This window comes from Vipera berus (genome assembly GCF_964194415.1).
Source record: "Vipera berus genome assembly, chromosome: 1".
Taxonomy (NCBI): Eukaryota; Metazoa; Chordata; class Lepidosauria; order Squamata; family Viperidae; genus Vipera; species Vipera berus.
Window position 1 is genome coordinate 274,176,937 of NC_138202.1, and position 144,179 is coordinate 274,321,115.

At 40.6% G+C, this 144,179-nt stretch overlaps 1 protein-coding gene across 1 annotated transcript; it reads left to right on the top strand.

Annotated features, from left to right (window-relative positions):
• The first annotated feature begins 39,166 nt into the window (after nucleotides 1–39,166).
• IYD (iodotyrosine deiodinase) lies at nucleotides 39,167–70,169 on the top strand. The gene is made up of 5 exons (XM_081314199.1): nucleotides 39,167–39,402; nucleotides 52,074–52,250; nucleotides 53,417–53,576; nucleotides 54,580–54,736; nucleotides 69,957–70,169. The coding sequence occupies exons 1-5, from the start codon at nucleotides 39,219–39,221 to the stop codon at nucleotides 70,137–70,139; spliced, it is 861 nt and encodes a 286-aa protein (XP_081170325.1). The 5' UTR covers nucleotides 39,167–39,218; the 3' UTR covers nucleotides 70,140–70,169.
• The last annotated feature ends 74,010 nt before the right edge of the window (nucleotides 70,170–144,179 follow it).

Consider the following 144,179-nt stretch of genomic DNA (forward strand, 5'->3'; position numbering starts at 1 on the left):
GTATCTCCAGATATTGAGGAAGTCCTTTAGGTATCACTCCAAGGGTTCCAATCACAACTGATAGAACAATGGATTTCTTTTTCTACAAGTGTTCAACTTTGATCTTTTTTAAAAAAAGTTTTTCCTGAATCCTAGCATCATCTGGAATAGCAATATTAACAAACCAAACTTTCTTCTTTTCAATAACTGTTATATCAGGTATGTTATGAACAAGATGCCTGTCAGGTTGGATTTTAAGATCTAAGAATAGAGAAACAGGAGCCCAGTTCACATGTTGCTATGAGCTAAAATGTGATTTTACTTTGTTTCTTTGTTTTTTCCCCTTTCTGGCAAAGTGTGCTGTGCAAACATAAGCCTTTTAATGTGTAAATGGCCAGGATGGGCCAATACAGCAATTGTATTCTTGAGATGCACTGTTATGGCATCTGGTGGAGCCATAAAATATTTTTTTAAATGTGTTGCAGTTTTTGTTATATGTCTGGTTAAAGAAATCATGGATTAGTACAATGTGCAAAGTATTTAAATTGCCTAAACAAATAAATGTGATTTGGACACCAAAAGACAGAGCAGGTTCCTTTGAAAAGGAAACAAAATGGATTTGTCTGTAAAATTTCTGGATGATGTTTCAATTTGAACAGAAAGGTCAACCCAGTTCCTTCCTCACAAGGCTTTCTTATTTATCTGCTACATCTCACAACTTCGCAGTTGGAGGTTGTGCAGAAAAAAAATGACAGCTTGCTTTTTCGAACTGCATCATGATGTAATCTTCCTAAGAGCTACAGCAAGAGAGATCCAGTTGGCAACTCACTAGATTGTTCCTGGTTTTTGTGTAACTGCAAAATCCCTATCACTAGAAGACAAAGAAAATGTAATTGTGACTGAAGCCACTTCTCAGATGATAACTGGAAAAACTCTAGCTACGGAAGAATTTAACAATATGGAATAAGTGCTGCATCCTTTCAAACCATCATACCATCTCCTGTTAACAGAATTTATTTTGTGCATTGTTCATGCTTTTCTTTTTAGGAGGATTCACACGATATTACAAAACACATGTCTCTGGAGGCATAAAGGGGAAAAAAAGCCCACTGTAATTATTTTATTTTATTTTATTTATTTTAATTCCATTTATATCCCGCCCTTCTCCGAAGACTCAGGGCGGCTTACAAGCTTAGCAGTAGCCTTCATTCTATGTATATGCCTGCTTATTAGGGCTTTCACACACACCCCAAGCGGCATTATTACAAAGTCAGCTTAATTGCCCCCAACAGTCTGGGTCCTCATTTTACCTACCTCGGAAGGATGGAAGGCTGAGTCAACCTTGAGCCTGGTGGGACGCGAACCTGCACTAATTGCAGGCAGCTGGTGTTACTTAAGGAGGCATTAGCCCACTGCTCCACCAAGGCATCCTAATTTGTTTGATAGAAGTGATGACGATTCTGCAACACCTTGTCTAATGTCATCCATTACTCCCCAAGCAGGCTATTGAGTTTCTCTTTATTATCTTGGTCTTTGTTTTAAAGAATAACCTTGACCCAGATAGAAGGCCTTGAGTTGTGCAAAACAGCTTTAGCCCATTATTGTGAGAACAGATGTCAGCCTTCCACAGACCAAAGGGGAAAAAACCACAGAGAATAAGTGTCATTGAGAATAGACCTTTCTGCTTTTGCATGTAGGCATTATGTTCTTTTAAAACTAGCCATAGGAGTCAATGTTTAATATATATGATAGGCTTTCTATTGTAAATTGAGGCTCTTGATCAGAAATGATTCAGTTTAGAGATTGGCTTCCCTAAGCAAAAAAAAAATATCATAGTTTTAAATAGTACTTCTAATACTCTTGTACTACAGCAAACTATACTTTCAGAATTTTTTTAAAAAACATAATAGTAACTGGTTATTACACGGACTTTTTAAAAATTATTTATTAAAAAAATCAGTTCTGTATTAATATTATTAAAATTATATGGATTGTTTTTTTCTTTTCTTTTTCTTAATTTTATAGTTTGTTTTCATTACCATTACATACAGTATGTATGCTTACATATTTGTATCTGATTGTTTATTTTTATTCTTGTTTGTTAAACTCTGTATAAGCTATTCAAACAATGTATTAAAAAATTGTGGGAAGTCAGCCCCCCAGAGAAGGAAATATTAAAAGGGCAGAAAAATATATTTCCTCAAAAGGATCTTAAAGAGGCAGGAAAGCATGCCCAGTTTTTCTTGATAGCCCCAGGTCTCCCTTCCACAAACAGAAACCAGTTCTGTACAAATGCAGATGTAAATCCAGGAAGGTTGCAGGCCCTCAGCTGGGAGATTAAGAAGACAAAGACACCTAAAATCTACATACCCCAGCCCCAGGAAAGCAGGACATGACCTTTGGACATAATAGGATTAACCCATCACCATCAGAATACCAGAAAGGCACACTCAGACTCAGATCAAAAGTTCATGACACAGGAAATAGTCTCAAACAGGAACAGGAAGCAGCTCCAAACAAAAGGCTCCAGAGAGTATAAAAACCCACTCCCTACATGTGTTCAGTCCTTCTTTTCTGCCAGCCATCTTCCTGTCTGGTTCTTCTTTTCAATTAACTACAACCTTCTTCCTAAAGCAGTCGCCATGTTTGTTCCCAGCTTGGACTGAACCATAGTGAAGACTTTTCTTCCAACAAAATAAAGGTGAATTTTCTTGAATGCCTACTTTATACCTGCAACTCACCCCTTCCTTCCTCACTCACTTACAGAACATCATCAACTACCATGAAAAGTTGGAGAAAGGAAAATCTGTTCCAGTCCAATACCAAAATCACTAGTGAGAGACTTGGGATTTTCTGAAACAAAAGGACATTATATGTTTTATTCAGCTAATCCTTCAAGCCTGGACCTCCCCCTCCAAAATAATGAACTAAATATCTATGTATCTTTTAAAGTGTATTTGGATTTTGTGTACAGAGAAACCTCCCCATTATTCTTTCCCTTCGATAGCATCTTTTGTGTTGCACTTTTTGTTACTGTTTTATTCTGATCTTCTTCTTCACAATAGATCTTCATAAAGACAAGAAAAATCAGCAGTCCTGTTTTGCTTACTAATTTGTAGAGTGGATTTAACTCCAGACAATGATACATAGAGTTATTAACAGAGTAAAGGTAAAGGTTCCCCCGCACATGCGTGCTAGTCATTTCTGACTCTAGGGGCTGGTGCTCATCTCCGTTTCAAAGCCGAAGAGCCAGCGCTTGTCCGAGGATGTCTCCGTGGTCATGTGGCCGGCATGACTAGACGCCAAAGGCGCACAGAACGCTGTTACCTTCCCACCACAGTGGTCCCTATTTTTCTACTTGCATTTTTACGTGCTTTCGAACTGCTAGGTTGGCAGAAGCTGGGACGAGTAACAGGTGCTCACTTTGTTACATGGCACTCAGGATTTGACCCGCCAAACTGCCGACCTTCTGATCGACAAGCTCAGCGTCCTAACCCACTGAGCCACCCCGTCCCTTTTATTAATAGAGTAGATGTAGGCAAACACATTATAAATTAAACTACAAAATATAGATGTATTATTTGTGGAGAGGGAAATGGCTGATGTTTGGCTAGAGAGCCAACCTTGTGGCAAGTAGGTTAGAAGGCTGGAAGTATAAATGCCTCCTCTGAGTCTTTACACCACAGGCGTGGGATAATGTTTGGTAGTTACTGCTGCCACCGTATAAGGGACATTGCCCCAAATTTAGTATGTGCAAGATAACAGGGGTTTCAGGTCAAAAAGGAAATACTGAAATAATTTCTATAGTGTAACTTTTGACTTCATGGTATATAGGCATGTGATTAGAGGATTCATCCCTTCTTCCCAGCCTTGGGAATTAAACCAATCTCATAGGATACTAACAAAATGAAAGTTCTTTTTAACAGGAATGATGAAGAATAAAAATTCTTTCTGACTTTAAATCAGATGCAAACATTTAATGTTGAAGGAGAAAAATGATAGACCTGTCCAAGTTGGGATGATTCTTCTGACAATTTAAGTAAAACAAATAAAGAAAATACAATGTTCTGGGCAGACTACATAAGGGGATTCTGATGTATTACAAATAAATAATTTTTGACCAAAAATATATGCAAAGGAATACTGGAGAAGTGTTTAAATAATTATTACAGGAAGATTCCATAGAAATAAGATTACTTCATGAATAAATCTGAGGTTTGACTGGCAAATTGAAATTACGTATAATTTCTTGATTTATACAGGAAAACAAAGATGTAGACTTTGACGTGATACAGAGACATAAATTAAAAATATGGCTCAGTTTCCTCGATTATGACATATAATCTATTTTATTTTGTTAAAACAAAGGCTTCTACTTCCTTTTATCTGGATTTTATTTTTTTCTGAGCTTTTAAACTTTTTTCAGAGACTATGGGGAAATTGCGAACCATAATCTTTCTCAATCCTGTCACTTCTGCAGCTGATTTTAAAATGATCAATCTCCTTCTATTTCCAGGAGATGGAGGAGTAGGGATAATTTGATGCTCTCTATATGTGATAAAGAACATCTCTCCCGTGTGGGTAATGTTCATTGACAGTCTGGCAGGAAGAACTGGCAGGTACACACATCAGTAATGGATGGAGGTACAAAATAAAGACAAAGTATCGCACACGTTGAGTTTGACTCAGGATGACTAAAAAAAAAAATCAGACCCATGTTTTTTTTGTTGACAAAAATATGGAAGTGATTTTCCACTGCAAACCATTCTAGAAGGTTTCTTTGACATTCCTGTCTACAGCCTTGATAGTCCCTATTGGGTTCTCATGTAAAGTTCTCATACTATCCTTCTTAGCATTTCTGAGATTCCAAGATCTGCTACTATTCTGTGTTACGTTACCACCACACAGCCAGCTTCTAGTAATAAATTCACGATATTTATATCACAGTTTTAAATCTTTCCTCAAAGTAACACAGAGCACATCCCAACCTTTCTGCTATCCCAACTTCAGGCAGTACTAAGAAAAATGTTTCTGGGTTAAGTTTTAAGTTAAACCAACAGCATCGTACAGATAGGTTGTTCCCACACACAGAGCTAGTGACAAAGGTCTTCTTGTTTACATAACCCTGTCAGCTTGACTAAATGGCTGAGTCACACTTACTTCTTTTATTGAAAAGTTTTACAAAATTTTTAATAATAAACCCCCCCTCCCCATCAACCCTCCCCCTCCCCTCCCCCCCCGGACTTCGCAAAGCAGAATACAGGGTATTACATATAGCAATCTTATGCAAACATATGCTAAATATCTATTACAACGTTAACAAACCTTCCACCCTTTAACTCCCTTATAACAAAACTAAAGTAATTATAATAACACTTCTATAATTGTAAAAATTATTCATATGCTTAAGTACATGGCTTGATTTCCTTTGCTCTTATCTTTTCAACAGATTACTGGGATCTTGTCTAGCTCAAACTGCATCTGTGTCTTCTTCCCTCTTCAGTTAATCTCTGTGATGCAGGCTGAGACGCAGACTAGTTAAGCTCTTCAGTGTCTGAATATGAAGATTCAATGGCGCTCTAATGGAATGTGAGAATGACTTTGGAAGACGGAGGGGGGAAAGATACTGACCAGGGAATAATCAGATAAAAGGGAGAGGAGCCTGTAGTTGACTAATGGGCAGAGAAAAAAAACTTGAAAGGATCAACAGCAACAGGCAGCATAAAACCCAGGCCAGGAGTTTTGTACTTTCAGATTGACAAGATTCTTTTAATGTAGCCTGACAATAAGGTAGAATTAGTTCAACTGGTCAATGTTACCTGTTGGGTCTACCTGGAAGGCTGACATCAATCTTGCAAGTCTGAGGGTACAAATTTCTCATCCTCTCTTTTGACCTTCTGCTAAGTTGAGACGGATCCTTTCTATGTTTCTTTCTCTGCCTGTTGATCACCTGCAGGTTCTCCCCCTTTGATCTGATCTCCCTAGGCAGCAACTCTCCCCACTCCTGTCTTCCAAGGTTATTCTCACATTCCATTACAATGTCAGAGGTTGAAGGACTTGTCTATTGCATAGCTGCTACGTAATTTAGAGATTCTTTAGACATGACTTTATTTTGAGCTTATACCAGAGGTCCCCAACCTTTTGGGCACCAGGGACCGGTTATGTGGAGAGAGGTTTTTCCGTGGACTGGAGGGGGTGTGGTTTTGTGTGCTGCCTGTATCCCGCAGATGGGGCTTTGCTTGCTAGCATGCCACAGCCCAGTACCAGCCCACGGATCAGGGGTTGGGGATCCCTGGCTTATACCATCAAAATGCATCTTTATTCAGCTGAGGACATGTACCACCATATCCAAAATTGCAGAATCCAAAAATGGGAATCACATCACATCAGTTTCAGCTTTGGGAGGCCATCTATATACTTCTACCAACTCATAAAATGGTTAATGTTTATGCGAGGAATCTATTTAGAATATGTAAACCAGTATTCCCTAGCAAAGACCAAATACCCTAAATAGTTTCTGAGTCCAGTTCAAATTCCTGGATAGTGTTTTTGGAGCTCTTCTTGGTTGGGAGTTTGAGATATCAGAAAAGTAGCCTTTTCTCATCTTTAGCAAGCAGTATGTGTTTCCTCAGACTTACCTGTTCATCTTGTGGGACCCAAAAGCTTGGGTGGGCTTCTGGGTCAACATTTTTGGCCTACCCCCTGCTTTCACCCATTTCCTTCCTTTCTGTCACTTTTGTCTGCGCTGAGAAAATTGTATTTTCCTTTAGCCCACTGTTAGAATAATTTGCAATCTACTAAATCACAGCTTTAAACAAGCACAATAAATCTAATGCTCTTCTGTGGCATTTATGGTTGTGCTTTTATGGAACATGGAACTTCACTGTTTCAATTGATTCATTTTATTATTAACCAAATCATACTGTCATTTTCATTATATGCTGTGAACTACCTTGAAACTGTTTCTAGGAAAGGCTGAATACATTAAAAAAATAATAAGTATTCCGCAGTCAAGCATGCAGTATTGTGGAAATGGATTTTCCCTTTCCACAGTCCTTTTCAGATAATATGAAATATCTCAGAGGGAATAACTTGATACACTGTTGTTTCTCCAGCAATACATGTAGAAGAATGTAAATCGGTTGACATCTGCTTTACTTATCTCTACCTACCATGTGTTTCTTTGAAGGAAAACAGGTATGTATGGATATGAGCAGTGGCGTAGCGTGGGGGTGCAGGGGGGGCCGGCCTCACCGGGCGCAACATCTGGGGGGGCGCGCTCGCACTCGCAGCTCTCTGCCCCTGCCTGGCTCACTCACCCTCTCTCAGTGCAGTGCTGGCTGTGCGAATCCGATCCGAGCCACCGGGTCGCCGCCCACTGTGGAGGGGGTGTGTGCCAGGCGTGTGGTGCGGTGCTTGTCTTGCCCCGGGTGCTGACAACCCACGCTACGCCACTGGATATGAGCTTTTAATATAACTGGAAATATTACCATTTGCAAGCTTCCAAGTTATATTTAAACCAGAACTTACCAGTAACATGCATGAGGGCTCTGATCTGGACTTGGAGTTGTTTTGTCTATATCCTGCATTTATATCCAATGATACCATGGAAGTTTGGATTGAAATGAGACCATTTATAGATTTGAAATGGAATTTGCTTCTTTAATGCCATATACACCTATGTAAATCCAATGAATAAATAACATAAGGATCATCTGCATGGACTTTCCCTCTTGTTCTCTCTTTGCAGGTTATATCAGAAACACAACACACGCCTGGCTTGATAAAGACTATATATAATAATTCCAGGATGCACCTTCTTTGTCTTCCTGATTTTTCTGGAAAGCCTCAGTAACCCAGGTTGAGTGGATAATTCCTACATATATTCAAGATTAATATATTTGTTTTAGTTGCCTTAATTAAAAATTACATGTGCTTTTAGTATTCTATTTGTGATTTAGATAATCCTAATAAATGAACATATAAGTCAGAAACATGACTAATATTTACAATATATTCTGAAACATGAAATACAAAGAAGCATGTATGATAGATTCATCTCTTCCTCCCCCTTGTAACATACTCTTGAATTTAAATAAAAATAATAAATTTAATGTCTAAGCAACCAAATCAGAAGAAAATGGGCCAAAATAATTTGTAAAGTCTAACAGCTGTTGGCACTTGTCAGAAAGACAGGAGGGGAATGATTTTGTCATTAATTACAGGATGAAAGTAAATTCAGCCTACTATGTTCAGAAGCTGTTGCTTGGGGAAAAATATGAAATACAATGTGCAGGTAACTGTGGATACCTGTATAATATGTTTTACAGCAAAATATATGGAAAAACAGGCTAGGATTCCATTTTGCAACAGAGCTTAGTTAGGGTGTATAATGCCAAATTCAGTCTGCTAACAGTGCCCTGAAGTGCTGACTATTTAAGAATCCAAAGTAAAATGGTTCATGAAAATTTTGAAAAATAATACAGCAATACAAAATGAACAGCAAATAAGAGTATGAGTAATGATGACTTTGAAAAAGGAGTTGAGTAAAATAAATGAAAATGCTTAGCTAATTTGTCTGAAATGGTATAGGGTTTCCTGCCTGAGCAGGGGGTTGAACTAGAAGACCTCCAAGGTCCCTTCCAACTCTACTACTACTACTACTACTACTACTAAAATAATAATAATAATAATAATAATAATAATAATAATAATAATAATAATAATAATAATAATAATAATAATAATAATAATAATAATAATAATAATAATAATAATAATAATACTGTTGTTGTTAATTTGTGCCTGCAATTTTGTCTGTTACTTAAAAAAACCAATGCTGGCACCAGGGCTACTTCCAAGGAAAAGGCATTGCATTTCAAAAGTTCCTATTGAAATAATCTCACAGATGTAAATCTTAAGAGATAAATGCCTTGATTTACAGAGAAGGCTAAGGTTAGGCCTGAAGAACAAACTCAGCTGACAACCTTTGTTTGTTCTCAGGCTACCATCTCAGCCAGCTTGCAAAATTAGAAGGTGAGCCAGTCCTGCAGACATTGACTTCTTTGGGGGATGTAGCTCTGATTTTCCCCCTCTCCACCCAAACCCAAGGTGCAGAAGTAGGAGTAATCTGAAACCCATCTTCCTTGAAGTTTGCAGCATTACATTAGGAGAGAAAATGGGAGAAGAACCAAACTGACTTTAACAGGAAGGAAAGACTGAAGATGCTATTTTTGAAGATGCTTTGAAGGGCAGATAGTCCCTCCTTACATGTGGCCGGTGTTGATTGGCATTGATTTAGGATGCTGTTAAGTGATTCTAGTTCTGTTCCACTCCAGACAAACTCTTCTGATAGAACTCTGATCTGATTACAAGAGAGGAATGACAAGTTGTAATGTTTGTATCTCAAAACTCAGCATTTTAGAAAGTTGTTCCCTAGACTGATCAAGGTGCCCTACACCTCTTATGTTCATTCACATAGTGTTTACAAATAACTGCATGAAAAGCTCTTTAAATGTAATTCTTTTTTAAGGAATCCTGATATCCCTTTTAGACAATCATTAAAAAATAATGCATTTCCCTCTCTGTTTGTGCCCTGCACTTTAATTTATTCCTGGACTAGTGGACTGGATGACCAGAACATTCAGACAGCCAGTTCTGTAGAAAATCATTAAGATTAAGTGCAAGAAGTCTTAGTTAAGCACTATTTCAGGCATGATTTTTCCCTTCTCCTTCCAGGCCTTAAAAATAGGTACTAAAAAATGGCTTCACATTTCATCAGATGACCTTGCCGATCTCAGTCTTTGACTTTTCAACCTTTAAGTCAAAATATATATTGCTATGGCTGAAATAAAGATTTGATTTACACACACACACACACACACACACACACACACAGATAAACACACACACACACACACACACACATTTTTATGACTACAACAGCCTGTGATTTTCCTATTCAAGCTCTTGCTAAACTGCACTGTAGCAAAGACAGTGAAAACCTGCATCATAGATTTTAGATTACTGTTAATTTTGTTAAAAAGCAAAACACATTTGTATAAATAAAGTAATGAATATGCACATAAAAAGGAAGGTGTTTATATGTGCTGTATGGAATGGCAGAGGATACTACTGTCTCTGTTAATTTAGAAAAAATGAGCAATATTCTTATCATTTAGATTCCTGAATATAATAATACTTCATGATAATTTGTAATGATGGGAATGTTCCTAACAATATGCAACATTTTGTGCCTCCAGCTTCCTCTTCATATGCGTGTTTGTGTGTGTGTGTGTGTGTGTGTGTGTGTATATATATATATATATATATATATATATATATATATATATATATATGGATCCTTGGTTTTTCGGGTTTTTCCCGGCGTAGAACTAAAGGTGTAGGCGCAACGTTTCGACGGAATCCCATCCGTCATCATCAGGCTTTAGCTTCCTTCTTCTGAAGAAGGAAGCTAAAGCCTGATGATGACGGATGGGATTCCGTCGAAACGTTGCGCCTACACCTTTAGTTCTACGCCGGGAAAAACCCGAAAAACCAAGGATCCACATACAGGCACCCGCGAAAACCTCAGAAAACATATATATATATATATATATATATATATATATATATATATATATATATATATATATATATATATATATATATATATATATATATATATATATATATATATATATGTGTGTGTGTGTGTGTGTGTGTGTGTGTGTGTGTGTGTGTGTGTGTGTGTGTGTTTTCTGAGGTTTTCGCGGGTGTTTATATGTGGATCTTCGGTCATTCGGGTTTCCTCCCGCGTAGAACTAAAGGTGTAGGTGCAACGTTTCGACGGAATCCCATCCGTCATCATCAGGCTGGTGGCTTTAGCTTCCTTCTTCTGGGAGAAGCATGTGGCTGTTTGTTCCTCTTTTTTAAACTGCCAGAGGGGGTGTGTTCTGTGGGTGGAGGTGTGCTCTGATTGGGTGGGGGACCAAGTGTGTTCTGATTGGGTGAGAGTGTGTTTTGAATGGTGGGTGTGTTCTGATTGGGTGGGGGTGTGTTCTGAGTGGATGGGCTGGTCTCAGCTGCCAGCTCCAGACCTGAGCTGGTGAGTTGTGCTGCTTTTGTTCGGCTTCGTGTTTGTGGTGGTGCCATGTTTTTATAGTGGGTGTCAGTTTGCTTATTGTGTGGTTTGGAGGGGTTTAAAGTGGCTGATGTTGCAGCTGTAGTTAGGTTTCTGTTTTGTGGTTGTGCCTCGTTATCATTGTGGGTTCGGATTTGCTTTTTGAATGGTTGTGTGGTGGTGATGTCATGTGATGTTATCAAACGTTGCACCTACACCTTTAGTTCTACGCGGGAGGAAACCTGAATGACCGAAGATCCACATATAAACACCCGCGAAAACCTCAGAAAACAAATATCTTACCTCTACGGGGAGGAAATCCACCAGCTAACTAGGACCTACGAAAAACTTGAAGTACGAAGAGCTTCCATTCTGTGTGACCTCACATTCCTACGCAACTGCCGAGATCAAAATTTAATCCCCACATCCTTCCAATTGAAATTCCACTCCAACTCTGCAGCCATCAAACGCATCCTGATAAGAACTGAACTGGCCCTAATCAGAAATGAACTCCACACAAAAAGATTCCTCCTGGACCGAATCAACAGAGACCTCCTCACACTTCACCTCAAACTCAGCAACAAGATCCACCCCACACTTTGGGACAAATTCAAACAAATCGCTGTCTGGAGAGCTGAAACAGAGACTGCCTACAAAACAGACACACACACCAATAAACTCCGAAGACTAAAGGAACGCCAGAAACAAACCCCTCCTCTCTCACAGCAACACATGAAACAAACTGTGCACAACATCTCAGATAGAATTCTCACCAAAGCCGAAACCAACGTCCTGTCTAAAGGATTTAATTTTGCAGTCGCTCCCAAACACATTCCCACGGAAACCATTATATGCGGAGTCGAATCCAGCCTGACCAAAATTAACCCTGATGACGCCAACAAAATCAGACTCGAAGTTACCAACATCCTCTGCACCAGCAAACCACCCAAAAGCAACTTACCCAAAGAGGAACAGACAGCACTACTTAACCTAAAAAATGACACCAGCATAATCATTCTGCCAGCAGACAAAGGCAACACCACGATGGTAATGAACTCATCTGACTACCATACCAAATTATCCAACCTACTCCGAGACTCCACATACAAACTCCTCAAGACAGATCCCACCACCTACCTGGAAAAAACCACAAAATCCAAAATAAAAGCCACCCCCATCAGTGAAGAGATCCAGAAAACAATCATTCCCAGAGATGTCCTAAGCTCTATGGTCTGCCCAAGATACACAAAGAAGGAACCCCACTCAGACCCATAGTCAGCTCCATAGGCTCACCTCTACAAAATCTAGCCAAATTTCTTGCCAAACAACTACAGCCTTACGCAAATTCCATCACCTCACACGTACAAAACTCATTCCAATTCATAGAGATCATAAGTAAACTAAACTTACAGCCCTGTGACCTACTTGTGAGCTTCGATGTCGTATCCCTCTTCACCCAAGTGCCAATCAAAGAAGCCTTGACAGCTATCCAAAATAAATACAACCCCCCAAAACACATCCTAGATCTGACCAACCACTGCCTATCTAACACATACTTCATCTACAATGGACAAAGATACAAACAAATGGAAGGAGCACCCATGGGATCACCCCTTTCACCTGTCATCGCAAACCTCTACATGGAACACTTTGAAACCCTCGCTCTAGAAAAATCCAACCACAAACCCAAACTCTGGCTCAGATACGTAGATGACACCTTCGTAATCTGGCCACATGGCAAAGAAAAACTGGATGACTTCCTCACACACCTCAATAGCCTACACCCCAAAATACAATTCACCATGGAAACAGAAGCTAACAATCAACTTCCCTTCCTTGATGTCTTAGTCTACAAGAAATCCAACGGCTCCCTAGGACACACTATCTACCATAAAAAACACACACACAAACCGCTATCTAAACGCACTCTCACACCACCACCCAGCACAGATCAACTCCGTAGCCAAGACACTCATCTCCAGAACAAAACACCTAGCTGACGAACAACACCTAAAAACCGAACTACACACTCTCACTAATGTACTAACAGCCAATGGATTCCAAAGAAACACGATTACCAACTTAATCCAAAGAGAGACACCCACAAAAACCCAAGACAGAGAACAAGAAAATGGCAAAGCCCTCCTCCCATACTTAAAAGGGACCACAGACAGAATCAGCAAGGTCCTCCAAAAACACAACATCAAAACAGCATTCTACACAGACAGAAAAATATCCACCATCCTAAGAAACCCCAAGGACATAATTGGGTTAGAAAACCAAGGAGTATACGAAATCCCATGCACCACCTGCCCCACCACATACATCGGACAGACCAACAGAAGAATAAGTGCACGCATTGAAGAGCACAAAAACTCACTCAGAAAGGGAGAACAAACTTCATCCCTGGTCCAACACTTTGAAGCCACGGGACATGAAATTGATTTTAAAAAAACCAAAACTATCGCCAAAATTGAACATTTTAACAACAGAATAATCAGAGAAGCCATTGAGATAGAAAAACGCCCCCACAGCATGAACAAACGAGATGATACCTCTCGCTTACCAGCCATTTGGAAACCCGCCTTGATTGACAGACGAGTCCCAACCACCAAGAATGATACCAGACACAAACTCATGATAACATCACATGACATCACCACCACACAACCATTCAAAAAGCAAATCTGAACCCACAATGATAACGAGGCACAACCACAAAACAGAAACCTAACTACAGCTGCAACATCAGCCACTTTAAACCCCTCCAAACCACACAATAAGCAAACTGACACCCACTATAAAAACATGGCACCACCACAAACACGAAGCCGAACAAAAGCAGCACAACTCACCAGCTCAGGTCTGGAGCTGGCAGCTGAGACCAGCCCATCCACTCAGAACACACCCCCACCCAATCAGAACACACCCACCATTCAAAACACACTCCCACCCAATCAGAACACACTTGGTCCCCCACCCAATCAGAGCACACCTCCACCCACAGAACACACCCCCTCTGGCAGTTTAAAAAAGAGGAACAAACAGCCACATGCTTCTCCCAGAAGAAGGAAGCTAAAGCCACCAGCCTGATGATGACGGATGGGATTCCGTTGAAACGTTGCACCTACACCTTTAGTTCTACGCGGGAGGAAACCCGAATGACCGAAGATCCATATATATATATATATATATATATATATATATATATATATATATATATATATATATACACACACACACACATATATACATATACCTATGTATATATATAGACTCAAGATGGCTTGCATCTTGCAGAATGGGAAAATTATTAACAGCAGAGATAGATAAAGACTTAATGTCAGTGTATATAGGTAGTCCTCAATTTAATAATGGCCTAGAATTACAAAGGGCACAGAATGGGTGCTTTACAACTCATAAAGCACTTCCAGCCAACGCAAAACATTGCACCATCACCCCTGCAGTCACATGATCACAGTCTGCGAGCTTGGCATTCTGTTTGGACTTACAACTGGTTGCCAAGGGCCCTGCAATAATGTGATTACCATTTGCAATCTTCTCTGCTGGCTTCCCCAGAAAGTCAATGGAGAAGCCAGCAGGGAAGGTTGCCAGCTTCTGCCTCATGCCACAGAACTGACCATTACCAGCTCTTTGACCATTTTCATCAGTCAATAGTAAAAGACAGCTTTCCTTGGAACAGCTTACATCCTGCAACAGTACCTTTAAAACCATCAAGCAAGAATATCTGCCTATCCTGGATCCTTGGGAAGGACTTAATAGGTAGATAAAAATGTCGGATTCAGTCTAAACATCTAGCTGACTGCACGACTAACCATAATAATAAATTTATTGAACCACTCCCTCAGTACAGGTGTTCCTCGACTTATAACCACAACCGAGTCCAAAATTTCTGTTGCTAAGTGACACATTTATTAAGTGAATTCTGCCCCATTTTATGACCTTTCTTGCCACAGTTGTTAAGTGAATCACTGCAATGGTTAAGTTAGTAATGTGATTGTGAAGTGAATCTGGTTTCCCCATTGACTTTGCTTGTCAGAAGGTCATAAAAGGTAATCACATGACCCCAGGACACTGAAACTGTCATAAATATGAGTCAGTTACCAAGCATCTGAATTTTGATCACGTGACCATAGGATGCTGCAATGGTCTCAAATGTGAAAACTGGGCATTAGTAACTTTTTCAGTGTTGTTGTAACTTCAAGCAGTCACTAAATGTACTATTGTAAGTTGAGGACTATCTGTACACAGTTCACAGAGGGTGCTGTATAATACTACAGAACCTATCTTTTTTTTGCCAAGTCAGATGTCTGGTGATTACATGGATAAATTAATGCAATTTTCTAGGCAGCATTTTCAAATGTCACTGTCTTTTCTCTAGCCTTGTTGTTGTTAGCTGCGAAGTCGTGTCCGACCCATCGTGACCCTATGGACAATGTTCCTCCAGGCCTTCCTGTCCTCTACCATCTTCTGGAGTCCATTTAAGTCCATTCTCTAGCCTTAATAGGGAATAATTGGTCCGAAGTTATCTAGCTGGCTGTCTTGCCTATGGCAAGACTAGCATTAAGGTTTCCTTGCTCTTAGTCCAGCATTTTCTCCACTAGACCAAACTGGCTGATGTTTATATAATAGCATTCACTACAAAACTTAAACTAGGGCAGCTGGTATTTAGTAGTTGTTTAAGATAGAATATGGAGGGAAACTAAACCAGTCCTGGTGCAGATAAGAGCCTTTCTGCCACAGAGTGTATTTTCATTTTCACTTGATGAAATAGAATTTGCTATTCTCTTACTAGCACCCAAAACACCTGTGTGAGAACCTTATGCAGTTTAAGAATCATTTCCTTTTTTTTTGCATGAAAGGTGTATTGTTATCCTCATCCAACAGGGTTCTTAAGATGACTACAACTGATGTCAAAAATGGCATAATCAAACAGACACAATGGATAATATATAAGAAAATGCACTGAGTTCTCAACATAGATTGGAACCTCTGCCATTCAGAATCTGGGCCTGCACGAAGCTCCAATCTTTCTTTCTTTGTCTCTGAACATCCCAAAGGATGGTGTCACAGCTAGAAAAAACAAAAAGGTGGAGAGAAGGATTCGGAGAGCACTGAAGTAAATGAACAACAGTTGTGCTTTCAAATCAGTCTGATCTTGACCCATTTACATCATAGGCAAAACTGTTTGTGCTTCCCCGCTTTCCCAAAGTAATGGAAGTGTTGAAGGAAAAGTCTTCATCATGGTTCTGTCCAAGCCGGGAATAAACAACATGGCGACTGTTTTTAGAAAGAAGGTTGCAGTTTATTGAAGAGGAGAGCCAGATAGAAAGATGGCTCTGGGGGAAAAAAGAGAGCACATGTAGGTAGTGAGTTTTTATACCCTCTGAAGCCTTTTGTTTGGAGTTGTTTCCTGTTCCTGTTTGAGGCTTTGTATTTCCTGTGTCATGTATTCTGACCTGAGTCTGGGTGTGCCCTTTGGCATCTGTGGGTTAATCCTATTATGTCCTATCTTACAGTTTGGGTGGGGTATGTAGATTTTAGGTGTCTTTGTCTTCTTAATCTTCTACCTGAAGGCCTCCAACCTTCCTGGATGGTTTACATCTCGATTTCTACAGAGCTGGTTTTTGCTTGGGGGAGGGAGACTTGGGGCTATTAAGAAAAACTGGGCATGCTTTTCTGTCTCTTTAAGATCCTTTGAGGAAATATATTTTTCTACCCTTTTAATATTTCCTTCTCTGGGAGACTGACTTCCCACACAGAAATGACATGCCTACAAGACATGCCTGTCTTGAATAAGTGTGTCTACACTTATAAGCATGAATAAGTGTGTCTGCACTCTGGAGTAGCCCTCGCCCTATTTGATCTGCCTCATTCTGCCCCATTCTCCTGGCTTTCCTTAGGCTAGGAGTAATTGTTGAGAATCTTTGAGATGAACTAATACCACTACAGTGACCAATTACTGTGTTGCTTTGGGTTATGTTATTTTATATTCTTTTACCATGGATGTTTCATTTTACTTCTATTGATGTGTGAACCAGCAACAATGCTTTTTATTGTGGCAGAATATAAGTCTGATCAATCAGTCATACTTGGGGAGTGGAGAAACCTTAGGGATCAAAAGAAAATTTAGCTTTCTTAGATGATCAGGCCTGAATGATTTCTATGTGGCTGTGAAACTGAGCTTTAATTTTCCTGTAATTTTCCTCTTATTTGAAAAAAAAACTATTGTTTTTTTTGTCTCCATGCTAGCCTTTGAGAGAAAAGAATTCTCTTTTTCAAATTGTGCTTTAGAGGCATAATGAGGGGAAAAGAGAGGAAGGTAGTGTAGTTATACAGGTTACGTAAGAAACAGATTGCAAATACCTTATTAATTAATAATTGCAATGCATTGAAAACTCATTGTGTCTGTCAAGAACTTTTGAGATTCTTGAAAACTTTTGATGTACGTGAGTTCAGCAGTCAGCAGTGGTGTGTTGAAATCTCTTTGTTCCTCAAAATGGTCACTTTGTGATCTGCAATATTGTCCTTTATTAATTGGAAAAGGTGCTAATAGGTGTATTCTCATTCTTGGCTACTATAGACTAATAAGGGTCTCTTCCAACTATGTCAATAAAGTACAATAATCCATCTAAGGCAGGTGGTTTGTGAATATGCCCTAAAGGACCTATTTTCAATACATTAATTCTTGGTAGCTGTTAGTGGTTCCATTAATGTTTCTGCTGAAAAATAAATACATTCAAAAGAAATTAATTATGTAACATACTGTACATCCCATGGCACCAGATGTTGGAAATCATTATCAATTAACTAAAAGTATAAATTTAATAATGATTTTCCCCCCTCAGAATGAATTATTCTAGATTATGTTTGAGTCTGAAATAGTTATATAATTTTTGCATTATTGTTATAAATATGGAAGACCAAAATGAGAAGGTATTTTCTATTTCTTGGTTTTAATTCTGGTGAACAGACACATTCATAAAAATCTAGATCTAATGCTTAGCAGAAGGAAAAAGAGCAAATAAACCAAATTTCTGTTTATCCAAGCTGTTTTATCAAATTTGTGGTTTCTATTACTGAAGTGGGGACGCGGTGGCTCAGTGGGTTAGGATGCTGAGCTTGTCGATCAGAAGGTCGGCAGTTTGGCGGGTCGAATCCCAAGTGCCGTGTAACAGAGTAAGCGCCTGTTACTCGTCCCAGCTTCTGCCAACCTAGCAGTTCGAAAGCATGTAAAAATGCAAGTAGAAAAATAGGGACCACTACGGTGGGAAGGTAACAGCGTTCCGTGCACCTTTGGCGTCTAGTCATGCCAGCCACATGACCACGGAGTCGTCCTCGGACAAGCGCTGGCTCTTCGGCTTTGAAACGGAGATGAGCACCGGCCCCTGCGCACCATTGGTGGCAATGGGGGTGATGGGGGGAGGGGATGGCCTAGCGGAAGTGGAGCTTTGTGCGCCAAGTGCACACATCTGATGCTTGTGCAAATGTAGTTTTGTGCACTTGCCCACTCGCCCACCAATGGGCCACGGCCTAGGGGTTGGGGATCCCTGGCCTAGAGGTGAACATGCCAGCCTCCCACTTGGAAGGTTGATTGTTCAATCCTAGGTAGTGACAGATGTTTCTCTTATTGGGACCCAAAGAGAAAGTATCTGCTGTGAACTCCATGTAGGCATTAGGTAGGGTATCCAGCCATTAAACACTCAGCTCCATTCAGTCACCCTGACTCCATCCCAATAAAAAGGGATATAGGAGTGCAAAATGAAAAGGGGGGCAGGTTAGAAATATGCAATACATATATATATATATATATATATATATATATATATATATATATATATATATATATATATACACATACATATACATATACACATACATACATACATATGTTAAATGTTTGTTAAGCATTCAGAATACACTTGCTTAGTCCCAGACATGGGACAAATCTTATTTCCTGTTTCAGCTTAGCCCAAGGCCATCCACAGGCAGTAGCCACAGCAGTGGCAGCTCATATTTGTGTAATTTTTTTTTGGCTTGCTAACAAAGAATAAAGGGAGACCGATATGATCATTTCAAACTTATTTGTTCTCATCAGTCAGCCATACCCTTCTGAGATTTGTCCCATGTCTGGGACTAAGCAAGTGTATTCTGAATGCTTAACAAACATTTAACACATATCTTCCTTGCTTCTCAGCTAAGAGAGAGAGAGAGAGAGAGAGAGAGAGAGAGAGAGAGAGAGAGAGAGAGAGAGAGAGAGAGAGAGAGAGAGAGAGAGAGAGAGAGAGAGAGAGAGAGAGAGAGAGAGAGAGAGAGAGAGAGAGAGAGAGAGAGAGAGAGAGAGAGAGAGAGAGAGAGAGAGCGCCTGTGGCCTAGGGGTTAAAACAACTGCTTAAGATGCAGTCGGCCCAGGTTCGAGTCTCAGAAGGGTATGGCTGACTGATGAGAACAAATAAGTTTGAAATGATCATATCGGTCTCCCTTTATTGTTTGTTAGCAAGCCAAAAAAAATTACATACATATATACATACATACATACATACATACATACATACATACATACATACATACATACATACATATATATATATATATATATATATATATATATATATATATATATATATATATATATATATATATATATATAACAGTTCCTTCTGATCCACATATTTTTCTTCTTGGGAATTCTGAAAGATATAATCCAACATAGTCAAAGGGTATCAAATTGGAGAAGAACTTCATTAGAAATGGACACATCAAAAGAATGGATCAAGTTGTAGAATATGCTATAAAGAAACAGGATGTCCTGCCTTGATAGAATTATCTTTTGGAATAAATTTTGACCCACTATAACTACATACTACATAGAGAAAGAATAAGCAGCAAAAGCATATGTCTTTTTTTTATTTAAAAAGTTTTACAATACATTTTGACTTTAATCCCCCCCTCCCCCACCCCTATCCCTCTCCCCCACTCCCTCCTCCCCCCCCCCGACTTCCCAGAGCTAAATACAGGGCATAAAATCAAAAAACAAACATAAACACCCCTATGTTATCAACAATAAACTATAAATTCTATCTCTCTCTAGCTCATATAAAATGAGTACAAACAATATTAATATTACAAATAAAGTAGAAAAGAAAAAGAGGAAAACAGAAAAAAATCTTTACTCAAAATAAATTTTCTTAATCCCAGTCCTTATTCATATTAATTTCAAAAAAGGAAAGAAAAAAAAAACTTTCACCTGCTATTTGCATTCTCCCACCTTTCTCTAATTTCCAAACAAATTCTCAGTTACGCACCAAAAGCGCTTATCTCTGTTAATCTTAATAATCTCCAACCAAACTAAACTATAATCAAAAATAGTTCTTGCATGTATCACGCCAAATGTCTCACAGTTCCAAATCATCCTTAAGTTCAAATAAAAGTTCAGATAAAAAGAGTATATATAAAAAAAAATTTAGGCAATCTCTAAGACAACTTGTTGTTAATTAGGAGCTTACATACCCACTCTTAGTTCAACACATACTTTAAGTCCATAACCCTAATATACTTTTCTAGCAAGCAAATAACATCAATCTTAAATTGTGTAAAATATTAAAAAAAAGGAAAAAAAACTTTCTTTCTCCTCTATAATAATTTTACTCCATTGACATTCTAATCTAAAAATTTAATCAGCAATCTTAACGCCCCAAAACTTTTGGAGCACCTCTGTCATGACCCCCAAAACTTCTTTAGACCGCTCTCCTCCTACATCTTCACTGTAAGCACACTTTGAAGATTCCATAACTTTCTGCTGGTCTTGCTCTTGCTCTCGTCTCGCTCTTCTTAGGGCGGCACGCGTCATCTTCTGGCCTCCTGCAGCAACCGATGAAACTGTAGCTTGATCCCCTCCAACACCATTGTCCTCTGTCTGTCTATCTGCAACATCTTGAAACTTTCCCACACCGTATCCTTTTGCAGCTTCCAAAAATGATAGGGGGGTTGCTTTTAACACATTACTATAAAAATCACGTGCCTGAGCCACAGTAACCAAACGATGTCTTTTACCTTCGTGCGTCGCCACCAACCCAACTGGAATCTCCCATCTGAACTTAATATCACGTTTCTTAAGTTCCTGTACTAGAAATGCAAAATCTTTCCTTCTCCTTAGGATCTTCGGAGGGATCTCTTTTAAAATCAAAACTTCTTGCTCAGCCACTACCAAATTAGTATCATAAGCAGCTTGAATGACTTCATCTCTAATTACTCTCTTTGTAAAATAGACCACCACATCTCTGGGTAGCTTCCTCTGTCTTGCAATCCATGAATTTACACGAAAAACTTTGTCCATATTTCCCTCAATTTCAGATGCTGACTGGCCCAGTACCCCTTCCAGAGCCTCAGAAATCAGCTGCTTTAAATCTTCTTTACCATTCTCCTTTAAACCCCTAATTCTAATAGCATACTGCATCTGATTATACTGAACAAGGCTCAATTCTTCGTCCATTTTATCCCTTATATTTTCATTTTCTAATACCTTTGCTTCTAATATAGAGTTCTTTTGACTGAGATCCTCCACTTTTATATCCAGCTGTAGCACACATTCAGCTACGGATTCAACCTTAGACAAGATGTCCACCCTCATTGCTCTCAGCTTCTCTTCCATCTTCTTCTCCAATTTCTCCATTTTCTCCTCCAATTTCTCCTCCAGCTTTTTCAACTTTTCATCCATCATATCAGACATCAGTTGTGCATGCTTTCCAAGAGCGTCTTGTAAATCCTTAAGCGTCAATACCGGGGGATATGCAGGAGGAAGCAAAGCTTGCAGTGAGGTCTCTTGCACCAGGGAAGACCCCGCATTCCGAAGAGCTTTAGAAGTTTTAGCCGCCATCTTCCCCCACTTTCACTTATTACGCACTTTCACTTTAAAGCTATAAAATCCATTGAGCTAGAGAGTAAAAATAAAGAGTCCACTTCACCTTGACCTCCTGTACCGCTCTGCCTGCATCTTGATAATCAAAAGTATTTCCTTTTGGCAGGGGTGGTTGCTAACGCCTGGCTCTGCTCCAAGAATCCCAGAGCAGGACTTCCGGTGGCTCCGCGGACGACGAAGGGAGCCTTCCCGGGCTGCCCGCGGCTCAGCTGTTGTTTTTTCGCCCGAAACAGCGCCGATCAGCTGTTCGGGCGAATCTGAAGCCCCCTCCTCGGGAGAAGAGGAGGGGGCGAGCTCCCAGGTAGGGGTAGAGTTCTCCAGGGCCGCCTGAGCTTATGGCTTGGGCGGCTGAAGGATTGAACTCCCCCGTAGCCTGGGCTGCTCCCAGCTGGCCGTCGCCTCTGCTCCTGTTCTTGGAGCAGAGCCAGCCGTCTGCGACCACCCCTGCCTGAAGGAATGACTATGATTTAAAGGAGCAGGCAGAGCGATACAAGAGGAAATGGTAAAGAGGATTATTATGTTTTACTCTCCAGCTTGATGGACTTTTTTGGATTACAAATTTGAAGTGAAAGTGCGTCATATTTGGTAAAAGATGGCGGCTAAACCACCCCCTAAAACTCTTCGGAGTGCTGGAACTTCTCCCGTGCAACAATCATTATTGCAGGCGCTGCATCCTCCTGATGTATTGACATCAAAGGACTTACAAGATGCTCTTGAAAAACATACCCAGGTAATTTTGGAATCAATTAATATTAGATTTGCACAGATGGAGGAGAAATTGGAGAAATTGGAGGAGAGAATGGAAATTGGAGGAGAGAATGGAGGAGAGGATGGAACAGAAGCTCAAAGCAATGAGGGTAGACATCTTGACTTCAGTGTGTAAAGTGGCTCAGTGTGTGGAAGAATTGGAGGAAAAGCTAGAAGACTTGACTCAAAAGAATGCTATATTAGAAACAAAAGTATTGGAGAATGAAAATAAAATGGAAAAGGAACTGTGTCTTGCTCAATATTTTCAGATGCAGTTTGCCATTAGAATTAGAGGCTTAAAGGAGAATACTAAGGAAGATCTAAAGCAGCTGGTTTCTGAGGCTTTTGAAATAGTGTTGAAACAGCCAGCATCTGAAATAAAAGGAGGCATGGACAAAGTGTTTCGTGTGAATTCATGGATTGCCAGACAGAGGAAGCTGCCTAGAGATGTGGTGGTATACTTTGCAAAAAGGGAAACTAGAGATGAAGTTATACAAGCTGCTTATGATACTAAAGTTATGATTGCTAATCAAGAAGTTTTGGTCTTAAAAGAAATTCCTCCAAAGATTCTAAGGAGAAGGAAGGATTTTACATTTCTTGTGCAAGAGCTCAAGCAGCGAGATATAAGGTTCAGATGGGAGATTCCAGTGGGGTTGATGGTGACGCACGAAGGTAAAAAGTACCGTTTGGTTACTGTGATGCAAGCGCGTGATTTCTACAATAATGTTTTAAATGCAACGCCATTAACACTTTTGGAAGCTGGAAAGGGATCTGGAGAAGGAGTGCATCAAGAGGCCGAAGATGGTCAGATAGAAGACAACGGTGTTGGAGGAGATCAAGATACAACCTCGTCGGATGAATCTATAAAACAGAGGGTGACGCGTGCTGCTGCAAAACGATCTAAGAAGAGAAAGTAGCAGGAATTGCAGAAGTCTTTGGAACTTTTACGATATAGTCAAGTAGTCAAGTAGGGGAGGGGGGAAAAGATTTGGGTGTAGACGCAATATATTTTTATATTTGGTGGTTTTGTGGAAAGGGTGAGCTTTTTTGGATTAAAGTTCAAGTTTTGTTTGCAATGGAGTTTACTTAGGATAAGTATAGGGTTGAGAAGGGTTTTTTTTTCTTTTCTTTTTTTTCCTTATGTTTAATACTATTAATACTATATATGTTTAATACTATTAAGGTTTGTTTCATTCTATATAAGCTAGAGAGTGTCCTTTTCTTATTCTAGTTTTTTTTTTATATATATATATTTAATATTGTTAAGGTTTGTTTTATCCTATATAAGCTAGAGAGTGATGGATTTTAGAATTTATAGTTGTTAGTATATGGTTGCTTAGGTTTGCTTTTTTTTTATATATATATATACCTTGTATTCAGCTCTGGGAAGTAGGGGGGGGGGAGGGGGGAGGTAGGGGGGGGGAGGGAGGGGGGAGGAGGGGAGGTAGGGGGGGAGGAGGGAGGGGGAAGGGGGGTTTTTTAAAGGAAAATTGTATTTTAAAACTTTTCAATAAAAAAAAAAAAAAAGAAAAGAAACGGAGATGAGCACCGGCCCCTAGAGTCGGAAACGACTAGCATGCATGTGCGGGGGAACCTTTACCTTTACCTTTTTATTACTGAAGTAGTTCACTGGTTATTAGTTTCAACAAGTTTATATGGTATTAGATTTATAAGCCACATTTCGACAGGAATGATTAATATAAAAGTCATTATAACAATATTAGCTTGTTTCCTGTTTTGTCCACAATTCAGGTAAGTCTTTACTCAAAGTTCCCTAAGATACACAATAATGCAATGAAAATTGCTTGCATGGTAGTTTTGGCTTTGGAAATTACCAGCTTTAAATAAAGGTATTAATACACTGTATGAAGAGCAGCCCTGCAGCCTGTTTTTAGTCTTATGGAAGGAATCCCGATAGTGAAAAATATTATTTATTTATTATTTATTTGGTAGCCATTAAGTAATTTCATTAATGATTTGTACAATATTCAATTTCATACACACACACACACACACACACACAGAGCAACAGCGAGACAGAGAGAGAGAGAGAGAGAGAGAGAGAGAGAGAGAGAGAGAGAGAGAGAGAGAGAGAGAGAGAGAGAGAGAGAGAGAGAGAGAGAGAGAGAGAGAGAGAGAGAGAGAGCTCTTTCCCTTGTTTAATTACAATGAAAGCAAATTGATTCTGAAAGGTAGCAATAAGCATATCTGAATGATCAATACTGAGGAAATGAGTTGGCTTATCTTCCCAGATGGAGAAGATAAGTTTTAATTGATTAACTGATGCTTCTGGCGCTGTTTTAATTGTCAGTAAAATTTTGATGGATTGCTGCTATAGGAGAACCTGAAACTGTGAGTGGCTGATATGATCATTGATAAAATACAAATGAAGGCAACTATACCTGTCCTAGGATAATATTGCAGGATCCAATCTGTGGTCATTCTGGTGAGAGAGAAGTTCCCTGAGGATGGGCTCTGGCACCAGTCCGAAAGCTCAGACTAAACCTCTGGTCCCGGTGACTGACCCAGATTGGATAGATAAAAAAGCACATCTGGGAAGATAAGTCTCATTTCCTCAGTATTGATCATTCAGATATCCAGGGAAAACAAACCGAGATATCACTCTAGGAATCTTCACCTATGTAAGTTAATTCAGATACTGAGCCCACAGTATAAGAGGAACAAAATAAATAAGCAAATGCTACCTTTTATGCTAACAAATCCATCCTGTATTGACGGTGGTCAATCCTGAAAAAGAGAATTGCTTAAGTCAGAGGTCCCCAACCTTGGCAACTTTAAGACTTGTGGACTTCAACTCCCAGAATTCCTCAGCCAGCCAAGCTGGCTGAGAAATTCTGGGAGTTAAAGTCCACAAGTCTTAAAGTTGCCAAGGTTGGAGACTCCTGGCTTAAGTGACTGCAGGAACTGAACCAGATTTTTAAAATCCTATAGACATTTCTTAGCACATAGGATTTTGCACAAGGACTTTCCCCAGAGAACTGTTTCTCTTCCCAGGGATGTCAGTAAAGGGACGGCAAGAAACATTACAGTGGTTCCTAGCAAAGCAAAATAATGTAAATAATTGAATAATGAATCAAGTCAATACTCTTGCAACTGCGATTTACTTTCATGTTGGTTTGGAAACTTGCAAGCTACTGAGCTACTAGGGGAAGAGGCATCCAGGATAATTGTTTTTACCGTGCCACATTTGCAGAACATTTGTGGTATCTTGATCATACCAGTATCATCCAGGAGGACCGTTCCAAAGGCCACTGCAGAGAGTTTGAGTTTTTTTGCACTGATGGCATCCTTTCACAGACTATTTAACCCCTGTTGATGTTTACAAGCCATTTTTAATGCAGGAATGTTTTCCATGCCTCTGCAAGATTCCCCACGCCTCTGCAAATCTTTGTTATTTCACTTTTACCCTGTAAGGAGGTCCCTCAAGTATTCATTGTATTGCTCTTCTCTCAGTTCCCACAGTCAGGGACTGGCTTTGAAAGACCTGTCTGAGTCTGAAGACATCTGTTTACAATCCAGGCTTCCAAACTTTCCTTCAATCATGCATCCTTCTTCCCTCCCACCCATCTGGCTTTCAAAGGCTTCTGTTTGCAATCTTGGCAAACATTGTGATGTTCCTGCCCACTGAACTGAGCGGAACATAGTAATATGTCAGAATCACTGTGAAGTTTCAGATGTATTCATGTTCATTGGAATGCCAGTTACATTGCAAGTACAAAGCTTAGATAACACCTTGAGACAGTTTACTGGAGAAGCTATCTGTGTGTTCTGGGTTCTGGATGATTTCCTGGTGATGCAAATATGGTGTAATTAGCATCATTGAAATAAGTAATGGAATAAGTAATGAATTAAGGAATTACATGTATTATGTTTATTACGTTTATCCTCACAAAAGAGAAAAGGGGGAAGAATATTTAATTATTAAAAACACAGTATAAATGAGATATGTATGTATGTAGGTTTGTTTATATGTACAGTATGTATGTACATAGTTGGGAACCTCTATCATAGAATTTTGATTATATGGTTGTGTATGTATCTACATCTTGTCAGCTGCAGTAAGTATAAATCGGATAAAATACCTAAACATATAAATCAATTCAGGAGACCTACATGCTGAAGTCTGGATATTAATTCATTATTATGATGGATTGCACAATCAGCCAGATGTTTAGACTAGATTTGGAATTTTTATCCACCTATTGAGTCCTTCCCATGCACCTTGGATAGACAGATGGTGTTGCTTGATGGTGTTAAAGGTATTCTTGCAGGATGTAAGCTGTTCCAAGTAAGCTGTCTTTTGCAACTGACTGAATGTGACTTTGTCAATGCTGATGGTGTTCAAGTGGTGCTCCAGATGTTTTGGGATTGCATCAGTTGCATTTTACTACTGGTTCCATATTTGCATTCTTTTGCCACAGTTGTTCTATTGTCAGGCACAAGAAACCAGGAGCCAGGATAAAATTCAAAAGCACTCTGAGTTTATTCCATGCAACATTTATAAGAATCTGATCTACTAATGATCAAGACAACCTGGTGCCAGATAAAAGTCAATGGACTTCAAGGAGGGCTGGACTTAGGTCTCGTTTGGGGACACAGGGATTGATGATGTGTTTGGGCTCAGCCTGGTCTACATATACTCCTATTTGAAGGTCTTTGTATTTTATGATTATCTCCAGTCATTATCCAACAATAATATCACTTGTTCCTTAACCTTTTCTAAAACCAGCTTGAACACCTCACATTTTCCTTTCCATCTAATCTACACTGGATGATCCTAAGCATTATTTTAGTAACATATGACTCATATCTAATGGGAGCCTGTGATGGCACAAAGGTATATGGTACCCTATATGCCACGTTGACTGATAGTGCCATCTCCAGCCAAGGCAAAGATTTACAGTTTTATAGTAAATCAGAAGAAAGAGTATCATTGGTGCTCCCTTCAGCTTTGGTATCAAAATAGCTGATTTATCTGAAAAAAGAAAAGAAAAGTAGGACAGATACTTGTGACAGGGGAAGGAAATCTTTTGTGTCTGATGAAAATGACAAGAACGAAATGGTTCCCTGTTCTGCCTGAGGCATCAGGGATGGAAGAGGCATTTGTGAGAGACAGTGTTGCAAATGCCAGACTCCTCAAAGGACAGACTTGTTCAAACTGATCTATTCTGCAAAAGCCATGTAGAACGTAGAAATCAAATGTGAATGGGCAATGCACCTGTAAAATTAAAGATGCTTCCAAATAGCGAGTCCAAAGACCTTCTGCAGCAATCCCTTCTCTTTCCTCATGGGTATTTGGGTGGCAAGTGGTGGGAAGACAATAAGAAGGCTCTAGATAGAGGTCAACATCTTTGGGATCTCTTCTAAAATTGGTGGATATGTCATAGGAGAGGCAGTGATAGGATTCAAATAATTTAACAATCAGTTCTCTTAGCCACAACCCCAGCTAATACTTGGTGGCCTCGCCCACTTTCCCGTATGCAGCGGTCAGGAAACTAGAGAGATGAAGTGTCTATTCCTGAAATTACCTTTGAGAAGCACCACCTAGTTTTCGTCTGAGTGACATGAGTGAAGGTGCCACATTTCTGTTTGGTTTCTGTCGCTCCTCTCTTGGACTTTTGGGGAGGGTTTCCCCCCCCCCACCTGGAATGAAGTTGAACGAAAACCACACGTGTCCCAGGACTTCTGGTTCCACCCTGTAGCGATGTGGCCAAGGGGTCATGGGGCTCCATACCTCACAGCTTATTTCGCCCTGCCAGGGGACCCTAAATGGGTCAAAAGTCACCCCAGAGAGGCATCAAAGAAGGAGGGGCACCCTGATGATCATGGAACAATGGCAGTCAGTCCGTTCAATCCAGGGAAAGCCCTCCAACTTGACAGCAGAAAGGCTAGCTGCACATCAGTGTCTACCCAAAGCTACCAGCAGCCGAAGTCCAAAAGCACAAACCAGAACAATGGTGAACAGCGTGCTTGAAACTGGGTGAGAATATCAATCTTCTCTCTTCTATTTTGTAACTGATTCCCTGGAAAAGATCCCCAAAGCAAGAAATACTCTGAAAGTGAGGGAGGGGACTAAATCCCCACCCTCCATAGATGAAAATGGCAAATTAACTTCTAAGGGGAAAAAATATACTGAAATGAAATTAATAACACTATAGTCTGGATAAATCCAAAAGTTAAGAAAACTGTTAAGATTTTATACCCTAAAGCAGGCATGTCAAACTTGCAATGTCACATGACTTCGTGCAACATATCATGACTTTTTCCCCATTGCCGGCAATGGGGTGGACGCAGTTTTGGCATTATGCATCCGGCCCACAGGCCAGCTGTTTGCCATGCCTGCCCTAAAGAGTTTCAATGAAATTATATAAAAAATAATAATAACCTTCTTGTTTGAAAAAAGTTGGAAAATAAATAACTACTGACATCTAGTGGAGAATCAGAGCATAGAACAACAGCAACTCTGAAATTGGCAAGATGCCAAGAAACAAAGAATAATCTGTTTCCTTGAACTTTAATAACCTCCAGCCAAATAGAAGACAGCTGGGAACAAAGAAAGAAAAAATACTGGGCAACCTGTAAGCTTAAAAATTTCTGCAGAAAAATAAAACTTTAACTGTTGTCTAAGCTCAAGAATTGTTTGCAGAAAAAGAAAAACTTTGACTCTAGGCTAATCTTCTAGGGGGGAATTTACTAGAAGGCTTCAAGGTGGCTAAACATTCTGGATTGTAACTCTGACTGAATAGAAGAACTGTTATAAAATCCTGCTTTCACTGATGCCTTGATAAGTGAAAATGCATTGGATTACAAAAACCATATATAAAGATAAGAACTATATAAGATTTGTTTGTTTGGATTTTGAGATTGGCTGGCTTGATAAAGCTAATTACAGAGACTATGGTATTGGTGAAAGACTATTTGGAGAGGGGTGATGAAATGTATATGAAATGGATATTGCATATTTATCTAAAAGGGACAGGAAACCACACCTAATATTCCCTTCTGGAATCTAGCCTGGAACATCATAGATCTGCAGGAGTAATACTCCAAGATGAGACAAGTACTTTTCAAGAGAAAATGTATGCAATGCTACCACAGATCCAAATGACAATAGTTTCAAACCATGATGAGATCAAAAACAACTCTGATGACATAAATGAGCACATCTTCAATTTAAACTTACAATTAAAAAATTCTCAGAAAACAACGATAAAGAATGAACAAACAAATCAGATAACAGAATACAAACTAGAAGAAAGTGACTTAAATAGGGAAGCTACAAATGAACACAAACAGAAAAAACTCTAGAAGGTTTTACCACAACAATGAAAATGGAAAAGATATTTTATCGGTCAGGACTTCAAAACAAATTTGAGGATAAGAAAGAAGATTTAACAAAATGGATTATAGAACTGCCAGGAAAATCATCAGAGTCTGGGAGACAAAAAAACATGCATCCTACTCAACTGGTCCTTCTTACTCCCAACAACACTTAAAAAAATACAGGAACTTCCTGGCAAGTGGAATATACTAACTTGGAAAGCTTTTTTTTTTTAAAATTCCATTTATATCCCGCCCTTCTCTGAAGACTCAGGGCGGCTTACAAGCTTAGCAGTAGCCTTCATTCTATGTATATGCCTGCTTATTAGGGCTTTCACACACACACCCAAGCGGCATTATTACAAAGTTAGCTTAATTGCCCCCAACAATCTGGGTCCTCATTTGGCAAAAGAAGAAGGCTATAGTTAGACTTAAGAGAACTGATTTGACTTACCAGATGGAATACTACAGGCAGTGGTGGGATTCAGCCAGTTTGTACCACTTTGGCAGAACTAGTAGCTAATTTTTTGTTGCCCAGGCCCAGGATGGACTTCTGGAAGCGACATCCACGCAGAGAACCGGTTGCTCACATATTTGAATCCCACCACTGACTACAGGATTAAACATTTGTTTGAATATGGTTAAAAAAATAGATAATTTTGGATATAAAGGGGCCCTATAGTAAGAGGGATAAGAGATATAAGTAGTATAGTATTTTTTACAATATATGAAATGTTAAAATACTGGGATGATGTATGTGAATGAAAAGTTTGGACATTTAAAGGTAATTAATTTTGAGAAAATTATGACTGAGAAGAATGATTTGAATACCAAGGGGAAATTAAGCTTAAATAAGAATTTTGAAAACAGGATATACAGTGACTTAACAAGATGACTTTTACAAATATAGTTGAACTATAAGCCATTCAGAAAAGATCTTATATGTGGATGTTATAGGATATATAAGTAGTATAAAAAGGTAAAGGTAAAGGTTCCCCCGCACATGCGTGCTAGTTGTTTCCAACTCTAGGGGCCGGTGCTCATCTCCGTTTCAAAGCCGAAGACCCAGCGTTTGTCCAAGGACATCTCCGTGGTCATGTGGCCGGCATGAGTAGATGCCAAAGGCGCACGGAACAATGTTACCTTCCCACCGTAGTGGTCCCTATTTTTTCTACTTGCATTTTTACGTGCTTTCAAACTGCTAGGTGAGCAGAAGCTGGGACGAAGCTCACTCTGCTACGCGGCACTCGGGATTTGACCAGCCAAACTGCTGACCTTCTGATCGACAAGCTCAGCGTCCTAACCCACTGAGCCACCGTGTCCCTTATAAGTAGTATAGTATCTTTATAATATATGAAATATGAAAATATTGGGATGGTGTATATAAATGAAAAGTTTGGATATTTAGGTAATCAATTTTGAGAAAACTATGATTGATAAGAATGGTTTGAATACTGCTCTCTTCCGGTGGCGACGCGGCGCCGAAGACAGCCGCCTTCGGGCTGTCCGCTCCGCAGCTGTGTTTTTCCATCGTAAACAGCGTCGATCAGCTGTTTAGATGGATTTGAAGCCCCCTCCTCGGGAAAAGAGGAGGGGGTGAGGCCCCAGGTAGGGGTTGAGCTCTCCAGGGCCGCCTGAGCTGAGAGTTTGGGCGGCTGAAGGATTGAGCCCCCCCGAAGCCTGGGTTGCTCCGAGCTGCGCAGCGCCCCTGCTCCGGGATTTATGGAGCAGAGCCAGGCGTTAGCAACCACCCCTGCCAAAAGGAAATACTTTTGATTATCAAGATGCAGGCAGAGCGGTACAGGAGGTCAAGGTGATGTGGACTCTTATCTTTACTCTCTAGCTCAATGGATTTTATAGCTTTAAAGTGAAAGTGCGCAATAAGTGAAAGTGGGGGAAGATGGCGGCTAAAACTTCTAAAGCTCTTCGGAGTGCGGGGTCTTCCCTGGTGCAACAGACCTCATTGCAAGCTTTGCTTCCTCCTGCACCTCCTCCGGCATTGACGCTTAAGGATTTACAAGATGCTCTTGGAAAGCATTCACAATTGATGTCTGACATGATGGATGAAAAGTTGAAAAAGTTGGAGGAGAAAATGGAGGAGAAAATGGAGAAATTGGAGAAGAAGATGGAAGAGAAGTTTAGAGCAATGAGGGTGGACATGTTGTCTATGATTGAATCTGTAGCTGAATGTGTGCAACAGCTGGATGTAAAAGTGAAGGATCTCAGACAAAAGAACTCTATATTAGAAGCAAAGGTATTAGAAAATGAAAATATAAGGGATAAAATGGACGGAGAATTGAGCCTTGCTCAGTATCATCAGATGCAGTATGCTATTAGAATCAGGGGTTTAAAGGAGAACTGTAAAGAAGATTTAAAGCAGCTGATTTCTGAGGCTCTGGAAGGGGTATTGGGCCAGCCAGCATCTGAAATTGAGGGAAATATGGACAAAATTTTTCGTGTAAATTCATGGATTGCAAGACAAAGGAAGTTACCCAGAGATGTGGTGGTCTATTTTACAAAGAGAGTAATTAGAGATGAAGTCATTCAAGCTGCTTATGATACTAAACTGGTAGTGGCTGAGCAAGAAGTCTTGGTTTTAAAAGAGATTCCTCCGAAGATTTTAAGGAGAAGGAAAGATTTTGCATTTCTAGTACAGGAACTTAAGAAATGTGATATTAAGTTTAGATGGGAGATTCCAGTTGGACTGGTGGTGACGCATGAAGGTAAAAGACATCGTCTGGTTACTGTGGCCCAGGCACATGATTTTTATAGCAATGTGTTAAAAGCAACCCCCCTATCATTTTTGGAAGCTGTAAAGGGATACGGCGAGGGAAAGCTTCAAGATGTTGCAGACAGACAGATAGAGGACAATGGTGTTGGAGGGGATCAAGATACAGTTTCATCGGATGTTGCAGGAGGCCAGAGGATGACGCGTGCCGCCCTAAGAAGAGCGAGACGAGAGCAAGAGCAAGACCAGCAGATAGTTATGGAATCTCCAAAGTGTACTTACAGTGAAGCTGTGGGAGGGGCGCGGTCCAAAGAAGTTTTGGGGGTCATGACAGACGTGCTCCAAAAGCTTTGGGGCGTTAAGATTGCTGATTAAATTTTTAAATTAGAATGTTAATGGATTAAATTTATCATAGAGGAGAAAGAAAGTTTTTTTTTAATATTTAACACAATTTAAGATGGATGTTATTTGCTTGTTAGAAAAGTATATTAGGGTTATGGACTAAAAGTATGTGTTGAACTAAGAATGGGTATGCAAGCTCCTAATTAACAACAAGTTGTCTTACAGACTGCTTAAACCTTTTTTTTACTCTTTTTATTTGAACTCAAGGATGACTTGGAACTGCGAGACATTTGGCGTGATACATGCAAGAATTATTTTTGATTATGGTTTAGTTTGGTTGGAGATTATTAAGGTTAATAGATAGGCGCTTTTGGCGCGTAACTGAGAATTTGTTTAGAAATTAGAGAAAGGTTGGAGAATGTAAATAGTAGGTGAAAGTTGTTTTTTTTTGAAATTAATATGAATAAGGACTGGGATTAAGAAAATCTATTCTGAGTAAAGCTCTTTTTCTGTTTTTCTCTTTTTCTTTTTTACTTTATTTGTAATATTAATATTGTTTGTATTCATTTTACATGAGCTAGAGGGAGATAGAATTAATAGTTTATTGCTGATAACATAGGGGTGCTTATGTTTGTTTTTTGATTTTATACCCTGTATTTAGCTCTGGGAAGTGGGGGGGGGGAGGAGGGAATGGGGGGAAGGGATAGGGAGGGTTGGGTGGGGGTGGGGGAGGGGGGGATTAAAGTCAAAATGTATTGTAAAACTTTTTAAATAAAAAAAAAAAGAATGGTTTGAATACTGAGGGGAAATCAAGTTTAAATAAGAATTTTGAAAACAGGACACATAGTGACCGAACAAGATGACTTTTACAAATACAATTGAAACATAAGTTAATTAGAAAAGATGTTAATATGGATATTGTTATTTGCACAAACACAAAAAGTGTTTATATCCAACCTTGTATGCATTGAAAATATTATTATATTTTGACAAAGGAGAATACCATTGAAAGAAGGGAAGATCAAGGAAACATACTATTAATTAAAATATTGAACATGGAAGTATATAAATTAATTATTGATTGTTTTTTCAAATATATGAACCCAGACAACGTGCTGTTACTAAGTACCAAAGATTGTTATTGCAAAAAAAATCAATAAAATATATTAAAAAAAAGAAAAGAAAGAAAACCAGACGTGTCCCCGAAAATACAAATTTATCAAAACTGTTTTTCCAAACTCAATAAAAAAACCAGACGTGTCCCCGAAAATACAGATTTATCAAAACTGGTTTTCCAAACTCAATAAAAAAAATTAGGTACCAGTTCTGCCAAACCTGTACGAACCAGCTGAATTCCTTGTGGGTAGGTCTATGAAATGGAAATGTGTCTTAAATGAGGTTGCATGCCCGCTCTCTAGAGAATTTGCTGCACAATTTGGGCTATTCTGAACTGAAGAAACAAATCTATCTTGGGGCATTCTGTAGTGACAACTCAAGCTGGATTACTGTAGTTTATCTAGCAGTATCCTGTTATAGGAAATCATTGCTTTCTAATATAAATTAGAGGGAGAAAGAGACAGAGATCATTCATTTAATTCATGTTAACTTTTGGAAAGCAGCAGGCCCAGATAACATCCCTGGACATGTCCTTAAAGATTGTGCAGATGAACTGGCTTGTGTTCTCACTGATATTTTCAATCTCTCATTGCAGCAGGCAGTGGTCCCATCATGTTTTAAGACGGCCATCATCTTGCCAGTGCCAAAAAAGTCCACAATTACAGGCCTCAATGATTACCGTCTGGTTGCACTGACATCCACCATTATGAAATGCTTTGAGAAGCTGATAAAAGACTTTATTGTATCTAGCCTCCCGTCAGCATTTGACTCGCTTCAGATTGCCTACTGACCAAATCGCTCTACGGAGGACGCTATCTCTTCTGTTCTACATCTGAGCTTGAAGCACTTAGAGGAAAGAAATACTCATGGGCGTTTATTGTTTGTTGACTTCAGTTTGGCATTTAACACAATCATTCCCCATTATCTAGTAGACAAAGTGGGCCTTTTAGGCTTAAACACCCCTTTGTGCAACTGGATTCTTGATTTTCTTACCAACAGGCCCCAATACGTGTGAGCTGGAACAAATACCTCTAATAACATTTTCTTGAGCACAGGTTCTCCTCAGGGCTGCGTCCTAAGTCTGCTGCTGTTCACCCTATTGACTCATGACTGTTGCGCTAGGTTTGCCACCAACCATATTGTGAAGTTCGCAGTTGATACAATAGTAGTGGGCCTTATTCATGATGACAATGTGGAAGCTTATTGTAAGGAGGTTGAGGGGTTGGTGAACTGGTGTAAGGAAAACAGTCTAGTTTTAAATACCGGGAAAACCAAAGAGATCATTGTCGATTTCAGAAAAGGCAGGCACAGCCACACTTCTCTGTGCATTAATGATTCACCTGTGGAGATAGTTACCAGCATCAAATTCCTGGGTGTGCAGGTAACGAGTAGGCTGGCTTGGTTGCTAAACAGTGAGAAACTGGTGAAGCGGGCACAGCAGCGCCTGCACTTTCTGCATTGGATGAGAAAAGCTCATCTTCCTTCCCCTGTTCTGACCACTTTCTACAGGGGGACAATTGAGAGCATCCTGTCATACAGCATTAACCTTGTGAACTCTCAGGCTTCCTCCTTCCATTATATATTCAAGATGGACAGTATTTAATATTTTATTGTTATGTATATGTAGGGGTGTGGGTCTATACATATGTTGTATGTAGTATGTTTTAGGTGTGTGTCATGTATGTGTTTCACTTTGAGAGCGGGCAACTAAATCTCATTTTTGATGTGTGCCATTGTGCCCACAGTAAAAAATGACAATAAAGATTATCTTATGTTCTGTTTTTCTTCCAGGAACCTAGGTCAATCTCTTGTTCATTTTTATTCCACACCAATAATCCCATTAGATAAGTTGGCTAAAAGAGAATTACTGATCCCAAGTCATCCAGTCAGCTTCCATGATTGAGGCAGAATTTGAACATGAGTCTCCCTGTTCCTGAACCAGTACCTTAACCACTATACCATACTGGTGTTCACATCTACGTTTTTCAAATACCCAATGACCAGATATCCTATTAGTCACATGTAATATTTATCTAATGAAGTTGGAGAAAAATGGCATAAAGCAAACCATTACGAGTATTTCAGTCATTTTTTCTACACAGGTAAAACATGAACTCAAGGAAGACATGGCCGATTATCTGGATAACATATAAATAATATGTGAGGTCTTTTGAAAATAGCTGAATATATTTATGTGATTTATTTCAAGGCAGGCACTACATTTTCTTAGAAATGGTTTACAGTACCTTATTATAAATATTTTCTTATTTGAGAAAGAAAAGTGCCTGGATTTCCTTATGCCTGTGTGTTTTGGTAGTATTAGAAGCTACTGTTCTGTGAGATACACTTTCCTGCAGTGTTTTCACACCCTCTAGCGGTTTGCTATAGAGCTCCATTGTTTCATGTTACTGACAACAGGGAGGAATTGTGAATGAAAGCTGGAGGCAGGTCTTTGTTGCTTTACAAAAAACTATCAGGGTTGGGGGTCACACAAATCCCCAAGAGGATGCTATTCCACAGGGCCAACACTATGCCAAAAAGGCAACTGGGGAGACTTACAATTCCAGTAATAATAAAACATAAATAACTATTCTGACTTGGCACAGTCTCATGATGTCTGCCACTGGCGTAGGTCAAGATGTAACAAAATGTCGGTCCATTAGATCAAATCATCAATTCCACAGGAAGGCTATAACTGCTTTTATTGAGGCTATAATAACAGAATCTTGCATTGCTGTAATCTCCTGCTGCTTCTTCTTACATTCCAGTGAATTAGGAAGGTATCTGCCTGAGCGTCTTCTGAGTATTATTAACGTTGAAAGCATCCTGATTTGCATTAAAGTTTTGCATATTAATAGCAGTGCCAGACTGCTATTGACAGAGTAAAGGTAACTATGAAACAGAAGCCCTTCAATGAAGATTTTTATGGGCTTCCAATGTGCAGTACAAGTCCTGTAATGGCTCCAAAGATTGATAGTAGAAAGAAAACATCAGCTTTAATGATGACATCAGAGGAATGTCTATTCAATATATTGGACACTGTGAAAACGCAGAAAACCTGACATAAAAAGGACCTTCGTTAGCTCTGAAAAACCTAACCATTTTAAATTGGAATATATTTACTGGCATTATCTAAGGTTCCAAAATAATTCTCTGCAATAAGTGAAAGTATCTGTTTTCTAAATCCTCCAATTTTGAGCCAGTTTACCCTGGAAGTGAACACTTCTACTTCCTACAGCCGTGTTGGCAAACCTATGGCACGGGTGCCAAAGGTGGCACGCAGAGCCCTCTCTGTGGGCATGCGCACCGTCGCCCCAGTCCTAGGCCTTCAGCTGGGTTTTATAAAACCTTTTCGCTTTAGGCTTCTGCTGCTGTGTGCAAGAAAAAAAAAGGTTCAATCAATCAATCAATTTCAACTTCTCGCGGGGAAAACAAAGATCTCACAAAGTTGGAATTGATTGATTGAACTTTTTAGTCCCACCCAGTCTGCTGTTACCACTGCAGCCACACCCACCCGATGATACATAAGTGGGTTTTGGGTTGCAGTTTGGGCACTCAGTCTCTAAAAGGTTTGCCATCACTTTCCTACAGCAACATAATTTCTCCAGCTTTAGGCACTATGCTATTTGGATGGCCAGGGACACCAGATGACCTCTTCAGTGATTTAAGACAGGGCTTCCCAAACTGTGAGATGTACCTCTTTTGAGGAAGTGCAAACAGAGACAAGAGAAGCTGTGAATAATCTTTTAGTATATACATTGCTGCAATAAATCCATCTTTTCCAAAGTGTCATTGTATTCTTTTCATTGTTCATTTGTGTTCATTTTGATATTTGGGTAGGGAGGTGTGTTCATTAAGATTACACTAAAGGGAGGTAGGATGACAAAAGGTTTAAGAACCTCTGTGTTCTGTACCAGCCTGCTACCGGCCCTGCAGAAAAGGCAGGGACAACCCCTTTACAAAAGGCAAGAGGCTGGAATTACGCCTGCCAAATTTATAGCTACAAAAACAAACAAGACACGAACCAAGAAACAGGAGCTTTAAGAAACACGAACTATCCAAGCGGTTGCCTTCAGCAAACCAGCCCTCCCCACACATTCCCCTTATATAGAGTTCAGGGCGTGGCTTCTCTCTGCCTCCTTCCGAGAAGCCCCATTGCCTTCCTCTGTTTACTCCTAATTGACTGCCTCCTGCGTCGGGCGTCCTTGAACAGGGCCAGCTGTGGGTCATCTTCATCCATGCTGTCAGGCTCACACAGCTGGGTCTCCGTGGTGACCAAGTGGGAGGGGCCTGGCTGAGGGCTCTCATCAGCAAGTTCTTCAACCCCCTCAGCAAGGTCTTCAACACCCCCCTCCTCCTCCTCTGAGTCGTCCGACCCAACTGCCGAACCCACAGGCTGACCCTGAATCACAACACTCTGGTCTAAAATAGATCAGAGTTACCCTGAGTTAAGATGGGCAGTCAATAAATTTTACAAATGAATAAATTAATAAAATATATAGAGGAAAGCCTGTGACTTATTCCTAGTCCAGTTAGAATGGTTTTGAGTATCTTTCATTGGACTTTTTTTGCTCAACCTTCAGAGTTGTCCAAGCTCTATATACTGGCTCATGAATTCCCAAGAACATAGTAGCAATTAAAGTGATGTGGTTCAACTTAATGTAACTTGGGGTCAGCTTTTGCAACAGAATTAAAACAAACAGGCTTAATTCTGGGAAAGGAGCCAGATCTTGTTAAAGGTTGAAGAGCAACTTCAGAAAGTTCTGGCTTCAGGAAATCAAGAAGGCAGAACCCTCTAAGTGGGTGGTTCTAATTCTTTTGTGCTATTTGTTTTCAATTTCGTTCTTGACAAGAAGAATTTGCTGTGTGAGGACTTGCAATACCACATCTGATACTCATTGATTATGATGTTTTCTTTATTAACTCCAGCTGTGGTGGCATTAATCTGTGTCTTGATAGGGATAATATTCAGAAACAGCAGGAAAACTCCCAAGACACTGCTGAGCACAACCAGCAAAAAGGCCGTGCCTGGCCCATGGGGAGAAGAAGGCTTAAAAGATGGGATTGATTTACATGCAGAGGATGAAGGTATGAAAGACTGTTCCTGGCTGAGAATTTTTTTTGGGGGGGGGGGATTTGATCACATCTGGAGAAGAACAGGTTGGGAAAGGCTGCTTTATACTAATGTTTAATAACTTGTGTTTTGGTGTTAATCTGTAGCTCCTAATCAGCTGAAGACCAAACTATGGGGTGGCTGAAGAAATGAAATAATGCTGGTGTGGTGCCTGGTGTTTTTGATGGGCTCCAAGAGGAGACAAAAATGGCAATAGCAGCCTCTTAGCATGAAATGATATGTGGGAATGACCTTGGGAGACAGGAGGAAGAACTGCAACCTAGACAATAGTTTAATAAAATTTGAGTTTGAATGAGGAGAGGTGATGAAAGTGTCTTGGAAGGGACCCTCCCTGGTTTTTGGGAAAGTAAAAGTCAGCAATGGAAGGAATACTTTCAGACTTGTAAGGTTCTGTTAATGTGACCTTATAGTGAGAGCTAGTTTGATGTAGTGGTTAAGGCATTGGATTAGAAACTAGGAGACTATGAGTTCTAGTCCTGCCTTGGGCATGAAGCCAACTGGGTGACCTTAGACCAGTCACTTTCTCTTAGCCCTAGGAAGGAGGCAATGGCAAACTATTTTTGAAAAACCTTGCCAGGAAAACTGCAGGGACACGTCCATGCAGTATCCAAGAATCAGGTATGAATGAACAGGAGGAGGGGGGAAACCCTTGCAATAACGGTAGAGCAGTTACTCTTTGCTATACTTCTTTTCTGGATTACCTTGCAAGGCTAACATAGCCTGTGGTCCTCCATTTTGGTTATGTAGAGTAATAACTGTAACCAGGGCTTTTTTTCTCATAGAACGCCCAGAATGGAGTTCCGGCACCTTTTTTGGATGGAACCTTGTAGGGTAGGCAAGGCGGGTTATATGACATGTGTGAGTTCCGGCACCTTTTTCTTTTACAAAAAAAGCACTGACTGTAACTGATATAGGTAGCAGTGAAGCTGATCTGAGTTATGGGGAAAGAAAGCAGCAACAGCGTGTATGTTATTGACAAAAGCACTTTATCTGTCAGTTATTAACACTGTGCCTCTACCTGTTTATTGCAATGTATGTCACTGAAAGTTCAATACAACGTATTCCTAGATGGAAAGCAATGGAATGTGCTTAATCACAAATGAGAAGATTTTCCATGGTGTACAAATAACTAGATGCAGCATTTATGCATGCCTTGTCTTACCTGGTTTAATTCACTAAAAAGCCCAAAGAGCTGTGAATTATTGCAAATGTGGGAAAGAAAGTGAAAGAAATATCAAGCCAACCTGTTCTGAGAGGGTGGTTATGCGCTCAAGGCTGGATGCCTTTCCAGAATGAGCATTGCTGGTTCATGCAGGATTTTGGTTTCTCTTGTCCAGATGAGCAATTGTCCAGATGACCAAGTAGCCAATACTGCTCCTTCCTCTTATAAAGGATATGCCTAAGAGGGGAAAGGAGTCCATTGACTGGCTCTTGCTTTAGGCCTGAGTTGTTTCTGCTCTTTAGCTGGACAGACCCATCAATTAATGTTCTTCTAAAGTCTTTCAGGAGTCAGTCTTCTTCGGAATTTCCTTATATTCATTGCATAGGTCCTGAGCCAAATATGCATTACATTTAAGAATAGTAGGAGTATGTCTATTCATGTGCCGAGACTGCTGTCGGGGGAAAAATATCTGGAAGAGGGAACCTTGTCTTACAAGTTTTCTTCCCTTTCTCAATTGTTTTCCTGGTTTGGGTTGTGTTCTGTTCCCCCCCCCCCCCCGAGGTACAAACAGACAGACACTCAGGCACAACTAGCAAGGGTTAACTGCTCTGGCTGAAGTAATTTGCCTCCCGATAAAGCCTTGGCAGCAAAATACAAGTAGTCTGCCAAAATAAACTTGTTACCTCAAGCGTCCGCTGAAATGAGATAAAGTCCAAACAAACAGTCCAGAAATACAGAAATACAGAAACGTTGTCAAGAAGCCAGACCAGGGTTTCACACAGGTAGAAAATCCGACAGAGTTCCGAAGACGTGACCAGAAGTTGTTTGAATTATTGTTCATCACAAAGTCCTGAGAGCAGCCACACCCACTTTTGTACCTTGTGGCTCAGTGACTCAGCTAATCCTTGGCCCTCCTACTCTTCTTACGCTGCTGTAAATGCTTGGCTCTGCGTCGTTCTCGGGGATCCAGCCATGATTCCTCTTCGTCACTGTAATATATGTGAGTTTAAACACTGTTCAATGTAAGAAATGCAAGTGACAGCTCTCTTGACAGCTGACAGCCGTACACGCGGTTTCCGATGACAGCTCCACACGCGGCTACAGTTGACAGCTGAATCTGACAGTTGCGCACACGGTCTGCGCGGATTGGAGGAAACCGAAACGGCGGGAAAAATCCTAGGACTGGGATTGGATAGAGACTCGCCGGCGTCTCTATATAAGGGGGGTTCACAATTGCTTGTTTGTTCCTGTGAGGCAATAAACAGCTGATTGAGTTGAAGCCTGCTGTCCTCTTTTCTTTACCGGGAACCCGCCGCAGACACGACAACTGGTGACGAAGGTGGTACTGCTTCACGGAGTTTATAAGAGCGAAGTCACGAGCTGACTAGTCACTGAGCAAAGTCACTGGGGGAAACTAATTCCCGTAATAACCGTGAAGCAGTAATTACCGAGATAGCATGGCAGCGGTTGGACAAATCAAGGAGTTCGACCTCAAATACCCAGAGCGATGGGAATCGCACCTGGGTCAAGTCAAAGGCTACCTCCTGTTCAACAGAATAACTGAAGACCGCATGAAGGCTGCAGCTCTACTTTGCCTCAGCAGCTCAGCCGTATACGATGTCGCGGCCGGCCTCTGCAATCCAGACCCAGTTATTGCCTTTGCATATGTGGAGCTGACGGATATGCTAACCAAGCATTTCGTACCAGCCCAATCAGAGCTCTACTGGCGGCTCCAATTCGCCCAGTGAACCCAGAGGTCCGGGGAAGTGGCAACCGACTTTGTTGCGGCCGTTCAACACGCCGCACGCTGGTGTCATTTCCCGGACCTAGAAGATAGGATCCGGGACCAGATTGTCCTCGGACTCATGGACAAGCGGCTCCAGAGGAAAATAGTCGCCAAGCCGACCATGAGCCTCACTGAGGTAGTGAGCGAAATCCGGGCTTACGAAGCCAAGCGTGATGAACATCAAGACCCCCCCCAACAGGGCCAATGGGTCGGTACATCAATGCCTTCAAGCCGAGAGCGAGGAGGAAACCACGGAGCCCGACAACGAAATCAACACACTCCAACAACAATATATGAAGTCTCAGACACAACGGAATGACAGAAGAGGCCCTAACAGACTGCAAACTCCCCACACAACAAACTCAGGACAAAGTTGTGCAAGCTGCAGAGCACCTCACCCACGGGCATCCTGCAAATTCAGGAATGCCAGATGCCACAAATGCGGCAAGACCGGCCACATCTGTACCATCTGCTGCAGCAAGAACCGTGGAAACGTTAATGACCTGGATTCTTCCCTGCCAGGTATGACCAACCCCCTTCCCTCAGACACAGAGCCCCCAAAGCCCTCAGTACAAACTACAAATTGGCTAGGTAAACCTGACAGCTGCTTAAATGTCCACCAACTACTAAGGCCCAAGATTAGAATCAGGGTCCAATTACAAGGAATTCCTTGTGAAATGGAGGTGGACTCTGGGTCCTCCATCTCAATAATTTCAATGGACACTTTTAAAAACATTTGCGGCCTCAGCAAAAGGAGGATTTCCCTTAAGCCTACCCCCATGAAACTGGCAGATTTTCAACAAGCCCCAATTAGAATTAAGGGAATTGCCACGCTACACGTTAAATAAAAAAAATTCCAGGGACCCCTTGAAGTCCTTGTAACCCATGGAAAGGGGGCTAGCCTTATCGGACTTAACTGGTTCCAGGCTCTGGGAATTTGGATAGGAGGAGTGCACTACACCCAGGCCAAAAGCCTCGAATCCGTCTGCAAACAGTTTGCAGACGTATTCGATGGCTCCCTGGGGAAATACACAGGGGCCCCAATCTCCCTAAAACTCAAATCCAAAGTCCTTCCTGTTAGAATTAAGGCCCGAAGGGTTCCATTCACCCTCAAGAAAAAAATTGAGGACAAACTGGAACGCCTGATTAAACTAGGGGTGCTTGAACCCGTGGAGGGAGGAACCTGGGAGACTCCTATAGTCACCCCCCTAAAACCTAATGGGGAGGTGCGTATTTGCACAGACTATAAGGCCACCCTTAACCGGGCCCTGAACCCCCATGCTTACCCTGTTCCTGCAGTGAAGCATGTCCTCTCGGCTATTCAGTCCGGCGCCATCTTCTGTAAGCTGGATCTCGCGCATGATTACTTGCAGCTCCCTGTCACCAGGGAGACGGCAGATGCGCAGATGATAGTTACACACCGCGGGGCTTTCAAAGTTCACAGACTCCAGTTTGGCATTTCAGCTGCACTGGGGATTTTCCAAGAAATCATGGAGCGAACTTTGAAAGGCATCCCGGGGGTGTGTCCGTATTTCAACGACATCTTGATAGCTGGGGAAAATGAAGAAAAGCTTGCAGAGAGGTTAGAAACAGTGCTAGGCAGATTTCAAGCCGCAGGGTTAAAATTGAAAAAGGAAAAATGTTCCATAGGAGTACAATCCACAGAATTTCTGGGATTCAGAATAGATGCTCAGGGGATTCTCCCCACAGAATCCAAGGTTAGGGCAATTAAAAAAGCACCAGCACCAAAAAACAAAGCAGAGCTGCAAGCCTTTTTGGGGCTCTTAAACTTCTATCATACATTCCTCCCTCACAAAGCAGCTAGGGCAGAGCCCTTACACAGGCTTCTAGATAAAAACACCCCATGGGAATGGACCTCCCTCCATGAAGCTTGCTTCAAGGAACTGAAGGAGTTATTGTCCAATAATTATACTATAACCTATTATAATGAGCACAAACCCATCTGCATAGCTTGCGATGCCTCTCCAAATGGGGTTGGCGCCGTACTTAGCCATTTGGAGGAGGGAGGGGCCCAGAAACCAATAGCATACTATTCCAGAACCTTATCAAAAGCTGAAAGAAATTACGCCCAGATTGATAAAGAGGCATTGGCCATTGTCGCTGGGGTTAAAAAATTTCAAGATTATTTATACGGTCGGGAATTTACGATCTTCACCAACCACAAACCCTTATTGGGACTCTTCACTGTCAACAAACAAACCCCCCAAATTCTGTCCCCTAGAGTCCTGCGTTGGTCCACATTTCTGTCAGCTTATTCATTTAAATTACTCCACAAACCTGGTAGGGAAATGTGTCATGCTGACGGACTAAGCAGGTTCCCCTTAGCAGATTTTGAGCCAGACCCTGCATCCGGGGGACAAATCCTGGCCATCGATGAACTTCCCGATTGCCCCCTGCAGGTTAAGGACATAGCCTCAGTGACAGCCTCAGACAAACTTCTGAGTAGGATACTAGCATGGGTAACCTCAGGATGGCAGGGCCATTGCCCAGGGCGGAGTTCCAGGCCTATTACAATAGAAAAAATGAATTATCAACACACCAGGGATGTGTGTTATGGGGGAGCAGGGTGGTCATCCCCAAGAAACACAGGACCAAGACTCTCCTAACACTGCATGAGGGTCATCCTGGGATAGTAAAAATGAAAGCTTTAGCTAGGAGCTATCTGTGGTGGCCAGGCATAGACAAAGACATAGAAAAGCACGTAGCTGGATGCTACCCATGTCAGCAGTCTAGACCAGGACCCCCTCATGCACCACTACACAAGTGGGGGCCTACGCACAGACCCTGGTCAAGGATACATATAGATTTCGCCGGACCCTTCCAAGGACAGCTGTTCCTTATTGTAGGTGGCTAGAGGTCATCCCAGTTAGATGTCTGACCACAGCCAGCACTGTACAAGTGCTTAGGGGGCTCTTCTCCACACACGGTCTCCCAGATATTATAGTGTCTGACAATGGACCACAATTCACTTCTGCTGATTTCCAGATTTTCACCAAGGCCAACTTAATTAAACATGTTACCTCGGCTCCCTTCTGGCCTTCCACCAATGGCCTGGCAGAAGTTATGGTAAGAGCTACCAAAGACTCATTGCGCCGTATCATCTCCGGCAACTGGCACCAGCATCTGGCACAGTTCCTGTTAGCACAACACTCAACCCCCTGTACAGCTACGGGCAAAAGCCCTGCGGAATTACGATGGGGCCGTCGCCTGACCACCAGACTTGACAGACTGCACCCGGACAGGGTAACTACTGAACCTGAACTACCAGTCCCACCACATCAATTTAACACTGGCGATCTTGTTTGGGCCAGGAATTTCGAACTGGGAGACAAATGGCTGCCTGGGGCCATTATATCTGGTTGAGGGGGAAGGGGGCTGGCAGATAAGATGTCACCTTGACCAGCTAAGAAAGAGAGGACTGAGCAACCACCCCTCGGGCCCAGAGGCACCCCCAGTTACAGGGGAACCTGTTCACATTACCCCTAACACAGTGGAATTGCCCCAACACGAGGGGAACAGGAACCTCCCAGATCCAGAAGAAATTCCTATCACACCGGCAAGCCCCACTGCTGCTTCCAGGCATCCAGACAACCCAGAGCCCGCAACGACTATTCCCCTTCCCAGGGAAAGGACTATGGACCAACCCCTACATCGCTCCAGCAGAACAAGAAGACCACCGGCATACCTACGGGACTACGTTTGGCTGAAACCCAAGGGTCAGGCCAAATGAACGTCCGAACACAACACCATGCAACACCAGGTTTCCGGGTGCTACACCGGCCTCGGGCTCAGGGTAGGGGCGGGGGTGTGGCTGTTGTTATGAGGGAGACCTTGTGTCCGCGGGAGGCCACCGTTCCCCAGATAGTCGGGTGTGAGTCTCTCTTTTTGAGATGCGGCCCTGGTGCGCAGTTGGGCTTGCTACTGGTGTACCTTTCGCCTAGTCACACAGCAGCAGCCCTGCCTGAGCTTCTCGATGTCCTCTCTGGGTTGGTGATTGAGTTCCCGAAACTTATAGTTTTGGGGGACTTCAATCTACCATCGCTGGGAGGATCATCTGAGTTGGCTCGGGAGTTCATGGCTTCCATGACGGCCATGGACCTGACGCAAGTAATTTCGGGACCGACTCATGAGGGAGGCCACACCCTTCACCTAGTTTTCTTATCTGGACGGTGGTTAGATGATCTTGGTGCGGGCTCCCCAATTGTTATGCCCCTGTCATGGACCGATCATCATCTCCTGCGGCTGGTCTTCCATTTTGCCACCCCCCGCCGTGGGTGCGTGGAACCAATTAAATGGTACCGCCCCAGACGCTTAATGGATCCCGAGAGGTTCCAGGCGGCGCTGGGGTCCCCACCTGCCTCCCTTGCTCACAGCTCGGCAGATGCCTTAGTGGAAGCCTGGGAAAGGGCAGCCACTGAGGCTCTTGACCGAGTTGTACCTTTGCGGCCCCTGACCCGGTGCAGATCCCGTCGAGCTCCATGGTTCTCCACGGAGCTCCGGGAGATGAAGCGTCGGAGACGGGGCCTAGAGAGCGGTTGGAGATCCAGCCGATCCGAATCCGACCGATTGCGACTAAGAGCCTATATTAGGTCTTATCTCGCTGCGATAAGGGAGGCGAGGTCTAACCACTTCGCTACCCTTATCGCGTCCGCAGATAATCGCCCGGCCGCCCTGTTTAGGGTGACTCGCTCCCTCCTGAATCAAGAGGTGAGGGAAGAACCCTTGCAGGGTCGTGCCAAGGAGTTTAACCAACATCTGTCGGACAAAATCGCTCGGATTCGGACCGGTCTGGACTGTGACTGGGCAGAGTCTGGCGATCAGGACGCGGGCGGTCTTGTCGGTATTACCTGGGAGGAGTTTGATTCTGTGACTCCGGAGGAAGTGGACAGGATCATGGGGAGGCTGAGCTCCACCACATGTTTATTGGACCCGTGCCCTTCCTGGCTGGTTTATGCAGCCCGGGAGAGGACACGCAGCTGGTTCCAGGCAGTTATATCGGCTTCTCTGAATGAGGGTAGCTTCCCTGCCGTCTTGAAAGAGGCGGTGGTGAGGCCTCTCCTCAAGAAGCCTGCCTTGGACCCAGCTGTATTGAACAACTTTCGTCCCGTCTCCAACCTTCGCTTTCTTGCGAAGGTTGTTGAGAGTGTGGTGGCGCATCAGCTCCCTCTGGTCCTGGATGAAGCGGATTATCTAGACCCGTACCAATCGGGTTTCAGGCCCGGGTACAGCACGGAGACGACATTGGTCGCGCTGGTGAATGATCTCTGGAGGGCTCGGGACAGGTGACATTCCTCTGTTCTAGTCCTATTAGACCTCTCAGCGGCTTTTGATACCATCGACCATGGTATCTTGCTGCGGCGTCTCAGGGGATTGGGAGTGGGAGGCACGGTTTTACAGTGGTTCTCCTCCTATCTCCAGGGATGTTCACAGTCGGTGTTGACAGGAGGGCAGAGGTCGACCGCGAGGTCTCTCGTTTGTGGAGTTCCTCAGGGGTCGGTCCTCTCGCCTCTCCTGTTCAACATCTATATGAAACCGCTGGGTGAGATCATTCGTGGTTTTGGAGTTGGGTATCATCAGTACGCTGATGATACCCAGCTTTTCCTTTCGACCCCAAACCACCCCAGTGATGCCCTCAACGTGATGTCCCGTTGCCTGGAGGCGGTTCGGGTCTGGATGGGGAGGAACAGACTTCAACTCAACCCTGACAAGACTGAGTGGCTTTGCATACCTTCATCCCGGGTCTATTCGGATATTCCACCTCTTTCTATGGGGGGTGAACTATTACCCCCCGTAGATAGGGCTCGCAACTTGGGAGTCCTCCTAGATTCACGGCTTACCTTGGAAGATCACATAGGGGCTGTGACTAGGGGGGCTTTCGCCCAGGTTCGCCTGGTGCGCCAGTTGCGGCCCTATCTAAGCCGGGATGATCTATGCACGGTCACTCACGCGCTCGTGACCTCTCGACTAGACTACTGCAACGCTCTCTACATGGGGCTGCCCTTGAGGACCACCCGGAGGCTCCAACTGGTACAGAATGCAGCCGTGAGAGTTGTGTTGTGAGTCTCCCGATACTCCCACGTTACACCTCTGCTCCTTGAGCTGCATTGGTTACCAGTTGTCTTCCGGGTGAGATTCAAGGTACTAGTAATGGTGTTCAAAGCCCTACATGGCAGGGGTACAGAGTACCTTAGGGAACACCTGCTGCCGGCATCAACTTCCCTCCGCCCTGTGCGTTCCCACAGAGAGGGCCTCCTCAGGGTGCCACCGGTCAGAGAATGTCGATTGGTGGCCCCCAGGGGGAGATCCTTCTCTGTGGGCGCCCCGGAGCTATGGAATCAGCTACCGGTTGAGCTCCGGACGGCGCCCGATCTTCGCTCCTTTCGCCGCGAGCTAAAAACATACTTTTTTGAACAAGCTGGCCTGGCCTGATGGGGGACTGGGGGGGTTGTTATTGTTATTTTATTGGGGTTTTAAGATGTATTAATTGTTTTTAGTATATGGGCATGTATTTAATTATTTTTTAACTTTTGTAATCCTGTATTTTTATTCTTGCCCTGTTCACCGCCCTGAGTCCTTCAGGAGAAGGGCGGTATAGAAATATTATTAAATTAAAATTAAATTAAATAAATAACTGTTTATTTGTTGGGGGGGAAGGAATGTAATATATGTGAGTTTAAACACTGTTCAATGTAAGAAACGCAAGTGACAGCTCTCTTGACAGCTGACAGCCGTACACGCAGTTTCTGATGACAGCTCCACACGCGGCTACAGTTGACAGCTGAATCTGACAGCTGCACACGCGGTCTGCGCGGATTGGAGGAAACCGAAACGGCGGGAAAAATCCTAGGACTGGGATTGAATAGAGACTCGTCGGCGTCTCTATATAAGGGGGGTTCACACTTGCTTGTTTGTTCCTGTGAGGCAATAAACAGCTGATTGAGTTGAAGCCTGCTGTCCTCTTTTCTTTACCGGGAACCCGCCGGAGACACGACAGTCACTCCCCATCTGCTGCAGCTGCTCGGGCTCGTTTCCAGCCTGGCTAATTACAGGCTGCTCCTGTCGGCCTTCAGATGGAGACAGAAGCCTTGCCAGAAAGGAGGGCCCCGGAGAGGGAGACCTTGCTAGAGGGGAGGGTCCCAGAGAGGGAGGCATTGCCAGTTCCTCCCCATCATCCTCAGAGTCCTCTTCCTCGGGTCAAACAGGCTCGGGAGCCGGGGCCACAACAGGTTGTGAGGGTGGTAACAGAAAGCTTTGCAATGAAGAAATGAGAAAATGGACTGAACTCATACCCCATAGTGTGTTGATTAGTAGGATGAAAAAGACACACTTTTAGTCATGCTGATAAAAGCCAGAGGTTCACGGCTTTTAAGCAACCCTATGGCTTGGGTGCATTCAGAACAGTCACTTAATAGCGTATGATGACAGAGTGTGAAAAGTTAAAGCACTTTTTAAAGTCCTGTCAGCATCCAAAGAAAACAACCCAGAGCACTATCTTCAAAACATTAAGTGGCAAGTCTACAGCAGTGTTTTTCAACCACTGTTCCACGGCACACTAGTGTGCCGCGAGATGTTGCCTGGTGTGCCGTGGGAAAAATTGAAAAGTAATTATAAAATACTTTCTTTGTGTTTATTTGATTCCTATTCAAGAGAATTACTTTATATATAGTCAATATAGGCACAGAGTTAAATTTTTTAACATTTTCTAATGGTGGAGTGCCTCGTGATTTTTTTCATGAAACAAGTGTGCCTTTGCCCAAAAAAGGTTGAAAAACACTGGTCTACAGAACACAGTGTTTTAGTATCATAGCTTTTTCTGCTAGGGGTCAGTTTTGTTCTCCTATGTTTAACCCATGGATCATTGCAGCCTCCTTCATATTTTAATCAGAAAGATATTTTCTTAAAGGTTCATGAACATTGATGATTTGCCATACAACAAATTTAAATGGCAAAGTAGGAAGCCCTTCTTAGGCACTAAACAAGCAGTATGAGGAACACTCTATGTCATTAGTAGCCCTCCTCCACTGATTCTTTTGTTTGGAAATTAAAGAAATGGGAGGCATTTCTTTCTGCCTCTTTTTACTATGAAAGACAGAAAACACGTAGCTGAAATAATACATTCTTACACTATTTAGGAAAAAAAGAATGTGTTTTTCTGTACAGCTTAGATTAGAATGTAAAGGGAGAAATCATTCTGCAGCTGCTAGCATCTTTTATTTTCTTTTGTACTTTTAAAACATTGTAAACTGCAGTTTCATCTGCAATAGAATAGTAGCGTACATAGATTTTAAAAACGGTGCAAAAATAAAATTTCAGCAATCAGAGCATAAGACAACTAACTCATCAGCAAAGCAGCTATACTGATCAACAATTCAAGGCAAACTGGGTTGAAAACTTTTAAAAGCTTACGCAAACAGGAACCGTTTGATTTGGTACCAAAGTGATATTAGCATAATCATCCCATTCTTGAATTAGCTGTTGCTTCAGTCAGCAGCAGCAGTGACACTTCCTCCAGTATCTTCCTCCTCCTCTAGTCATTTGGATTGCCTCCTCTAGTCAAGAGGCTGAGAAAGGCCTGGACTACAGGATGGAAATATTGCTTTTGGCACCTGGTGTCTTTCTCAGCACTTGCTGTTAGCTTCTTTCACCCTTTGCTCATGAGACTTCGGGTCAGTGCTGCTGGTGGGAAGAAGCACTTGTGTGGCACTTCTCCTTTACTCCAACCTGAATAACTATAGCCAGGGAGGCTTAACACTGGAAGTCCATCACCTTTGAGGTAGCCATTAAGATGTTTGCCTCAAGACACAGAGGCAATGTTTACTTATACTCCTGCTCCCAGATAAAGTTAGTGCCCAGAGATTAATCAGTCAAATACTGTCAATAGCAGGAAAGACAAATCTGTTGTTCTCTAGGTTTTTAAGGTCCAGCTCCTACCTTAAAGCACAAATGAAGCTAGTCTTCATTTAAGCAATGAAGCTACACTTTGATACTTTCCATAGGCCATTCTTGGTCTACACCAGACATGTCAAACACAAGGCCCGGGGGCCAGATCCGGCCCACGAAGTGGTTTCATGCGGCCCACGAAGCCATCCTGGAAACAGTGAGGGAATGGCCCCCACTGCCTTGGCCCTGGCCCAGAGACCCTCCTTCTGCCAGAGACCCTCAGATCTGTCCCACTCCTGCCCAGGCCCCCATAGGCAGCCTTGATGCGAACGATGTAGAGCTGGCCATGCCCACCCAGTAGGCCATATGCACTCTAGCCATGCCCACCCAGTAGGCCACACCCACCTGGCCCCCTGAGGGCAACTGCAATGCTGATGCGGCCCTCAATGAAATTGAGTTTGACACCCCTGGTCTACACTCATTTTAAGGCAATGGTTCTGCAAGATTTTAGCCAGAATTGTTGTTGTTTCCTAGCTCTATATGGAGATGCCAGAGACTTGCCTTTTTCTGTATGCACCCCCAAGGCTCAACAAGTAGGAAAAGGTATTACTTCTGATAGTCTTCCGTAAATATTACTTATTTCCCAAAGAACTCTTTGTTGACATACAGTTAATAGGACCAAAGATTACAGTTTTTCTTTCCCAGAAGGAATAATTGAAATCCTTTACCCTGTTTTATGTTTATTTTTGTATTATTTCCTCCACCTTCTCCTGCAGATGATGAATGGAATGAATTAGCTCACATCCCTTATTCAACTGAGCGTTACTCTGAAGAAGACATGGTCAAAAGATCAAAGGATTTTTATGAGCTTCTCACAAAAAGACGATCTGTTAGATTCATCAGTGATGAGCCAGTTCCAAGAGAAGTAATTGACAATGTGATTAAAACTGCAGGTAATACCCTTTGTGAATGGATTTCTTGCATATAATTAAAATCTAGAGTAGCTACTCTAGCATCCTGTTATCTTTCACTTCAAAAATATTAGTCAAAGGGATATTATATAGGAATAAACAATATTAGGAAGAAGATGGTGCACTATGTGAAAATCTTCCTATAATGATTCAGTGTTGGTTTCAGTATCTTTCAAAATTTCTCTCCCAACATGATAGATGATAGATAGATAGAAATAAATAGATAGAAAGTTAGATAGAAAGATAGATAGATGATAGAGAGATAGAGAGATAGATAGATAGATAATAATGATGATGATGATAGACAAACAGACTTGTGTGTGGTGTGTATTAATACTGGCTTAAATTACTGGCTCAAATTGTGGAAGAATTTGCATACTATCAAGATTGTGTGAAAAATATGGACCACAATGAATAAGCTATATTACAAAACTGGGCCAATGTAAGTGAGCTGTGACATAGACTCTTTCCAATTTTCCTCAATAATTCCCACACTGCTCATTTAACATAAGAAAAGTGCATGTGTCCATATGGTAAGAAGCAGGTCTATTAAGTTGAATTAAGATAAAGACAACTGCTTGCTTGTATTTGTGTAAATTATTTTTCAATTATAGCACAGGCTTTTGGTATAAACCATGTAGCCTCAGGAAGTGCATCTTTAAGATACAGTAATTCTAGGGTTGCTCATATAAGGTGAAATGGAAATAAACAGCAGTGTTAGAGTCCTTCGGGAGAAGGGCGGTATAAAAATCCAATAAATACAAATACAAAATACAAATATGAATAAGATAATTATTTGGAAGCAAAAGTTATCCCTTATATTGCCTCTATAAGTCACAGGAGGTGCCCACCTTCCCAAAGCTTTCTCTTCTATGAACAGAATGCCTTTCTGAGGATCTTGATCCATTACTTTATTAAAATTAGCTTTGTTGTTTCATATTTTGATGATCAAAAGTTTTTAGTCAGTTGAAGTTAATCTAACCAATTATCTAACTGACTGCTGTAATCTTAGCACATACTTGTATCCCAGTTCCAAAACAGATGAGGTAAACTTCAAAGATGTGAAGCCTACTTTTTCTTTTATTAGAGGATCATCAGGTAGATTTATTTTTTAATCCAATAATACTTCCTTTTTATTTCAATTAAAGGAACATCTCCTAGTGGGGCACATACTGAACCTTGGACCTTTGTGGTTGTCAACGATAAAGAAGTAAAGCATAAAATCCGGGAAATCATTGAAGAAGAGGAAGAAATGAACTACAAGAAAAGGATGGGAGACAGATGGGTTAATGACTTAAAAAGGCTGAGGTAACAATAGGACGATTGCTGCAACTTGGAGGGAGTGATCATTATGTTCCTTAGGTTATGGATACATAAGGATCAATAAAAATCTAGCCCATTAGTGTCATTTTCTTTCCTTGAGTACCAGTACATATTCCTAAAGATAACCTTTTGTCATATACATCCTTTCATACAATCATATGATTATATACCATCTAATTCATCATGAAATAAATGTTTTATTTTAATTCTGAAACAAAGGTTAGCAAATTTTTAAAATGGTACCATGCCCCCACTATATATATATATTCTAGCACAGACATGTCAAACACAAGGCCCAGGGGCCGGATGCGGCCCGCGAAGTGGTTTCATGCGGCCCGCGAAGCCATCCTGGAAACAGTGAGGGAACGGCCCCCACTGCCTTGGCCCTGGCCCAGAGACCCTTCTTCTGCCAGAGACCCTCAGATCTGTCCCACTCCTGCCCAGGCCCCGATAGGCACCCTTGATGCAAACAATGTAGAGCTGGCCATGCCCATCCAGTAGGCCATATGCACACTAGCCACACCCACCCAGTAGGCCATGCCCACCCAGGCCATACCCACCCGGCCCCCTGAGGGCAACCGCAATGCTGATGCGGCCCTCAATGAAATTGAGCTTGACACCCCTGTTCTAGCAGGTTTGAAAATACATTTCAGTCTGTTTATGCATTTAAATATATCTCTTTCCAGATATTTTCCCCCCTTAATACCAAATTCCACTTGAACTCTCCCCCAACCTTTTATAACAACCAGTTTATTACAACTCTGATTGAAACAGAAGAAGCCAAAGATGTGCTGTCCCAGCCAAGGCACTGAACACAATGCAAGGTTTTTTGTTTTTAGATAGAAAAAATGTAGGTGTTATATCCCGCAGCTTTCAAAAGGTTTTGTAGAAGATTTTCAACCAGACTTTTATTGTATAATACGTTTGATCTTATAACTAATGCAGATATTTTATGCTAAACAGCTGTTTAAAATTGACTCTGTCTTAGGACAAACTGGATCAAAGAATATTTGGATAGAGCACCCTACCTGATTCTCATTTTCAAGCAGGTTTATGGAATACTTCCAGATGGGAAAAAGAAAACTCACTACTACAATGAGATCAGTGTTTCTATTGCGTGTGGCATCCTCCTCGCTGCCTTACAGGTATGCTTGCAATTTGGGTAAGAACAAGAACACAGTGAAATATAATCAATATGGAGGATTATGCACAACCATCATTTTCAGGAAACTAGCACCTCCCCTCCCTTCACTTCATTGTACATTTTATCTTAGACCACACATTTGAGGAAAAAAGAGAAATTGGTTCAGCCGGATGTTTCAGCTGCTCGCATGCCGGCGGCAGCGCAGGGCGCTCTACAGCTACGCTCGGACGACGGGGCCTGCCAGGGGGCTGCGGTTGTGGCGCGGGGTACTGAGATGGTGGAGGGGAGCACATCGGGGTCTTTGGGGTACAGGAGAGGGGGGTGTTGGGCTTACACCTTCCTCCACGCTGTATGGACCTCGGCGTCAGGGGGAGAAGCATGGCGTGGGACGACGGGATAGGGGGGTGGGGTTTTTACGCAGCTCGAGCGGATGCTGGTCTGCGCGGGGAAAGGGTGGGGCTAATGGGTGGGGCTGTTGCCCAATTACAGGCAAAGTTTAAAAGACACGTTGGGGGTGAGTAACTCCCAACGCTGACTTTGTATTTGCACGGATTCCTCACAGTAAAGATCTTCTTGCAGTCGGGACTTCCGGTGGCTGCGCGGCGCCGGAGACAGCCTTTCCTGGCTGCCCGCGGCTCAGCTGAGTGATTTTCGCCCGAAACAGCGCCAATCAGCTGTTCGGGCGAATTTGAAGCCCCCTCCTCGGGAGAAGAGGAGGGGGTGAGGCCCCAGGTAGGGGTAGAGTTCTCCGGGGCCGCCTGAGCTTGGAGCTTGGGCGGCTGAAGGATTGAACTCCCCCGAAGCCTGGGTTACTCCCAGCTGGCTGCGTCTCTGCTCCGGATTTCTTGGAGCAGAGCCAGGCGTCTGCGACCACCCCTGCCTGAAGGAAGGACTATGGATTAAAAGGAGCAGGCAGAGCGGTACAAGAGGGAAAGGTGAAGAGGATTATTTTATTTTACTCCCTAGCTTGATGGACTTTTTAAACTAAGTGAAAGTGCGTCACAATTGAAAGTAAAAGATGGCGACTAAACCTCCCCCTAAAACTCTTCGGAGCGGTGGATCTTCTCCGGTGCAACAATCATCATTACAGGCGTTGCACCCTCCTGATGTATTGACACCGAAGGACTTACGAGATGCTCTTGAAAAGCATGCCCAGGTAATTTTGGAATCAATGGGTGATAAATTTGCACAGATGGAGGAGAAATTGGAGAAACTGGAGGAGAGAATAGAAGAGAGGATGGAACAGAAGTGCAGCGTGATGAAGGTAGACATTTTGTCTAAAGTGCATAAAGTGGCGGAATGTGTGGAAGATTTGGATGAAAAAGTGGATGATTTGATCCAAAAGAATGCCATATTAGAAGCAAAAGTACGGGAGAATGAAGATTTAAGAGATAAAATGGAAAGAGAATTAAGTCTTGCTCAATATTACCAGATGCAGTTTGCTGTTAGAATTAGAGGCTTAAAAGAGAATACTAAGGAAGATCTAAAGCAGCTGGTTTCTGAGGCTCTTGAAGTGGTATTGAATCAGCCAGCATCTGAAATAAGAGAAGCTATGGATAAAGTGTTTCGTGTGAATTCATGGATTGCTAGACAGAGAAAGTTGCCTAGAGATGTGGTGGTTTACTTTGCTAAAAGAGAAATTAGAGATGAAGTTATACAAGCTGCCTATGATGCTAAAGTTGTGATTGCTGATCAAGAAGTCTTGGTTTTAAAAGAAATTCCTCCAAAGATTTTAAGGAGAAGGAAGGACTTTACATTTCTTGTGCAAGAGCTTAAGCAACGAGATATAAGGTTCAGATGGGAGATTCCAGATGGGCTGATGGTGATGCATGAAGGTAAAAGGTACCGGCTGATTACTGTGAAGCAAGCGCGTGACTTCTACAATAATGTTTTGGAAGCAACCCCATTAACACTTCTGGAAGCTGCAAAGGGATCTGGAGAAGGAGAACATCAAGAGGTTGAAATAGAGGAAGAACTATCTCTGATCATAGTCCAGTTTGGTTAGAGATTGATAAGGAGAAAAGGGATAGGCGCTCGTGGCGTGTCAATGAGAATTTGTTTAGAAATCAGAGAAATGTGGAGGAAAACGGTGCTGGAGCAGATCAAGCTATAACTTCTTTGGATGATCCTAGAGAGCAAAGGGTAACGCGTGCTGCTTTAAAACGAGCAAAGAAGGTAAAAGAACAAGACCAGCAAAAGTCTTTGGATCTTCCACAACGTACTTACAGCCAAGCAGTGGGAGGAGCATGGCCTAAAGAAGATAGTCCTGTCAAAGCAGTGCTCCAAGAGCTTTGGGAGGATATACATGGCAACTAAATTTTTAACTTGGAACGTTAATGGACTAAATTCACCACAGAAGAGGAAGAAAGTTTTTCAATATTTAAAACAATTCAAGATAGATGTTATATGTTTGCAAGAAACGCATATTAGAGTTTTGGATCAAAAGTATTTATCGAATTCAAGGTTGGGTACGCAATTTGTTGCTTCTGCAATGAATAAGAAAAATGGAGTGGTTGTTTATGTTAAAAGTACCTTAACAGCAGACTTAATTGAAGCAGATAAGCATGGAAGATACGTTATGATAGAGCTGCTGTTAGAAGGTAAAAAGACGCTTTTAGTTGGACTATATGCACCTAATCAACAACAAGCTGACTTTTTTAGTTTATTTCACACAAAGCTTACCCAGTTGGATTATAAATCTTTTATTTTTATGGGGGATTGGAATGGTGTTTTGGATGTACAGATGGACAAGGCTGGAGCTTTTAAGCGCATTCCAAGTCATGCTAGACTGCCTAAATCTTTTTTTGAAATGAAGGATGACTTGGAATTGCGAGATATTTGGCGTGAGAGACACTTGCAGGAAAAGGATTACACTTTTTATTCTGATAGACATCAATCTTTTTCGAGGATTGATTTTATTTTGTTGACTAATGATTTTTTTTTTGAGGACTAAAAAGGTGAAGATTTGCGCAAGAACTATCTCTGATCATAGTCCAGTTTGGTTAGAGATTGATAAGGAGAAAAGGGATAGGCGCTCGTGGCGCGTCAATGAGAATTTGTTTAGAAATCAGAGAAATGTGGAGGAATGCAAACAGCGGATGAAGGATTTTTTTGAAATTAATATGAACAAGGGTACCTCTATGGATATGGTGTGGGATGCTAGCAAGGCCTACATGAGAGGGGTGTTGATATATATGAATAATAAACATAGACGTGCTGTGGAAGCTAGGAGGAAAGAACTGGAGAATGAAATAAAGGAAAAGGAAAAGGCTTTGATTTTGAACTCAGAGGATGTGAAGATTAAGGAGGCTATTAAACTGTTAAGAGGACAATTTGATAAATTAATGGCTGACCAAGTGGCAACCAATTTGCGGTTTGCCAGGCATAATACTTTTTGTAACGCTAATAAACCAGGTAGATGGCTAGCTTATAGATTGAGGAAAAAACAAAGGGCTTCTAATATAGATAAGATTGAGCATAAAGGAAGGGTTGTGTTTCAACAGGACCTTATCAAGGACGCTTTTGTGGATTTTTATTCTAAATTATATGCTAAGGAGAAAATTAATGAAAAAGACATTGATATATATTTGGAGAATGCTAGCATCCCGGTTCTTACGCAAATACAAAAAGAGGGGATTAATCAATTGATTACAGAAGAAGAAATTTTTACAGCAATTAAGGAACTGAAGGTGGATAAAGCACCAGGTACGGATGGTTTGACTGCGGCCTATTACAAAAATTTACAATTAGAGATGATAAAACCGTTAAAGGAACTGTTCCAGACAATCCAGAGGGGGGGAAAGGTGCCACCGTCTTGGAGAACAGCTTTTATTTCCTTGATTCCGAAGGAAGACCAAGATGCTACTCAAGTTAAAAATTATAGACCGATATCGCTTTTAAATACAGATTACAAGATATTTGCTAAGGTTTTGGCTAATAGACTGATGAGGGTTCTGCAACAGGTGATTCATGGGGACCAAACGGGATTTATTAGTGGTAGGCAAATGAAAAATAATGTGAGGCATATAGTTGATGTGTTAGAGTTTTTGGAAAGGAACAACCAGATCTCTGCGGCGCTAATTTTTTTAGATGCTGAAAAAGCTTTTGACCAATTGAATTGGCAATTTTCGTTGAAAGTTTTAGACAAAATGGATTTTGGGGAAAATTTTGTGCAACCGATTAGGGCATTATATCAAAAACAAACTGCCCGAATTATAGTTAATAATAGTTTGACAGAAGCATGTAATATTGAGAAGGGCACAAGGCAAGGGTGTCCGTTATCGCCCTTGTTATTTGTGTTAACATTAGAGATATTATTGGTTAAAATACGGAATTCGGAAAAAATTAAGGGGATACAAATTAGAGATCAGGATTATAGATTGAGAGCATTCGCAGATGATCTGGTTGTTACAGTGACTCAGCCAGAGAACTCTGTTGTGGACCTGATGGAGATAATAATGCAATATGGGAAGGTTTCTGGATTTAAAGTTAATGCACAAAAAACTAAAATTCTGGCCAAAAATATGACAGTATCGCAAAAGGCTCTTTTAGAAGGATTAACTGGATTTGAGATTGCTAAAAGGGTCAAATATTTGGGGGTGTTTTTGTCACCCTCTAATACAAAGTTATATAAAAACAATTATGAAAAACTATGGGGGAAAATTCAAAAAGAATTGGCGAGTTGGGAAAAATTGCAATTGTCTTTGTTGGGACGGATTGCAGCAGTGAAAATGAATGTCCTGCCTAAATTTTTATTTTTATTTCAAATGATACCGATTCTTAAGAAAGATTCTAATTTGGAGGAATGGCAGCGAGGTATCAATAAATTTGTGTGGGCAGGGAAAAAGCCACGAGTTAAACTTAAGATTATACAGGATACTCGTGAGAGAGGTGGGCTTAAAATGCCCAATTTTAAATTATATTATGAAGCTGCTGCATTAGTAGGAATAAGTGATTGGATTAATTTGACACAAGAGAGATTATTAAATCTTGAGGGCCATGATTTGTTGTTTGGCTGGCATGCATATTTGTTGTATGATAAGAAGGTAGACAATGTGTTTAGAGTGCATATTTAAAGACAGGCATTGCTGAGAGTTTGGAAGAAGTATAGACATAAGTTAGATTGCAAGATACCACTGTGGGCAATTCCGAAACACGCAATAGAAAATATACATGCTGGTTTCAAACATGATGTGACTACGTACAAGGAGATCCTAAGTTTGGAAAGAAATGTCTGGTGTTTGAAGTCATATAGCCTCTTGCGAGAAGAGAAGGTTGTTCAAAACTGGTTTCAATATACTCAGTTACAGGCCAGGTGGAAAGAAGATCAGAAAAATGGTTTTACAATGACTGATGAAAATTTGATAAAGCAAATTAGAAATCAGGGACCAGCACATATTAAACGGATATATCTTGCGTTGATAGAGATTGATTCGGAAACAGAACTTGTTAAGGATTGTATGATAAAATGGGCCCAAAACATCCAGGAAGTTATTACAATGGACACGTGGGAAAAGATTTGGGTGAGGAACGTAAAATTTACACAAGCTCAAAATCTAAGAGAGAATTTTTACAAAATGTTTTATAGATGGCATCTAGATCCTAAAAAGCTTGCAAGTATGTATCCGAATTATCAGCCTAAATGTTGGAGGTGTGGTGATGAAGACGCAACATATTTTCACATATGGTGGACTTGTAAAAAGGTTAGGGCTTTTTGGATAAAAGTCTGGTGGAACATGCAGAAGATTTTTAAACAGAGGATAAAGTTTTGTCCACAACTTTTTTTGTTGGGAATAATTACAGATGCTACAGTTGTGGACACTAAGTTGATGTTGAATTTTATTACGGCAGCAAGACTTTTGATAGGTCAGTATTGGAAGAAAGAGGAACTGCCGACCATAGAAGAGTGGACTTTAAAGGTTTCCGACCTGGCAGAGATGGCGAAGATTTCGGCTTATTTGAAAGATCACTCGCAAGAACGCTATATTATGGAATGGAGAAAATGGATTGAGTTTATCCAGAACAAGTATAGGGTTAAGAAGTTTTATGTAGCATTTGAATAAGTCTTCTTTCTTTTTTTCTTTTTTTCTATTTTAGTTTCTTTATATATATTTAATATTACTAAGGTTTGTTTTATCCTATATAAGCTAGAGAGTGATGGATTTTAGAGTTTATAGTTGTTAGTATGTGGTTGTTTATGATTGTTTTTTTTTATATACCTTGTATTTAGCTCTGGGAAGTCGGGGGGGGGGAGGGGGGGAGGGGGGAGAGGTAGGGGGGAGGGAGAAGGGAGGGGGAGGGGGGGTTTAAAGAAAAATTGTATGTTAAAACTTTTCAATAAAAAAAAAAAGATCTTCTTGCAGTCAACCATACCACGTCGTCGTTCTTCCGGCTGCGTTCTTTGGCGTGGACGTTTTGTTTGACACTGTCTTAGTGGGAAGGTATTTTAAGCTGTACACAATATTTTACAGAACATACAACCTGTTGGTGTTGTGTATTCACACGTTATATGTTATGTTACCATGTTCCTAGTTATGAGGTAAAACCTTCCGCAGCTTTTGGGAGATTGGGGATTTTCATTTCAATCTTTTGAGCAAGTTTAGAGCAAAGTTAACATACTAAAATCCCATGGCAATCTGGCAATGTAATATAAAGCACATTTATTCTAAACAATTTATGTTGTATATATTTCAGCTAGACCACTGCAAATAGCAAACTTGGGCCCTTTGTTTTAGTGGACTCGGCTTTCTCCAAATTGTTCTCTATTTTTTTTTAAAGAAAATAAGTCTGAGCACAAGTTTTTGTAAGGCATATTTGGGACTTATCCCTACTTTAAGATAGACTGATTTATGGATTTATAATGACACTTTGAATTATGAAAAGTACTGAAAAATTATTTAGTGACATCATAGCTGAGAGAAATTTAAAATCCTACCTATTCATATTAGAGTTGTTCATAAACAGATTAATCTATTTAAACAATGCAATAATTGCCAAAAGCTAGCATGGATTTGTTAAAAACAACTCTTGCTAAACTAATGTTGCCTAATTTTTTGATTGTATAATTTTTAGTAGATTGTAGAATGCTATATTTATAATATATCTTGATTTGTACAAAGCATTTGATGAACTATTCCAGGACATTTTGGTTAACAGTTAAAGACATTATGATAAAACTATTAAGTGGATATATAACTGGTTTGAAAAATCATACTCAAAAACTATTGTTAATAGTTTGATTTGATTTTATTAAATTTATATGCCGCCCTTCTCCCTGAGGACTTAGGGCGGCTCACAACAATAAAAATTAAAAAACATAGAGTAAAAAATTTAAAAAAGAATTAAACTATAAATGCAAAATACAAGACAATTTAACCCAGTAAAAAGCCTAATTAAAAACTGTAGTCAGTCCAGGCCCGCTTGTTGGAACAACCAGGTCTTCAGGTCACGGTGGAAGGACTGAAGGTCAGGGGCCGTTCACAGCTCTGGGGGCAGTTCATTCCAGAGGGATTGGAAATCAATTCCAAATTCTGTTGTCTTTAATATTTTTACTAATGGAGGAATACCTATAAAATTTGTAGATTATTTAAAGAGATTATTCTATTGAAACAATGCAAAAATTGCCAAAAGACAGTATCAATTTGTCAAAAACAACTCTTGCTAGATTAATATTGACTAATTTTTAATTGCAATTTTTAGTAGATTGTGGAATGCTATATTTATAATATATTTATAATTGTTTGAATGAATAAGTGTGAGGATAAACCTATCAAAATTGTAGATTATCTAAAATTGGGTGCATTAACTAATACCTTAGAAATAGAATTCAGGACACTCTTGATATGTTAGATAACTGTAACCTATCTAAGATCTAATTTATATAAGATCTAACTTATTAAGTATGTTTCAAGGAAGAAGGCCAGGACTCATTTTCCATAATTCTAAAGTTCAGGACACAAAACAGTAGATTTAAATACAGAACAGAACAGAATAGAATAACAAAGTTGGAAGGGACCTTGGAGCTCTTCTAGTCCAACAGGAAACCCTATACCATTTCAGACAAATGGTTGGCCAGTCTCTTTTTAAATACTTCCAATGTTGGAGCATTCACAACTTCTGGAGGCAAGTTGTTCTATTGATTAATTGTTCTAATGATCAGGACATTTCTCCTTACTTCTAGGTTGCTTCTCTCCTTGATTAGTTTCCATCCATTGCTTCATGTCCTGGCTTCAGGACAAGAATAGTGTGATTCTCTCTTCTTTGTGGCAACCCATGAGATATTGGAACACTACTAATCATGTCGCTCCTAGTCCTTCTTTTTCTTTAAACTAGAGATACCCAATTCCAGCAACTGTTTTTATATGTTTTAGCCTCCAGTCCCCTAATCATCTTTATTGCTCTTCTCTGCACTCTTTCTAGAGCAGACATGTCAAACATGCAATGTCATGTGACGTCACGCAATGTATTGGAGCTTTTTCCCCATTGTCGGCAATGGGGTGGGCACAGTTTCCAGGTGATGTGTCCAGCCCGCGGGCTGGCAGTTTGACACCCCTGTTCTAGAGTCTCAAAATCTTTTTTATATCGTGAAGACCAAAACTGCATGCAGTACAAATGTGGTCTTACCAAGACTTTATAAAGTGGTATCAACACTTTACATGATCTTGATTCTATCCCTCTGTTAATGCAACCTAGAACTGTGTTGTCTTTTTTGGCAGCTGCAATACACTGCTGGCTCAAATTTAAATGATTGTCCACTAGGACTCCAAGCTATCTGTACCTGTATCTTAAGCCTATCTTCTGGAGTGTTGGCTATTCCTGCCAGCTTGTTGTCTGCAAATTTGATGAGTTGCCATTCTATCTCCTCATCCAAATCATTGATAAAGTTGTTGTAGAGAGCTGGGCCTAAAACAGAGTCTTGGGGTATGCAGTGGGGTACCTCACTGCATACTTTCCTCCATGCAGTTCCATTGAGGACTACACATTGAATGCAGTTGGTCAGCCAGTTTCCAATCCATCTGGTGTTGATGCTGTCTAACCTACATTTTTCTATTTGATCAAGTATTAGGTTGTGGTCTATTTTATCAAATGCCTTACTGAAGTCCAAGTAAATTATATCCACAGCATTCCTCTGATCCTCTAATTTTGTCACTTTGTCAAAGAATGCGATAAGATTTGTCTGGCATGATCATGTTGGCTTTTGGTTATGACTTTGGTTACCTCTAGGTATTTGCTGATTTGTTGCTTGATTGTCTTTTCCAGAATCTTCCCAGGTATTGAGGTCAGGCTGATAGGTCTATAGTTTCCTGGATCTATTTTTCCCCCTTTTTTGAAGATGAGAACTACATCAGCTCTTTTCCAGTCCTTTGGTAGTTTCCTGGTGCTCCAGGATCTTTGAAAGATATGTTGTTGTTGTTAGCTGCGAAGTCGTGTGCGACTCATCGCGACCTTATGGACAACATTCCTCCAGGCCTTCCTGTCTTCTACCATCTTCTGGAGTCCATTTAAGCTCACGCCTACTGCTTCAGTGACTCCATCCAGCCACCTCATTCTCTGTCGTCCCCTTCTTCTCTTGCCCTCGATCTTTCCCAGCATTAGGCTCTTCTCCAGTGAGTCCTTCCTTCTCATTAGGTGGCCAAAGTATTTGAGTTTTAGCTTCAGGATCTGGCCTTCTAAAGAGCAGTCAGGATTGATCTCCTCTAGGACTGACTGGTTTGATCGCCTTGCAGTCCAAGGGACTCGCAGGAGTCTTCTCCAGCACCATAGTTCAAAGGCCTCAATTCTTTGGCGCTCAGCCTTTCTTATGGTCCAACTTTCACTGCCACACATTGCAACTGGGAAGACCATAGCCTTGACTATATGCACTTTTGTTGACAGGGTGATGTCTCTGCTTTTTAGTGTGCTGTCTAGATTTGCCATGGCTTTCCTTCCCAGGAGCAAGCGTCTTTTAATTTCTTGGCTACAGTCCCCATCTGCAGTGATCTTGGAGCCCAGGAAAACAAAATCTGTCACTACCTCCATTTCTTCCCCATCTATTTGCCAGGAATTGAGAGGGCCAGATGCCATGATCTTGGTTTTCTTAATGTTAAGTTTCAACCCAAGTTTTGCACTCTCCTTCTTCACCCGCAACAAGAGGCTCTTTAGTTCTTCTTCACTTTCTGCCATTAGAGTGGTATCATCTGCGTATCTTAGGTTGTTGATATTTCTTCCAGCAATCTTAATTCCAACTTTTGATTCATCTAGCCCTGCCTTTCTCATGATGTGCTCTGCATATAAGTTAAATAGGCAGGGCGACAGTATACAGCCTTGCCGGACTCCTTTCCCAATTTTGAACCAATCAGTGGTTCCGTGTCCAGTTCTCACTGTTGCTTCTTGACCCGCATATAGGTTTCTCAAGAGACAAATAAGATGGTCTGGTACTCCCATCTCTTTAAGAACTTGCCACAGTTTGTTATGATCCACACAATCAAAGGCTTTAGCATAGTCAATGAAGCAGAAGTAGATGTTTTTCTGGAACTCTCTAGCTTTCTCCATGATCCAGCGTATGTTGGCACTTTGATCTCTAGTTCCTCTGCCTCTTCGAAATCCTGCCTGTACTTCTGGTAGTTCTCGATCCACATACTTCTGAAGTCTAGCTTGTAGGATTTTAAGCATGACTTTACTAGCATGAGAAATGAGTGCAATGGTGCAATAGTTTGAACATTCTTTGGCACTGCCTTTCTTTGGAATTGGAATGTAAACTGATCTTTTCCAATCCTGTGGCCACTGTTGTTTTCCAAATTTGCTGGCAAATTGAGTGTAGCACTTTTACTGCACTGTCTTTTAAGATTTTGAATAGCTCAGCTGGAATACTGTCACCTCCACTAGCTTTGTTGTTGCTCAGCTTTTCTAAGGCCCACTTCACTTCACATTCTAGGATGTCTGGCTCGAGGTCAGTGACCACCTCATTGTGATTATCTGGGACGTTAAGCTCATTCTTGTATAGTTCTTCTGTGTAATTTTGCCACCTCTTCTTAATCTCTTCTGCCTGTTAGGTCCCTGCCATTTTGGTCCTTTATCATGCCCATTTTTGCATGGAATGTTCCCTTCATCTCTCCAATTTTCTTGAAAAGATCTCTGGTCCTCCCTATTCTATTGTTTTCTTCTATTTCTTTGCACTGTTCATTTAAGAAGGCATTCTTATCTCTTCTAGCTATTCTCTGGAATTCTGCATTCAATTGGGCATATCTATGTTTTTCTCCCTTGCCTTTCGCTTTCCTCCTTTCCTCAGCTATTTGCAAAGCTTCCTCAGACAGCCATTTTGCTTTCTTGCATTTCTTTTTCTTTGGGATGGTTTTGGTTGCTACCTGTTGTACAATGTCGCGAACCTCTGTCCATAGTTCTTCAGGCACTCTGTCTATCACATCTAATTCCTTAAATCTATTTGTCACCTCTACTGTATATTCAACAGGGATATGATTTAATTCATACCTGAGTGGCCTAGTGCTTTTCCCTACTTTCTTCAGTTTAAGCCTAAACTTTGCAAGGAGAAGCTCATGGTCTGAGCCACAGTCAGCTCCTGGTCTTGTTTTTACTGACTGTATAGAGCTTCTCCATCTTTGGCTGCAGAGCATATAGTCAATCTGATTTCTGTGTTGACCGTCTGGTGATGTCCATGTGTAGAGCCGTCTCTTGGGTTGTTGGAAAAGAGTGTTTGCTATGACCATCGTATTCTCTTGACAAAATTCTATCAGCCTGTGCCCTGCTTCATTTTGTACTCCAAGGCCAAACTTGCCTGTTATTCCAGTTATCTTTTGGCTTCCTACTTTAGCATTCCAATCCCCCATGATGATAAGGACATCATTTTTTGGTGTTACTTCTATAAGGTGCTGTAGGGCTTCATAGAACCGGTCAATTTCATCCTCTTCAGCACTGGTGGATGGGGCATAGACTTGGACTACTGTGATATTGAATGGTTTCCCTTGGATTCGAACTGAGATCATTCTGTCATTTTGAGGATTGTATCCCAGTATTGATTTTCCTACTCTTTTATTGACTATGAAGGCTACTCCATTTCTTCTGAGGGATTCTTGCCCGCAGTAGTATACCTGATGGTCATCTGAATTAAATTCACCCATTCCTGTCCATTTTAGTTCGCTGATACCTAAGATGTCGATGTTCAGTCTTGTCATCTCTTGTTTGACCACGTCCAGCTTTCCTTGATTCATGGATCTTACATTCCAGGTTCCTATGGAGAAAAAATCTTTACAGCATCGGACTTTCCTTTCACCACCAGACACATCCACAGCTGAGCGTCCTTTCGGCTTTGGCCCAGTCGCTTCATTCTTTCTGGCGCTACTAGTACTAGCCCTCTGCTCTTCCCCAGTAGCATATTGGATGCCTTCCGACCTGAGGGGCTCATCTTCCAGCGTCATATCGTTTTGCCTTTTGGTACTGTCCATAGGGTTTTCATGGCAAAGATACTGGAGTGGGTTGCCATTTCCTTCTCCAGTGGATCACGTTTTGTCAGAACTCTCGGCTATGACCTGTCCGTCTTGGGTGGCCCTGCACGCCATAGCTCATAGCTTCATTGAATTACGCAAGCCCCTTTGCCACGACAAGGCAGTAATCCATGAAGGATATAGATCTAACTTATATAAGATCTAACATATTAAGTATGTTTCAAGGAAGAAGGCCAGGACTCATTTTCCGAGATCACATCTGCCAGTTCCTTCAGAACCTTGGGGTGTAATCCATCTGGTCCTGCTGATTTGACCTCATCTAGGGTGGAAAGGTGCTCACTTATCATTTTTCTGCTTATTTTAACTTGTATTCCTAATCTGTTTTTTACAATACTGTTTTTGATAGTTTTTTCCCTTTTGTGTAAAAATGGATGTAAAAACAAATTAAGCAGTTCTGCTTTCTCCCTGTTGCTTTTCACCTTTGTGGCATTTTCTCCCATTAATAGACCAATCATTTCCTTGACTTTTTTCTTGTTTTTTATATGTTGAAACAAGCTTTTTTGTTATTTATGACTTTTGTCACAAGGCTTAGTTCATTTTGAACCTTAACTTTCCTTATCTCATCTTTGCAGGCTTGGGCTATTTGCTGATATTCCGCCTTAGTTATGTACCCCTCTTTCCACTTTTTATACTTGTCCTTTTTGTCTTTCAATTTATCAGAGAGTTCTTTATGCAGTCATGCTAGTTTCTTTTGAGAGCTGTTATTTTTCTTCTTCATTGGTATTGTGCTAGACTGGGCTTTTATAATCTCACTTTTGAAAGTTTACCAAGCTTCTTGGGTTGTTTTCTCCTGGAGGATTCTCATCCATGGAATCCTTCTCTAAGTTTATTGAAATTACCTCTCTTAAAGTCCAAGACTCTAGTTTGACTTTGTTCTACTGCTTGTGCTTACATAATGTTGAATTCGAATATTTCATGATCACACCCCTCCAAGGTTCCTGTGGCTTCAGCACCGTCTATCATTTCATCTAATCAAACAGGTGATAAGGAAGTAGGGGAATTCTCATTAGTGAGAATTAAGTCCAATATGGCTGATCCCCTAGTTCCCTTCTCTACTTTTTGCGACACAAAGTTGTCTGCTAGGTTTGTCCAGAACCTGTTTGACTTTCACTTGGTGCAGAGTTTGTCTCCCAGTTGATGTCAGGGTAGTTAAAGTCCCCTATTACTATTGTGATGTGCTTCCTATGTACCTTAGTTAACTGACGAGCAAAAAGTTCATCTATTTTCTCTGGTTAGGTGGCCTATAGTATACACCTGTGGCAATGTCATTTCCCCCCCTTTTTATATTGATCCAAAGGCATTCAAGAAAGTTTTCATCATTGTGCTCTATTTCTGTAGACATGTAGTTATTTCTTAATATAGTGCAACGTCACCTCTTTTATTTCATCTGTTTCTTTTAAATAATTTAAATCCTTCTAGCTGAGTATTCCATTTGTGGGTTTCATTCCCACCAAGTTTCTATAATGGCAACAATATTACATCTGTCCTCATTTACTTGAATTTTTAATTCACCCTATTTATTCCTCATACTCTGTGCATTGGTGTATAGGAATTTGAGTCCATTTTGACTGACCCTATTTTTACTTTCTACATAACCTGTTATGTGCCTGAGTTCCCCTACTTCCTTACCACCTGTTTGATTAGTGCTGTTGTGGAGGAGGAATCCAAGCTGTAACAGCAGTTTAACATTGAAACCAATTGGCTTTCTTTTGCTAGATGTGTTGAGGCCAGGCAAAGACAATTTTGTTTAGATACCTGCACTGAGTAAAGGTGAGACTCAATAAAATAAAAGAATTCTATTGTTCTTTCCAGTTCTATTGCAAAATTCAATTCTTCAATACTTTTCCTACATTAGAAGACCAGCAGCACAAATTATTGAGTTTTTACCCCTAAAAGGAGAAATAAATAGCAAGAATTATGTATACGGCAAAAACAATGAAACATTTTGTATAATCTTTTATGCAGAGATTTCATAGACCATAGACCATTTCATCAGAAAGAGATGCTATAATAATTTGCTTGTCTTTATTTTATATGATTCTGGGGTTTTAACAACAGGCTGAATCCTTTTGAATTAAGTATAGCATATGTTACAATATACATTACAAACTGACATGTACATAAACATTATCGAAATGCCTGAAAACAGGCTAGTTACAATAAATATATATGGACATAATATGATGAATACCTTATGATTTCTATTTGACTGAAGAGCAGGTAATTGTATTCACTTGAACAGAAAATAATCACATATCATAAATGTATGTTATACAGTTATGAAAATATATCAATATTGAAAAGTATATAAATGCAGTACTTATACTTTCTAAAAAGATCGTGCATGTTCAAGCTTATACTTATCTTAGATAAGCAACTATTTATCTATTATCTATGTATCTATCTAATCATTTATACAATTGTTTGTATTCCACCTACTCACAAGTGGTTTACTATATAAGAACATATAAACGTTAAACATGTGTAACTAATCAGAAAAGCTGGTTCTGTCTGCAAAGGCCTTAAAGAATTGTTTCATTTTGACAGCCATCTTAAATTGGGGAAGGGTTTCTTGGGCTGAGGGACAAAGTATTCCAGAGTGAAATATTGTGATGAAAACTTGAAGCATGTGGGTTCTTCAGAGATTTATAGGGCATAAGCAAAGAGGATAAAAAAATGCTTTTCTTACAATGTGTTCATATTTGGTCCTCTTTTTGCTTTTAGAATGTGGGCCTGGTGACAGTTACTACTACTCCACTGAACTGTGGCCCACGCTTAAAAGTTTTGCTTGAGCGCCCAGCAAATGAAAAACTGCTTCTGCTGTTGCCGGTTGGATACCCCTGTAAAGACGCCACTGTGCCAGACTTGTCCAGAAAGCCACTGAATAACATTATGGTGGTTATATAACGTGGAACACTTTGGAATAAGAACCACCTGAAAAACACTTTTTCTCCTTGATTATTTCTGTAATTCTGTATTCAAATAAACGGAAGCGTTTTTGCATCTACATGTGCAGGCTTCTTCAGCTGTCTTTAAGTACCTTAAAAGCTGTAATAAGGAGAATATAAGCAACTGAATATAATAGTGAACAACCAAAATGCAATTAGAATAGTTATTGATGAATATTATTGATTATTCCAAGAAAAAAAATCAGTGGGGTTTTAGTGACTTTACTCAACTGAGTTTATATTTACATTTAACTTAAATTTACTTTCTTTTTTTTTTATTGAAAAGTTTTAAAGTACAATTTTTCTTTAAAAATCCCCCCTTCCCCCTCCCTCCTCCCCCCCCACCTCCCCCCCCTCCCCTCCCCCCCTCCCCCCCCGACTTCCCAGAGCTAAATACAAGGTATATATATAAAAAGCAATCATAGACAATCATATGCTAACAACTATAAACTCTAAAATCCAACACTCTCTAGCTTATATAGGATAAAACAAGCCTTAATAATATCAAATATATGTAAAAAGAAGCTAAAATAAGAAAAGAAAAGAAAGAAAAAAAAGAAAAAAAATACGAAAGAAGACTCATTCAAATGCTACATAAAACTTCTTAACCCTATACTTGATCTGGATAAACTCAATCCATTTTCTCCATTCCATAATATAGCGTTCTTGCGAGTGATCTTTCAAATAGGCCGAAATCTTCGCCATCTCTGCCAGGTCGGAAACCTTTAAAGTCCACTCTTCTATGGTCGGCAGTTCCTCTTTCTTCCAATATTGGCCTACCAAAAGTCTTGCTGCCGTAATTAAGTTCAACATCAACTTAGTGTCCACAACTGTAGCGTCTACAATTATTCCCAACAAAAAAAGTTGCGGACAAAACTTTATCCTCTGTTTAAAAATCTTCTGCATATTCCACCAGACTTTTATCCAAAAAGCCTTAACCTTCTTACATGTCCACCATATGTGAAAATATGTTGCATCTTCATCTCCGCACCTCCAACATTTAGGCTGATAATTCGGATACATACTTGCAAGCTTTTTAGGATCTAAATGCCATCTATAAAACATTTTGTAAAAGTTCTCCCTTAGATTTTGAGCTTGAGTAAATTTTACGTTCCTCACCCAAATCTTTTCCCAGGTGTCCATTGTGATAACTTCCTGGATGTTTTGGGCCCATTTTATCATACAATCCTTAACAAGCTCTGTTTCTGAGTCAATCTCTATCAATGCAAGATATATCCGTTTGATATGTGCTGGTCCCTGATTTCTAATTTGCTTTATCAAATTTTCATCAGTCATTGTAAATCCATTTTTCTGATCTTCTTTCCACCTGGCCCGTAACTGAGTATATTGAAACCAATTTTGAACAACCTTCTCATCTCGCAAGAGGCTATATGATTTCAAACACCAAACATTTCTTTCCAAGCTTAGGATCTCCTTGTACGTAGTTTATTTAGTTGCATTTGTATACCGCCCTTTCCCTGAGGACTCAGGGCGGTTTACAGGGAATTAAAAAAAAAATCCAACATACAAAAGTTAAAACCATATTAAAAAATATTAAATTGACCCTGTACACGATTAAAACCCCAATTAAAAAATTCTCCTCAGCCTGGGCCCGAGAGCTCAAAGAGCCAGGTCTTCAGGCCCCGGCGGAATGATCGGAGGTCGGGGGCAGTTCTCAGCTCCACCGGCAGCTGGTTCCAGAGGGCAGGCGCTCCCACTGAGAAGGCCCTATCCCTGGGTGTCACCCGCCGGCAATCTCTCACCGGCGGAACCCTGAGCAGACCCTCCCTGTGGGAGCGCACTGGGCGAAGGGCGTTTGAAGCCGGCAGCAGGTGTTCCCTCAGATACCCCGGACCCAGGCCATGTAGGGCTTTATAGGTAATAACCAGCACCTTGAATTTCACCCGGAGGGCAACCGGAAGCCAATGCAGCTCGCGGAGTAGAGGTGTTACATGGGAGTATCGGGAAACCCCCATTACAACTCGCGCGGCCGCATTCTGCACCAGTTGAAGCCTCCGAGTGGTCTTCAAGGGCAGCCCCATGTAGAGAGCGTTACAGTAGTCCAAACGGGAGGTCACAAGCGCATGAGTGACTGTGCGTAGGGCGTCTCGGTCCAGATAGGGACGCAACTGGCGCACCAGGCGAACCTGTGCAAAAGCCCCCCTGGTCACGGCTCCTATGTGATCTTCAAAATTGAGCCGTGAATCCAGGAGGACGCCCAAGTTGCGAGCCCTATCAACGGGGGGTAACACCTCACCCCCCATCATTAGAGGTGGAATAACTTGGTTAACCCGAGACGCCGATATGCACAGCCACTCAGTCTTGGCGGGATTGAGACGAAGCCTGTTTCTCCCCATCCAGACCTGAACCGCCTCCAGGCACCGGGACATCACGGAGAGGGCATCACTGGGTTGGTTCGGGGTGGAAAGAAAAAGTTGGGTATCATCAGCGTACTGGTGATACCCCACCCCAAAACCACGAATGATCTCGCCCAGCGGCTTCATATAGATGTTGAACAGGAGAGGCGAGAGAACCGACCCCTGAGGGACTCCACAAATGAGAGGCCTCGGGGCGGATCTCTGCCCTCCTGTCAACACCGACTGCGAGCGGCCCTGGAGGTAGGAGGAGAACCACCGTAACACGGTGCCTCCCACTCCCAACCCCCTGAGACGCCGCAGCAGGATACCATGGTCGATGGTATCGAAAGCCGCTGAGAGATCTAATAGGACCAGGACAGAGGAGCAACCCCTGTCCCTAGCCCTCCAGTCACATCATGTTTGAAGCCAGCATGTATATTTTCTATTGCGTGTTTTGGAATTGCCCACAATGGTATCTTGCAACTTAACTTATGTCTATACTTCTTCCAAACTCTCAGCAATGCCTGTCTTAAAATATGCACCCTAAACACGTTGTCTACCTTCTTATCATACAACAAATATGCATGCCAGCCAAACAACAAATCATGGCCCTCAAGATTTAATAACCTCCCTTGCGTCAAGTTAATCCAATCACTTATTCCTACTAATGCAGCAGCTTCATAATATAATTTAAAGTTAGGCAATTTAAGGCCACCTCTCTCACGAGTATCCTGCATAATCTTAAGTTTAACTCGTGGCTTTTTCCCTGCCCACACAAATTTATTGATACCTCGCTGCCATTCCTCCAAATTAGAATCTTTCTTAAGAATCGGTATCATTTGGAATAAAAATAAAAATTTAGGCAGGACATTCATTTTTACTGCTGCAATCCGTCCCAACAAAGACAATTGCAATTTTTCCCAACTCTCCAGTTCTTTTTGAATTTTCCCCCATAGTTTTTCATAATTATTTTTATATAGCTTTGTATTAGAGGGCGACAAAATCACCCCCAAATATTTAACCCTTTTAACAATCTCAAATCCAGTTAATCCTTCTAAGAGAGCCTTTTGCGAAACTGTCATATTTCAGGCCAAAATTTTAGTTTTCTGTGTATTAACTTTAAATCCAGAAACCTTCCCATATTGTGTTATTATCTCCATCAGGTCCACAACAGAGTTCTCAGGCTGGGTCACTGTAACAACCAGATCGTCTGCGAATGCTCTCAATCTGTAGTCCTGATCTCCAATTTGTATCCCCTTAATTTTTCCTGAATTCCGAATTTTAACCAATAATATCTCTAATGTTAACACAAATAACAAGGGCGATAACGGACACCCTTGCCTTGTGCCCTTCTCAATATTACATGCTTCTGTCAAGCTATTATTAACTATAATTCGGGCAGTTTGTTTTTGATATAATGCCCTAATCGGTTGTAAAAAATTTTCCCCAAAATCCATTTTGTCTAAAACTTTCAACAAAAATTTCCAATTCAATTGATCAAAAGCTTTTTCAGCATCTAAAAAAATTAGCGCCGCAGGGATCTGGTTGTTCCTTTCCAAAAACTCTAACACATCAACTATATGCCTCACATTATTTTTCATTTGCCTACCACTAATAAACCCCGTCTGATCCCCATGTATCACCTGTTGCAGAACCCTCATCAGTCTATTAGCCAAAACCTTAGCAAATATCTTGTAATCTGTATTTAAAAGCGATATTGGTCTATAGTTTTTAACTTGAGTAGCATCTTGGTCTTCCTTCGGAATCAAAGAAATAAAAGCTGTTCTCCAAGACGGTGGCACCTTTTCCCCCCTCTGAATTGTCTGGAACAGTTCCTTTAACGGTTTTATCATCTCTAATTGTAAATTTTTATAATAGGCCGCAGTCAAGCCATCCGTACCTGGTGCTTTATCCACCTTCAATTCCTTAATTGCTGTGAAAATTTCTTCTTCTGTAATCAGTTGATTAATCCCCTCTTTTTGTACTTGCGTAAGAACCGGGATGCTAGCATTCTCCAAATATATATCAATATCTTTTTCATTAATTTCCTCTTTAGCATATAGTTTCGAATAGAAATCCACAAAAGCGTCCTTAATAAGGTCCTGTTGAAACACAACCCTTCCTTTGTGCTCAATCTTGTCTATATTAGAAGCCCTTTGTTTTTTCCTCAATCTATAAGCTAACCATCTACCTGGTTTATTAGCGTTGCAAAAAGTATTATGCCTGGCAAACCGCAAGTTGGTTGCCACTTGGTCAGCCATTAATTTATCAAATTGTCCTCTTAACAGTCTAATAGTCTCCTTGGTCTTCACATCCTCTGGGTTCAAAATCAAAGCCTTTTCTTTTTCCTTTATTTCATTCTCCAGTTCTTTCCTTCTAGTTTCCACTGCACGTCTATGTTTGTTATTCATATATATCAACACCCCTCTCATATAGGCCTTGCTAGCATCCCAAACCATATCCATAGAGGTACCCTTATTCATATTAGTCTCAAAAAAATCCTTCATCCGCTGTTTGCATTCTTCCACATTTCTCTGATTTCTAAACAAATTCTCATTTACGCGCCACGAGCGCCTGTCTCTTTTCTCCTTATCAATCTCTAACCAAACTGGACTGTGATCAGAGATAGTTCTTGCACAAATCTTCACCTTTTTGGTCCTCCAAAAAAAATCATTAGTCAGCAAAATAAAATCAATCCTCGAAAAAGATTGATGTCTATCAGAATAAAAAGTATAATCCTTCTCCTGCAAATGTCTCTCACGCCAAATATCTCGCAATTCCAGGTCATCCTTCATTTCAAAAAAAGATTTAGGCAGTCTAGCATGGCCTGGAATGCGCTTGAAAACTCCAGCCTTGTCCAGCTGTACATCCAAAACACCATTCCAGTCCCCCATAAAAATAAAAGATTTATAATCCAACTGGGTAAGCTTTGTATGTAGTAAACTAAAAAAGTCAGCTTGTTGTTGATTAGGTGCATATAATCCAACTAACAGCGTCTTTTTACCTTCTAACAGCAGCTCAATCATAACATATCTTCCATGCTTGTCTGCTTCGACTAAGTCTGCTGTTAAGGCACTTTTAACATAAACAACCACTCCATTTTTCTTGTTCTCTGCAGAAGCAACAAATTGCGTACCCAACCTCGAGTTCAATAAATACTTTTGATCCAAAACTCTAATATGCGTTTCTTGCAAACATATAACATCTATCTTAAATTGCTTTAAATATTGAAAAACTTTCTTCCTCTTCTGTGGTGAATTTAGTCCATTAACATTCCAGGTTAAGAATTTAGTTGCCATGCATATCCTCCCAAAGCTCTTGGAGCACAGCTTTGATAGGACTATCTTCTTTAGGCCGTGCTCCTCCCACTGCTTGGCTATGAGTACGTTGTGAAGATTCTGAAGACTTTTGCTGGTCTTGTTCTTTTATTTTCTTTGCTCGTTTTAAAGCAGCACGCGTTACCCTTTGCTCTCTAGGATCGTCCAAGGAAGTTATAGCTTGATCTCCTCCAGCACCATTATCCTCTGTTTCATCCTCTTGATGTTCTCCTTCTCCAGATCCCTTTGCAGCTTCCAGAAGTGTTAATGGGGTTGCTTTTAAAACATTATTGTAAAAATCACGCGCTTGCTTCACAGTAATCAGCCGATACCTTTTACCTTCATGCATCACCATCAGCCCTTCTGGAATCTCCCATCTGAACCTTATATCTCGTTGCTTGAGCTCTTGCACAAGAAATGTAAAGTCCTTCCTTCTCCTTAAAATCTTTGGAGGGATTTCTTTTAAAACTAAAACTTCTTGATCAGCAATCACAACTTTAGCATCATAGGCAGCTTGTATAACTTCATCTCTGATTTCTCTTTTTGCAAAGTAAACCACCACGTCTCTAGGCAACTTTCTCTGTCTGGCAATCCATGAATTCACACGAAACACTTTATCCATAGCTTCTCTTATTTCAGATGCTGGCTGATTCAATACCACTTCGAGAGCCTCAGAAACCAGCTGCTTTAAATCTTCCTTAATATTCTCCTTTAAACCTCTGATTCTAACAGCAAACTGCATCTGGTAATATTGGGCAAGGCTTAACTCCCTTTCCATTTTGTCTCTTAAATTTTCATTCTCCCGTACTTTTACTTCTAATATTGCATTCTTTTGGGTCAAATCATCCACTTTTTCATCTAAATCCTCCACACATTCCGCCACTTTATGCACTGAAGACAAAATGTCTACCTTCATCACGCTGCACTTCTGTTCCATCCTCTCTTCTATTTTCTCCTCCAGTTTCTCCAATTTCTCCTCCATCTGTGCAAATTTATCACCCATTGATTGGTTAATTGATTCCAGAATTACCTGGGCATGTTTATCCAGCGCATCTCGTAAATCCTTCGGTGTCAATACATCAGGAGGATGCAGCGCCTGTAACGATGATTGTTGCACCGGAGAAGATCCACCGCTCCGAAGAGTTTTAGGGGGAGGTTTAGTCGCCATCTTTAACTTTCAATTGTGACGCACTTCACTTAAAGTTTAAAAAGTCCACCAAGCTCCAGAGTAAAATAAAATATTCCTCTTCACCTTTTCCTCTTGTACCGCTCTGCCTGCTCCCTTTAATCCATAGTCCTTTGTTCAGGCAGGGGTGGTCGCAGACGCCTGGCTCTGCTCCAAGAAATCCGGAGCAGAGACGCCGGCCAGCTGGGAGCAACCCAGGCTTCGGGGGAGTTCAATCCTTCAGCCGCCCAAGCTCCAAGCTCAGGCAGCCCCGGAGAACTCTACCCCTACCTGGGGCCTCACCCCCTCCTCTTCTCCCGAGGAGGGGGCTTCAAAATCGCCCGAACAGCTGATCGGCACTGTTTCGGGCAAAAAAAAAACTCAGCTGAGCCGCGGGCAGCCCGGGAAGGCTGTCTCCGTCGCCGCGGAGCCACCAGAAGTCCCTTAAATTTACTTTCTTAATATTTCAAAGCATTTGATTTGTGCTCTCTCTCTCTCTCTCCCCCCTCCCCCCCCCTCTCTCTCTCTCTCTCTCTCTCTGTGTGTGTGTGTGTGTGTGTGTGTGTGTGTGTGTGTGTGTGAAGCTTGGATCAAGCAACTGTTTTGATCCAGTGTAGAATAAGTTTTTTCCCCTGTCTTTTTCCAATACAAACCTTCTAGTATCCATGATTTGGGTGGTGACGACAGCAGATTCTCAGAGAGGTCAGATCTACCATTCATAGTATTTTGCACAGACCTCTGCTTCTCTAAATAACAGTTTCAAGAGTATAATAAACCCTTTTATGGCAGTGAAATCGGGAAACAAGCAGATTTTAAGAGCTGTTTATTTGTTCTAACTGCAGATCTAGCTGCAAAACGCAGCAAAACAGATTTCCCCCCCTTTTTTATTATGAAAAAAACCACACCTGACTCAGCTTATCAATATTTCTATATTAGAACCCTATACTTCTTTTCAAGGTCTTAAGCAAGTGTCCATCACTCTCTCTGCACTCATTTGATTTCTTTAAACTCTTGAGGGATTGAGATGATGTATCACAGCCAAGAGGGAATGTGAATTTCAGCCTGCCCTTTCTTACCATTACACCGAACTGGAGCTTTTCTGGATTCCATCACACCCTCTTAGCAGCTATGCCAGTTTTTGACTGATCTGTTGCCTTCCAGCTTTGACAGTCTGCTGTTAAATCTATCCAGCTTTTGAAGTTCCTGTACACTGTGTCAGAACAATACATTAAGCTGGAAATAATAACACAATTTACCTCCTCGGATTTCCAGGTGTTCCTGAGGACCTTGGGGATTAGGCACGCCACCTCGGCTCCTTTCCACCCGGCCAGTAATGGGTTGGCAGAGCGATTTGTGCGGACAACAAAGGATGCCCTCAAGCACATAGTGCAGGGGAATTGGAAGCAAAGACTGGCCACCTTCCTCCTGCACCAACATGCAACACCCTGCACCGCCACAGGCAAAAGCCCAGCGGAACTCAGATGGGGCAGACACCTCATAACAACACTGGACAGGCTTCACCCAGACAGAGTAGCAGCAGATGCCGGGACCCCTAACATCAAAACAATTTTCAACACGGGGGACCCCATCTGGGCTAGGAACTATAGCTCAGGTCACCCATGGGTGCCAGGGGAAATACTAGAGCAAACAGGACCCCTTTCCTACAAGGTAAGGGTGGAGGGGGGACTCCTTTGGAAGAGGCACCTGGACCAGCTGAGGAAAAGGGCTCCTGAAAGGGTTGTTGAGGACACACTGGGGGCTGAGGAGGAAGAGCCAACACAAACACCCAGGAGGGTTACCAGAGGGGCACAGTGGCAACCCCATCCCAGGCAGGAGACTGACAGAGAAACCAGGCAGTCACCAGAACCCAGCAGAACACAAAACCCAGGCACCGCAACACACACACACACCACAATCCACCACAACAATCACAGCAAGGAAGAGAGTCAAGAAACAGCACCACACCACCAGGAGAACCAGTCCCAAGAAGATCAAGCAGGCCGCACAAGGCTCCAAGCTACCTCGCTGACTATGTGCGTTCTTAGGGGGGTGGAGAAGCAACCAAGGAGTAACAAACGTAAATTTTGTGTATAGTGTAAATAAGTGTATATAGTTATGGGAGGCAGAATGACAGAGGGTAATTCCTCACTATGGGGGAAGGGGTGTAGTGTATGCTCCTAAAGCATACACGGAATATCAGCACAGCAGGGGGCTGGACAGCTCCAGGCTATAACCGCTTTTGGCGGGAAAGCCTGAATAGAGCAAGTCGTTGACAGCGCCAGGGCATGGTCAGCTCTGGTGGGAAGCCAGGGTTTAAATCCATTGGCCACCTGCACTGGCGGGAAGCCCAAGTTTGAATCTATTGGTCGCGATTCACCTGGGCAGGTATAAAGAGATGCCTGGTAACCCCCTTTGCCCCAGCGTCATTCCTGATCCAATAAAGAAGTACTACCCAGCTCAAGTGTCCGTCTCTCTGTGCGACCACGCGACATTGCAGAGGACATCTCTATGGTCATGTGGCCGGCATGACTAGACGCCAAAGGCGCACGGAACGCTGTTACCTTCCCACCGTAGTGGTCCCTATTTTTCTACTTGCATTTTTACATGCTTTCGAACTGCTAGGTCGGCAGAAGCTGGGACGAGTAACAGGCACTCACTCTGTTATGCGGTACTCGGGATTCAACCCGCCAAACTGCCGACCTTCTGATCGACAAGCTCAGCGTCCTAACCCACTGAGCCATCGTGTCCCATACATATATATATATATATATATATATATATATATATATATATATATATATATATATATATATATATATATATATATATATATATATATATATATATATATATATATATATATATACACACACACATACTGCTCAAAAAAATAAAGGGAACACTTAAACAACACCCCTGACCTTCGTTCGTTTCGCTGGGACCTAAAAACCTGGCTATTTGAGCTGACCGGCCTGGACTGAGGGGTTTTTAAGGTTTTAAATTCAATTTTAAAGTCTTGGGGCTATTAATTTAATTGTATTTTAATCTGTATATTGTATTTTTTTAAATTTACCCTGTAAACCGCCCTGAGTCCTTCAGGAAAAGGGCGGTATATAAATCGAATAAAATAAATAAAATAAATAAATAACACAATGTACTGTATTTAATAGTAGGATGTCTTATTTTCTGTTCCCTTTATTTTTTTGATATGTATATATATATATATATATATATATATATGTTAACCCCTTCATGGATTACTGCCTTGTCGTGGCGAAGGGGCTTGCGTAATTCAATGAAGCTATGAGGTATGCCGTGCAGGGCCACCCAAGACGGACAGGTCATAGCAGAGAGTTCTGACAAAACGTGATCCACTGGAGAAGGAAATGGCAACCCACTCCAGTATCTTTGCCATGAAAACCCTATGGACAGTACCAAAAGGCAAAACGATATGACGCTGGAAGATGAGCCCCTCAGGTCGGAAGGCGTCCAATATGCTACTGGGGAAGAGCAGAGGGCTAGTACTAGTAGCGCCAGAAAGAATGAAGCGACTGGGCCAAAGCCGAAAGGACGCTCAGCTGTGGATATGTCTGGTGGTGAAAGGAAAGTCCGATGCTGTAAAGATTTTTTCTCCATAGGAACCTGGAATGTAAGATCCATGAATCAAGGAAAGCTGGACGTGGTCAAACAAGAGATGACAAGACTAAACATTGACATCTTAGGTATCAGTGAACTAAAATGGACAGGAATGGGTGAATTTAATTCAGATGACCATCAGGTATACTACTGCGGGCAAGAATCCCTCAGAAGAAATGGAGTAGCCTTCATAGTCAATAAAAAAATAGGAAAAGCAATACTGGGATACAATCCTCAAAATGACAGAATGATCTCAGTTCGAATCCAAGGCAAACCATTCAATATCACAGTAGTCCAAGTCTATGCCCCAACCACCGGTGCTGAAGAGGATGAAATTGACCGGTTCTATGAAGCCCTACAGCACCTTATAGAACTAACACCCAGAAATGATGTCCTTATCATCATGGGGGATTGGAACGCTAAAGTAGGAAGCCAAAAGATAACCGGAATAACAGGCAAGTTTGGCCTTGGAGTACAAAATGAAGCAGGGCACAGGCTGATAGAATTTTGTCAAGAGAATACGATGGTCATAGCAAGCACTCTTTTCCAACAACCCAAGAGACGGCTTTACACATGGACATCACCAGACCGTCAACACAGAAATCAGATTGACTATATGCTCTGCAGCCAAAGATGGAGAAGCTCTATACAGTCAGTAAAAACAAGACCAGGAGCTGACTGTGGCTCAGACCATGAGCTTCTTGTTGCAAAGTTTAGGCTTAAATTAAAGAAAGTAGGGAAAAGCGCTAGGCCAGTCAGGTATGAATTAAATCATATCCCTGTTGAATATACAGTAGAGGTGACAAATAGATTTAAGGAATTAGATGTGATAGACAGAGTGCCTGAAGAACTATGGACAGAGGTTCGCAACATTGTACAACAGGTAGCAACCAAAACCATCCCAAAGAAAAAGAAATGCAAGAAAGCAAAATGGCTGTCTGAGGAAGCTTTGCAAATAGCTGAGGAAAGGAGGGAAGCGAAAGGCAATGGAGAAAAAGAAAGATATTCCCAATTAAATGCAGAATTCCAAAGAATAGCTAGAAGAGATAAGAATGCCTTCTTAAATGAACAATGCAAAGAAATAGAAGAAAACAATAGAATAGGGAGGACCAGAGATCTTTTCAAGAAAATTGGAGAGATGAAAGGAACGTTTCATGCAAAAATGGGCATGATAAAGGACCAAAATGGCAGGGACCTAACAGAGGCAGAAGAGATTAAGAAGAGGTGGCAAAATTACACAGAAGAACTATACAAGAATGAGCTTAACGTCCCTGATAATTACAATGAGGTGGTCACTGACCTCGAGCCAGACATCCTAGAATGTGAAGCGAAGTGGGCCTTAGAAAAGCTGAGCAACAACAAAGCTAGTGGAGGTGACAGTATCCCAGCTGAGCTATTCAAAATCTTAAAAGACGATGCAGTAAAAGTGCTACACTCAATTTGCCAGCAAATTTGGAAAACTCAACAGTGGCCACAGGATTGGAAAAGATCAGTTTACATTCCAATTCCAAAGAAAGGCAGTGCCAAAGAATGTTCAAACTATCGCACCATTGCACTCATTTCTCATGCTAGTAAAGTTATGCTTAAAATCCTACAAGCTAGACTCCAGCAGTATGTGGATCGAGAACTACCAGACGTACAGGCAGGATTTCGAAGAGGCAGAGGAACCAGAGATCAAATTGCCAACATATGCTGGATCATGGAGAAAGCTAGAGAGTTCCAGAAAAACATCTACTTCTGCTTCATTGACTATGCTAAAGCCTTTGATTGTGTGGATCATAACAAACTCTGGCAAGTCCTTAAAGAGATGGGCATACCAGACCATCTTATTTGTCTCTTGAGAAATCTATATGCGGGCCAAGAAGCAACAGTGAGAACTGGACACGGAACCACTGATTGGTTCCAAATTGGGAAAGGAGTCCGGCAAGGCTGTATACTGTCGCCTTGCCTATTTAACTTATATGCAGAGCACATCATGAGAAAGGCAAGGCTAGATGAATCAAAAGTTGGAATTAAGATTGCCGGAAGAAACATCAACAACCTAAGATATGCAGATGATACCACTCTAATGGCAGAAAGCGAAGAAGAACTAAAGAGCCTCTTGTTGCAAGTGAAGAAGGAGAGTGCAAAACTTGGGTTGAAACTAAACATTAAGAAAACCAAGATCATGGCCTCTGGCCCTCTCAATTCCTGGCAAATAGATGGGGAAGAAATGGAGGTAGTGACAGATTTTATTTTCCTGGGCTCCAAGATCACTGCAGATGGGGACTGTAGCCAAGAAATTAAAAGACGCTTGCTCCTTGGGAGGAAAGCCATGGCAAATCTAGACAGCACACTAAAAAGCAGAGACATCACCCTGTCAACAAAAGTGCGTATAGTCAAGGCTATGGTCTTCCCAGTTGCAATGTATGGCTGTGAAAGCTGGACCATAAGAAAGGCTGAGCGCCAAAGAATTGAAGCCTTTGAACTATGGTGCTGGAGAAGACTCCTGCGAGTTCCTTGGACTGCAAGGCGATCAAACCGGTCAGTCCTAGAGGAGATCAACCCTGACTGCTCTTTAGAAGGCCAGATCCTGAAGCTAAAACTCAAATACTTTGGCCACCTAATGAGAAGGAAGGACTCACTGGAGAAGAGCCTAATGCTGGGAAAGGTTGAGGGCAAGAGAAGAAGGGGACGACAGAGAATGAGGTGGCTGGATGGAGTCACTGAAGCAGTAGGCGTGAGCTTAGATGGACTCCAGAAGATGGTAGAGGACAGGAAGGCCTGGAAGAACGTTGTCCATAGGGTCGCGATGGGTCGGACACGACTTCGCAACTAACAACAACAACATATATGTTAAATGCTTGTTAACTATTTAGATTACCTTGCTAGGCCCCAAACATGGGACAAATCTTTATTTCCTGTTTCAGCCTAACCGAAGGCCATCGACAGGCAGTAGTCACAACAGTGACAGCTCATATTTGTGTAAATTTTTTAGATGCTAATACATAATCAAAGCGTACTCTTTGGTTCTCTCCTCTAGCCATTTGTAGAATAATTTTCAGCTTTAGTAGTATTCTGTTTCTTCTTTATCTTTCAATCTCATAGTTAGTCTGTCCATCTCAGTGCGTTCCAGTATTTTTTTAATCACTTCTTCCTCTGGTGGTATTCTTTCATTTTTCCAGATTATTCTTGCTGCTGTTGTAATATGTAGAACCAAATATAAACTTTTCTTATTAATCTTTTCTGGTATTATACCTAATAGAAAAAAATCAAGATTAAATACTACATGTTCTCCCAATATTTTTTCTAACCAAGTATGTATTTTTTTCCAATAAGTCTTTGCTTTATCACATGTCCACCAGATATGATAGTACATGCCTGAATTATGTTTACATTTCCAACATCTATCTGACATATTTTTAAACATTTTTGCTAATCTTGCTGGTGGCAGGTGCCATCTATAAAACATTTTATATAAATTTTCTTTATACGCAGTTGACATTGTCAGTTTATAATTTCTCTCCCATAATTTTTGCCATTTTTCTAGTTCTATATTATAACCAAAGTTTTTCGCCCACCTTGTCATTGTTTCTTTAGTTTGTTCACTTTCCATCTCTAAAATTAACAAAAAGTTATACATTTTCTTAGTTTCTCATCAGAGGTTAACAATATCTTATCAAATACAGTTTGTTTTTTTATAAAACCCATACAGTTTCACATCTTTTCATATCTATTTTGTATTTGTAACTCTACCCACCATGACATGTTGATGCCCTGATTTTCCAGCTCTTGTTTCGATTTTAATGTCCTATCAGTATCTAAAATATCTTTATATGCCCAGATTTTTTCAAAATCTACCAAATTTGGATGTGAACAAGCTTCCATCATTGATAGCCACCCTGGAATTTTTACACATATTTTAGTTTTGATTTTTTCCCATACTGTTATCAAAGCATTTCTAATATAGTGATTTTGGAAATATTTATGAATTTTGTTTTTCCTGTACCACCAAAAAGTGTGCCACCCCAATTGTAAGTCATGTCCCTCCAAATATAACAACCTTTTATTCCTAAGAGTTATCCATTCTTTCACCCATGTTAATACAGATGCTTGATAATACAAAGCCCACTCGGGTAGTCCAAAACCTCCATTTTCCTCAGCATCTTGCAACATTTTCATCTTTATTCTAGCTTTCTTTCCTTGCCAAACAAACTTCAAAATTAATGAATTTAACTCTTAGAAGATTCTTTTCTCAAGTTTTATCGGAATTGTTTGAAATAAAAATAAGATCTTTCTTAGGCAATATATTCATTTTAACTGTAGCAATTCTTCCTAATAGTGACAATTGTAGGTTCTTCCACTTTTCCAAATCTAGCTTTATTTGTTTCAATAGCCTTAAATTGTCTTCTTTTATTGTTGAGCATTTGGCTGATAAATATATACCCAAATATTTAACCTTTTTCACTATCTGTACCTCTATTGATTCTGACAATCGGCTTTTTTGCTTATCCGTGAGATTATTAACTATTATCTTAGTTTTTTCTTTATTTATTTTTAATCCCGCTATTTCTCCATACTGTTCTATCTTTCCCCATAATTTGGGAATCATCTCCAGGGGTTTTTCCAAAATAAATACTAAATCATCAGCAAATGCTTGTAATTTATATGTTTCACCCTTTATCCCCAACCCTTTAATTTCTGTATCTTATCTTTAAAACTTCCAAAGTGAAAATGAATAACAGAGGGGATAATGGGCATCCTTGCCTTGTGCCTTTTCTTATTTCAAAGCTCTCAGTACAATCTCCATTCACAATTACTTTGGCTGTTTGTTTGTTATATATTGTTTTTACCATATTTATAAAATTCTGTCCAAAGTCCATTATTTGTAATTGGTGAATCATAAATTGCCATGAAAGATTATCAAATGCCTTTTGAGCATCTAAGAATATTAGTGCCATTTGTTTCCCTGGATGTAGCTCATAATATTCTAATACATCTGTTATCACTCTTAGATTATTTTTAATTTGTCTCTTGGTAAAAAGACGTTTTGTTTAGTTCCAGAATGTTGTTCTCCCTCTCAAACAGTCCCTGTCTAGTCTTTACCTGTACAATGACTATCTCAAAAAGTCCTTGAAGGTATTATTTAGATAGATGTTAGAAACCCCATCCAACAGTACACTATCTTACAGAATTATTATTTTAAGTATAATGGAAGAAGACAAAGGCTATTCCTTCAGTATGATTAAAATATCACATCATACGAACAGTGTCTGAATGTCAGTGCATTAAATAAAGGCCAGAGATTATAACTGCACAATTAACACAACTGATTGCTTCTAGTGTGTTTACTTCCCTAAAAAGAGTGGGATGGGAAAACAATTCATATCCACTTGTTAAACTTGTAAGCCGCCCTGAGTCTTCTGAGAAGGGCAGGATATAAATGGAATTAAAATAAAAAATAAAATAAAATAAATTTATCTACTGTGTCAACTTTCCCTCAACCCTCATAATTCCCAAGCAACAGCACAGTTTGGGGTTGAAGGGTCTGTAAGCATTAATCCTATGTGGGAAGGGAAGCGACTAGTGTATGAATATGCCCAATATGTTGGGAATAATACAGAACCATTTTTAAGGGCTGTAAGTATAAGCTCCATATAATCTTTGGAGAAAAAGCAATTATTCTGTGATTTCTATAAGCAGACTTGACAGAAAAGCTCCTCGGGAGCCACACTGCTCAATCACAGTAATCCTCTCTTGCTTGCTGAACTAGGGAAAATGCAGAAATGCTGCTCTAAGGCAAAACTGAGCTTTTATTATTCTTTAAAAAAAAACCTCAAGCAGCAGTAAGTCCAACATAATTTTATAATAAAACCAGATGGTAGTACAAGATGGGCTACTGAAGCTATAGTAATGAAAGGCTTTCCTTCCCTAAGATCAAACATGTAAACCAGAAACACATCTACCATTCACAATGATATTATGAGACGGGTTTTTTCCCCCTTTTGAATGCCTATTTCAGTCTAAGAATTGAAATAGCAGTAATGGGCAGAGAGATCCTATGTCAGAATCTCCAAAATGATAAATATCAACCACCAAGGGTCAATGAAACTATCCAAGGGGTTTATTATTGTTGTTGTTGTTCTTGCTTTTACTATTATGAATTGTAGTGCTATTAGTTACAGTAGTATTTATTAAATTATTTTCAAATAATAAATATTTGGGGACTAATGAACAATTGAAGCCTCACGAACAGGTTGATGAGCTAGTGGGTTTTGAGACTTGTGTCCTATGATTTTATTGGATTCCTTCCTTCCTTCCTTCCTTCCTTCCTTCCTTCCTTCCTTCCTTCCTTCCTTCCTTCCTTCCTTCCTCCCTCCCTCCCTCCCTCCCTCCCTCCCTCCCTCCCTCCCTCCCACCAGCCCACACCACTTCTGTAGCTGATTATTCTTCTAGTTTGGAACCAGTTTAATTCACATAGCATTTTCAGTGCTCAGCCCTCCCTAGCATGCATTCTGACTTACATCTCTAAATCCTTCTACTCTCTGCCCTGCACTGAGGAATCTGGAGCCCCTGAAAAGCTGCTGCAAAACAATTTCCAGCAATCCCCAACAGTGTGATGAAGCATGTGGGGAAGTATGGTTCAGCCACCATATCTTTTGGATTACTAGTTTCTACCCCATGCACTCCCTGATGTTGGAATTACTGATCTGGGGAATAGCCAGCAGTATTGATAAAAAATGAATTATTTTTTAATAATTGTTCTGCTAATGGTGGAGCCCAGTAGGGTCCTAGACTTTGTAGTGGGAAATCCAAATAACTTACAGGGCCAAGGGATTACAGCCTAATTGACTAATCCAGCTTAGTCAAGAAGAATGAAATTTATTAAGCAGAGGAGTAGAAAATCTCACTGCATTCTTTCCTACATGTAATTGTAAAATTTTATTTATTTATTTTATTTTATTGAATTTATATACCGCCCTTTCCCGAAGGACTCAGGGCGGTTTACAGGGTACTTAAAACATTGATACAAAAATTAAAAACAATTAAAAAGATTAAATTTAATCCCTGAAAAAAATATGCTAGCTGAGGAATTCTGGGAGTTGAAGTCCACAAGTCATAAAAGGGTCAAGTTTGAAGACCCCTGGGCTAGATGGATCAGAAGTCTTATCCATCTATACTCCTTGGCTCTGCTGAGATATGAGATGTGGGTATGTAATTAAGTTACTGTGTTTATTTTTTTTCTCAAGTTCAAGTGGGAAAGCTACGGATTCTGCTTGGAAAGGTTTTTCACTAATCCTTTTTTCAGGGGTAAGCCAGGAAGGTGTAGACTTGCCAGAAGGATTCAGGCCAGGGTAAGACATATTCTTTTGTTAAACTGGTCAGATGATGGGACCAGGGTGTCCCATCATCTTTAACATTTGTGTCTGTGTGGATGTTAATACATGGAAAAGATTAATAAACCATTCAAAAATCTGTTGAAGGGCAATAGCATAGATGCCCTTATATTTCTGACTTGATTAGCAGATATATTGTCATCTGACAAGATGAGAGCCAGTTTGGTGTAGTGGATAGGGCACCAGGGTAAAAACTAGTCCTACTTTAGGCACAAAGTCAGATCACTCTTAGCCCTGGAAAGCAGGCAGTGGCAAACCATTTCCGAAAAACCTTGCCAAGAAAATTGCAGGAACGTGTCCAAGCAGTTGCTAGGAATTTAAGGCACATACAAACACTTCCAACAAATGTCTCATGAATGGCCACTGATCTCTCCTTTTACAATTATGATGCATATACACTTGCAATCCAGGATAATATCCCATGCCATTTATGAAATAAGCTGTGCTATGCAAAACCTTAGGCCAGTGTTTCTCAACCTTGGCAACTTTAAAACACCCTGATTTCAACCCCAAGAATTCTCCAGCCTGCATTCTGGGGAACTCTGGGAGTTGAAGTCTAAACAAACTTGCCAAGGTTAAGAACACTGCCCTGAGTCAATGCTAAATTAGGTTCCTTTTAGGTGTTTGCTTGTTACCACAAATGTAACTATGATAAATTTTAAAACCACTAGATGGCATATTTGCTTTGCTTGATCTGCATATAATGCTTAGCACTGATTCCCCCCACTTTTGTAGTCCAGTTCTCATATAATCTCACACTAGAATTGGTCAAACACACAGGGCTTTTTTTCCTCATAGAACGCTCAGAACGGAGTTCCAGCACCTTCTTTGGATGGGACCTTGTAGGGTAGGCAAGGCAGCTTGTATGACATGTGTCAGTTCCGGCACCTTTTTCTTTTACAATAAAGCACTGCAAACACACATGGAAAGTACTTAAGGAGAGAAATATTGGCATGGATTACAAGCTTTAATTGTTTGTGAGTAGCCAAATCAAATCCAGCCCGTCTGTTAAGAATTGTTGTATCTTATCTTTTTGACTTGCATTTTTTGTTCCATCTGGCACTTTTGCAGGCATTAAAAATACTAAGCTTTGTACTTTGTTTCTCCCATTTGTTTAGAATAGTGTTTCCCAACTTTGGCCATTTTAAGATGTGTGGACATCAACTCCCAGAATTCATCAGCTAGCATCGCTGGCTGAGGAATTCTGGGAGTTGAAGTCCACAAGTCATAAAAGGGCCAGGTTTGAAGACTTCTGATCTGAAGTCCACACATCTTAAAGTTGCTGAGGTTGAGAAATAGTCGTTTAGTGTAAGTCGCTTATTTTTGTTCCAACAAACATTAGAGTAGTGCTATATGTATTCGGCTATTTAATCGGTAATTTAGCATAGCAAACATTTTCTATAAAAGAGTAAAAATTATCTCAAGTTGAGACCCGTACAGACATTGTTTGCTATTGCTTTCTTTCAAAATGCTGTTATTTACTTCCCAGTTTCCTTTTCAATTCTGGACTTTCCTGGTGTTCTTGCAACCAGTAATAAACAGGTACAACTCTATCATTTTCAGTCTCAGGCAAGATTAGCTGGATGCTGCCATCGCCTGAGACATAACCATAGTTTACATCAAGCATAATTGCTGTAAGGTGCACTTTACAACGTATAGTTCAAGTAATTGGGAACTGCTAGCATTACTTTTACCAGTGCATTCCTTAGGAAAATTGTGACCATTCCTTACATTTTCAAAATTTAAAATTTGGATGCATGTTCTATAGGTAATCCTCAACTTATAAGCACAATTGGGACCAGAATCTTTGTTGCCAAACAAGACAATTTTACAATCTCGTTTGCCATTGTTAAGCAAATTACTGCAGTTATTAAGTGAATTATGCTGTTGTTAAGTGAATCCAACTCCCCCCACTCCCCAATTGACTTTGCCTGTCAGAAGCCAGCTGGGAAAATTGCAAATAGTGATCACATGATCAGCCCAGGAAGCTGCAACTATGGTAAATACCTGCTGGTTGTCAAGTGCCTGAATTTTGATGACTGTGGGGAATGCTGCAATGGGCATAAATGCGAGGACTAATTACAAATCACTTTTTTTTAGTGCTGCTGTAACTTCAGTTACTAAATGAATATGGTAAATGAAGTACTACTTGTATTTTGTACCAGGATTTTGTATTCTTTATATGTGATCTCAACTCTAAGAAACAGAACATTGATCACCGAGATCTCACGGCTGTCTTCAGCACCTCTACCAGAAAAAGCAACAATACCGTGAACCTCCTCCTTAATTGGTTCCGGCAGGCATGACAAGTACTAAAAAGGATGAGTACCAAAGAAACCATGTGACATACTATGTGACTCTTTGTTTCGGCCAGGAAGGATTTCCTATCTGTCCCTTTTCCTATGTCAGTGACCTTCCCAGCATGGCCGACTTCCTGTCTACCCTCTGCCCTGTTCCCCCCTTCCTTTTGCAGAGTGTTGAGTACCAAATATACAATGAGTGCCGGTACAACATTTTTGTGTCAAAATGTGTCGAATACCAAATTCAATGAGTTTTGAATTAGTTGAGTATCAAGGTATCACTGTGCAAACCTATCATTTCAGGGTCAGAAATAGAAGTATACTGTACAATCCACTGTGAAATTTTGTACCCACAAGACCTACAGAGGTGTGAGAGAGATCTCACATGGAGGGAGGGCGTGTACCTCAATGGTAAATCATCTGCTTTGCTTGAAAAGGGTGTCTGGTCTAATCCCTGTCATTATGGTAAGGATAAAGTCTTTTTGGAATCAAACTCAACCCTGGTGACTTCACAGATACAGTTATAGGATTTTCTTGGCAACAATACAAGAGTGTTATAGCACTGACTATTATTGCCAGACTATTCCAGGAAGTTTTAAAGTCTCACCAGGGTAGCATACAACTCTGGGATTTCTTGCTGGCCTCATACCGAAGAATTAATCAGGTCCAACCAGTGGTGGGATTCAGCCGGTTTGCACAACTTCGGCAGAACTGGTAGCTAATTTTTTGTTGCCTAGGCCCAGAGCGGACTTCCAAAAGCGGCATCAACACAGAGAACCGGGTTGTTCACATATTTGAATCCCACCACTGGGTCCAATCCTGCATATTTCTTCAGGTCAGCCTAGGTGGCTCACCTAAAAATGTAAGGCTGAAAAAAGCCTCTCCTAACCTGAGATAAATGGTGAATGCTCATGAACATTAAAAAAGGATCTAAATAAGATGTAGGCAGACTCAGGGCTGCAATAATTTCTTTACTACTTTATGAGAATATCATGCTTCCAACTTCCAAGTGCTGCAAAGACAGAGGCAAAATGAAGCATAAGTAGACATCATTTATATACTAGACTTTGCAAGGCAGATTAAATGGCAGAAAATTACAGCACAGAATCCATACATTTCTGGTCTAAAACAGACAAGAGCTGCCCTTCGTGTACTCTCTAAATTATACTCCTGTGAGTAAATTAGGAATAATATTATATGCTATTTCCTGAACGTAGCAGCCTGAACCTTGGATGATGTTGAGGCCTGATAATAAGGATCATTATGTTCATTCTTTTGAAGAAAGGCGCCACAGCAAGCAACTGATGTCTGTAGTTAGTCCACAGCTATTATCCGCTACTATTTCGACTGCTGTCTTTAAACCATCAATCTGTTTAAGTTACTTAAGAAGTTAATAGCTAATTCGGTGTTTATGGGTATGAGGGATAGACTGGCATAGTGAAGTTTTCTGAGGTGCTTGGCTTGGCTGAGGATGAAACAGTTCACAAAATGTTTCTTAGCTGCACAAGCCCCAGAGACAGTATGATCTCAGAAGATCTTTTTTAATTCAAAAATGGTGTGGGAGTTTGGAGGGGCAGGAAACAGGGAAAGCCTACTGGAACAACCACATTGCTGAGGAAGAAAACAGCGTTCGTTTGTTTTTGAATCCTTAGGTTTCAGATGAACTAGCGTAACAAATTCCTCAACCCTTCTATGATTTCATGCTGAGCCTTCTAACTTTCTCCCTAATGGATACACAGTATGAATTACACTGTTTGTAATCTGTGTTTTCTGAAGAAATAAACACAGATGATATAGACTGAGAGAAAACTAAACATCACTTGTACAATATTTGTGTGGGATATTTTGTTTTTATTTTCCTGAAATTTTGCAAACTCATCTTCATTGCTTGTAACAATACAAATCTCAGGTATAGCAAAATATAATAATAGTGGATTATAAAAGCCTATGTACTGGTTTTAATTTTTTTTCAATATCTCTGCCTTCCTTCCTTCCTTCCTTCCTTCCTTCCTTCCTTCCTTCCTTCCTTCCTTCCTTCCTTCTTTCCTTCCTTCCTTCCTTCCTTCCTTCCCTCATAGCAATAATACAGAGTGAGTGAAATAAAAATATTTATTTATTTATTTATTTATTTGTTTGTTTTTATAAACCGCCCTTCTCCCGAGGGACTCGGGGCGGTGTACAGAATAAGGTAGGTATACAGAATGAACAATAGTGAAAAAAACAATAGTAAAAAACAAACTGGGACCCCAATTCGAGCTATCAGGCCAGGCCGGACTGCTGGAACAGGTAAGTTTTTAAGTCGCGCCGGAAGGTGCGGAGGTCGGGGGCCATCCGGATTTCAGTTGGTAAGCTGTTCCAGAGGGCTGGCGCACCCACTGAGAATGCCCTCCCCCTGGGGGCCACCAGCCGACATTCCTTGAGCGGTGGCACCCTGAGGAGGCCCTCTCTGTGGGAGCGCACAGGACGGTGGGGTGCTGACATTGGCAGAAGGTGCTCCCGTAGGTAGTCCGGACCCATGCCATGTAGGGCTTTGTATGTCATTGTTAGCACCTTGAACTTCACACGGAAGGCAACTGGAAGCCAGTGCAGCGCACGGAGGAGAGGTGTGATATGGGAGTATCGGGAGGCTCCCAAGAGTGTCCGTGCCGCTGCACTTTGCACCAGTTGAAGCTTCCGAGTGGATCTCAAGGGCAGCCCCATGTAGAGAGCGTTACAGTAGTCTAGGCGAGAGGTCACAAGAGCATGGGTGACTGTACGTAAGGCATCCAGGTCCAGATAAGGCCGTAATTGGCGAACTAGTCGAACCCGGGAGAAGGCCCCCTTGGTCACAGCTCCTATGTGATCTTCCAGGGAGAGCTGCGAGTCGAGGAGTACACCCAGGTTGCGGGCCCTATCAACAGGGGGTAGTAACTTGTCCCCGATGTTAAGGGATGGGATGTTCTGAGTATCCTGGCTTGCCGGTACATACAGCCATTCAGTCTTGTCCGGGTTCAGTTGAAGCCTGTTCCTCCCCATCCATTCCCGGACCGCTTTCAGGCAGCGGGACATCACGTCGAGGGCATCACTGATGTTGTTTGGAGTTGAGATGAAAAGCTGGGTGTCATCAGCATACTGATGGTACCCTACTCCAAAGCTGCGAATGATCTCGCCCAGCGGCTTCATGTAGATGTTGAACAGGAGAGGCGAGAGGACCGACCCCTGAGGGACTCCGCAAGCAAGAGGCCTCGGGGTCAACCTCTGCCAGCACCGACTGCGAGCGACCCTGGAGAAAGGAGGAGAACCAACACAGAACCGTGCCTCCCACTCCCAGTCCCCTGAGGCGTCGCAGCAAGATACCATGGTCGATGGTATCGAAAGCCGCCGAGAGGTCTAATAAGACTAGGACAGAGGAATGGCCCCTGTCCCGGGCTCTCCAGAGATCATTTATCAGAGCGACCAATGCCGTCTCCGTGCTGTAGCCCGGCCTGAAGCCCGATTGGTACGGGTCTAGATAAACCGCTTCATCCAGGATCTGAGGGAGTTGGTGCGCCACCACGCTCTCAACAACCTTCGCAAGGAAGCGAAGGTTGGAGACTGGACGAAAGTTATTCAATGAGGATGGGTCCAAGGTGGGCTTCTTGAGGAGAGGTCTCACCACCGCCTCTTTCAAGGCGGTGGGGAAGTGACCCTCACTCAGAGAAGCGGAGATGACCGCCAGGAACCAGCCTCGTGTCCCCTCTCGAGCTGCATATGCCAGCCAGGAAGGGCACGGGTCCAGCAAGCATGTGGAGGAGCTCAACCTCCTCATAATCCTGTCCACTTCCTTAGGAGTCACAGGATCAAATTCCTCCCAGATGACGTCGACAAGACTGTCCATGCCTTGTTCTTCCAGCTCAGCCCAGTTGGAGTCCAGGCCGGTTCGAATCCGAGCAATTTTATCCAGCAGATATTGACCGAATTCCTCGGCTCGACCCTGCAAGGGTTCCTCCCTCACCTCTTGGTTCAGTAGGGAGCGAGTCACCCTGAACAAGGCAGCCGGGCGATTATCTGCGGACGCGATGAGGGTGGAAAAGTAGTTGGATTTTGCCACCCTTATCGCAGCGAGATAAGACCTGGTGAGGATTCTTAATCGCAATCGGTCGGATTTGGATCGACTGGATCTCCAACGGCTCTCTAGGCCCCGTCTCCGACGCTTCATCTCCTGGAGCTCCGCGGTGAACCATGGGGCTCGCTGGGATCTGCGCCGGGTCAGAGGCCGCAAGGGTACAACTCGGTCCAGAGCCTCCGTGGCTGCTTTTTCCCAGGCTTCCACTAAGGCATCCGCCGAGCTGTGAGCAGGGAGTGCATGTGCGTCCCCAAGCGCTGCCTGGAACCTATCAGGGTCCATTAGGCGCCTAGGGCGGTACCATCTGGTTGGCACCGCGCATCCACGGCGGGGGGTGGCAAAGGGGAAGTCTAGCCGCAGGAGGTGATGATCGGTCCATGACAGGGGCGTGACAGTCGTGGCACCCCCACCGATATCATCGCGCCACCGTCCAGACAAGAACACCAAGTCTGGGGTGTGGCCTCTCTCATGAGTCGGTCCAGAAATTATTTGCAACAGGTCCATGGCCGCCATGGAAGCCATGAACTCCCGAGCCAGATCGGACGATCCTCCCAGGGACAGTAGGTTAAAGTCGCCCAAGACCATGAGTTTTGGGAATTCAACCACCAACCCTGAGAGGACATCGAGTAGCTCGGGCAGGGCTGCCGCTGCACGATTAGGTGGTAGGTATGCCAGCAGCAGGCCCAACTGCGCCCCCGGGCCGTATCTCAGTAGGAGAGACTCACACCCGACCATCTGAGGGACGGTGGTCTCTCGCGGGCTAAGGGATTCCCTGATGATAACTGCCACTCCCCCGCCCCTCCCATGGGTCCGAGGCTGGTGCAGCACCTGGAAACCTGGCGGGCAGAGGTCAACCAGAGGGACACCACCCTCTTGGCCCAGCCAGGTTTCCGTGATGCAAGCCAGGTCCGCGTGCTCGCTCTCCACTAGGTCACGAACAAGGTGTGCCTTGTTAGCTACGGACCTGGCATTCAGGTAGACCAGCCTTAGCATAGGAGGCTGCACAAAAAAGAAGGAAAAGGGGAGAAAAAAAAGAATGAAAAAGAAAATGTGTTTATATAGTGCTGATATCTGGGACAACATAAACATATTTGTCTTTTCATTCTGCATACCTGATTCTTTTGGTAAGGTAGAGGCTATGTTTCCCTCACCTGAGCTTTATGGACAGATTCATGCTATTTATTTTTTGTCAATAAACGAACAATTTTTACATTTTTTTAATTTCCAGGTCTACACTACTATATAGATTCTTATCCAAGGTTCAACTCTATTTAGGTTTCCAAATTGATGAACAATCTTTCTGACACAATTGGTTCTGGAAAATATTACAAATCCACTGAAGCTATTTTGAAGGAGATTTATGTAAAAGCCGAAATGATCCATTCTGCCAGTATTGTTCATATCCCTGCTAAAGAGATGAATCATTAAATTTCATTTAAAAGCCCAGATTACATGACAGTATTAATAACAATGCATCATTAGCAGTAATAGGTAACCTATTATTAAAATACAGTGCTACTCTTACATAAACGCAGATGGCAAAAGGCCATGTGGTATTACCCTATGGACTTTGGGATGGGTAATTAAGGAAAAGCTTTTCCAGAAAATAGAAATTGAAATTGACATTATTTTTTGGGATGTTGCTACTATGCTTGCAACATAGGGTTTTCCCTCCTGTTTTAAATCTCAGTGTAACTACTAGATCAGCTGAAAAGATCTAAAAGAAAACCATTTCAGAGAAATATTTTGGCATGTTTTAATAAGTTTATGATAAGGATTTCCCTCAAATCAGGAAACATATGCTCAAACATGTACACACACCCTTGTTTTCTAAAATGAATTTTAAACATTGGTTCAATGTTTAAACCATCTTTTATAGTATGAAGCTATAATATCACCAAATACAGATGATTCTTATGAGCAGGAATCTTAAAGCAAAAACTCTGAAAAGAAAGTAGTGAAGTAATCTATTTATACTATCTGCTCAGTCATACAGTACTTCCACCAATACAAATAATCAAATGAGTAACTGTTTCAGGTTGAGCACAATTATTTCCTTAAAGTGACCGCATTGTAAAGCCAATAGAAGGAAGTTTAATCATTTAGGTTCCTTTCAGCTGACTAATATGGAAGTGTTAGAATTTGTTTGATATAAATTATCATCTTCCAGATATACTGCAAATAGAAACATTTTTAGAACAAGTGAATTAAATTTTGCTTATTTTAAAGTCAAGAGACATCTTGGTTCTAGAGAATTATTTTTTAAAAATAGATCCATTGTTGGATAGTAACTTTATTAGGACCATCAAACTTAGGAACTGGGAAAGTTTTTGAGTTTCAGAAGTGTTCATTGGCCTGAAAGTTACAAAAAACAGAAGAGGAATCCTAAACTTTCAGAAATTAAACCATTAAGTTTAGAGGCTTGTTACAATGATATTGCTTTCTTGATTGCATCTTTTACATCTAGCATAATCTGGATGTCACAATTAATATTAAAGCCATTCTTGGCATGTTTACTAATATCTTTGGAATATAGATCAGTTTCAGTTTGTGACACCTAAAGGCATGAACAACATATTGGAATGAATGTCCCACTTTGCTCATTTGACTTCTGATTTATAGATCAAGGACTACACTGTACATAAATCCTACTTGAAGGATGCAGCTTTTCCAATGGAGATAATTATTATTAAATCTCTTTGGAAGAAAAAAAATTGTACTGAATTCCTCAGGAATGTACAATTTTAGGCCAAACTCCAAATTTTCAAAGCTGGTTAAAATGATTGAGACAGTCATGGCATTGAATCTACTGACAGTCATGCAAAAAACAAGTTATCTAGACTCATATTAATTCAGCTTCATTGCTGGCTCTGTGGTAAAGAGAAACAGAGAGAATGCATCCCTACTGTTTAATCAAGAGTCTTCAATAGATCATACATCCTCAGAAATTGCTTAGAGATGTCCTATGTCTTAGAAAATAGCTCTTGCTAGAGAGCCATTGCTTCAAAACCAGAAGCTGGTTTATGAGTTAATATGGATGGAGTTGCTGCAGTGCTAATATAATACAACCAGGGCTTTTTTTCCTCATAGAATGCTCAGAACGGCATTCTGGCACCTTTTTTTTTGCAAAAAGAAGAAGAAGAAGAAGAAGAAGAAGAAGAAGAAGAAGAAGAAGAAGAAGAAGAAGAAGAAGAAGAAGAAGAAGAAGAAGAAGAAGAAGAAGAAGAAGAAGAAGAAGAAGAAGAAGAAGAAAGCTCCCTCTATTGGCTTTAGGAGAAGGCAATCTTGGCTCTTTTTTAAGACTCATGGACTTCAACTCCCAGAAATCCTGAGCCAGCCATGCAGAGGGGAAAGAGAGAGGTTTCCAAGCTGAGCCATGTTGGCTCAGGAATTCTGGGAGTTGAAGTCCTTGAGTCATAAAAGAGCCAAGGTTGCCTACACTGCACTAGAGGAGGACATTACAATTATTTACAAGGTAACTTCTTTAGGAACTAAACTTTTAGAATCTAAAACAGCTAATTCAAAAAAGCCAACAAGAAAGAACCTCACATTTTTCATCTGCTTCTGTCTTTTGGAAGGTAAAATTAGATAACAAAATAATCTATTTCCTATGTTAACATCTCTGCAATGAAATCAATAAAGGTAACAGGAAAGAAATGAGAAACATTTTTCTCAATGTAATATGTGTAATTTAGCTGATGCTAGAAAAAAATAGTATCTTTTGTACACTCTTGAAAACTATTTTGAATCTATAACCATCTATTACAACTAAACCACTTTAAATTAAACAATTCTTAAGAATGAAATATTCTTAATTTGAACTTTACTTTTACTGTTTGGACTGTTTTTGAAAAATAGATTATTTAGAATCTAGTTATGTTGCACTTCAGTCTTTAAATAATTAACCAAGTATATACAAAACAATATACAAAGTTTTCCATGGTGAGCTTAACATCAATAACAACATTTATTAAAAAGGCTAAAATAATTTCTGGTGGTATTATCTGTACATTAAAATTTTGTTTATTCACAATCTTTCACTTTTTACATTTTGGACAAGCAGTGGTCATGTATCCTAGCAAAAGATGTTACATATGTGCATAAGTGTAGTCAGTAGCATATGCCTTTTTAAAAATATCAAACATGCAAAGAAACAAAAATAAGTCCAAAATATCTGTATTACATCCAGAAATGCCAACTTTGCAGCCAGTATTTCTCCTCCATAACTATGGCACACTAAGGATACCTGCATACATGCAAACGCTTCTCTGGGATCAGTAACGCAGCAGGGATTGCTTTTTCCTTCCAGTAACAGATTGCTGGGAAATACCAAACATGGCCTTGAGAATTCCAGTGTTTTGTTACAAATTTTTCTGGATGTGGTTGGAAAGAGGCTGTTTGGCACCAGAGACCACTGCCATGAGGAACACAGCTCTGGGTCAGGGTTCGGAGCAGCTCCAGGTGGGGGCTCAGCATGGGCCGCGGCGTGCCAACTGCAGGGAGGGGAATCCCCACGGTGGCTGTGGGGAGGGGAATCCCCGCAGCATGTGGCTCCGAGCCACAGGGGTAGGGTTGCAAAGGATGGGCAGCGATGCCATAGCAAAACACTGGCATCGCTCCCAGTGACAGCAACTTTGAGCTCTAGCACCTTTTTTTAGAAAAAAAGCACTGAATACAGCTGTTTCTTGAAGGCAGGATAACACCTTCCTTAATTGATCTCAGTCCAGTGTGGAGGATCCTGCATCTATTTTTTTCCTGCTGAGCATCAAAAGTCATGTTTTCCAATTGTAATGGCTTCAAGCAGCTCACTTGCTGAAGAAGAGGTTGCTGAAATGTCCTTGGAAGAACTATGGAAGGTTGAGATTTCCTTAAATTAAAAAAACAACAACATTTTAAGATGTTTTCTAAACATGACAGTCCAATGCACCTTTTTTATACTCTATAAATCACAAGTCTCAAATTACTACCTTCAGCCCTGAATTTAAAAAGCCTTCATGATGAACAATTGCTTTCTAAACACTGTGACAAAATCATACAGCTTGCAGAAAGGTGGATTTGCCTGACTGAAAAATACGGGTGGCTTTTAAAATTTCATCACCTTATCATTTTATAAAGCTAATGATTGCATTTAGTGAAGAATGTCATGTCAGTCACTTGCTTTCCTATTGTCATAAAACTGCTGATATGCCTTTCATCGTGAAAGTAATGATCTATGAAGTGCAGAATTCCATGCTAGTCCTTTTAGTAAAACAGACCTTGTTCAGCTACAATCAGTTGGAACTCTGCCTTTAAAATGCTTCTTTCTTTCTTTCTTTCTTTCTTTCTTTCTTTCTTTCTTTCTTTCTTTCTTTCTTTCCTTCCTTCCTTCCTTCCTTCCTTCCTTCCTTTTCCTCTTCCTCCTCCATGGCAAGAAATATATTTAACTACTAAATTACTAAAAAAAATATGCCAGTATCAGGCCAATAGTTCTCTTTCTTCAGTCCTATTAATTCCCTCGCCCCAAATATCTAGATTGGAAAGGCCTTTTTTATTTTTCACTTGTACATTGAAACATCTTATTTTTGAAATGGAATAAAACTAAAGATTTAGATTTAGATTTTTATTAGATTTATATACCGCCCTTTTCCCGTAGGACTCAGGGCGGTTTACAAGGTGTTTAAAACATCAACACAATACAAAAATTAAAAAAAAATAATTAAAAATAATTAAATTCGATCCCTAAAACAACTTCACTAGTTATTTTTGTGGAAAATAGCTCAAATTACTATTCAGTTCCATATTTTATTAGCTCATCTCAGCTCCAGTAGTTTTAGCATGGTTCCACAGATAGTTTCCTGGTCCAATAGCAGACAGTCACAGTTCAGTTGCTTTTTGGTATTAAGAAAAAATAAGCTAAGTTTGCTGGTAGTAGATAGGACCATATCATACTATTGTTCTTGCTAATGAAATACCACATGACTCCTTTTCTTTCCTACAGTGGTGAGAAGTTCAGAGGAACTCTTGCCAAAAAAGCACATGCGTCAGGTTTCCAAAGAAATACATTCTTTCCCTATGCCTATTCCTGAGTCTGTAAACCTTCTTTGGGGCCTGCCATACTGCCATTATCGTGAACCAACACCACACCAGATTTCATTAAATGCGCTTGTAATGTGAACTGTTCATGTCTTTTTCTTTACCCAAAGAAGTCATGGAGCTGGATGAAACTGAAGTTGATCATAGGAGAAAAAAGTGTAACTTTTCCTTAGTCTGCTCTCTGTTGAAAATCACATGCCCACTGATGGCTGTGTTCTTTGTACTAAATAGCTTCTTTTCCTGACAATACCTTTGGCAGGAAAACAGCATTAACAAAATGCTTTAAAGCATGGGTGTCAAACTCAATTGCATCACATGATGTATTGTGATGTATTGCAACATTTTTTGCTTTTGCAGAGCCAGGGTAGGTGTAGCTTGTGCATGGCGGATCCGGCCCGCAGGCCGCCAGTTTGACACCCCTGCTTTAAAGTCTTTCCTGTTTCTCTTTCCTAGCACCTAGCTAACCTTGCTGATCCTCAAAAGCTAAACAGGGTGAGCACATCATTAGATGGCAAAGCACCAAGAAAATACTGTAAGCTAGACTGGAAAGTCAAAATAACATTCTAACAGAAAGCAGTGGCAAGCCATTTGCATACTGTTGTCAAGAAACTCAAACCTAGATCCATAAAATCACCAGGAGACAAGTTCAACTCAAGGAAGATTTCACCTTTGTTTCTCATTGCAAAAAAAAAAGGCTATCAGTGGCTCCTTAAGTTGAAAACAGAAGCCCTGTTGAGACACTAGTAAATCTTGATTATTCTGGGGAAGTCCCATTTCCTCCTGATTTCACTCAAATTATGTTTATCTCCTGTAGACATTTATTCATTCAATGGGAATGTCTGTAGGAGAAAGAACTTCACAAATACAGATTTATGGTAATTGGCTTCCTTGTGAGTCAGGATCCTACAAGTAGTCACTTGCATAGAAGCCAGTACTTGCTAAACTTTTCTCCTTTAAACATTAGTGATGAACACATTTTCAAATGTCATTTGAGCATCATTGGTCAAGAAAGGGCGAGCACTCCAGTTTTTATAACACCTGAGCCGAATGATCAGCTCAGGGCAAATTTTAAGCTTCTTTATTAAATAACTAGCTGAAATATCTCATGCCTTTTTCATCACCCACTAGACTAACCAGGTTGAGTTCTATTTGGAGCTGTCCTTAAAGAGTATTTAGAAACTACCACCCAGTTGGTCCAAAAGCAGTGGCCTGCATACTCCTGAAATTGGGAACATGTCACACCTGCCTTACTTGCTGATTGGTTTCTGATCATCAAATTTAAGGTATTGATTTCGACCTCTACAGAAAGCCCTTAATGGCTTGGCATCAGCTACCTATAGGAGGGTCTTCTTTGAATGTTGGTCTAGGAAATTAGATCTACTAGAGAAAAAACAATTACAAATCCCATACTTTCAGGTGAGTCAAAATAAGAAGCTTTCTGTAGCAATACTGACACCATGGAACCACATTGGAGACCAGGCTAGTTCCCTCTTCTATGGTTTTTCAGAAATTTCTGAAGATTGAGCTGTTTCAAAGAGCCTTTCTATGATCTGATGCCATCATCTTAATTTTTGCTCTTGTGTTTTACTGTTGTAGTCTTGTATTTTTATTTTTGTGCCATGGATGTTTTAAATTGTATTTTTTTTTCTATGTAAGCCATCAAGATTCTGACTGCAGCAGTCAAGAAATAAGTTTATTACATAGCAAAAGAAATTGTTCTTAATATAATGTATAGAATTGCCTTCAATCCAGTTTGATTTTATTTGGATCTTCTAATAAGCACAGTTAGGACTAAAATATTACCGTATAAAGTTATACTCTCCACACTTTAACTTTAAATCCTACGGAGTTTGAAAGACTGACTGCCTGGTAAATATCTAAAGACCTGCAACAAGTTGGATTGTTTAAATCAAGCTGACTGAGTTCTATTCAAGAAGCAAAATAGGTATTTAGGTAGACCTTTGATAATAAGAAACTATACCTTCGTCATCATCAAATGCTCCCAAATCAAAGAAACATACCACCTACTTAACAACATCAATTAACAATTCAACAATTCAATCCCTGGGATTGAATTTACACATGAAGAGGAAACAGACAACAGACTCCCATTCCTTGACATAAACATAAGGAGACTGGACAATGGAGAATGGGAAACCCATGTCTACCGCAAACCTACGCACACAGACCAAATCCTCAGTTTTGCAAGCAACCACCCCATCACACACAAAAGAAGCTGTGTCCAGACCCTCTTCAGAAGGGTCAGGATACACTGCAGCACCACAATACTAAGAAAAAGCAGAAGAGATACAGCTGCTTGACGTCGTTCTCTCTAATGGCTATCCAAAAAACTTTGTATTCTGACACACAGCACCCAAACCACAGCACCCCACACAGCTGACCACCATGCAAAAACTAACCCAACCATACCCAAAAGGGGTGACAGAAATGACAGGCAGAATTCTCCAACTCCTAGGAATAGCGATAGCCCACAGCCACACTGCACCAGGAATTATCCAGAACCAAAGACAAGACACAGAAGGGTGAAAAGAAACAACGTAATCTACAAAATCAACTGTAACAATTGCAACCACTTCTACGTGGGGCAAACATCTCGTCAATTAAAAACCAGGATCCATGAACACCGGCTAGCAGTGAAATGACATGATTCCAAATCCTTAATCTCTACCCACACTGATAACAAATAACACCAGTTCGATTGGAGCAACACAAAAATCATCGGCCATGCTACCATCCACCACACGCCAGCATGCCACAAGCAATTCCATCAACAGACACATTGACCTACAACCAGCCTACGAACCCCTCAGAATCCAAATCAACCGCACAGCCAACCAGAGACAGCACCTACCCTCAACCAACTCACACAAGACCCCTCCCCTTCCCACCTGGAGTTCACCTCCCAATGACCCTGACCTGATGTAATCTCCCTTCACAAGACCCTCTCACTGATGACTCACACCTGACCCACAGATGATTCATAACCTCCAATGACCCTGACCTGAAGTAACCTCCCCATCACAAGACCCATCACAAGCCTCTCTCTGCTGTCTCACACATGACCCATCACAAGACCCATCACAAGACCCTCACTTGACATGCTCACACCTGACCCATCACAAGACCCTCACTTGACATGCTCACACCTGACCTATCGCAAAACCCTCACTTGACACGCTCACACCTGACCCATCATAAGTCCCTCAGTTGACATGCTCATACCTGACCCATCACAAGACCCTCACTTGACACACCCACACCCGAACCATCACAAGACCTACTACCATACAAAGCCCTTATAAATAGAAGAATGATAACACTGATATCCCCTAAACTCTGCTGAATATGTTACCTAGTGTGGTAATGAACTGTTCAGAAACCAACCCACAAGCTTTGAGAACAAACCTTCACCCTCATCCTACACTGGGGCTACAGACTATTCACCACTATTACAAACATCTCTCTTGGTTTAAGGATGGTTCTGCTCATTAGACGTTTCTGGTATGTCTTTAGAAAGGATTGGGGCTCATCCCTGTTGTTTGCATATACATAAACAAAATGGAATTCAAAAAGGAATAATCTAATGGGCATTATAAAATAGCTCCCCTTTGATGCCTCAAGACCTGCAGCAGTGAGCTCACAAATTTCTACAGATATGCCTTTTAAAACAGATCAATATATACAACTGATTACTGGTTTACTTTGGTATTTACAACTTTTGTTAAGCAAGGAAACTATTTCCTATATATATTAAAAACCTTATTTCCTTTCTCCATCGTTACTGAAACTACATTAATGCCAGTGCCAAGGAAATGATTGCATTTCATGAAAAACTAAAGTTGGTCTAAATTAAACCCACCTCATAAAATGTTCCGAAATAATTCATTCTTGTGTTATGATTCAAACAGAGCTTCACTGCCAAACTCATTTGTTGAATGGCAGAAACCTTGAGAGGATTTGGAATGAATCCAGGAACATGAGATTTTGAATAAAACCTGAAGCTTACTTGCTCTTATAAAATTTCCATTACCTTGTCTATGATGAGGCAGAGTTCATGAAGGGGGTCCTGTTAACAGAAATCCATCCTTTCCTGATTACTACAGTGTATTATAGCCAGGAAGTGATGGGAGGGTTTCAACAGAAACGATTGTTTGTCAGATATATAAACAGACTGGGCTCATGTGCTAACCATGAATACAGGTGATTCCAAAGCAATCCTCTTGCGTGAACTTTATTTAAAGTGTCTAAAAATGATAGCATCAGGCACTACCTTTCAATCTCCCAGGAAATCTGTTTTGCCTCAGTCAAATTATGCTACTAATACTATGATCAAAGGCATGGTCGCATTATAATTTCACCTCCCAATAGCTCAATTTCAGAGTAAGAAACCCCCCTGGATTAAATATGGTTGCCACTTCTGACCCTACAAGATTCACTAAACTGATCATTTTACCTCAGTACCATAATGTACATAAATTTAAAGGCAGCCCAGCCTATGAAATTGGTACTGCAAAAGTTGCTGTAATACTACTAAATATTTATCAATAATTTAAAACTTTCTATTTATGTTCATTCATTATGGTTCTGCAGAGGTTTCATGGGCAATGATTTCTGCCAACGAAAATAGCTATAAATGATTATTGATATAAAACAGAAAAGTAAATGCTTGTAGTCATTTCATATGAGCTAGAGTGCAATAGAATTAGTAGTTTATTGTTGTTAGCATATGGATGTTTATGATTGTTCTTTGTTTTTATACCTTGTATTTAGCTCTGGGAAGTCGGGGGGGGGAAGGGGGAATGGGAGGGAGGGATAGGGAGGGTTAGGTAGGGGTGGGTGGAGGGAGGGGGGGATTGTTAAAGATAAAATGTACTGTAAAACTTTTCAATAAAAAAAACACCAAAAAAACCCCAGAAAAGTAACTATCTGACTTCGGCACTGATTTTGGGATGTACTTTTAAATATATGTTGTAATTTGTGGCATTTTGGCATCCAAGATGTCCACAAAATTGGGGTTCCCATTCTCTGTACTTTACCCAAAGACTTGCACTTGATTTATTAAAGCGTTGGGGGAATTGTTGGGATTTAGTAAATTGACAGTGCTTTCAAGATGTCATTTTGTGCTAAAATGTATGGGATTAGGAAGTCTGTTGAGCACTCAAGACAACATGCCATATTATATTAACCTGTTATTTTTAATTGTATCATCACTAACACCAGTAGAAATCCATGTAGACTGAAGCACATATGTACTGTAATTTTATGCAATTACTTATTATAGTAAGATAATCTTAGAGGGATGCGGTGGCTCAGTGGGTTAGGACACTAAGCTTGTCGATCAGATGGTTGGCAATTTGGCAGGTCGAATCCCGAGTGCCGCATAGCAGAGTGAGCGCCTGTTACTAGTCCCAGCTTCTGCCAACCTAGCAGTTCGAAAGTACGTAAAAATGTAAGTAGAAAAATAGGGACCACTACGGTGGGAAGGTAACAGCATTCCGTGTGCCTTTGGCGTCTAGTCATGCTGGCCACATGACCACGGAGACGTCCTCGAACAAGCGCTGGCTCTTTGGCTTTGAAACGGAGATGAGCACCGGCCCCTAGAGTTGGAAACGACTAGCACGCATGTGCGGGGGAACCTTTACCTTTTTAATCTTAGATGCTACAAGCTTTCAGGGATGCCAAAGTCTTGTGTATTTCTCAAAGGATGGATGTGAAATTAGCAAAAACTTTGAGTCATATGTCCAGGATATGGAAACAAGTGGGATTCAAGGAGGATGCAGAGATAGATGGCAAGGCAGATTGTTAGAGAACATTCAGTACAGCTTGTTTGCACAGAGGCTTATATTATGTAAGACTTCAGGTTTCACAGTGTCTCAGATTAGTCTCTCTAGTCTTAGGCATTTTGTGCACAGCAATTTGATTACCAGTACATTTACATCTTGCAATCAGTTACACAGTAGTTACTCCTTACTCCCCCACTCCCCTTCTCTCTGCTTTTATTTTGTCTTTCTTTTTTGAAAAGCTAGCACCTTTGTTCAAAGTAGCCGGCAGATACAATAGTTGGGACAAACAAGAAAACAGTCAGCCTTGTCCCCTGCTATTCACCAAGCTCTTCCACATTGATATAAATCAAGAGGGTGGGGGTAGGAATGCAGCCCCAGCAAACATTGTTCAAGAGCTCAGAAGAGAGCAAGCATCTGGCCCATCCAATCTATGCCAAATTCAGAAAAACAAACCATGCATGAATTCTGATGAGAAGAATGAATTGCTGAGGATGGGGGAAGGGAAACGAGATGTCAAAGGTTATCCAACAAATGGATTGAATGAAGGGTGGGCAGGATAGAACAACAATATGATGATAGGAGGGGATTTAGGGTTTTTTTCCCCCTCCCCCAGAGTTTTGTTTTTAACGTTAGAGCTGAGGGAGCAACTGGGGTTTGGTGAAAGCAAGACTGAAAGATAAATAACTGGATATATTGCATGAGTTGGAGAAAGCAGAATGGCGTCAAAAACTGAAAGGTTCCAAGAATGATTTTAGAAGTGATGCCAAAAAGATTTTTGCTCTTTCTTGTTTCTGCATCTGTGTGATACTAATGCAGGGTAGAATATCAAAGAGAGTAACCTAAAAATATCAAACACTCCATGCCAATATAACTTACATAGTCACATTATTGGCAACATAAATAGCACTTTCAACATGATACATAAAGTGCAAACCACATCTTTGTACCTGAGTAAACTTGAATAATTTTACTCAGATCCAAAGACATCGGTTCCCAAGTTAACATACATGTTTACATGAGTTGCGTTTGTACTGTTCCCCAGTAGATGATCAACCTTCAGAAACCACAAGATTTTACTGGAGCATTGGTCCTCTCCTTTTTGCTTTGACATGGATTAAAACTGCACCTCAAACTGATCACAACCAATTTCCGGCAATGACTTAACCCAAGTAGATTGCCATTTGAGTTGCTTACTAAGTTTAAATCCCATGTAATGTAGGTCAAGCAAACAGAGATCCTCAGCCTTAATTAGAGCTGGCAAGAAAGAGCCATTTTATTTGCATTATTCTTCTCAGACTCTGGGTGGGTGAGCCAAGTGTGAATAGCATTCCTGCTTGATCACAGAGATGCCCTGGCTGAAAAACTAATTCCAATTATTTTGTGAAATGCTAGTGTTGTCTCTTGTTGTTGTCATCCCAGACAGCGGAACTCTAAATATTTCCACATTTTCGACATTGGTTCAACATTTTGTGGCATTATGCCTAATTTCTGTCCCCAAAGGTTCACACATGATATGCTTTAGTTCTGCTTTCATAAGACCAATGGTGAATGTGTTATGTTTTTTTTTTAAAAAACATCCTGTGCCTGCTTGGCTGTCTTTATAACAGAGGTGCACAACATTGTACTGAAGAGAGGGCTATATTCAACTTTTGAGATGTATTGGGGGGGAGGATGGAAGGAGGGGCATTTTCCAAAAAAAAAGTAGGTGAAACTAGTACATTTTGGATAAGGTCACCATTGCATTTTTATGCAATCAGTTGCACAAAATAAAAACGCACTGTTTAGGAGACACACTGGGGGTTGCACTTGGGCAGTTGGCCAACTGCAGCCTACAGTTTGCCTAAGTGAAACCCCCAGTGACTCTCCTAAAGTCAACCCTACTTACGCTGAAGCTGCCAAGGTTGAGAAACACTGCTGTAGACAGATTGAACTCAAACAATTAAATTTTACTATTCAGAATATTTGGTCTCTCTGTCCACAAACAGCTGATACCACTCAAACTCTGAATAGCTGTGGCATTCTCAGTCTTCTGAACCAGCTTTGGGTTGATGGGCTGTGAATTCTGGCAGAAGCCCAGCATGCCTGGAGGCTCTAGGTTGGGGAAGGCCAACTCATTTGTGTTTCCAATTTTTGCTAAGGAATTCCTGCACCCAAGTCTACCATGAAAGTAGATAAAGTTTAGATTAGTTTAGTTTTATTGAATTTTTATACCGCCCTTCTCCCGAAGGACTCAGGGCGGTGAACAGGGCATATAAATAGAAATACAAAAGTTAAAAAAGGATTAAATTATTGCCCAATTAAAACAATCAAAATATAAAAACATTAAAACCCTAACATTCCCCCATCAGGCCAGGCCAGCTTGTTCGAATAGATGGGTCTTTAACCCGCGCCAGAAGGAGTGAAGATCCGGTGCCATCCGGAGCTCGACCGGCAGTTGGTTCCGTAAAGCCGGGTCGCCCACAGAGAAGGCCCTCCCCCTGGGGGCCACCAGCCGGCATTCTCTGACCGGAGGCACCCTGAGGAGGCCCTCTCTGTGGGAACGCACAGGGCAGAGGGGAGTCGACGCCGGCAGCAGGTGGTCCCCGAGGTATTCCGGACCCATGCCATGTAAGGACTTAAAAACCATCACCAAGACCTTGAACCTCACCCGGAAGACAACTGGTAGCCAATGCAGCTCGCGGAGCAAAGGTGTAACATGGGAGTACCGGGAAACACCCAAGACAACTCTCGCGGCCGCATTCTGTACCAGTTGGAGCCTCCGAGTGGTCTTCAAGGGAAGCCCCATGTAAAGAGCATTACAGTAGTCTAGGCGAGAGGTCACGAGCGCATGAGTGACCGTACACAGGGCATCCCGGTCCAGATAGGGTCGCAACTGACGCACCAGGCGAACCTGAGCGAAAGCCCCCCTAGTCACGGCTACTACGTGATCTTCTAGAGTAAGCCATGAATCTAGGAGGACTCCCAAGTTGCGAGCCCTATCCACAGGGGGTAAAAACTCACCCCCCATAGAAAGAGATGGAACATTTTGAATGTCCCAGGATGCCGGAATGTACAGCCACTCAGTCTTGTCAGGGTTGAGCTGAAGTCTGTTCCTCCCCATTCAGACCCGAACCTCCTCCAGGCAACGGGACATCACAGCGAGGGCATCACTGGGGTGGTTTGGGGTCGAAATGAAAAGTTGGGTATCATCGGCGTATTGATGATACCCAACTCCAAAACCACGAATGATCTCACCCAGCGGTTTCATGTAGATGTTGAACAGGACAGGCGAGAGGACCGACCCCTGAGGAACTCCACAAATGAGAGACCTAGGGGTTGACATCTGCCCTCCTGCCAACACCGACTGCGAGCGTCCCAAGAGATAGGAGGAGAACCACCGAAGAACTGTGCCTCCCACTCCCAATCCCCTGAGACGCCGCAGCAGGATACCATGGTCGATGGTATCGAAAGCCGCCGAGAGGTCTAATAGGACTAGGACAGAGGAATATCCCCTGTCCCGGGCCCTCCAGAGATCATTCACCAGAGCGACCAATGCCGTCTCCGTGCTGTACCCGGGCCTGAAACCTGATTGGTACGGGTCTAGATAAAGTGTAATAGATAAAGGCCCTGGGCTAGGAACAGAGACAGTGAGTTCTAATCCTGCCATGGGCATGAAACCAGCTAGGCCATTTCTTCTCTCTCAGCCCTTGGAAAGAAGCAAGCAATTTCTGAAAAAGTTGCCAAGAAAACTGCATGGGGGTAGGGGTGGGGGTGGGAGGACTGATTCAAAAGTGCCCGAAACAGAAAGCCTGCTATAGCCATTGCTTTCCTTGATCAACTTCGCTACCCTTTTCTAACCCTCCCCTCTCTCCCCCACCTCCAACCAAAGCAATCCTACTACTTGCTTTTGTCCTGTCTTATTCATGTCATGGCTAAGCTTTGGATTCATTCCTTGGTACTGTCATTCTCTTTCAGTCTCATTTTTCCAGCCTGTAAACTAGGAGCAATAATGACCTGTTTCACAGAGCTATTGCGAGGATTAAAGGGATTAGAAGGAGGCAACATTCTTTAAAATCCTTTGGCAGTGAATGAATCTGTTTCTTTGGAATCACGTGTTCCTTAAGGATATGATCGGGGCTGATAACCTTGGGAGTCTCACTGTTTTGCCAAGTAGAGAAAAGATCCTCCCTCCATTGGTGTCTGCATAGTACAGTTGTTTTTGAAGGACAATAGCTAACAGCTCTTCCAAGTGTTTGGAATGTAAGTTTTATATGCGCATCTGCTAAAGGAGAGGACAGTTTCTTCACAGTTGAAAAATCTAGTGCTGGGGGACACATTATAGTGTAAACAATGCAAAAATGTTCATGGATCCCCTTAGTGCAGGAGTGTCAAACTGCCGGCCCGTGGGCTGGATGCATCATCTGGAAGCCGCACCCACCCCATTGCCGGCAACGGCAAAACTGTCCCGATACGTTGTGCGATGTCACGTGATGTCGCGAGTTTGACATGTCTGCCTTAGTGCCTGTCAAGTTCTCTGCCTCACTGATTTTAATTTTTTTAAAAAAAAATTTAAATCCTTTCATTAAAATTGGTAAACTGGTAAAAATACTAGTCTTCAGAATCATCTTTATTTACAAAAATAATGTGGCCCTGGTACACGTTGTTAGCACATGTAAGAAAGTATAGGTACCCATACAGTTTATACTAATGCTAAGTAGAATATCACGAGAGTGACCTAACAAATGAAACATTCTAGGCCACGTATGTTGTTATGCTATGTTTGGCCTGCCAGCCTAGAAAAAGGATAAGGCTAGAACGATTCATTCTATAAAAAGGAAGTTGGAGGAGAAGGGAAAGATCATTACAATAAATGAGCGCTTACAACCCAATGGAAGCCAATTTTTGAATGGGCAAACTTGCTATTAACTCATTTAATTATTTAACTATTAACTGAGTTATTAACAAGCTGCCAAAATTTTGGAAATGTACATGAGTTTCAAAAAAGTCAAGGACCACCACCTTAGGGTTAGGAATATTGAACGAGTATTGTTGCAACTCTAACATAGCCAGTATGCTTGCATAGTTGGTTTACGTAGTTGGTTATAATTTTATCCTCATAAAGACACCCTCAGTTTTAAGTGCTGTCTGCTTGAAAATCATCTCTGTTATCCATTCTCTCTTGGATTTCCCACTGACCTGAGAACAGGGAACATGAAATAAAATGCTCCTTTTTGAAAGACTATCAGGCTAAATTGGAAGAAGCTCTTTCGAAAAGTAAATTTGCATGTCCCTTAGTTTATCTAGAGCTGTTCCTGTTTTCCTATTGTTTCCTATGGTAAAATCAGATATCTTTTCATATCTGAATAGATGCATTCAGGGAGAGAACATGTGTTTATGTAACACACTTCCTGTCCTGCTGTTGCTGTTTTGCATGCTTCAAAAGCAGTCTCAGGATATGTCTTTTCCAGTTCTTCCAGCAGGTCTTTCATTTGGAGTCCTTGAATCACTTACTCACAATAACAAATAACTCCATCAATCTTGGAGCCACTTGGAATAACTGGACTAAAGTTGGGTATTTTTCTTTCCATACAAGGGCTGGAGAAAATCTACCATTGTGACAAATGATTAATAGGGATGGACAAAACCCCAGTTATTGAGAAAAGTCAAGATTCAGAGTGAGGAATATTACTGAAATGTTATTATTCCCAAACTAAATCATTTAGGACCAGATACTCCAGAAGACTTCCTATTGCAGAGCTTTCTCAACTTTTGTCATTGCATCTTCCTTTAATATAATCTTAATGTAATCTTAGTCTTCTTCACAACTTCCTAGGTTCTCTCTGTACATCCCTAGGAGTTATCTCACCTATAAGCTGTATGTAGGTGCCTGAGCTTCAGGATGATATATGACATTTATTTATTCTGCATTCTAGTTCTTTGCATAATGTGTCTGAACAAGCCTGCTGGTAAATTGTGAGTGAGTTGTTCTATCTAGAGCAAGGGTTTTCAACCCGTGGTACGGGTACCACCTGTGGTACATTGGCACCTAGCAGGTGGTACGCGACCATCCTAGAAAAGTGGTAGTGGGGGAGGAGAATGGCAGCACCACACAAGTCTGAGCGAGAGATGGCTGGAGCTGCAGGGTTGTCAGGGCTCAGCAGAAGCACCAAGATCAGTGCCAGGCTCCAGCTGGAGCTCAGCACTGATCCTGGCGCTTCTGCTGAGCCCAGAAGAAGTGCCGATCAGCTGGAATGTTGCAGCATCTCCAGGGTGTTGTGATTTACATTCAGATGCTTGGCAACTGATTCATATTTATGATGGTCACAGTGTCCCAGGGTCACGTGAAGTGACCAAAGCCTGCTGCAACTACCCAGCAGATGGGGGGAATAAAAACCAAACACCCCCCACCCCACCCCCATTGCCAAGCCTCAACAGAAATGCTCACAACAATGAAAACCTTGGACAGGAGGAAGAGCGCTGCTGGGCAGGCAGGTGTCTTGCTCGGCTGTGGCTTGGGGGGCACTTTTTTCAGTGCCATTGTAACTTCGAAAAGTCACTAAGTGAACTGTTGTAAGTTGAGGACTACCTGTACTTTATCACTTTTTTCCTTTTTTCCCCTGGTCATCAAGTTTTTGACATCTTGCTAGGCGACTGGTGGTACTCGGATGTTGCCGTAACCTAAAAGTGGTACAATGGGTGAAAAGGTTGAAAAGTCCTGATCTAGAGAAGGCTCTAATGCTGGGAAAGATGGAAGGAAAGAGAAGAAGAAATTTGGATTGGATGGAGAGCGATTAGAGTTACAGTGGCAATGAGTTCACTGTTGGGATCCCTGGAAGGAGAGGACAGGGAGAGATCATCATGGAGAGACTTCATCTATACATCTCTAGAAATTGAAAATGACTTGATGGCACATAATCAACCAGTCAGTCAATCATCTATTATTTTCTTGGTTATTGATGGTATTTTTACGAGTCTTTTCCAGCAACATTTATCTGAAGACCCATTTATTTGAACAAGCTGGCCTGGCCTGATGGGGGAAGTTAGGGTTTTTTAATTGGGTTTTATATTGTTACTGTTTTATCTGGGCAATTATTTAATTCTTTTTTTAATTTTTGTATCCTCTATTTATATGTGCCCTGTTCACCGCCCTGAGTCCCTCGGGAGAAGGGCGGTATACAAATTTAATAAATACAAATACAAAATACAAACAAAAATGTCAGTATTCTTTCTATCCTATTTTTGCTTCTATAAAGGAAGCATAGATTGTCACAGACAAAACCATTTCCTCCATGATTCTGATCTTTGTACTTCTAGAATCTAGACACATCCCAACATCTGAATATGGTCTTCATGGCTACTCTTCTAAATGCTGCTCTGTGGCATACTTCTTCACTGCTGATTCAGTTAGTGTTGATTGATTATAGTAAAAAGCCAAAGTTATCTTTATTGTCGGTTCTAAGGCTGGTTGCTGTACCTGTTGTTATTAGTTTGCTCTTCTTTAGATTTAAACCTAGTCCCGTTCTTCCATTGTGCTTCTTGACTTTGATTACTAGAGTTGGCAAGTCATTTATATCCTCAGCTATCACAGTAGTGTCGTTAGCATAACATAGGTTACTGAGGTTTCTTTCTCCAATTTTAAAACCACACTTGTTGTGTACTGGGTTCATTGCGCAGGAATGAAGACGAGGCGAGTGAGTTCAGCAAAGAGCATGGTTTATTTCTTGCAGGATCTGAACTAGAGAACAGGGCTGCAGCTGCAGCAATTTATACCTTGGCCCCTAGGTGGCGGCCAATAGGTTTGAAGCAACCTATTGCCACCCAGGGGCAACCAATAGCAGCGCTGGGGACGGGTTGTCTGAGATGCTGGGAGCTGTTAGCTAGCTCCCTGCTCTAGCAACCTACCAGCCGTTACCATGTGGTGTTAACAAGCAAGCCCAATACATAACACCACTCATCTTCTTCCAACCCAGCTTCCATCAATAAACAAGCAAGGAAACATTCTTTATAAATGTTCAAGTCATAAAAGAAAAGTATGCAGCTTCTCTCACTCCTTTCTAATCATTCACCATGGTCTGTCTGTATTATGGTTTTGTGGCCTGTATAATATGTTTTGCATGAATATTGTTGTCACGCAAAACATATTACACAGACCAGAAAACCGTAATACAGACGGAATACATTCTGAGATTCCCATTTTTCTAAGCACTTCCACAGTGCCAGATCCATTAAGTACAGCAGACCAAGGATCAATTCCAAGGAAGGTTAAGATTACATTTATTGAGAGTGGCTATAATAACACAACCTTGCAAGTGTGTGGGCTGTGCCTCCTCTCCTTCCTGTGTCCATGTGAATTAAGCCACACCTTTCTGCTTATTTTGGACTTAAGCTATGTTGTTCTCCTTGTCAAAATTCAGTAGTGTGCTGGCCAAAGGATATCTGAAGATTTCTGTTGCATAATTTTCCATTAGTACGCTTCTCTTTAAGGCCAGTGATACTTCAATATGAGCAATTTAACGGAGCAAAATGCCTGCATCTAAACATGTCACCTTAAATATAACATATCCATATATAACCACTAATATATTCCTATCCCGTCTTTCCTTGTCAGCCTTTTCTGTCCTCCTTTTCAGTCCTTGGTCTCCTGGCAAAAATTCAAACAGCTGTTGCTTTACATTTCGTTCCTAGGATAGTATTCACTGAAGCTCCAATCAGGCTCAGCAACTCTTTTTTCACCTACTGCTATTTTAAACTGAAATATACTGGATGTAATTTGACATCCAAAATTGTTTGATAGCCACTGAGATAAATATTCAAAGCGGCTATACCCACCTCATTTCACTCACTATCTAAGGAGGAGCAATCGCTGGCTGAAGCTCTCTGAGATAGATGTAATGCGTATGGTACAATACATGGCTGTTTCCAATGTAGTAGTATAGATTTGTATATAGAATCAGCCTATGCATAAATCCAAAGAATTAAGCATATATTATTGTCTGTCAAAATACGGTAGCTCTCACTATTCATACTGTATGCACATGTCTCAGGAACCTATTGCCAATTTTATTTTTCCCAAAACATAGCAAGTATATATGAAATGTTCAGAGGATGATAGTGTGGCATAGAAACGCATACCCCCTGCTCAAGACAGGAAACTTTATACCATCGTGGTCAAATGGTTGTCCAGTCTATTCTTAAAAACTTCCATTGATGAAGCATCCACAACTCCTGGAGGCAAGTTTTTCCATTGATTGATTGTTCTCATTGTCAGGAATGTTCTCCTTAGTTCTAGTCAGATCTCTTTTTAACAAGCTTCCTCCCATTATTTCTTGTCCTATCTGCCAGTGCTTTGAAGAAGAAGTCAATCCCTCTTCTCCGTGACAGGCCCTCAACTTTAGCTGTCATGTCACCCCTTATCCTTTTCTTTGATAGGCTAGATATACCTAGCTCTCTCAACCATTCATCCTATGATTTAGCCTCCAGACTCCTTATCATATTTGTTGCTCTTCTCTGCACACTTTCTAGGGTCTCGGCATCTTTTTTGTATCATGGTGACCAGAACTGACAAAGTATTCCAAGTGAGGCCTCACTAGTGCAGTATAAAGCTATATTATAACTTCTTGTGATCTTGTTGCTATCACTCTGTTGATGCAATCTAGGACTGCATTAGTTTTTGTGGTAGCTGCACCACCTTGGTGGCTCACATTTAAGTGGTGGTCCACTAGGACTTCTAGACCCTTCTTACAGTTACTACTGTTGAGTCAGGTACTGCCTATTCTATATCTGTGCATTTTGCTTTTCCTACCTATGTCGAGTACTTTATTTTTGTTACCACTGAACTGCATCTTGTTTGATAAGGTCCAATGCTCAAGTCTGTCAAGATCTGTCTGAATCTTGAGTCCATCATCCAAAGTTTTCCAGGCCTCCAGAGCCCAGATCTGGCTGCTGGGGAGGGGGCGCAAACTCACTCTGCGGCCATAGATCTGGGCTCCAGAGGTCTTCTCCAGGTCTCTGGAGCCTGGATTGGGCTGTGGGGGGCTCGCAAAATTGCTCCGCAGCAATAGATCTGGGCAGCAGAGGTCTTCTCCGGGCCTCCAGAGCCCGGATCGGGCTGTGGGGGGCTGTGGACCCATCCCCTGGCCTCAGATCAGAGTGGCAGCAGGAACTGTGGCAGAGAGGAGACAGACCTTTTCCAGGTGAGTGATCTGTGCCTCAGAAGCTCCCTAAAGCAGTTTCTTCTCCCCCCCACCCCCGACTCTGTAAAGGGCTTTCCACTGAAGCCGGAGCTATGCATGAGTTCCGGCACCTATATATATATACGTGTGTATGTGTGTATGTGTGTGTGTGTGTGTATACACACACACACACACACACACACACACCAAAAAAAGCACTGTTTAAACGCTTTATTGAAGTCCAAGGTTACTGTGCCCTGATGTACTAATTTAGTCACTTTATCAACAAAGGCAGTAAGATTTGTCTGGCATGATGCTTTTTTAAGAAACCCATTCTAGTAATCACCTTGCTTGTTTCTAGGTGCTCAGAAACCCACTGCTTGATTATCTTTTCCAGGATTTTCAAAGATATTGATGTCAAGCTAATTAGTCTATAATTTCCTGGATTCATTTTTTAAAATCACTGATTAGTCTAAGGTTGCATATGTATGAGACACTGAATGACAAACTTGTCAATTACATTTTAGTTGAGGATATTGACCTAAAAGAAGGTCAAGATCTGCTTATTCTTATTCTGAAGTGCAGCACTTGGGATAACGTATCACGTCAACTTTAAGAAGGCAGATTCCGCCAATAAAAATTAGTAAAAAAAAAGGAAACAATTACCCAGAAAGGCATTTTTTACTGAATGTGATCAAGTAGAGGCTAGTCAGCCAATTTTCTGAGGCATTTAATCTAGATTCTTTCATTATTTAGGAGCATAGAACTTGGTGGCCTAAGTGGTCCTTTCCAACTCTCTATTTCCATGAGACTTTGTTTTTCAGATCCAATTTTGTGATTCATTTTTGATTTAGTATGTCATATAAGCCCAGAAAATGTGATTAATTGAGTTGCCAAATAATGCTAAGTATGTCCTATAAATGGCTTGAAAGTGGAAATGCATTGTCAATTTGTGTTGGATTGATGGGTCAAAATGAATCTGGAGCCAGGGCAGAGATGGCTTTATAAGATCAGATGGAAGACTCTGGATGTTTTGCATTACTTGTACTGTTGCGGTATTATCCATGTGTCACAGTGAAAAGGCCTACAATATTCTTCATTACTAAGCCACCACAGTAGATCAAAGCTAAAGCCCTTGATTTCTGCTATCAAAATCCTGTTTTATCTATTGCTGTTCTAAATGCCGCAATGTATTTGTAGTAGCTGTGGGTGATCTTTGGGACTTCATCCTACTCTGTTTAATTATAGGAAAATGGAATTTAAAATATGGATTTACAATTTTGTTATGTCCCATAGATATAAAGAGCTGTTCACAACTCTCTTGAGGTTCTGTAAATACGGATTCCATCTCTGCAGCACACTCTAACAGTGAAATCTGTACCCCCATGTATGTGAGCAACAAATCTGTTTTAGAATTATCTGACTCAGAAACTATGGCTATTCCAATGCCATTGTTTAACAGATGTAGTGTCATGCAACCTCTAAAGAGAGGTTTCAGATCCTGTTGCCAGATGACCCTTGAGACCCTGTGCATTTTGGAGAAATGAGCTGGAGATTGGCCTGCCTTTGCAAGCAAGCTAATGCAAAACACCCTCGGCTTTCATGTCAGCTCCAGATGATTGCAAAGAGAGCTCATGCTGTCTTTCTGCTTTGCTTCAGGTGAAGGAGCAGAGGAACTGTTGCTGTTGGAAAGAGAGACTTCCCAGCAGGTTTTGGTTCACAGTTCTGCATTATGACGCCAGGAAATCATGCAGTTTGGCATCAGGATACTTCACTTTCTCCCTCAGTAAGATCAATGAAATAAGTACTTGGCTTCATCAAAGTCTAAATAAGCGATAGCAGCCTAATAGAGGTTAATGTCAAGCTTCTTCTCTTAAGTTGAATAGGCATTAATAATCCAAACTGGCCCAGCTGGGTTTAAAAAGTCATTACAGGTAGTCCTTGGCTTACCATCGTAATGGAGCCTGCCAAATACGGTCATAGGTCATGATGGTTGTAAAGTGGATCATCACACAACTGACTCTGAATTTATGATTATTATTTTTTGCAGCAGTCATTAAGCCATCGCCATGGTGATTAAATGTACTCATTGTTCTCTGTGATTTTGCCGAAAAACAGAAGCAAATACCAGTTTTCAGGCAAAAGTGTCCTAAATATTGGCCACATAACCTCGGGATGCTGCAAATAGCCATAAATGTGGGCTGGTTGTGAGCACCTGAAATGCAATCATGAGACTGTAAGGGTGGTGACTTGTGGAAGATTAGGCTTGCAAATTTTAGGTAGGTTTCCAAGCTAAGCAGGGCAACTTCAGCCATTTCCAACTCCAGTGAGGCCCACATGTTCTAGTTAGAACAGCATTTCTCAATCTCAGCAAGTTTAAGTTGTCTACTGTAGACTTCAGCTCCCAGAGTTTTGGAAGTTGAAGACCATACATCTTAAACTTGGTGAGACTGAGAAACACTGTTGTAGAGAAAGTTCTTTCTTTCTTTATTAAATTTGTATACTGCCCATCTTGTTGTTTGGGGTGACTATTGATGGCTAATGCAGCTGTCTGGGATGACAATGGAGCTCATTAACAATCAGTAAGTAAAGGTAAAGGTTCCCCCGCACATGTGTGCTAGTCATTTCCGACTCTAGGGGCCGGTGCTCATCTCCGTTTCAAAGCCGAAGAGCCAGTGCTTGTCCGAGGATGTCTCCGTGGTCATGTGGCTGGCATGACTAGACGCCAAAGGTGCATGGAATGCTGTTACCTTCCCACCGTAGTGGTCCCTATTTTTCTACTTGCATTTTTATGTGCTTTTGAACTGCTAGGTTGGCAGAAGCTGGGACGAGTAACAGGCGCAATCAGTAGGTCCCCATATTTGTTGCTGAAATCACAATGGTTAAAATCCTATATATGTAGTAGCTTTAGTGCAAATGTGTTCTAGAAATTGTGATGGGACTTAAGGATGGAAAGGATTTCACTTTTGTATGTGATTACAGAATCACTGCTTAGTTTGGACTCAAGAGCAGCAATGCTTGTTGTTTTATTCCTCTGGGTAAGGAAGGAATCCTGTGACACTGGCTTTTCAGGTGAGAAATCGTTTTGATGATCATAAATGTTTTCAAATTCTTTTCATTCCTTCTGGGTGTGCTCTGGCTTCCTTTGCTGCAATTATCTCTTATAACTGCCCAGGCACCTAATGGGGATGGAAATGTACATCTCTTCCAGACATCCATGCTGACTAAATCCAACCCAGCCCAGTCAACCACACTAAAATCCAACAGATGTTTCTGCTTTTCCCTTCTTTTGGCTAGTGAAAATGTGTCACATGCATTCCAAATTAGCATCCTTTTCTTCTGGAAAAAAAAAGTTCAGATTGCATCACCTTTTTCTGAAAATGATTCAGTTTACTGGATTTAATTAAAAACAGTAATCTGAGATTTATACATTCTTGATTTGGGCTAAACAACTTTACAGCCTATGAATTATTGGAATCTAGATTCAACACAGATAATTACTCAAACTTGGCTCTGGTAGCATGTTATGCATCTTATACTGAACCAAAATATCAGCTGTTATCCAAGAATGGAATTGGTGATTTGTAAAGTTGAATCTCTTTTGTTCATTGGTTCTTTGGGATGTCCTATGAATCTACCTGCTCTTCTGTGGGAGAGATAAATGAAAAGCAATCCCTGAAATTGTTTTGCTCATTGAGGAATATTCCCTATTTTCAATAATTAGAAACATATATAACATTATATAACATTTACATATATATATATATGTAAATTTTAAATTGCTAACAAAGAATTAAGGGAGACTGATATGCATTTCAAACTTATTAGTTTTCATCAGTCAGCCATACCCTTCCGAGATTCGAACCTGGGCTGATTACACATTAGGCAGTTGTTTTCACCTCTAGGCTGCCTAATGTGTAATCAGCTCAGGTTCGAATCTTGGAAGGGTATGGCTGACTGATGAAAACTAATAAGTTTGAAATGCATATCAGTCTCCCTTAATTCTTTGTTAGCAATTTAAAATTTACACAAATATGAGCTGTCACCGGTGTGACTACTGCCTGTCGATGGCCTTCAGGATAGGCTGACACAGGAGATAAAGATTTGTCCCATGTTTGGGGCCTAGCAAGGTAATCTAATAGTTAATAAGCATTTGTCATATATATATATATGTGTGTGTGTGTGTGTGTGTGTGTGTGTGTGTGTGTGTGTTGCAACTACCAAAAAAGCCACCACAGTCCTAGGCTGCACTAACACAAGGATAGAATCAAGATCATGTGAAGTATTAGTACCACTTTATAATGCCTTCATAAGGACCCACTTCTTGTACTGCATCCAGTTTTGGTCACCACAATATAAAAAAGATGTCGAGACTCTAGAAAGAGTGTAGAGAAGAGCAACAAAGATGATTAGGGGACTGGAGGCTAAAACATACAAACAACAGTTGTAGGAATTTGGGTGTGTCTAGTTTAAAGAAAAGAAGGATTAGGGGTGATATGATAGCAACATTCAATATCTAAGAGGTTGCCACAAAGAAGAGGGGGTCAATTTATTTTCCAAAGCATCTGAAGACAGGACAAGAAGCAATGGACTGAAACTAATTAAGGAGATAACCAAGCTAAAACTAAGGAGAAATTTCCTGACAGTTAGAACAATTAATCAGTGGAATAACTTTCCTCCAGGAATTATGGGTGCTTCAACACTGGAGATTTTTAACAAGAAATTGAACAACCATTTGTCTAGAATGGTATAGGCTCTCCTGCTTGAGGAAGGGGTTAGATTAGAAAACCTCCAAGGGCCCCTTCCAATTCTGTTATTCTGTATATTGCCTATATATATGGAAGTGGTCTATCAGTGCATTTTCCTGGGTGTTTTCAACTTTCCATTGTAGCCTACAGCCCTGGAATTCTCTGATGGCCTTCCATCCTGGTGTTAGCATCTGCCAATTGTCTAATACATTTTCCTATTCTGATGTTATGATTTAGCAGACTCTAACATGCAGGAATTCCCATATTTGCACTGTGCTGGGAATTAAATACAGAACATGCGTTGGGAACAATCTCCCTACTACAGTGAGAAATTAGACATTTTAAGCATAGTCCTTCTCTTCCTCCCAGCAATTCTGCTCAATATTGCCTGCCTCCCAATAACAGCAGGCAACAGCTATTTTGAGCAGCAAACCTGAGGATGGGTTGGTAAAGATTTGTTATCCTTTTTCCTAAAGGCTCTACTCCGAATTCTTGTTTCAAATCACAGGTTTGACCAAGAAGAAAAGAGCATTTCTATTTATAAAGCCCAGAAGAGAGAGAAAAATTAACAAACTTCAGATGTTTGGTGTGGGTCACCAAGGGGGACTGTTTCATTTGGAGATATCTTTGCCCCATATTTATTAGTGGATCACATTTTTTGGAACAAGCTATGATTTTGAAAATGCTAACAATGGGTTAAACTTACATCTGCAAATATCTTCAATAACATTCAAGCCATCAACCCAACAATCCAGCAGTTTGTGTCTATCCAAAAAGCACTGTATGTGAATTTATCACGCAGGTGCCATTTTTGCACTGTTATGCTTTCTTTGTCAGCATGTTATTGGGGTTTTGGCTTCAGATCATACTAAAGTCTCAACAAAGCAACTTAAGTCATTCATGTGGATTTCACATTAAGGTTACACATTTCCATTCATATGGAATTCATTCAAAATACTGTCTGGCAGTTCAGTATATTTTCTTAGCTGACTTAGTGCCAAAAGATACAATCCAGTTGGCCTTTCTTTTATGTGGAGGAAAACATGTTAAAGTGGATCACATGTTCAATCAGAAGCATGACGATATCTCCTGGAAGTGGACATATTTTGAACAATTGTGGCAAAGGTGACCCCTGGGGGAGGGGTCCCAGAGTAGCCTAGCACTCTTATGATGTCATTCACACATATGAAAGGGGTAGATAATAATGGCTCAGCACTACTCCATCATGTTGTTTAAAGCTTTGAATCCTCTGGACACCTCTGAATAGTTGCATCCAGAACCTAGGAATAAGTCACTGAGAGATAAATGGTGCAGGCAATAAAGTGGGGAAACCATACAGAAAATGCTAAGCACTAACAAAGCAATATATTTAAACTTTCTGTTTAAACATATTCTCTGTGCTTAAAGATTTCCACCAATTATCCTCATAACTGATACAGGGGCTAGTTCCCTCAGTGTAACCTGATCGATTCTCAATCATGGTATGTTCATCTTTAATGTAAAGTGTATTAAAAATATGCAACACTTTTGAAAATGAGGACAGGATAGCTGGCTATTTTACAAGATAGCAAATACATGGGAAACTTATTTGACTTTCATTTCAGGAAAAATTATGGCTTAGTAGTTTACTCAGAAAGTTTGCATTCAAGAATGCTTTTTCTTATGTATTAAGTATCCATAAGAAAATTAGTTATAAATAGAATAATCCTATTTTTGACATTTTCTGTTACTTTTTGTCAGCAATAAGAATAACAAAAATAAATGGAGCTTAAATACCGTGATCACTGCTGTGATGTCTCCAGAGGTTACACTGAAAGTTTTGGGAGGTTGTTTTTTTATTAGTAGTTATCATCAACATAAAATACATTATGACATAAAAATAACTTTATAATTTATTTGAATATTTAGCATATTTAGCAGTCACAGCTATTGGAAATCCCTTACTGATCTTGAAAAATCTAAGCAGGATTGGACCTGGTCAGTCCAACAGGTAATATATGCATGTAGCTATCAGAATCACAGCTGACTTGACAGAGGCTTTCTCTTTATCCATGGTTTAATAAAAATTTTCTGTGAATGTTTTCCAGCATGGTTGCTGGGACCTGGAATAAGAGAATCAGCAAAGTATACTGAGTGAATCACGCTTTGGGCTTTAAGGAATCATAATACATTTCTGTTTACCCAGCTTAAAGATGCAGAACTAAAGAGAAATGTATGCTGAAGGGTGAAATGCAAGGATATTTCATGAGGGCGTTTCTCGGCCATAAATCTTGGACATGAGGCTAGCAGGACAGATTATCTCTTCACAACTAGATGAATTCATGGAGATCAGCTATTTCCTTGGAAGATAATTGAACACCTGGCAAAATCACTCCAATTAAAACAGGCAATTAAAACAAGGTATGTAAACTTATCTCTGAATTTTCTACTCTTGTTATGGAATGATATAGATAATGAACTGATGCTTCATTTTAAAAAGGCAATGCTGGGAACAATTTGGGCGGTAGAAATGGTGAGAAGACACTATCTCCTAGTCTCATAATAATATTGAATTGTTTTCAATTATAGCATGTTTTTAATATTGCTCATATTATGGCTTGCTTTTTACTGTACGACACCCTGAGTCATGTTGTGAGATGGATGGCTAGATGAATATGATGGATGAATGGATAAATAAATGTTTTCAACATTTTGAGGACATTTAGATTAGCAACTTTTGTTTCTCCTTTTCTTTTATATAGCCACATGACCACGGAGACGTCCTTGGACAAGCGCTGGCTCTTCGGCTTTGAAACGGAGATGAGCACCGGCCCCTAGAGTCGGAAACGACTAGCATGCATGTGCGGGGGAACCTTTACCTTTTACCTATTGAAATTAACCAGTGCTTCAGGTTAATCTTACATTAATGGGAGACAGAAGATTTTACTTGACCTTACTTTTTTAGCTTTGACAGTTAACATTTGCTTTCCTGTCTGTTGATGATATGAAGTAGCTTTACAGTATTGTAATCTTTAAAAATTGTACACGCTTATTACTTCTTTTATTCTTAACTGTTATTCTGACAAGAAACAGTTTCTCAACCTGTTGGGAGAGAAATCTGTGATGCCTAAGCCATCTTCCGCTAAGAAGATGAACTATAAAAATGTCTGCATCATTGTTTTGATAAGGAAGTCAACAGGTTCATACAACAAAGACCAAAAATGTTATGGGAATACAGGCAGTCCTTGACTTATGACCACTGAGGCCAGAATTGGTGAGTCATGCCCACTTTTATGACCTTTTTGCCATGGTTGTTAAGTGAATTACTGCAGTTAAGGGAATCAGGAGGTGATTAAGTGAACCTGGCTTGACTTTGCTTGTTGGAAGATGACTGTGAAGATTGCAAATGGGAATCACATGACCCAGGATGCTACCACTATCGTATATACATGCCGATTGCCAAAGCCCCCAAATTCTGATTACATGATATTGGGGATGCTGCGGTGGTTGTAAGTGTGAAGAAAGATTTATTTATTTATTTCAGTGCTGTTGCAACTTCTGCAGGGTTTTTTTGGTTATTTATATTACTATGCTTTGATTATTTTGTTTATTATGCTTTGATTAGTATAATTCTTTTGGTTGTTACAAACTTCAGTAAAGAATTTTTGTTTGTTGACTGGATTAAATCTTATTAACCTGGCTATTTTAAAGCCATGCTGTTTAGGAGCAGTGTATAAAGATGTGCAAAGTTGAATGTACCCTGAAGAATTGTTAAGAATCAGGTGATTTCTTTCACAAATGGTGATTTCTTTCACATAGCCTGGTAAGGGTCTGGGCTGTCAGTTTCTGATAATGTCATCAGAGGCTGGTCAGCAATGTAGCCTTTATGAGAACAGCTCTTTCTAACCTAATTTATAAAGAAAGTCCATCCTACAGAATGCTCTCTAATTCACAATACAGGAAAGCGGGACCAAGTCCTGGAAATTTCTCCTTTTTTTCTTGAAATTCCTTTTATCCTAAATGGGGACATTTTTCTTAAAGATTGGAATAGCCATCAGCATGTTGTGCTGATTCCATTTACTAAATAAATGAATTAGAAAACAAAAGGGGACATGATGAAAGATTAAACGATTTGTCCAGAACTTTGAAGTTCAAAAGTGTATTTTAATTCAAAGTTTAATTCAAACCATATATTATACAGTTCATGAAGCAACTGAAAGTAAGCCATCCAAGAGAATTTATCCTGCTTTCAGCCATACCAAAAGGCTGACATAAATTCTGCATATTGTGCTGATAAACTATTCCATATTCTTTACAAATGCCAGATTATGTTATTGATGAAATCAATCCTTTGGTTTGAACATCTCCCAGCATGACACTTTCATTGCAGCGTTAGTTCAGGGGAGAAAGATTATCCCTGCCTGATTATTTTATTGAAAATTATAAGGCTCACTCCATCCTTCCTTAAATACTAATGCCAAAAATTATTAAAACTGAATGAACTAAATCCCAAATACCTTTTGTAGCTATATTGTGTTATTATCTTAAAGAGAGCAATCACTGTGCTTTTTAGATATATGCTAGAGTAGACTAAATCAGTTAAACAAGCAGCAGCATTTTGAAAAATGATCACATAATTTTGCCAGCGATATGTCAAAAAAGTTAAGTGCTTTGCAGGACATGTAAGAAATACCATTAACAACTCAGTACTGAATATTGTTGCCTGTTATTTCATTTCATTTCAAATGGAGTTTCCAAGTAGAGACACTCTTAGTTTTAAACTTGTGTTTGAGAGTACTGTAACTGTACATAAATGCAATTGAAATATATAAATGGAATAGTTCCTCCCATATCTTCACTGAAAATAATTTCCTCCCTATTTAAGATAGACAAGGGACTCAAGAGCACCGTGAATTCTGTTCAATTAGACAGACATAAGAGACACAAAGATTGAGGAATGCTTGTGCTTCCCTTTGTAGCTCTTTCTTTTCCTCCTCTGCCCCATGCTTTCCCACACCGCTGTCAATTATTACTGTCAGATGAAGTCTGTTATTAAGCGAGAGTGTCTATTGCCTTATAGCTATCTTTAAAACTTTATTTTTACTGTGTTATTATTTTGAGCTGTTTCTGTCTACTAATTAAACTTTCAGTTTAAGGCTTTAGCAAAACTCTTTTTGTAGGGCCTGCAATATTTAAAGGAATTATAACTTAGTAGTACTTCCCAGGTCAATTTACAGTGAACAATTGGGCACCAGGCTACAGGTATATATAGTTTCAAGGATTAAAAGAGAGAGAAAGAAAAGTCCAGTTCTAGATATACAGCATAAGCATGCTTATAAGATTGCTTATCCCTCATTGTTCTGTTGGGGTTTTCTGTCTCATCTACATTGCTTCACTTTGACTCCTTGAGGCAATGCCATGAAATAATTTTCATCCCAAATTCTACTGTGATTACAAAGAGAGGGTGTGTGAGTGATTGGTTAGAGAAAATTACAGGTGTCTGGCTCTAGTTTGATGATTTTAGGCAGGTGGTTGAAGAAAATTGAGTTATAACATGTTTGAAATGGGTGGAGTGAGAAATAAGATGTGGCCAGATTGGTGGACAGCAGAGTGGGCTGTAACGAGATGTGGCAGATATGTTAAGCCAATGCATATCTGAGAATCATTTTTATTTATTTATTAAATTTGTTTCCTGTCCATCTTGCCACAAGGCAACTCTGAGATATCTGAGAAGCATGCTAGCTAGCTGAGTCTTATGGTCATGGTTTTGATGTGCTCCCATCACTCACCCCTCCTTACAAGATTTCCCAAACAACCTCTTCAGTGACCCATGTCATTTCTCCAGAAAGATTAGCTTCTTGATCACCCAGTCTCAAATTACTGTCAGGATGGAAATGAAGGACTTACCAGGTGACAAACTGTGAGTCAGGAAAGAAATGTGGAAACTCAAGGAATATCAGCAGTTATACAGTATGGAGTTAGAAACCAGCCAGTCTAGCTTAACTACTTACTACTCATGCATGCATCTTTGCTGCTCATTAGTCTCCTCCCTATTTAACTCATGTGCTTGAGATGATTCTGCTATTAAAGCAAGGAGCAAATATATTGTTAAAGACATACAGGTAAATACCTAAATACAGGTAAAAGGAAAGACCAACTGCATAGGGTGAGTCCCATTAACAATGCAGCATGACAGGAAGGAACATTTCTCCCATTGTTTGGCTTTGACAGAAGGGCAGTTCTGAGTAGTAGATAATACAAAGTCAAGATGAGTGACGAACTAGAATAAATTTCACCCTGCAGAAAGAATTTAGAGCAAAACTGCATTTTAATATTTTTTTTCAAAACTTTATTTTTCTAGAAATTTTAAGAATGGATAATTCTTTCTTTCTGAAATCAGAAATGAGCACTAATGAAATTTTACAAAGCTCTTTCTACGGAGAAGGATGCATACCAGAATATCCTCTTTTTCCTTTACTGTTTGTTTGCAATCTTTATCATGTCCGTTATAGAAGGATGTATTCATTGTCCAAATTTAAGTTCTTATTACAAGACTTATATTCTTTCTCTAATGGACACGGTGGCTCAGTGGGTTAGGACACTGAGCTTGTCGATCAGAAGGTCGGCAGTTTGGCGGGTCAAATCCCGAGTGCCGCGTAACAGAGTGAGCACCTGTTACTCATCCCAGCTTCTGCCAACCTAGCAGTTCGAAAGCATGTAAAAATGCAAGTAGAAAAATAGGGACCACTATGGTGGGAAGGTAACAGCATTCCGTGCGCCTTTGGCATCTAGTCATGCCGGCCACATGACCACGGAGGCGCTGGCTCTTTGGCTTTGAAACAGAGATGAGCACCGGCCCCTAGAGTTGGAAACGACTAGCACCCATGTGCGGGGGAACCTTTACCTTTACCTTTATTCTTTCTCAACTTAGCTAGTTAACAAGTTATTATTGGCAGGAACACTCTTCTTAGTGCTCCTGCCAATATATAGTGAGATTCACAGTTTATTATATGCAAGTAAGTATGTAAGGCTTTGAAACGGAGATGAGTACCGGCCCCTAGAGTTGGAAATGACTAGCACGCATGTGCGGGGGAACCTTTACCTTTACCTTTATTCTTTCTCAACTTAGCTAGTTAACAAGTTATTATTGGCAGGAACACTCTTCTTAGTGCTCCTGCCAATATATAGTGAGATTCACAGTTTATTATATGCAAGTAAGTATGTAAGGCTTTGAAACGGAGATGAGTACCGGCCCCTAGAGTTGGAAATGACTAGCACGCATGTGCTTTACCTTTACCTTTTTAAGGACAATAAAATAGTGTTGATCATACATTTGCATTTATTGATACTTCTGAGTCTCCTGTGCCAAAAAATTTAAAGTAATTGATGATTTAGAAGCTCTTTTCAATGTATAATTAATTAGTTTAATCTCAGATAATACTTTTGGAGGCTACAAAATCAGTTTTCTCTGGAGGCTGTAATTCACACTAGGCTGATAGTACCTAAAGATGTATTTTTGACTAATCTGATTTTATTTTTAAGTATTAGAATTAAATATTTAAGAATACCGTTATTGGCAATAAACATGGACAGATATTTTTTACTTAAACTGAATATTTGGAATAAAACTATTACTTTAAAATGAATTATTTTGCCATAGGTGACTTATATAATATGACATACAACAATCTATTCTCAAAATATGCTTTCAAAAAAGTAATGTATGTTTTAAGAAATTTATTTTAGGAAAATCTCCTTTATTTTCTAAATCCCCTTCTTTGTTTTTTAATTCACTTTTTTGTTCTAGAAACTTCAATGGCCAGTTAAGAGAATGCTCCTGCGAATAGAACTAATGTTAACTAGCTAAATTGAGAAAGAATTTAAGTATTGTAATAAGAACTTAAATCTGGTCAATGAATATGTCCTTCTATAACCAACAAGTAGCTTTCATCCTAAAAAAAATAACCTCATGAATTTATTTGCAACTGACAAAAATGAGATATCTCTTGTAAGTTGGGAAAGCATCTGACTACCTTGGAAAGTATAGTTTCCCACTCATATGTTCCACTCTGATCTGGAATCATGCTGAATTAATGTTGTGGGGAATCTAAACTGGATAATATCAAAACTATTATTGGGGTATGGAATGTATACTTTAGATCAATTAAAAGGAATTATTATTTTAATCATCTGCCAAAAAATGTGCTATGACAAAAGCTCAGCTAAAATACCTTTCAATATTCAATATTACTTTATTACCAGGTAGCTAATGAGCCTATAATAACCACATATAAATATAAATACTAAGTTAAATATTCAACATATATAAGGAATCATGAAACAAGGAACTGGGGGGTTCTCTATCTGAAGGTGAATGATTGATTATATGCCATTCATTTGGCTGCTTAGAGGACAATAACAGTCAGGACAACTGTGTGCTTTTATGTCAGATATTACAAGGTCACCAACACTTCTACAACAGCTCAAAGTATCAGCCTCGCTTTCCATATATGAATGAATTTTTAAGAAATGCAAAGAGAGGACTATTTAAATCAGGGCTATCCAACCTCAACAACTTTAAGATTTGTGGACATCAACTCCCAGAATTCCTCACTGAGCCATGCTAGTTAAGGGATTCCTGGAGTTGAAGTCCACAAGTCTTAAAGTTGCCAAGGTTGGACACCCTTGATTTAAACACTTTGACTAACTATAGCAATTTATATGTGGAGTGCCTGTTGCTCTCTGAATCTGGCTATTTGCTTGCAAACACTTCATTACCCAATTAGGTAACATCAGTTCAAGGAAACATGTCGATGATGCTATCTAGTTGGGTAATGAAATATATGCAAGCAAGCAACCACACTCTGAGAACATAAAGAACTCCACAGTTCAACCCTGAATTACAAATATTCTATTTGAATGTATGTTTTCCCCAAGGGTTCGGTTAGCAGACTGAGGCCCGGGGTACTTGCGAGACCACCTGCTGCCATTGTCAATCTCCCATCGCCCGGTTCGCTCCCACAGAGTTGGCCTCCTCAGGGTTCCGTCGGCTAGGCAATGTCGGCTGGCGACCCCCAGGGGGAGAGCCTTCTCTGTGGGCACGCCGACCCTCTGGAATGAACTGCCTCTGGAGCTGTGGACAGCCCCTGACCTTCGGTCCTTGACCTGAAGACATGGATGTTCCAACAAGCGGGCCTGGACTGACTATGGTTTTAAAATTGGCTTTTATTGGGTTAAATTGTCATTTATTTATTACATCTATTGTTTAATTCTTTTTAAAATTTTGTACTTTATGTTTTTTTAATTTTTATTGTTGTGAGCCGCCCTGAGTCCTTGGGGAGAAGGGCGGCATATAAATTTAATAAATCTAATCTAATCTAATCTAATCTAATCTAATCTAATCTAATCTAATCTAATCTAATCTAATCTAATGACCTATGAAATGGCTTGTAGCGTGACAGGTAACAGATGGAAGACCAGTTCTATATATATTAGATACATCAGTTTTGTGGAGATTTTTTTTTCCTTATCCATTTTCTTATTTATTTCCCTATTGGTATGTGTAACATTTTATTTTTTAAATCATGAGAGCAGATACAGTTGGCCAGCCTGTCTGCCTTCCCACTTGATAGCTTGGTTGGAATATGAACCAAAAGGAAACCCACTGTAGCTTTTGGAACAGTTATGACCTCATCTACCTCCAACTCCATTTGGCTATGCATCAAATCACCATTCGCTTTGGATGAAACCTAGAAGGCCTGGGGAGAATTTACTTAGAAGGCCTGGGGAGAATTTACTGACAAAGAGCTATTTATAATTTAGGGGTTACCTTGGCCTCAGGCAGAAAGTGTTTTATGATCTTTATCTTATGAGGCAGGCAGTAATTATGCCTACTTTAAAATGAGGTGAATAAAGCAGCTTGTCTAAGGCCACCCAGAAAGTTGAGAGCTGACCTGGAATATGGAACTTGGTTTGCTTGGCTCAGTTTCAATTCTCTGTCACTATTCACTGACCATATACTGCCTGTCAATGCAGTTGTGAGTTGAGTTATAAGATACCTCCGAGGAAATCTGACTCTTGAGCTCTACAGTTAAACTAATAGCAGCGAGGTTAATTGACAAACTTAGATTAGCTTGTGATAAACCTGTTCAGTGTGTATGTATGGTAATTCACTCCTGCTAAACTAAGCCCAGGAGTTTAACCTGCATGTTACATACAAAGTTCTAAATCTATGATATTTCTGTTTAAAAGAGATAAATAAAATATTTCAAGCAGCAAGACTTCAAAAATCTTGTTTTTCTGAGTCAGTATAGAGGCAGCAGGAGCCGGTCATGTGGGTTGGTTCACAAGACTGTTTCATTCAGATATGAAGTTTAGGCATTGATTGAGGGATGGCAGGGAACCTAGTTCAGCTGGTAAGTACAGATTTCAAACAGAGAATGTCCAAGTTCAGTTTTTGGCATCTCCAATTAGAAAGTTCAGGTTACAGGAGTCATGAAATATCTCTGAATGAAATTTGGAAAAGCGCTGTCAGTAAGGTTAGACAGCGCTGTCTATAAATAGGAGACAGTTTCTAAGTGAGGAAAGCTCTTTATCTCCCATTCTCCATAATTTCAAGGACTTTTTTCCTAGCCTAATTCATGTTGATGGAGAAGAAAGAAAAGATCCAGCTTTTCAACCATCTGCCATTTCTTTCCTCTGCCTTTCTCTTACACCCAAAATTCTTTTCAAAAAATAAGTAAACCTTCTTGCTGAAGTAACTGCTGATGAGGCTGAAACCTGTGGCTAGCTGGTTCTAGTCTCCAGACCTTCAATCATCTTAGTTGCTCTTCTCTGAATTTTTTCCCCAAACTCTCAATATCTTTTTTGTGATATGATGACCAAAATTGGCTGCAGTATTCCAGGTGTGGTCGTACTAGGGTTTTATAAAGTGGTACTAATACTTTGCATGATCTTGATTCTATGCCTCTGTTTATACAACCCAGGATTGTATTAGCTTTTTTGGCTGTTGCTGCACATTGCTGGCTCATAGTCAAGTGATCGTCCACTAGGACTCCAAGGTCCCTCTCAACAGTTACTGTTTTTAAGACAGGTGTCACCCAATCTGTATTTGTACCTTTGGTTTTTCCTGCCTAAATGTAAGACTTTGCTTTTCTCCACATTGAAACTCATTTTGTTGGATAGGGTCCATTGTTCAAGTTTGTCAAGATCTTTTTGGATCCTGAGTTTGTCTTCTGGGGTGTTGGCTACTCCCTTCAATTCCCTCAACTAAGTCATTGATGAAGATGTTGAAGAGTACATAACATCTGCCAGCTCCTTCAGAACTCTGGTATGTAATCTGTTGGGTCCTGGTGATTTATATTTGTCAAAGTCAGATAGGTGTTCTCTTACCATTTTCTTGCTTATTTTAATTTTTGTTTCTAGTTTGTCTTCTGCAGTGGTTTTTTTTAGTATGTTGGGCTATAGTTTCTTTTTGTGTGAAGACTGATGCAAAGTATGAGTTAAGCAGCTCTGTTTTCTCCCTGTTGCCTGTTATTTCCTTGCCATCTTCTCTCTTTAGTGGACCTACAGTTTCCTTGACATTTTTCTTCTTGTTAATATGTTGGAAGAAACTTTTTTTTTATTATCCTTGATTTCTGTTACAAGTTTTTGTTTGTTCTGAGCCTTACTTCATCTTTGCATGTTCTGGCTTTCTGCTGATAATGGGCCTTAGTTATGTGCCCCTCTTTCCATTTTTTTTGTATTTGTCCTTTTTGTCTTTTAGTTTGTTAGAGAGATCTTTGTGCAGCCATGCTGGTTTCTTCTTGGATTTCTTGTTTTTCTTTCTCAATGGTATTGTGTTGGTCTGGGCTTTTGTGATCACATTTTTCAGAGTTTCCCACACTTTCTTGGGTTGTTTTCCCCTTTAGGATTTTCATCCATGGGATCTTTACTAGATTTGCTCTGAGTTTGTTAAAGTCAGCTCTTTTGATGTTTAAGACACTGGTTGGATTGTTTTCTATTGCTAGTGTTAGCATTATATTAAATTCCAGTATGACATGGTCACTTTCACCCAAGGTTTTAGCAATTTCAACCCCTCTATCACTTCTTCTTTATTACTAAGAATTAACTTTAGTTAGTAGGTTTGCTATTCTTAAGTCTGTAAAAAAGTTGGATTTCCCCATCAAATGATAGTTTTGCACTAAACCCAAGGCCAAATGAACAAAGTGGAACCCTATGAAGTCATTCAAGTCTCAACTGGGAAATTTACTCCTATGTGATTTAGAGCTTTATAGCCCTATAGAAAGAAAGAAGGACACGGTGCCCATAAAATACTGTAGCTATGTTGTTTTCTCTATAAAAAGCAGGATGGGCAGAAAATAGATAGAGTAGATGGAACTGAATGATTGATGGATCTACCTTCTAATCACAGAAGAATATTTATCCAGTCATAGGTCCTGGCATCCTCCCTAGAACTGCAGGAAAAATGAGAATAGTGACAGTACTTATGATGTGCCACCAATTATACCAACATCTGTAATGCATGCCATCTATTATTTGTGCTGAGAGAACACCTCATAAATCTCTTCCTTCTGCACATATTACATGCCACTGTTCTTTCTGCCCATGTGGAAAGAGGCAGAATGAAACTCCCTCCAACATTTGTAAAGGTTCCCATTTCACAAAATCTGTCTGTCTGAAATAGGGTAAATTTATTCCCATTACAGAGGCAGAGGCCAATGAGGAATATGACTATTTTGGCAATTTTGGGGGCATTGTTTCCTCTGGATTTCTTTAAAAATAATAAGTTATCTCTTATATAATATCTAAGCTAAATGACTGAATTTTCTAGCTTAAAAAAAAGACTGGCACATTCACAGGAGCATTAGAATCTTTCTTTTTCCGGCACTTCCTGGAATAACTATATAACATTGCTTCATCTCTTGATCATTCCTGGAAGTCCTGAATGCAAGAAAAAGTCTTTGTACAAAGAGTCTGTTGCTGCTATAAATATGCCAACCTTTTAAACATTTAAAATTAAAGTAGAAGTGATTCCCGGATTTCTATATTTAAAATCTTAACTATTTAAAAAGTACATCTCCAACTGATTTTTTGAATGGGAAAGATGAACACTAGACAGTTTTGGGGTATGCTTGGCATCAGTTCCACTACACATTCCACTGGCATGAAAACCCTATAGCCATTCCTAAAGGAGTCCATAGTAATCATGATCTGATTATGGGCTACTGCGTGAGAAGGATTGTTCCTCATAAAAACTAGTAAACAGGTTGAACAAAACCTGGGAAGATTGACTATATAAGACTGAATCTTATTAGGCTGAAAATGGAAACCATAAAGAATATCCAATAGATCTGTGTTCTGGTGAAAAAAACATCAGAATATTGCTGTAATTAGCAGTATTGTATACTGTACTATAATCTGATTATGAGAAATACATTTAAATTCTTAGATCAGAAAATCCTAGTATAATTTAAGAGGAAATAATATAAACGTAGTGGGATGATTCCTTACATGTCTTTTAACTGTTTATTGTTTTATTTTTTTTGGGGGGGGATGTTTCTGTATGCTGCCCAGGGTCTAATGGAGTAGGTGACTATAACAAATTTTAATAAATTAAAATTGAACTGAATAAGAAAAAATGATTTAAATTAAAAGAAAATAGTTTTCATTTTGACATCAGGAAAAACATTCCTCACAAGCTGTCCCGCAATGGAACAAATTGCCTTGGGAAGTAGTGGACTTTCCTTGTGTGGAAGTGTATAAATTTAAGGCTGGTTATTCATCTGTCAGGGTAACAGTAGTATAGTAGTGGATTCCTGTATTTGTTGGACTAGATGACCTCCAAGGTCTTTTCAAATCCTCACACAGTTATTTACAACCCTCAAATAACGTCTAGAAGGAAGGAAATTGCTAATAAGCAAAAATTTGCTCTAAGTTCTTATTTTGTCTCAGAAAGTATCCATTAAAAAAAAAGGATTTCCACCTAAAACACAGTGATTGTGATGAAGATACTGTATGCTTATCTCCATTCTATAGGAGAGTAGAACGGGCAAGTTCTTTCCTCCCACAAAATGGTGGAAGAGTATTTGTCCTGCTATAAAAAGCAGTCCAGCTGAGAGCACAAGAAAAGCTTTGTTTTGTTAGCAGACTCCAGAGCCAAGAAGCTGATGAGCAACTGAGAAACCATGTGGAGACTGAGATAAATCTTTATAACCATCTTGCATATACTTGTGCTCATAACAATGTCTATATATCGAATACATGCAAGCAGACACCCATTAGTGTTACAGCAGCTCATTTAATAGAAAACCTAAAATCTAGGGTGAAGCAATGTGGAGTCACCAATGCATTAGTGCTAGACAAATTGCACAGATTCTTGATCGCTGTGCTCGCCAGAAACTGAAATTTTCCATAATAATAGAATTAAAATCAGTTCAATTTTCATGCCTGAAACCATTCTGTTTACTGGCTGAAAAGAAGATTAAAGCTTAGCTCTCCCCCCCCCCACTGGCGCTGAAGACATAGTACTGTGTATCAGTGAAATTTGAGAGCTCTTCCAGAAATTCCATTGGCTTTGTGTGTTCAGCACTGCTGGACTGAAATATGTGGGCTGAACCATATTCAGAATGCTACAACTCAAACTTTGCCAGTGCTATGTATCTCTGTGCAATTCAAAAACATCTGAAACTTCCAGGAGTGGAACACTTTGAAGTTGGGGTACTGGGGACAAATAACCATAATTTAAAAAGAATAATTTGCACACAGAAACATTTGCACAGTATGGATTACAGCCCATGGAGTCAAATCCATTATTCCGTATCCAGTAATTTAGCACATTCTGTATCTTAGTACATTGCATGTACCTCCTAGTTGGTGGGATGCACACAGTATTTTGATTTACAACACTATCTCTAGATTAGAGATCTATGTTGCTTAAAATAGTATATGCATTCTTGAGTAAAATTAGCCTTTAGTTGCAGTTGTGGCTGACAGTCCAAAAATGGGCTCAAACTGACTGATACTATCCTTATAATTTTCAGGGGATGTTGGTAGCAGAGAAGGCTGCTAACATAGACTACAGCTTCACAATCTTACTAAAAAGTGTTATGTGGAAGCCTTGACTGACCAAAGTCATAGTAGGCAGTAAAGGGCAATATCTATGGACCCATCTGGAGTCAGTATAGCATATGGAAGATAGCAATAGCACTTAGACTTTACAGCCCTCTCTAAGCAGTTTACAGAGTCAGCATATTGCTGCCAACAATCTGGGTCTTCATTTTACCAACTTCGGAAGGATGGAAGGCTGAGTCAACCTTGAGCTGGTGAGGATCAAGCCCCTGGTAGTCAGCAGAATTAGCCTGCAACACTGCATTCTAACCACTGCACCATCATGGCTCTTTGTTGATTGTGATATGAAATGTAAGAGGATATTAAATAAATAAATGGCAAAAAGCAGTAATTAAGGAAATGAAAATACTACAAGCCTATGAAACAAAAAGAAAGAATATTATAGATGTAATTGATGTGAATGAAAAAGGACTGATCTCGTGGAGTGCAGTTGATGAATAACCATAGAAAAACCAAAAGCAAAGGTATAGAACAGGTGGTACCTGGCTCAATAGCAGTAATAGCAGTGAGAGGGACCTAGGAGTCCTAATGGACAACCATTTAACTATGAGCCAACAATGTGCTTCAGCTGCCAAAAAAGCCAACACAGCCTAGGCTGCATCAACAGAAGAATAGTATTAAGATCATGTGAAGTATTGGTACCACTATATATTGCCTTGGTAATACCACACTTGTGGTCACCATGATACAAAAAAGATGTTCAGACTCTAGAGCAGAGAAGAGTAACAAAGATTATTAGGGGTCTAGGGGCTAAAAATATGAAGAACGGTTGCAGGAACTGGATATGTCTAGTCCAGGGGTAGGGAACCTTGGCTCTTTTATGACTTGTGGACTTCAACTCCCAGAATTCCTGATTTAGCATGGCTAACGAAGAGAAGGGTTAGGGGTGACAGTTTTCCAATATTTGAGAGGCGGTCACAAAAAAGAGGGAGTCAACCTAACGGATAAGGGAGAACCAACCTCAAACTAAGGAAAAATTTTCTGACAATGAGAACAATTAATCAGTGGAACAGCTTGCTTTTTGAAGTTGTGGTGCTCCAACACTAGACGTTTTTTAAGAAGAGATTGGACAGACATTTGCCCAGACATTTGCCCCCTCTCCTGACTGGAGAGGGGGTTGGACTAGAAGATCTCCAAGGTCCTTCCAACTCTATTATTCTGTATTCCATAGTACTTGCAGAAAAGTGAAGACATGGGTATAACTGAGAATCAAAGGGTTAAGATATATGTACAAAACAATGAATTGGTGTCATCTGGATCTTTGTGAATGCTTATGAAAGTATGAATCCATAACTGGTAAATATAGTATTCACAATGAATAGTAATAAAACTAGAGATCAGGAGAGAATGTGCAAGATGTTGAATAAATGTGATCTAGGAGGGGAAAATATTTTGCTAGATGACTTGAATGATGGATGAGAACAAATAAGAGATCAATTGGGCTATTTGGTGATTATAAAATAAATCAGAACAATGATTGTATAGCGAGTATCTGGTTAGAAGAACATAAGTTAATTTCAAATGGATAGTTTAAGCAGAAGTCTGTCCACACGTAAATATGGAAAAATGAATGTATGTTTGAGTCCATGGAAATTGAACCACAGTAACAAATTTGAATAAATAAATAAATCTAAAAACATGACAGATTTGATAATTTATGAGAGAATTTATAAAGGAGAAATCCTGAATGTGGAACAGATTTTCTTATTGGATTAGGAGTGGAACTTGGCCTAAAAAATAAACATAGAAAAAAGTATAAGTCTTGTATGACAGTGGAGATAGATTACTCTCCCAAAAGAATTAAAATTATGTTAGCATGAGACAGAAATGTATTAATTTATGCTAATGAGGACAAACAGGATGATTGATAAAATGATGAAGTGAAAGAAGATGTGGATAAGGAAAAAATGGACATAATGAAATGATTTCTACAAAAATAAGGACAAGAGGAACATTATACGGTGCATACAATGGTGGGATTCAGCCAGTTCGCACCACTTTGGCAGAACTGGTAGCTAATTTTTTGTTGCCCAGGCCCAGAATGGACTTCCAGAAGTGGCATCCACAAAGAGAACCAGTTGTTCACATATTTGAATATAGAGAGATTAATTATTCTCATTGTCAGGAAAATTTTCCTTAGTTCTAGGTTGCTTCTCTCCTTGATCAGTTTCCATCCATTGCTTCTTGTCTTGCCTTCAGGTGCTTTGGAGAATAGTTTAACCCCCCTCTTCTTTGTGGCAGCCCATTAGACATTGGAACATCATGTCACCCTTAATCATTCCTTTCATTAAACTAGTCATGCTTAAGAATTTAAGGGTTGTCCCTACTGATGCTTGTAACAATAAATAAAAATCAGTCCTGACATGACGGCTAAAATATCCAGTATAGCTTCTGAAGGTTAAAATGGTCCCACTCCTGTCCATTTAACAGGCTCCTCATGTGCTTAATTTCAACAAACTGACCTGCTGTCAGACATGGTATTTATATCAGTATATGTAGGTAGGTAATCAATATACGGTATTTAGATCTAATCATACCCATGGTCACATGATCAAAATCCAGATGCTTGGCAACCAATTCATATATATAGCGGTTGCATTGTCTTGGGGTCATGTGATCACCTTTTGCGACCTTCTGACAAGCAAAGCCAAAGCGGAAGCCAGATTGACTTAACAACCATGTTACTAACCTAAGAACTGTAGTGATTCACTTAACAAATGTGGCAAGAAAGGTTGTAAAATGAAGCAAAATTCACTTAACAAATGTCTAATTAAACAACAGAAATTTTGGACTCAATTGTGGTTGTAAGTTGTGGACTACCTGAAATCATTTCTAAGAAATATTTCTGCTGATCAATTTCAATAATTTCAATATACACAGGCATTTTGTAATTGCCTTTTTTTCCAACTGCAGTTGCCATGAGCATGTGCACATACATAAATGCAGCCAATCTTGCATCTATACTTATAGTCTAGAACAGGGCTCTCCAACCCCCAGTCTGTGGACCAGTACCAGGCCACGGCATGCCAGCAACCAATCCGCACAAACAAGCAAAGCCTCATCCGCGGGATGCAAGCAGCACACAAAACCACACATCCTCCAGTCCATGGAAAAATCTTTCTCCATGGAACCGGTCCTGGTGCCCAAAAGGTTGGGAACCTCTGATCTAGAACATATTGGCAGCTTTTCTACAGCTGAACACATGCCATGGGCCCCTCTATCTTGATCCCTTCTATGTAGCTATTCAACATTGTGCCAATCTAACCTGAACTGCCAGCATGGTAAGATGTTCAAGTGCACTGGGAAGAAGATCTCGTCTCAGCAAACAAAATCTCTCTGCAGCTTCAGGCTATTTAGTCCCTCTCCCTCTCTTTTTCAGTTGAGCTCTTAGGATTGTTGCTATGGGGAAAAACAGGAAAAGGGAGAATTAGGTACACTGCCTTGAACTCCTGAATCAAAGGATGGGATATGATCTTACCAAAGAAACAAATGCATGTCTTTATTTTAACCAAACATATATACAGGACATGGAATTCACTTGCAGATGATCTTGGTTGGCCCACAACACTGTATTTCTCCAGGGAACTATAAACTCAACAGTTTGTTAATAAAAATTTTCAGTCATCCAGGTAGACATGTCTGAAAGTTAAGTCATGGCAACTGGATTTTTCTTTTTGGTTTGAAATGTGTCGCTGCTTATCCAGGTAGCTTCTGCAGTCTAAGCTAGTTGGCTAGGGGGACCCTATATATGACCTCCAGGGTGGTTTCATTTCCCACCTAACCTGAATAGGTGAGTCATTAACATTAATTGCTCCTAAATCTTTTCTCCTAAGTGGGACATTAAGTGTGGCCTTCCTGGTGAACTCATGGTCTTAATCTTCCTGGGAACTGATGCAAGAGTAACATAAAAAATAGGAGACAGGTTGTGTCTGAGGCCTCCACTCCTACTGAGGGAAGGATTTTTCACTGACATAAATGGTTGTATCAAACTTTTCTTTTCTGGAGTTCCTTTCCTGGCTTGATTATTATGCATTTATTTATATCCCCCCCCCCTTTATTAGTTTTATAAGTAACTCAAGACAGCAAACATACCTAATATTCCTTCATCCTATTTCCCCACAATAACAACCCTGTAAGGTAGGTTGGACTGACAAAGAGTGACTGTTCCAAAGTTACGCAAGGATTTATTTATTTTTAACTTTGTGTGAATAGGATATAAATGACATATCACGTCCTTTAAATGTAGCATCACCAAAAAATGCATTCGTTCTATAATTAATGCCTTAATGATTTTTTTAACGATAGAATTCCACATTTCAAGAGGAAGTTATATAACTTGCATGCCTTCATAAACTTTGTAAACTTTACCCAATGCTGTCACAAATATGATCGCTCCCAATGGGAAAACACTGCAGAAATATTTATTGTTTAGCAAGTAAAGAAAACATTTCCTCTTTTTCCTGTGCATGTGCTGATATAGTGATATAATTTGCCAATCCAAAGAGAGAGCTAGTTGAAATCACTAAGGAAGGACATCTGATCCCAGGATATGACAAGACTGTTTTGTATTCTTTAGGTTGTGTCATGAGCTATGTGGATTTGACATATTCCAGTGAATCAAGATGTTTGGCACTAGTAATTTTATCTTTTGGTGCAGACTTATTAGCACCTGAAATTGACTCCAGAGTTCCACTGAATGGTGGAGAATATATGGATGTTTAGACCAGAAACCTTTCTATGACACCAGAGCAACAGATAACCTCTCTCGCTTTCCCAAAGGCAATCTCCCAATCCTAGCATCCATTTCCCCACATATATTCTGATAGAAGATTCTAAGGAAACATGACTCTACATTTGTCCTTAATTTCAACCTAGGATTGTCAGAAACATGGCACAAGACACAAACTGATTGGATCTAATATAAAAATAAGCAACAAACTTTGTTTTGAAAAATCAAGACATTTATTCTCAATACAGGTAGTCCTTGACTTACAACCACAGCTGCACCCAAAATTTCTGTTGCTAAATGAGACGGTTGTTAAGTGAATTTCACCCCATTTTACAACCTTTCTTGCCCTAATTCTTAAGAGAAGCATTGCACTTGTTAAGTTAGTAACACAATTGTAAAGTGAATCTGGCTTCCCCAGTGACTTTGTGGGCTTGTAAGGAGGTCACAAAAGATGATCACATGACCTGGAGACGCTGTGACCGTCATAAATATGAGCCAATTGCCAAGTATCTGAATTTTGATCATTTGACCATGGAGATGCTGCAACACTTGTGTGAAAAACAGTCATAAATCACTTTTTTTCAGTGCCATTGTAACTTCAAACAGTCACTAACCGAATGGCTGTAAGTTGAGAACTACCTATATGTTAAAAAAACAAACTATGGACGCGGTGGCTCTGTGGGTTAGGACGCTAAGCTTGTCGATCAGAAGGTTGGCAGTTTGGCGGGTCAAATCCCGAGTGCCGTGTAGCAGAGTGAGTGCCTGTTACTCGTCCCAGCTTCTGCCAACCTAGCAGTTCAAAAGCACGTAAAAATGCAAGTAGAAAAATAGGGACCACTACGGTGGGAAGATAACAGCGTTCCGTGCGCCTTTGGCATCTAGTCATGCCAGCCACATGACCACGGAGACATCCTCGGACAAGTGCTGGCTCTTTGGCTTTGAAACGAAGATGAGCACCGGCCCCTAGAGTTGGAAAACGACTAGCACACATGTGCAGGGGAACCTTTACCTTTATGGTGCAGCATGGTTTCATAGCTGGAATGGTTCTGAATTACAGCCAAGTCGTGCTGATGGGTCTTGCAGGACAAGTTGCATTTATGTTTCCATCATCTCAGAATGAGTGCAGATGATGTTCATAGAATTATGCGAAAAAAGGATATTAGGACCAGAAAGTGAAGAAGAACCAGTTGAAAAAACCCAAGTGAGTCATTATATTCCCTGAAGGCATGGCTTGCCTCCCTAACCATTTCCAGTTTCCAAGTATGCTCTACGTATCATCATCAAGACCAAGTCAACATCTTCTTAATACATTCTGCAGAAAAAATTGTGTCATGTTACATCATTTGATTCATGTCATAATTTGATATGGCTACTGATGGATGGCAGCTGGGGAAAATATAAAGTTGTCCTCTATATGTCATAACGTTAATCATGAATAAAAATAAAGATGCCTCCTCAAATTCTTCTTATCCACATTTCTCAGAAAAGGAAGCATTTTTTAAAGAGGTGCTGAAGAAATGGAGGTAGAGTAAAAAAAAAGAGGTTTTAAAAAAGTGGGGCGATGAAATAGGCAAGGGGGTTGGAAGATAAGGGCAAAGAGCAGACTGGAAATTGTTGTAGGGATTTTATAATCCCTACAACACCCTGAATTCAGGGTGTGCAGAGAGGAGAATGACTTTGACAGACCAGTGCCAGATAGAGGTGAAAAGGTCAAGAAGCAAATCCAATAAATCTGGAAGAAAAAGATTGCAGTAGTCAAGGTAAAAGTTAATGGAGCATAAATAAGTGGTGTTTCTTTCTTTCAGGAGATAAAGCAGAATATTGTCTTTTTTAGGTATTGCAATTCAATCTTTCCAGTTCCTGCTTTCAGTTACTATACCTTTGCAAATGAGACATAGCAGAGCAGTCTCAATCTTCAGCAACATAACCAAATAAATAAACCCATTCAATCATTTTTAGGGCAAAAATCTTTATATGAATTACCCCAGAAGAATATCACAATCTTTCTATGTATTGCAAAGAGAAAGAGCTGATCTATAGCAATTTTACCCTTTTGGCATGCTTCCACTGAATGTTTTAATCAAAAGAAATTAAAAGCAGTAGCTTCTTGCCAGGTAGGGCAATTAATTTCAGCTCTGTAGATACCTCTTTTTCAAGAGCTGGCTTATAGCAGAGGTCACAAACAAAGGATCAGCAATGCAAATGGATGAAAATATCACCATTGCAATGCAAGCTGTGCCGGTTTCGTATGTTGTATAACATCACAATGCATATAGAAAAGAGGCAGAACTCATATCACATCAAGGCAATGCTACTTTCAGCATTTGCTTTTCCTGTTGACAATCCAATGAGAACAAAACCAGAAAGTAACCAGCAATCTGAGTGGGAATAGGGCAGACAGAAGAACATATTTAACTGAACATATGTAAAGAAAATTCTCAGAATTATCAGCCACTTTGGCCGTCAGTCCACATATGGAGGCTATTAGATTGGGAAAATTGACTTTATGGTACATTTTCTGTTGCAGTAGATCCTCATTATTTACAGGAAGATGGGGGTTCAAGAGCCACAATTGCTTGGGGCTTCTCTGAAGACAATAAATTTGGGCAATGTATTGTTTTGGCTTATTACTTTTTACTGGCTATTACACCATAGTTTAAAACAATTAAGCTAATTTTACTGCAGTGCTGCATAGCTGAGAGGCACATTTTTATTATAAAAGTACAAATTTAGATGGTTTTCCTTTAAGAGTTAAGCTAGTGAAGACTATGATTATATATTAAGGTGTTCTGGATGAATGACCACTGAAACTGCTATTAGGGGTAATTGCTTAAAACTATTATAAGAGCAACCAGTTGCCTATGGAGAAAGTCTTTTATGAGTACTTACAAGAGTCTCCATATTTTTTAAAAAAATCCTTACAGGTAGAGTATGTAACTCCCTCTGCTTTTGTGCAAGAACAGTGGTCTTAACAACTGAAGGACTAGATAACTATTTTTTCTGGCTCATATTTATTTTTTAATATATTGCATATACTCGCAAACAAGCTGAGAATTCATCCCCAAAACTGGGTTCTGCATATTCATAAATGGGCTTATCCATGAATATATACCTTTTTGTCATATTTGCGTAGGTCAGCTTATTCATGGGTA

Bases quoted from the DNA above. Each gene is read 5' to 3' on its own strand.
- IYD (XM_081314199.1), top strand. From the start codon at position 39,219: ATGATGTTTTCTTTATTAACTCCAGCTGTGGTGGCATTAATCTGTGTC. The intron at 52,251-53,416 runs GTAATACCCTTT...TTTCAATTAAAG, and splicing joins CAATGTGATTAAAACTGCAG to GAACATCTCCTAGTGGGGCA. The intron at 53,577-54,579 runs GTAACAATAGGA...ACTCTGTCTTAG, and splicing joins AATGACTTAAAAAGGCTGAG to GACAAACTGGATCAAAGAAT.